The sequence below is a fragment of the Ciconia boyciana genome, chromosome 24, assembly GCF_034638445.1.
Source record: "Ciconia boyciana chromosome 24, ASM3463844v1, whole genome shotgun sequence".
In the NCBI taxonomy this organism is placed as follows: Eukaryota; Metazoa; Chordata; class Aves; order Ciconiiformes; family Ciconiidae; genus Ciconia; species Ciconia boyciana.
Genome location: NC_132957.1, coordinates 2,037,483 through 2,159,378, shown reverse-complemented (window position 1 = coordinate 2,159,378; position 121,896 = coordinate 2,037,483). Strand labels below are relative to the sequence as shown.

At 50.3% G+C, this 121,896-nt stretch overlaps 3 protein-coding genes and 1 long non-coding RNA gene across 12 annotated transcripts in view; 3 read left to right on the top strand and 1 right to left on the bottom strand.

Moving 5' to 3' along the window:
* Positions 1–399: 399 nt before the first annotated feature.
* Positions 400–58,569, bottom strand: ADAMTS10 (ADAM metallopeptidase with thrombospondin type 1 motif 10). Of its 2 annotated transcripts, none has more exons than XM_072845151.1 (25): positions 58,312–58,569; positions 46,829–47,167; positions 41,105–41,469; positions 35,999–36,158; positions 33,671–33,888; positions 32,325–32,408; positions 31,821–31,966; positions 28,794–28,837; positions 27,442–27,547; positions 27,130–27,276; positions 25,203–25,344; positions 21,607–21,714; positions 18,253–18,398; positions 17,751–17,814; positions 16,788–16,890; positions 9,723–9,856; positions 8,726–8,849; positions 8,086–8,166; positions 6,511–6,674; positions 5,951–6,077; positions 4,860–4,989; positions 3,989–4,193; positions 3,592–3,768; positions 2,706–2,888; positions 400–2,292 (listed from the first exon to the last, which is right to left on the bottom strand). In XM_072845151.1, exons 2-25 carry the CDS (start codon positions 46,914–46,916, stop codon positions 2,278–2,280), a joined length of 3,261 nt encoding a protein of 1,086 aa, XP_072701252.1. In that variant the 5' UTR covers positions 46,917–47,167; positions 58,312–58,569; the 3' UTR covers positions 400–2,277. The 2 variants fall into 2 exon arrangements, with proteins under 2 accessions (XP_072701252.1, XP_072701251.1); XM_072845150.1 differs by having other exon boundaries at positions 2,706–2,862; positions 58,312–58,568.
* On the top strand, positions 48,172–49,823 carry LOC140643431 (uncharacterized). Of its 2 annotated transcripts, none has more exons than XR_012039577.1 (3): positions 48,172–48,556; positions 48,802–48,947; positions 49,401–49,823. It is a non-coding gene; the product is annotated as an uncharacterized lncRNA (long non-coding RNA). The 2 variants fall into 2 exon arrangements; XR_012039576.1 differs by having other exon boundaries at positions 48,187–48,294; positions 48,730–48,947.
* Positions 58,570–63,638: 5,069 nt separating the features above from the next.
* ZAP70 (zeta chain of T cell receptor associated protein kinase 70) lies at positions 63,639–92,854 on the top strand. Its single transcript, XM_072845400.1, has 13 exons — positions 63,639–63,751; positions 81,688–82,144; positions 83,492–83,652; positions 84,303–84,441; positions 86,014–86,092; positions 86,827–86,867; positions 88,079–88,127; positions 88,717–88,897; positions 89,602–89,808; positions 90,063–90,255; positions 90,902–91,042; positions 91,573–91,685; positions 92,056–92,854. The coding sequence occupies exons 2-13, from the start codon at positions 81,743–81,745 to the stop codon at positions 92,177–92,179; spliced, it is 1,830 nt and encodes a 609-aa protein (XP_072701501.1). The 5' UTR covers positions 63,639–63,751; positions 81,688–81,742; the 3' UTR covers positions 92,180–92,854.
* Positions 92,855–112,358: 19,504 nt separating this feature from the next.
* NFILZ (NFIL3 like basic leucine zipper) overlaps positions 112,359–121,896 on the top strand; it is a 20,916-nt gene continuing 11,378 nt past the window's right edge. For 2 of the 7 annotated variants that reach the window (XM_072845784.1, XM_072845779.1), the window contains exon 1: positions 119,475–119,759. The gene's annotated coding sequence lies outside the window, so the exon portion shown is untranslated. Of the gene's footprint in view, positions 112,377–112,483; positions 112,626–119,472; positions 119,760–121,896 lie in introns of those variants that run through there. The other 5 variants (XM_072845777.1, XM_072845776.1, XM_072845778.1 and 2 more) reach the window with 4 other exon arrangements.

The following is a 121,896-nucleotide window of genomic DNA, read 5'->3' as shown; positions in this document are numbered from 1 at the left end:
GCCATGAGACATGGCGCAAATCTTTGTGTCAATCCCCATGGGAACCAGCCCAAGGGATTCAGGGAAGCATCAGTGGTGTTTCAGACATGTAGTCCTTCAAAGAACCCCCCATAAAATCCAAAACCAGCATTACCAATACAGGGTCTGTGTGCCCCTGGGGTGCACAGCCAACCCGCGACGGGTCTGCCAAGGGGAAGCCTCCTCCTACGTGCCACGCAGCAGCTCTGGGCGAATCTCCACCTCTCTGACCCGCTCCAGTCACTTGGGCTGCAGGGAAGAGCCTCCCCTGCTGCCCAAACCCCTCCTTCAGGGTGAGCACAAGGAGCATCATGGTGTGGCAAGCCCAGAGCCCAGGCTTGCCGCTTGAGAATCAAGACTGGGACCAGAAGCTGTGCCCGGGATCGTAGCTACTCCTTTATTATAAATCATGCCGTTACGTCGCTCCTCCTCAGAGTTAGTATGTTAAACATTTTTCATTATATATATATCTATATAAAAAGGTGAAAACACCCCCTCCCCTCCCCAAAATATCAGAACGGAGCATTGCACCAGGAAGGAAGACAAATGAAGGCCCGCTCAACAGCCAAATGGGATTTGCTGAGCACCAGAGAAGCTGTGATCGGCTGATGAGCGGGTAAAAATACAGATGGTAGAGTAACACATGAGGGCTGGCAGGGCGGAGAGGTTTGCTCTGGGGAAAGAGGGCTGTCCACCTCCCTGCACCGTACGGATGACCCCCAAGGGGAACAGAACATGGCTTTGGACAAGATTTCCCATCTTTGTGATGCAGAAAGGCCTGAAAATAATAATAATAACAATAACAATAATGATAACAAAAAGAACATGCTTTGTAGATTGGATATTCAGGTCTCCTCCGCAGGGTGTGGTGGCCCATGGAGAAGAGGTGCGTTGGCCCAGATTTGGCCAGGATGTGACCTGGAGGAATTTCAAGCCTGCTCTTTCCCCATCACTGGAGGTCTCCTGGGGGCAGAGGAGCGGGTGGCACTGGGACCAGCACCCCGAGGCCACAGCGGCATGCGGCGAGGCTGCCTTTGAAGGCAAAGCACCTTTTGGAGGCAAAGCACCTTTGGAAGTAAAGCACCTTTGGAGGAAAAGCAGCCAAGGAGGCTGTGGCGTTCGCTGGGGAGGGCCCTGCCAGGACCAGGCAGACTGGTCCCGAGTCACGGCTCGGCAATGGGGACACTGTGACCGAGACCGTTCTCGTCCTGCATCCTCCTTTGCTTTGCTTCCTGCAGCCCGGCACGTCCTGGACACCCATTAAGTGACTGCAACCCCAAGCACACCTTGGCCCTGACCTCAGCTCGTGCTTCGAGGTGTTTCTGGAATAAAAAATGGTCATAATAGTGACAAGGGCTTTAAGGAAAAGTAGAGGGACACCCTAATCAAAGTAGGTTGTTAAGAGAGTTTGAATAACCCCCTCTCCCAGTTAAACTGGTGTCACTGCTCTGCTCACTGAGTGACCTGCTCTCTGTCCCCTGCTGCATGTCCCAAGGTGACAGGATGCAAACCAAGAAAACAAAATTCCTGCTCCAATGCCACTCCCCACAGCAGCTCATCTTCATCCATCGCCCAGAAGCCACAAGCCACACTTGTCACCTGTGGCACCTGAAACCTCCTCCCTGTCTCCCCTGGGATCTCCGAGGGAAGGGCAGCAGCCCCCGGTGCGCTCAGCCTCCCCCGGGATGCCCCACTGCGGACCACGATGCCCTGCGATGCCCTCGGGACACGGGCGTGGAAGAGGACGAGGCAGGAGCGGGGCGAGTGGTGCCGCTTTGGTGGCTGTCTCGGCGCCTGCAGGACCTGGGTCCGCTACTAATAAATAACAAATGTCAGAATTTCAAGTAATGTCCCTGCTGCCGCGCTCTGCCCAGCTTCTCCCTCTCCCACCGCTCATCGACCGGCTCCTGTCGCACTGGGCCGTGGTGGTGTCTGCAGCGGCTGGCAGTGGTTTAACTGGGAACCTGCCATTGTGAAGCTCGGGGGCGAAGGGTGCATGTCTTTGGGGGACGGGTTTGGGTGACGCCGGCTCCCACTGGAAGCACGACCAGTGTCTGTGTTGGACCCAGAGGAGATTCCCGGGGCGGAGAGGAAGGTCACGGTTCGGCGGCCCTCCGGCGCAGCTTTTGCCTTCCAGTTTTCCCACGGGGGTCACGCTGTGTCCCTAGTGCCCCTGGCATGTTTTACAGCACATCTGTCGGAAGTAGGTCCGGCTGCAGAACTTGAACTTCAGGACAAGCGGGCAGTAGGCCACCTTGTTCACATCCTTGCACTCTGGATGGGCGACAGAGGGAAGCAGGGTTACAGCTGCCTTGGGGGTGAGGAGCCCCGGGGGGAAGTTCTAACCAGCCCTCTGCAAGCTCCTTTTGCACCCTGATGCCCAGCTCCTGGAGGCTGTTTGCCAGGAAGCAGCAAGACGCAGCCGTGCTGAAGAACCTACTGAGAACCTCATTACTGAAAGCCTCTCTTTGCCAAGGGGCAGTTTCTTCATTTATCAGGGTCACGGCATGCCAGTTTGGCCTTGGACCAGAGGGGACAGCATCAGGTCTCCCCACAAGAGCCTCACCCTGCAGCAGAACACCTAGAGCCCAAATCAGGCTGTGCTGGCTCTGGTGTCCCTCTACCACATGGCCCCCAAGGCTGGCAGTGCTCCGCATTTCCCTCCCCAGTCCCCCCATCTCCCTCACCTTCAGGGTTGTCCGTAGGTCCCGATTCGCACTTGGTCTCGCACTGCTGCATGCCGGGTGGCTGCAGGGTCTCCATGCAGTCGCTGGATGGCTGCCCGGTGTGAGCCAGGCACTGGACGGATCTTCTTTGCTGGCCAAGGCCACACTGCGCAGAGCACTGCCAGGAAACAGCACAGCACAGAGCTGTGGCGGCCGCCACGGCTTTAATAACGTGGGGGGAGAGGGCACGGCCAGGTCTTAGGAGGTGCAAAGGGTGCTGGATGCAGTCGTCCCTTCCCTCACCAGAAGCTGCAGGGACCTCACCGGCACAGCTGAGCACTGCGGCCCCGCTTCCTGAAAAGCTTGGTCTGAACCTCCAGGGCTCAGCAAGGGTCTCTCCATCTAGCCCTAAATCATCAGCCTTTCCCAGGCCTCCTGCACCCCGATGTCACCCTGCAGCTCAAGGGGTGTTAGAGGGAAGGGAGGACTGTCAGCGTCGCCCCACTGCAGGCGCCAGGCTGGGCTGTGGCAGGTGGACCAGCGGTGGCCCCGCTTGCAGCCGGCCCAGCCAACCGCTGCAGTCCATTGCTCCCACTGCACTGCTCCCCGTTCTCACTGCCTTGCTGCCCCCCAGGTACCCCAAGGGCCCTGCAACGACTTCTGTGGGGCCCTGCTAGGCCTGGGAGACTCCCTGGGTCAGCTGTGCACTTGGGCCGCCATCACAATGGCCTCCTGAGCCAAGGGGGGGCAAAAACCACTGCCACGGAGTCCTGCTGCCCCCCAGATAAGTTGTGGTGGCCACATCAGGTTCTGCTGGCAGGTAAAAGCCTCATGTGCGCTAGGGTTTGAGGGGCTGGGGAGGCAGAGTCTTCTCCTTCAATAACCCCATGGAAAGGATTGTCCCTACCTCTCCCCACTCGCCAGTCACCCAGCGCGGCGGTGGGCAGCGCCGCAGGTTGCACCTCATGCTGGTTGGGGGCTTGGAGCCTTCGTAGCACTGGGAGGTGGGCAGCGTTGCGCTGTGGTCACCGCTCTTGCAGAGGACAATGCGGTGGCGGAAACCTGGCCCGCAGCTTGGGGTGCACTGCAAAGAGAGGACATGCGTGGTCGGGATGTACGGCAAAGAGCAGAGAGAGACAGCACTGACTCTCCCCACCTTGCCTGTCTCCTGAGCTACAAGACCGTTTCCCACATTACGCTCTCCATGGCCACCAGCCACCACCGATGCTCTGGCCTGGTGATTGACACTGTCCTCCTCAGGACCAGTGCCATCAGAGAGGTGAGGGCTGACGTTAAGCACTTACCTCAGACCAGTCCAGGGCGACCCACTCTGGAGGGCACGTCTGGTTATTGCAAGGCTCAAGCATCTTTGGCCGTGGATGGGTGCAAGAAGCATCATCCAAGGTCTTCTCCTCGGTGGCAGAGATCTTACGCTTGCAGAAGACACTGCGTGTGCGGACGCCTTCGTTGCAACTTCGGCTGCATTCAGACCAGTTCCCAATCACCCAGCTGGAGACGGGTAAAACAGCAAAGCTTGCGAGGGGCACAGTGGTCCATGCTTGTCCCCATAGTCCTGTACACAGCCCTATTCCTACTCTGGCCACAGCCTCCCAGGCAGCTCTGGTTGAACCACAGAGTTCCTCCACATCTCCCTTTTCCCTTCAAGAGAGGGGCAAGGGCCAGGCAGGGAGGGGCTGGGACAATTTCTGAGGGACTGCGCCAAGTATCTGCTCTGCACCAAAGGACCAGATGGGGAGGGCTCCTTTCTGCACGTGGCACAGCAGCGCAGGGAGGAGGTCATGCTACAGAGACCCTCCTTGGCCAGCACACCACGTGCTTGGCATGTCTCTCACCAAGCAAGGCACGGTGTAGCCTCCTGCACAGAGCACTGCGGCGGAGACAGGTTTCTACTCCCTGCATTGCCACTGCCCCTTCCCTGCAGTGATGCACTTGGGCTGTGCAGGTCGCGCGCTGTATTGTGCTCGCGATGGGGCACAGAGGAGAAAACTGCCCCCCACCCCCCCAGCAGCACTGCTCCAGCCAGGTAGTGTCACCCCTGGGTACTGTGGCAGGGGACTCTGGCTTGGGAATGGCAGAGAGGGGGGAATTTCACCCTCCTCCACACTGGCTTTTCCACGCACACTCCCTTGATCTTCTCCAAGCCATGGTACTCACGCTGGGGGGCAGGGTTCGGTATTGCACGGCCTCTGGCGCTCTGGCATTTTGGTTTCAGGGCTACAGAAATGGTTGAAGACAGTTGAGCCGTCGGAAAGTTTCTTGCATACCACAGATTGGATCTGGTTGCCTGCCAAGAAAAAGAGGCAAAGGGGAAAGAGAGGAGGACCCTGAGGCTAGCACTGAGCCAGGCTGCAGGTGCAAGCCCCACAGCTCTGCTCCGTGTGGGCAATGTGACAGGGCAGCCACTTGCCACTGCACCTCATCAAGCCTGAACCTACTTCTCTATTCATAACCAAGGTCTCTTTTGCCTCTAACATGTCCAGAAAAGAATGGATGGGGTGAAGGCTCACCAGCCAGGGCAGGACCCAGCAAAGTTTGCAGAGGATGGAGGATCAAAGCGTTCCAAGGATCTTGTCCTCAAATAAACCTATTCTAACCTTGGCCTTGGGAGACTTTCTGGGCAGCACTGGGGGGAATAGCTGGAATAAGAGGGGGCAACACTTTGTCGAGGCCTGGCATGTAAGACCAGGTCAGGGCCCTTAGCTTTAAACAGGGAACATTATTAAGCCTTGCTTTTGAAACTGCCTCTCCCTTCTTCTGAATACCAGCTCAGTCACCCGCAGCCAGGTTCTCCAGAGCCAGGAGACATGGTGCAGACCTCTGTGTCAATCCCCACGGGAACCAGCCCAAGGGATTCAGGGAAGCATCAGCGGTCTTTCGGTTCACAGACGTGTAGTTCTGAAGGCCAGGGCCTGTTGCAATCGGCTAACCTCTCCTGCATTGCACAAGTAAATGAATTTCAAGCATATCATGCCACCTTCCATCACCTCTACCACTTACACCACGGTCCAGCCGAAGAACGGCATCCAGGTTGTTTGCCCTGACACTGCCCACAAGATCATGCTGGCTGACACCAGCTTGCATGTAGCTGAATGCAGGGTGGGAATATGTAGAAATCCGAGAGCTCCTTTAGAGCAAAGCAGTTGCTAACGTCCATGCGCTGTCTCACGTGGCCCAGACACAGGGCGTGGGAGTCACAGGAGTGCAGACACGTATCCCCCCCCAGCCGACATGGGGTCAAACCTCACCCCCTGCACACAGTGCTGAGCATTTGGTCCACGGGGTGTAGTGCCAGGCGTACTGGTTCGAGGCATCCCTGCCGATGGGTGCGTTGAACTTGTACCGGATCCCCTGCAGCTCTGTCCGCACAAGGACCTGCAGAAAAAGGCACCACCGAGGCATCAGTGCCACTGAAGTCCAGCATGGTCACGACTGTCATGGATGGTGTCCCATGACCTCAGCGCGCTCTCTAAAATCCAGGGCAGCTGAAATCTTCCCCCCTTCCCTTTCCAGTCCCTTCCAGCATTGACCTGGCAGCCACCAGTGATGACAGTGGTGCCGCCATGAAGGTGACACAATCAAAAAACAAGCTCCTGTGCACTTACAGATTGAGTTGTTCCATAAACCTGGCAGGTTAGGGGGAGAGACCTGAGAATTGAGTCCCATTTACCTCTGATCTCTGTGCCCCTTTACTCCAGACAGTGAGGACAGATTGCTTAGCTCCAATTCCCATGTAGTCACGGCAAGGTCTCTTTAGCCCAGACCAGGCCCATACCAGGTGGGGGTTTGAAGGAACCATGTTACCAACCATGACAAAGAGGGTGATGTTGGTGGGTCCCAAGGCCTCCAGGGACTCGGGCTCCTCTGGGGATCTCCTGTAGTGGAACGTTGTGCCTGCGATGTCAAAGCGCCGTGGGGGGTCGATGGAGAGCTTCCCATTGATGTAATACTCGCCGCTCTCCCCTCTCAGCGCTGCGAGGACAGGGGAGCAAGGGTTAGCAGAAAGGCTGAACGCACCCGTATCCAGCTTCTGCCGGGTGCTTCTCATCTGCCAGGCTCAGAGCACTGCTACAATGGAGGGTAAATACCATCAGCCTCATTTTACAGGGAGGGAATAGGTGGGGTAAATAAAGTAGGTGCCTGGGTCAGGGTCACACGGAGTCACTAGCAGAGGTGGGACTAATGTACCCATCATCGTCTCGCCTGCCCGCTGCCTCGCTGTGGGAGGATGCTGCTGCGGGGAGCTCAGTCAGCTGCCCGGGGCGGTGATGGGGACACTTGTCAGTGTGACAAGCTGTGGCCATGAAGCCAGGCTCAAATCCAGCTGTGCAAACTGGGTCTTGCCTGCTGGGGCTACTGGAGGAGGCTGGTCCCCAGGAGCCTGGCTGTGGTTGCCCAGGCGAGTCGCTAGAGGGAGATGGGCTCACTCGCTCGCTCCTGCTCGCCTTCCCAGCTCTGCGCCACTCCGGCCCTCGGTGCTGGCAACGACCTCATTGCCATGATGCTCTGGAGCAGGGAGGATGCTTCGTACTGATGAGAATGGAGGATGCTCCCTCCCCTCCCACTGGGGTGCAGGGACAGATCCTGGAGCGGGAGAGGCTGGTGGCAGCAGTCGATAGAGATATGAGCTTGGGTTGTGCCTCCAGTGCACAGAAATCCAGTTTGGATGGACACGAGGAGTCCCCAGTATACCTGGGCTGGGCAGGGAGGGGTCTTGGCATCCCCGAGCCCAGCAAAGGGAGCTGGCCTGGAGGGACGCTGCCAGGAGAGCCCCGCTGCGACCTCCCACCGGTGCCGGCATCTGGGCAGGCTCCTGCTCCTGGAGAGCCACTGAAGAGGCACCAGGCAGCAAGCCAGCAGTGAGCACCCCTGCCCACCTCTCCACGATCACTGTCCATCGCTTAGAGGACAGAAAGAGAAGACAAGGGGAAAGAAAAAAGCCCGTTGTAAAAACCAGCCAGAGTGGCTGGAAAATTAAGCCCAAGGAAAATGTGAACAGGTCTATTTTTAATCCCCAGCCCAACATGCTGGCGGAGGGTGGAATGCCAAGGAGCCGCAGACAGCGCCAGGAACGGCGGGGTGTGGGGTTTGCTCAGGGTTACGCTGCTGAACAGTGAGCGCAGGACGGAGGCAGCGCTGCAGCAAGACAGGGGCTGTGTGTGCCACACTGACACAGCCCACGCTGGCCTGGGACACGCTGCCCTGCCAGCAGGCCCTGCTGCCTTCCTCTGCCCCCAACCCCAAGCGGGTACACCCAACCCCATCCTCTGCTGCAGTGGGAGGTTTTCTGTGCTGGGCCTTTATCGTGTCCTATTAACCGCAGGGAAGTGGCAGACCAAGGGGTGTCTGGCTGGGATGTCAGCGTACCCCAGCCCCATCTCACCTAGGTAGTTGATGGAGAGGTTCAGCTCCCGGATGTCGATGTGGACGGAGCCCTTGGGAATCTGGATCACCTCCTCGTAACCTGTGAGACAACCCGGGGCTGGTGAGCAGCGATGCTCAGCCTCCGAGCCTGGAGCCAACCCTGCCCTGAGCTGGATGGGAGTGTGTGCCACCCTGTTACCCATGGGTTAAACACTAAACGAGGTGCTGGCAGTGCAGAGGTGTTCACTCAGCCACCCACTGCAATTAAACAGAAAAAGCGCTACGGCCTGCCAGGACAGTGGCTTGCTTGCTTTGCAGTGTGGGCTCTTGTGACGGGACTGGCCATGCTGGGGAGGTGCTGTGGAGCTGCAATCTCCATGGGCATCTCCACAGCCTGGCTTGAGGGCAGCGTGAGCCGGGGAGCAGGGAAGGAGCTTGGCGCTCTGTGGCAGGGACTTGGGTGCCAGTGGTGGCTGGGTCACGGCTTGGTCAGTGAACAGGAGAGATTTGCTCCCTGCTTGAGCCTGGTCCTACCCTTTGGGGTGTTTCCCTGGGATATGTCCCTGCCTGTCCTGTGCATCCCCAGGAGCAGGTGAAGCCAAGGAAGGACTCGAGGGTGGGTGACGCTGGCTGTGCTGGCCAGGCCGCTTGCTCCCTACCTCCCTCCGGCAGGGACTGGTTGAAGACACCCTCAACGGTCTCACAGGAGCTGCCATCTCCCCCACACACGCGACACTTGTCCTCCTTCGAGTCAGAGCCCAGGACACGGTCACAGCCCACATGCTGGAGGAAGGAGCAGCAGGGAATTAGCCATCCTGGTGGGGCTTTGCCCTCCCCACACCTGACCTGCAGCATCCTGGGGAGCGGGGACCTCCCCTGGGCTCCACCTCACGCCCCCTCCATTGCACCATACACCAGGCAGAGCTCAGTAACATCACCTCTGCCCAGCCCCACCTTTCTGCCACCCCTTTCCAGGGACAGCCCTGGGGGGTTTCTCTCTCCAAGGCTGGGGCGCACAGGCAGAAATCCTGTGGCTGCGGGACAAGACAGAGGTTAGGGTGCCTGCGCTGAGCTGGTGGAGCTGCAGCAGCCCAAGGAGAGCCGTGTCCCTGTAGCACCAGCGTTATGGTACTGAGCCCATGTGAAGCTTCCCGCTCTGCCCCGCTGCCACAGTACATGGGCTAGCAAGCAGGTCACCAGCACGGCTGTGGCTGCCTATGGTGCAATCCCCCTTTTGTTCCACAGAATATTCAGCCCCATAGAGACAAAGAGATCCCAGAGACACAGGAAGGGAGACAGACAGAGACAGAGAGGGAGCCTGTCTGCCTGCCTGCTGGGGGACATTCACCACTCCCACAGTGCTTTCTTATCATTAAACTTTTATAGCCCTCCAGATCCCATTTCAAGGGAAATATCAAGTGCCTGGGACTACATGGGCTGTAAACACAGAGACCCATTGCTAACACAGGCCAATGTGGCACCCGGCGCAGGGAGAGCAGACAGGCGCAAGCCCAGAGGTGGATGCGCTCCTGCTCCTGCAGGTGAACCCGGTGCCTGGGCAGATGTCCGTGCGGGCATGGGGAGGGCAGCGCTCCCCTGCCCGGGAGGCCTGCCCTTGCCTCGCCATCCCGAGCCTGTCCCAGACCCCGGCAGCACCTTGCACTCCCCGTTGACGCAGATGTCGTTGGAGTCCTGACGGCACGGTGTCCCGTCCACCACGGCTGCGGCTCGTTCTGTGTAGAAGTTGAAACCCTCGGCCAGGCAGTTGAGGGAACAGGCTTTCACACCCCCTGGGAAAGAAGCAGAGGTTCAAATGATGCCACCAAGGAGAGGGAGGAAAGACATGGAGAGCCAGACCTGCATAATGGCTGCCTTACCCTTGGCCTCCCCACACCTCCATCCTGTGCTTGGCCCACTGCACAGCTCCAGGTGCCCTGGAGGATGTCCCTGCCAAGTAGAGGGACCCACGGAGGGACCCAGGCACCCTCCTTATTGATCAGCACTGAGTCAAGACCCTTGAACCCGATGCCAACACATGATGAGACACTGTCCCTTCTGCACAGCCATGGCTGAATGTGTTGGGGAAGTGAAACAAACGGACTTGTTCTTATCTGGTGTCAGTCACTCCTGGGTCTCCTGGCACTTTACAAGTGCTGTTGACACCCTTGTGCCCATTTTACAGACAGGAAAACAGAGGCAGCAGCTCTTAATTGACTTGTCAAGGTTTCTCAGCTACTAGACCAGAGCAACCAAGTTTTTCAGCTCCTAGACCAGTTACTGGGCCAAAGCAACCATTTATTTCTGTTCAAGGCTGGTGGATACTGAGCCTTTCACAGCAAAGATGATGACAGCAGCATGAGGACAAAGGGGAAGGATGCTCAAGTTATAGCTAAAATACCTGCTTCCCAACACCCCTTGCCAAAGCCCCGTCTAAGGAACAGAGGCTGGATATCTGGATATTGGCTTATGGTGCCTCGGAGCAGGACGTGGGACTGGTTATGGAAGGAGACACCTGAGCAGAGCAGTTTCCTGCCTCCTGTCACTGAATTTTATCAAATGCTGGTGCAGATCACAGCATTTGCTGCCTTTACTGAGCATCCCAAGGAGATCCAGCTGCCTGCATGGCCCCGGCAGACAGATGCATGCCTGAGCTGTGGCAGTTCGCTCCTGCAGGCACCAGCAACAGTCATGAGCTGTGTGCCAGAGCTGGGAAGCACGTAGGTTGGAACCAACTGAAATCTGCAAAATTTGCAACTTGATACAGCGCATCAAACAGGCAGATGGAGAGGAGGGGTGGCCCAGCTGTGCCTGGGAGCACCCGAATGCAGCTGGGGGGAAGAAAGAGCAAAGCCGGGAGAGGGAGGAACAGGAGGAGACACGAGAGGGAAATTCAGCAGCTTGGAGGCATGCTGTCGAGGAGGATGCCTGGCCAAGCCCCTAGAGAAGGCGCTCGATCAACCCTTCTTCTGGAGGGCCACCCCCCTCCGCAGCACCTGGCGAGGGAGCTCTGGGGCCACCAAGGGGGACAGCACAGGCATGACCCCAAAAACTCACAGGCATCTAACCATGGCATGCCTGGACCCCAGGTCTGTCCCCCCAGACCTCAAGGTGCAAACCATCACCTGCAAGGTAAAAAAACACGAGTCACAAGGGACCTATGCTGGCTGCGAGATCTCCCAGCTTCGAGAGGCCATGCCACCAAGCCCCACTGGCAACTGCACACCCTGCACATGCAACTGTCCCACCAGCCTGGGAGAAGGGCTTGTGCTGGGCCTTCCTGAGACACATCTGTGATTTAGCCAGTGCTTGCTGGCTTGAGAGTGTCTCTCCTGCCAGCGACCTCGCTGGTACACTCCGTTGGCTGCGTGGGACCCTTCGTCCCTGCCCGCGTGCAGCTTTCTAAGGCCGCGCTCTCTCCTGCCATCACTGGAGTGCAGGGCAGACTATGCAATGAAGCAGAGAGGAGAAACAGCCAGCAACTTGGGCTTTTGTTTCAGGGCTCTCTGATGGGTTTGCTAAGCTATTCACACGCACTCCCTATTCTCTTCCTTGTCTCCAGCTACAAGGAAAAGCGAGACCCACTGCAGACACCTTGCTGCAGTTCCCTGGTGGGCAGCTAACTCCTGCCACAGCCTGTTTCTGCCTCTCTCCCAGCCCTGGCTCCATTTTAGTAGCTCCCAATCGGCTGCATGATCCTCCTTTCTACTGTAAGTCCTCACTGCTGCTGCCCCGTGCCCAGGCTGGTGCCCAGCCTCCTCAAGCAGCCCCGAGCATAATCGTCACAGCCTTGAAAGAGGAGCCTGTGGAGAAAACTGGAATGAAAAATGCAACAAGCCAGAGTTAAGGAAAAAAAAAAGAAAGAAAAGAGGGAAAATAAAAGATCAGGGATTGGTGGCATGAGGCCACATTTCTTCCTTTGCCTTAAGTGCCCTGACTTTGTTACAGGGCTGCAAAAACGGTCTGAGTGCAGGAACTCAGCTCATCACAGAGCCGGGGGTGTTCATGGGGGTTTCCTCATCACCCTCCCCTTGCTGGAGCCCAGGAGGATTCGTGTGTGCGCACACGTGTAATCCCTAAAAATTTAACCCTCTTTTGAGGTGAGATCAGCAGAGAGGGAGGAAAGCGCATGGAAGAGAGCAGGCCCTCCATGCTGGGACAGTTGCCCTGATTCCAGCCCGTCACTGGCAAAGACCCATCGCTGCTGATGCAGGCCCTGTATCCTGGTGGCTCCGAGCATCTCGCATGTGCAGAGGGAGCCTGGGAAGCAGCCTCTGAGCACCCATCACCTTCCTGCCTGCAGGAGCTGACAGTGGGTGCGGACTCGGGGGTCCACGCACAGAGCCGGCACTTGGGGTCCTGTGGTCATGCTGCCACCCAGCTGCTGCTCCACGTGGGACAAATTCCTGCTGGTTCTCCTCAACTAGCCACTTAGGAAAGGCTTGCACATGGGGGATTTCTGCCTTTAAAAGAAAAAGTCTTATGGAAGAGAAATGGGGAGAGAGAGAATGAAGGAGGAAGGGGGAGAGAGAGGGATGACCCTGCACTGGTATCTGCATCCTGACTGCGGCTGCTCCAGTGAGCCAGCTGGGCCACCTAAGCTCAGGACCAGTCCCCAACACACACTCCCTGGTGACAATTTCCAGGCAGGATTTCCCTTGGCAGCCAGGTCACCCTCCCACCGATCAGAGGAAAGGGGGGCTGGTATCACTGCCCACCGTCTGTCAGGAACTGGACTTTCCTCGGCACTCAGCCAGCCAAGAGGTGCTCAGGTGGTCTGGGCATCACCTTGTCCTTGTTAAGGTGGTTCCTTAAAAAGGCACCTTTCTAAAGCCCTAGAGCAGTGACAACTGTGTGTCCCCAGGACAGCAACACCGACCACAGCAACACGGCCAGGGTGAGTTTTGGACCCCAGAAAGATCCTTTGAAATAGCACGACACGCCTTGATATTCCTGGACATGGGAATTAAGGACCGTATTTTCACCAGCAATCAGGATCCAGCCCCTCCTCTCCCAGCATGTGAATGATTTGGTGGGAGCTGCGCTTTTTGGGGTGGGAGCCTTAGGCCTGGCAGAGCAAGGCAGTGCTCTGCATCCTCCCAGGCCGGCTCACTGCTGCCCGGCAATACCCGCATCCGCAGGGCACGAGCAGGATCCTCAGCACAAGCCCCATGGGGCATTTGGCAGCAGAGGGGCAGGAGAGGCTCTGCAGTGCCCATTGTCACCTCTGCAAGGTGGGTCCACCACCACGGGAGAAGAGCCCACTTCCACAGAGTGAGTGGGACCCCCTCAGCCTGCCCACTGCCCGGTGAATGTTACTAATCTACTGGGAAACAAGCAGCAGACAAGACCATATAACCCCGAAGAGCACAGGGTCTGCCATAAACACTGTGCGGGTCCCCAGCCCCCCATCCCCAGAGAGGCGAGCCCCCCAGCCGTGCACCAGCCCGCAGAGAGATGCCTGCCCTTTGCTTTGGGCTGAGTAGCCCAAGGTCTGCAACAGCCAGGTCTGCTGTGCGTACTCCTTTTAATCTTTAATATAGCTATTAAAATAGAATAGAATAGAATAGAATAGAATAGAATAGAATAGAATAGAATAGAATAGAATAGAACAGAACATTTTCAGTTGGCTATGCGGTGCCTCAGAGAATGTTTTGTTCCTCCTGCCTGCCCTGTCCCATAGAGGAATTAAAGTGCATTACAATTTATGATGAGCAATCTCCTGTTTTCTGCAAGCCCCTGCTCCTCCCCATCCCTTTCCCAGCCCCGTGAGCCGCTCCACTCTCCCTTGGCTCTTGCATCCGCCAAGAGCAAAATGAATAACTAAGCGAATAAAGCAAAATAAACAAACAATTAAAGCCGCATTCCACGAGGTATCTGCTGACTGTTGAGCTCCGAAAGGCTGAGCTCAGCATTTCTTACTGGGGCTGTGTCTTGCGATCCCGGGGTCTGGGCTCCAGGACCATTATAAATCACCGCCAGGAAAACACGCCGTACTGGCCTCGTGCAAAACCCAACCTCAACTTGCCAGTGACCTGACGGCTGGCGTCAGGCTTTCAGCGTGTGGCTCCTTCCTTTCCCAAATTCCCTGCAGGACTGGTGCCCTACCCCATCCAAGCCAGTGGGGTACTCCTTGTCTTCAGGGTGGAGGTGCTCCATGCTCAGGACATTTCCCCAAAACCAACGTGGGGCCAGCGTCTGACAGGCAAACGGCACAAGCACCCCTGCACCACCCCACCTTTCGGCAAGGGGGTGGCTCAAGGGTGCAGTGCCGAAGGCAGCGGCTGAGCTGAGCAGGGGAAGAGGCTCAGCAGAGGGCCAGGGTGGTGAATGGCTCCCAAAGCGGGGACACATGCCCAAAAGCAACCTGAAGACCAGATATGCTACCAGCCGGAGGGCAGAATGCCCGGGGACAAGGCTGCCAACAAGGATGGATCCTGGGGGGGTTCTTGTGCCAGTGGGGAGGGAGGGTCTGACACCCACAACCCCAGAGCTCTCTGGGCACTGCTGGAAGAGCCCAGGAGGGAGTGAGGGAGATGATGGCCAGCCCTCATTGCCTCCCCAGTGCTGGGGTAGGGATGTCTGCTAGCACAGGGGCTGCAGGGGGAAAACACGGGTCCTGAGAGCAAAACACTTGCAGCAAGGGGAAGACAAGATCGGGCTGTTCCCCAGGGGTCTGATCTACGACATGGAGAGGGTGGAGGTGCAAGGTGCTCCCCACCTCCCCCACAGATGTACCTCTGACGCCCAAACAACACCAAGTATCACAAAATCCCACAGTCAAGTGACGATGCAAGTACTTGTGCTGCTGAAGTCATAGAATCACAGAGGGGTCTGGGCTGGAAGGGACCTTCAAAGACTGTCTAGTCCAACCCCCCTTGCCATGGGCAGGGACATCTTCCACTAGGTCAGGTTGCTCAAAGCCCCGTCCAACCTGACCTTGAACACTTCCAGGGATGAGGCATCCACAACTTCTCTGGGCAACCTGTTCCAGTGCCTCACTACTCTCATCGTACACCGTTTCTTCCTTATGTCCACTCTAAACCTGCCCTCTTTCCATTTAAGACTGTTGCCCTTTGTCCTGTCACTACAGGCCTTGGTAAAAAGTCTCTCTCCGTCTTTCTTATAAGCACCCTTTATGTATTGAACGGCTGCAATCAGGTCTCGCCAATTCTGACAGAGCACCCAGACTCAGGCAAAGAAGTCTGTAGGTGGAGGGGAACAGTGATGACACCTTACCACCTCCATGGTCCCAACTGATCTGAGGGTCCAGTGTGGACAGCCCATGCCATAAAGAGCCGATCCGGCTAAGCCTGGCTGACAGCTCCCAGGCAGGTGGGTGTCAGCACACATGACTTCTCGAGAGCTGGGAGACGGGCGCTCTCCCAGCCAGGGGCTTGGCTCCTGGAACAGGCTGAGGAGCTGCAGCTTCCAGCACCTCTCTACTCGTGTGAACATGCCTCAGGCCCTACCTGGGCCACCACAGAGGAAGACAATGATACCTGTTGACACTGAATAAACAAAACGTAACTGCTAAACAACACGGCTTCTCGTGACCATTACCCACAGCCAACCTGGAAAGCTGAGACACGGAGCTCCCAGATCCCTTCAAGACACGATCGTGCCAATGCTCACAGCCTCCTAGGAAGGGGACGGGTTTCTTCACCTTATTTTATGGAAGAGGAAGCTGAAGTGGAGAGAGAGGATGGGGCTTTTTTTGAAAGCCAAAGCAAAAATCCGTGTCAGAGCCAGATTACAATTCAAGGGCCGACGTTCAACTGGCCGGCCGTCCTCTGGACTCAAACCACTGGGCCATGCCTGGGGAAGAGAGAGGTCCGAGCGAGGGCAGATCCAGCCTGCGGGGCTGTCTTCCACCTTGGCATCCATTGGGGTCTTCATGTGACTTACTGCTTTGCAATTTTATTACATTTTTATTGATCCATCCCCTGCAGCCTCAGCACATCTGCTCCAGCTGCAGGAGCCCCGCTGGGAGGTGTGCTTATTTACACAGCTGCGAAGGATTTCCCCAGTCAAGTTCATTAACTACATGAAGGAGACGCGCTGTTCTTTCTCATTATTAAGAGATTTTTGCCACAAAGGCCTCCTCCCGCCCCCTCTCCTTGCTAGACACTTCTGCGGGACACAGGAAGACTGACCTTGGGAAGAGGGGAGCTCTGCTCTTTGGAGGATCCACCGGTTCGCCTCCCTTCTGCCCGTGCAGGAACTGGAAGCTTTATCCGCCTGCGCAGAGGGGGCTGCCCTGTTTTCTACCCATCAGGTACCAGACTCTAGCAACTCCCTTCTCTTGTCTGTCTTCCTCTTTGCTCACTCAGCAGTTAAGGAAACAGACTTGAGGAAAGAAGTTAACAGCTCTGATGCTGCTGGAATTGTTTCTAGCAGAGCAACGAAGTTGAAGAGCAGTTGTATGGGGGTAAGTGACCCAGGGCACGTCAGGATGGTCAGAGGCCAGAACCAGGGGCACGTCGATCCACAGAACTGACGCACGTCAATCCACAGTCGTGCGACGGGGAGGCAGCACATCCCAGGGACACAGAGCGGGCAGCCTGCGGGACCTGGGCTAGCGGAGATGGTGACTAACTGCCCACCAGACCACTTGGACCAAGAGACCCGTCCCTGCAGAGAACGGGGGAGAGCAAAGCCCTGTGCGGCCCTCTTCCCGTTCTGCCTGAGCCAAGGGATGCTCAGCCCAGCCCCAGCACTCACCTCCACGGTACGTCTTCCAGGTGTAGTACTTCCCTCGGAAGGGGACATTATCGAATTCGGCACACTGCAGCTCTCGGAAGTCCTGGGAGCCCGGTGGGCAGTCCTGTGGCCACACAGCCAGCGATCAGCACGTTGGTGGGAGCAGCCTGCCTTATCTGCTAGGAGGGCAGGAGCTGCTACAGGGCTCCCAGCTGCAACTAACACGAGCCCTTCTAGGAGACGGACACCAGCCCTGACAACTGGACACGGTTACAGTATGGCAGGAGCATCCTTCCTGCAAAGCTAAACACTATTTGAAGACTAACCGCACGAGCCATTGGGCTCCAGCTGGTCTGTCTGCAGATGCAATGCTTGCTGTTGCGAGCAAGCCTTTCAAAGCTAGGTGCAAAGCCCAGAGGAAGCAATGGGGAGCCATCTGTTTTCCTCACTACCAGCCTGTGGATGTTAAAGCTACAATTTTCCAGGTCCAAAGCTTCATTGAGCTTCCCTGCAGCACAGTTTTTTCTCTTTGCTCCCCTTGAGGTTTAACCCCCAGCCCTGGGAAGCAGAGTGCTACGGAGTGTTTCGTGAGCCGCTCTCACCTGACCAGGCCTGCACTTGCAGCGTGTGAGAGGCAACGGCTGTCATGTCAGTGCTGGAAGCCTCTGATCTCTCCCCCTTTTCCTCATTATCTTTTCGGGCCCCTTCTTGATGCCGGAGCCCTGCAGGTACGTACCTCCCACCCGCCCTCTGAGCCAGCTCGCAGCCGGTGCAGGCATGCATCCTCCTGCTCGGTTTTCCCCATTGCGGGATTGCTGCCGGCACAGCATGGCTCACCCCCACCCAGCACTGCCACCTCCTCCCATGCATCCCACAGCTGCACGTAACACCCCGCAGCCGTGCTGCAACACAGCGCTGCCCGCCCCACCAGCAAAGACCTGCTAGCCCACCACCGCTCCTCTCACCGAGCCCATCGGTACTCACGTCGGTGTTGCAGGACCGGTACCGCTTCCGCTCTCCCAGGCAGTACTTCCCTCCAATCGTAGGCCTGCCAAACCGGGAACGAGACGGGAGAACCAGCTCAGGGCAGTGAGCCACGTTTGTGGCGGGCGGCCACCCCAAGCTTGCAGGAGCACCGTAGCTTTTCCCAACCCTGCACTGCTGCACGGATGGATCCTGCCTGGAGGGGCTATTGCAGAAGTGCGGTCCCACAGCAGACGTCACACGCTCAGCTGCAAGCGCACAGTGGAGTTGTCCAAGTGGCTTTGGGTCTGTGGCTGCAGACCCAACACCACAGGCAAAAGCACTGAGCTGCTGTGAAAGCAGGACATGGGATTTGCGTGCAGGAGCCGAGACCCTCCCGGGAACTGAGCGCAGAGCTGCACAGACACCTGGCTGCTGCCTTCCTCACTAACCCGAACAGCAATGCCGTGCAGCCAGGACAAGGCAGGGCCACACCAACACGGCTGCACGCATGTGCACCTACCGCGGGCTGTCGCAGTGGCGAATGGATGACGATACGCCTCCGCCGCACGTCCTGCTGCACTCTCCCCAGGACGACCAGGCTCCCCAGGCGCCATCCACACCCTCCGGTCGGGTGCCGAAAGGCACACACTCCCTCTTGTAGCACCACTGGGGAAAGACAGAGCTTCAAACACCCTGAGCACAAAGTCTCCTCCTCCCAGGGTGCACCCAACCTCCATCGGACATGGCTGCCAGTTCAGAGCTGGGGTCTGGTTTGATCCTGTGAAATCTGAACTCAGAGTTGCACTGGCCTTGGAGTAAAGTTCTCCATTGCAGAGGGCATTTGCCTCTTCCCGGGCACCCTCTCCTCCAAGTCACAGTGTCACTATTTGTGCACGCTGCGTACTTGGGGTTCACAGGGACTGGTGACCCCACTCCCACGCCTGGTGCACCATCCTGTGGGGCAGGCAGCCACAGGCAAGTGGGTCACATCCCCACATCTCCTCTAAAGGGGTCCCGGGTGCCCGGGCCAATGAGGGTGACACACGTTGTGAACAGGGACATGTCAGAGCACACACCTCGCTGCCTATAAAAGCGCGTGGCAGTGAGTCCCAGGTGGGACTTGGACGGGAGCTGCTGCTGCTGGGCAGCAGGGCCAGGATCCCTGTGGGGCACGGACACCTCCACCGCCAGCTGCTTCCTCCCAGGACGGAGTGAGTTTTGTATGTGTACTGGGAGCTCAAGTTGTGGTTAATGGGTTAAAATGACCCAATCTGCAGAAGGTCCAGGTTAAAATAAAGCTTTGGTTGTAACAACAATGTTGTTGTCTCATTGTTCTGCTGAGGACCCCTAAAGAATCGGCCTGTCTCTGTCCTGCTGCTGACAGATGCTCACGCAAACTTGCCTATGAAAGAGTTCCCTCGGACCTGGAAAGCGTCCTGCACCCCCTGGAGTCAACAGTGACGCAAGGAGCGGGACACTGCCAGACCCGCTGCCGTTCTCCGGGCACGGTGCCGGACACCATGCCTCGGGGGCTGAGATAATCCCAGGAAGGAAGAAACCGCTGTGCGCTCCTTCCAGGGGCTGATAAGCCACCCTGGAGCTGCTGGCACAGCCTCTCCCAGCTCCTGAGCCAGGCTCTCCACGGGCAGCACAACCGGCAGGGAAAAATGAACCATGGCCTCCCAGGACACTCAGCTAGCGACCTCCTTGCACACCAGCGCCTTTCCAAAGGTGCGATCCCATGCAGAGGAGATGCTCTGCAGGCACAGCCTTTCTGGTGTCCCTGGTGTCTGATGCTCCAGACTGGAGGTACCGGGGCTGCTGCTTTTGCAGGAAGGACCCAGGAGCCTGCCCAGCTCCTGCAAACCCCTCCATGTGCTCAGGGCTCCTGAGAGCATCTGTGATGGGCTCTGCCCTTGCGCCCTGGCTGCTGGGAGCAGACCCTGGCTTGCTCTCCTGTGGCAAGCACAGACATGGGCTGGCTGAGAGAGTAGAGTAGCGTTGGGGGCATGTGGGGAGGGAGGATGCGTAATGAAAGGCATCCTCCCAGGGTGTGCTGACCACAACCTGCGTAACAAGTGCTTGATTAATGGAAATTAAAAAAAAAAAGAAAAAGTAAACCCAAAACAGGCAGGGAAGGAGCCAGCAAGACAGTGAACCCGCTGAGTGAGCAGACAGGCTGCTGGGGGCACCCCTAGGGCAGCAGAAACTACCACGAGATCTGGGCCTGAAGTCACCCACTGCGGGTTCCTGGGGTAAGATAGGTGAAGCCATGACAACCACGAGGGATCAGTTAAAAAAAAAATGGAGAATTTGGGAGGAGGAAACAACCATAGGTCTGGGATGTGGGCACAGCCACCATCCAACAGAGCTTGGCTCAGTCTTCCCATCCCACTGCTTCCCCAGTTGGGTGGCAGAGCAGAGAAACTCACCCTATCTCTCCTTTAATCTTGCATACCTTAAATAGCTTCTATGCCCTGATCCTTCCCTCTGCTCTCCCCAGCTAGAAAGGGAGAAGCCAGGGTAGACCTCAGAGAGCGGCTCCAGCCAAGGGTTGAGGTCTGAGGGCTCACCAGGCTGGCGAGCGCAGGGGCCACCAGCTGGTGAAGGTGTGGAAAGTTAATACAAAGGTGCATCTTCTTTCACCCAAGGATATCAAATCACTTCTGAAGCATGAATTAATACAAAAGGATAAACAGAAGCACAGGAAGGTAACTGGGGGTTCAAACTGAGTCAGTATCTTCACTGGGAATAGCTCCCACGAGTCCTGGGGGTTGCGACTGCTTGTCACTTCACTCCTCTTAGGACTTTTGAAGAACCGTTGTTAAAAAACAACTAGTAAGTGGGGGGAAAAAGAGATACTTAAAAGTGGGAAATGCTGGTAAAGAAAGATGACTAGTAGAAAAAAATTGCCATTGTGTATGGTGAATCTCCAGCAGCAGGGATGTTCAGCCCCAGGAGCTGTCTACTCCTTTTCGAGCCTTTTCTAATTTCCAGCAGAACTAAGATGACTGTTTGCAAAGAATAAGGCTTTTGTCAAAGCCATCTTCTTTCCTGCACATCAGCTTCTCCAGCTTCTTAAGGATTTGAAATTATTTTTGAATTTCTTAGGAATTATTTTTCCTCTAGTGGAAAAACACATGTCCATTTAATGGAGAATGTCCCAGCCCTGATTCTTCATTGTCCCAATTATTGTTCAGTTTGCAAAGGCACTTCGTTTTAACAGTGCTACACACTCGCTTTACGTTGGCGCAAATGGGCGTAGGAGGTGCAGGGAATGAAGCAATATGAACAATCAAGTCAAAATTCAGTTCCAAAATATGTGGTCATGAAAAATCCTACCCTCCTCTCTCAGCTGAGTCTGAAAAATGAAGGTTTCATCACATCTAACCTGGTGAGGCAGTTTTTCACAAGGTCCTCTGAAAGCATGTTACAAACCCATTGTCCCTCCTGGGGAAACCGGGGCAAAAATCACTTTTCTCAGGACAGCCAGCAGACCTCAGCAGACCTGAGAACAAGATGTTCATCTAAAGCATATGCTATAGCTTGATGTCACCTTACTGTGCCTCCTAGGTGAGACCCAGAAGCTCGCTAGAGCAGGGACTTCATATTCTGCATTTCCAGCAATATGCAAGATGATCTGTACTTCAGGGTGATTATGGGCTCCTGGGCTCCTAAGCACATCCCAGCCTCCCTCCATGCTGGCGGGTAGGGTGGGGGTGGCTCTAGGCTCTGGGAGGCAGGGGAGGACAGGTTGGTGGGTGCTCTTAAATCAACTCCCTGCTCACCAACACAAACAATAATCCCGGTTATTGCTGGAAGAGGGATTCAACCACTCACTGTCAACTCGCTACGGTGCCCCAGGCTTCCTTACCCCCTTTTCAATGGTGTTGGTTTGGCATATGGTCCCCTCAGCAGCAGGGATGCTGTTGGTTATGCAGCGGTTGCTTTTACTCAGACACCATAACTCACTGCAGACTTCCTGGAAAGAGAGAGATTTTGGGGGAGAGAGGGGGAGGGAGGAAGAAAGAGACAAAGAAACAAAGCTGAGATTAGGATTCGCTTGTGCTAGGGGCTGCGAGGCTGGGGCAGCAGCACGCCAGTGCGCTTGAGAAGCACCAGTTGGGCTGGGACATAGGGACAGGAGTGTTTTCAGCATGGTGGGGGGAAAAAGATAAAACCTTGCAAGATGTTGCCCGCTGCAGTCACCCCAAGGCCACTGACAGCTCACCCCCTTCTCTGGACAAAGCCTAAGCACTTCTCTTGCGGCTGGGGTTCTCTGGATTTGGAGGTTCCACTGCTCTCAGGTGCCAGAGACGGCTCCCCAGCCAGCCCAAGCAGCCAAACCTGGTCTTTGTGCCACAGAGGACACATCTCCTCGGACATCTTGATGGGTCCCGAGCTAATCCTGCTGTGTTCCACCTGACCCCTCTCCCCAGGGCTGAGGGATGTTCTCCTTTTTGGGTCTGTGCAGTGGAGGCCGAGCACAAGGGCCCATTCCTAACACCTGCCATGAGCATCCCTATGCCACATGGGTCCAGATCTGCCTCTGCGGGAAGCTGGGACTCCACAGGAGCACCAACAAGGCACATCTGTCATCTCCTGCTACAGGAATGCACTGCAGGTCACAGTGTGAGTAGCTTGTGTACTGACAATCTCCAGCCAGCCTAACAGTCCTAAAGGGAATACTCTGGAAGATTTAGAGCTGTTTTCAGAATAATCAAAATAATGCCAGACACTGAGCTAGGCCTTAAGCAGCTCCAGAAGTGGGCACTTCTGCTCTCTACCTCTGCTAGGTGCAGTTGGGTCCACTGAGTGATATTGGGCTGAGGACTCCAGACCTCTTTCCAGGAGGTTTCCTGGGCCACAGATCCTGAGCTTCAGCCCATCCTGACCTCTCAGAGCACCAGCAAACAAAAAGCTTCCCTTGGCTGTTCCAGAACCCACCCAAAAATTAGGTCTACGACAGAGCCTCTGCGAAGTTGTCACAGCTGCTAAATCAGAAAGTCCAGGCCCTTTGAACCTGCTCTACCACTAAATCAACCAGGCTGGACTTCAACACCTGCAAACTGCAAAGCAACACCTAAAATCCAGAGCCGAGTTTCCTGCCAGGTCACCATCCTGCTCCTATTCCTACTGAAACAAGCCTATGGAAAACTTGCTGCTTTTCAGAGAGCAGCTTGCCGTGACTCAGGTTATACTTGAAAGTATTAAACAGGTTCACATTTTCATGAAGGAAACTGTCTTGAGATGTGAGAGCAGAGCCCGAACAGCCTCGGCTGTTGCTAACGCGCTCCCGGCACACGTCGGTGCCACTGTCGGTGCACACCAATGCCGCAGCAGGGACTGAAGGGCCCGGCGTGCTCTGCGCTGCATGCTCCGGTGCCGGCACAGCGACCGCCTGGCCTCCTGCCTGCCCCTACAGCAGCGTGACCTACAAGAGAGCTCCCGTGGGCCGCCTGCCTCCAGTCAGGTAGCAGCCTGTTCATCACGCCTCCGGGCTTGGTTCAGCCTTCCAGCAAGGCATTCCTCCACCCCGCCAAGGGCTGTGCTCTAAACAGTAACCGATACTCCCACAGGACGAACTGACTCAACGACTGGGAATCCTCTGTGCTGGTACCAAGAGGATGAAAAGATGAGCCTGGGATTTCTCTGCTTCCCTCCTGTTGCCGGGGTTGTGATAGCAGAGTGACACAGGGCGAGCCGGCAAAGGAAAATACTGCGGAGTCTGCACCAAGGACCGCAGCTCTGAGATGCAAAGGGATTTTGGTTCCCAACTCCTTCGCCAAAGCCCAGCTGCTGCTGGCTTTAACCAGTGAAAGGAGAAAGTCTCTGCCATCTTCAAAAGGCAGCTACCCCTCCATACTGCTCTTGGAGAGCCAGCATTGGGAAGTAGGAGCTCCTGTATAGTCTCTTCCCTCTGTGTCACCAAGGGAGAGGACTTCCCAGCTTCAACCAGTGACAGCTGTTCACTCTGTCCTCATCATACCTATTAATCACTGGCATGGAGGAAGGGACCCTGCCGTGTTTGCGCCATCACCCTGGAGTCTGTTTATATGGGGCACAGGATGGGTGGACTTACACATTTACCCAGATTTATCTGCAAACGCTTGAGCCCTTATGCCCCTTGGGTTTCTCCAAACAACACGCAAGACAGGCTGGGCTAGAAGGGTCATCACAAGGACATCTTATGCTTTTGTGATACTTGTACATATACAGGAAGCGTCCGCCCAAGTTAAAAATTAGCTGGGAAACAGGCATGTAAACATGAAAGTTTCCATTCCGCTGCCTCTGGCTCAGCTGAGGAGGGGCGCAGACTGTTGGTAGCACCTAACATCAGATACCACAACCACAGTATTCGGACCCAGACTTCTGCTGTGGCTCTGGGCATCTCACGAGACTGCATCTGCCCCATGTCCAGCAGGCTCTGGGCCCCTGGGCCATGTCGAAAGACAACACTGGACCAGGGAGAGCCAAGCTTTGCCCTGTGTTCACCAAGATGAGCTGGTGAGACCACCAGGAGGTGGTTTAGTGTTTAACCATACTAAATAGATGAACGCTGAGAATGATAAACTGGTTCACATCAGGTCACTTCAATGGCAGCACTGGGCTTGGATTTACATGGTTGCAAGAGAAACTGAACTCTGATCTGATGTGTTTGCTCCTTCACAGCTTTCCAGGGCTTGGACTGGGGTGGGTACACACACACGTGTGTTCATCAGACAACACAGCTGCCTGTGTATGTCACTGCTGGCTCCTCTGTTTTCTCTAGGGAAAAGTGGATGCGTTAAGGAGTTCTATTAGCCCTTTAGTGCAGATGCTTCCCCCTCGCCACTATGCTCAGATAGTTGGCAATGTCCAGTACGTTAAGAACAGCAAAATGTCAGGCTGAGATTTTTTTCTCCTGAACAACCTTTCCTTTCAGTGGTTTCCTGGATTCAAAGATCAGGGGATGGCAGCATGGTGATGGGAGTGGCTTAGGTGGGCAGCTGTCCCTCAGGCAGACCTACAGCACAGCGACCCACCTCACCTGGAAGTAAGAAGTTTCTCCTCCTAAGTTTGTGCGAGCAGCATAATGACTTCTAGTAAGGATTATGAAAAATATGTCTGAGTACAAAGCCCTGCTGAGAGAAGAGTCGGGATGAGGGGACTGCAACTTGGCTTTCAGCTGCAAACCTTGGGGTCCAGCAGCAGCCAAGGTATCAGACAGAGGCAAGAGCTCTCTTCCCATGGGAATAATGTGACCGAAACTGAGCTAGGGTCAGCCTTTGTGGATGGGAAACAAACTCCTCTGTCCCCTCACAGGGAAGCAAGGCAAAAAGCTCACAGGGAACGTGCCAGTGCCCTTCATTTGAAGCAGGACAGCAAAGCAATATGGGCAGCAGAGGAATGGCCCCATGGCCCCTTTGCCCTTGTAGCCCCTGTCCTCCACCCCCTGGGAACCGATAGTAAAGCAGGAAGGCTCTCTACCCCGTATTTACACTGGCGAGATTTAACTCCGTACTGGAAACGGCACTGCTCGTCTGCATCGTAGGCCTGTCCTGGAGCCACCGTTGGGTAGATAAAGTCTTGCTTGGGAGGAGCGTTGTTCAGGCATAATCCCATCCCAGAGCTGGAAACAAGAGATGAGAATCAGAGCTCAGAAAGGCTTGTAGGAGAGCATCACAGTGGAGGACCAGCAGCAGGCACTCCCAGCTCCACACGGGCTGAGCTCTCACATGCTTGGCTCTTTGGCAGCGATAACTCTACCAGCCTCCTCTGGGCAAAAATGGTGCTGAGAAAATGCTCTGAAGTCTTTCTATCTGTGCCCTGGGGGCTGGGAAGCATGTGCTTATTCCTAGGTAACTCTAGAAGTTTTAATCTGAGGGTTTTGCAGGCTATCGCCAGCCCCTGGTTGTCCCGATGGGTCCCGGGTCCAGCAGACAGCGCATGGCAGTGCGCAGGCAGGCGCGTGCCCAGGACTCCCAGGGTGGTGGGTAGGCGGAGGGGCTGCCCTCCCACTCCACGGCTGCAGAGCCCCAGCTGAGAGCAACTGGAGGTGCCGAGCGCAGAGAGCCCCTGCTCTCCAAGCCCATCCTTCTGCACGCCAGAGTTTTGCAGGAGCGTCCAAATTTTGCAAGAAACACGCCTTTCCCTCCCCCTTCCTTGCTGGTCTCTGAGATCTCCCTAAATCAAGGCCCCTGTCACCACTCCCTGGCCCTGTATCCTGGGGTCCTGCACGCACCACAGCCCCATCTCAGCGAAGGCTCCCAGGGCCGCGCTCAGGTGGGGGCGGCCAGCACAAACCGCGGAGAGGGCTGACATGAACTCGCCTTCCTCCGCCAGCCCCACCAGGACCTCAGCGTTACCTGAGGACAAGGCAGCCTCTGCCACCGTGCCTTCCCGGTGCTGTCCGTGCAACGTGCCTTGCTGCGGTGCACGTCCAGGGGTCAAGAGCGAGGGGGACAGGTTTTGCTGCGGCCAAACATAAGCTGCCAGATGTGGGATTTGGTGATGAGCCGCGTGGTTTGGCCAAGCTTTGCAGAACAGTGGGGCAGGCAGCAGCCCCCCGAGGAGGTTTGCCTTCACTGCCCCTCTTGCAGTGTTACAACAGCAGTGTCTCCAGTAGAGGTCTGGTGTTCAGACTTCCCGGGGACTTCCTGCCACAGTGACCCCACACACTTGCTTCTTCCAGTTGTGATTCAAGTCCTACCCAGTCCTTCTATAGGGTAGTGCCTGTACCCTGCCAAAAACCTCACCAAAATTGATCCTGAGTGCTCATTTTGTGATAGAAACCCTGGGGACTGCCTGAACCCTGGACAAGAAGCTCTTTCAGGCTGCAGAGGCATGACTCAGGCAAGGTGACAATATTGAAACTCTGGGACTTAGGGACCTAAATCCCTTCTCCTTAATCCTAAAGTTGCTTTGGAAAAAACCAAAAACCTTTCTCCTACATTGCTTGTTCACACCTGAAAACTCTCCTCCTCAGTGTCTGGAGAAGCTGCCTACACCATGCAGACCCAGTCATGTCTCCAGATCCTCCTTCCCCACCACACCACCCCTTCTCTGCAATTCCTGGCTGAACTTCAGAAACATCCAAATGCCTCCAGAAGCTATTGATTTATTTGTGAAGTTTCTGGAAGTGGGGAACCTAAATAAAGGTCTCACAGCTGCAAGGTAAATGGGGTTAGTATCTTCAGCAGGCAAGCAAACCATGGAAAAGTCTAAAGGAAGGAAGGAAAGCACATGCCTCTTGGGATAGGATGAGGTGCTGGGAGACAAGACAGAAGGTGCATGGGCTGTGTGCTTTGGGGGCTTTTCTTTGGCTTTACCCACTCCTCACAAGTGACTGTGAGAGGCTGGAGGTGTGTACTGGTTGCGAGGTAGAAGAAAGGGCAAGGTGAGATGGATTCCTTACTCCAGGAAGCTGGTGATGTAATCCCTACTGCACGTGGACCATACAAATGGGTTGGTCTTCATGGTGATGTGAGCAGCCATGAGCTTGGCCGTTTCTTGCCCACGGGAGCCACAGCTGTTGCCGACCCCATCATGGTTCATGCCAAACCTAGAAAGCATCACCAAGGCAAGGAGAGATGATCAGCTGCTGCATTTTTGATGCATCTGGATCATCCATAGGAAGGATTTTTCAGCTCCTGTTGGCAGGAACAAACCAACAGGGGCCCTTCCCTGCGATGGCCACTCCCAGGGACTCTTCTGGCACAATACTCACGTGTGGCCAATCTCGTGGGCAATGGTGAAGGCTGTGGCCAGGCCAATGTCCTCGTTGATGCTGCAGCTTCGTTCTCGTTCGCACATCCCACCGACGGGGGCCAGGCCTAGGGAAGCCAGATAGAGCTGTCACATAGGGTCAGCACAAGGCATCTGTAGGGGACATGTGTGGTATTTGGGGACTAACTGATGTGCTTCACACTCACTAACACTGAGCATAGCCTGCTGTCGATAACAAGTTTCTTCCCACCAGTTGCACTGGGCTTTGGGATGGACCCATGGCTCTTATGGGCTGTGGGCATATGGTCGCTCAGCACTGTCAACTAAATTAACAATGACAGGCTCAGAAATGCTAAGAATGGGTCAAAATCCTCTGAATTTCATATCCAAACCCCAGACTGTGTGCAGAGGGGGAGCAGTCCTTGTCACAACACTGTCACTGCTGGTGGGGGAACCTGAGATCAGCTGCACCAGCACTTGGGCATCCAAGCTCGGCCAGGGCAGCCTGGACAACTGAGTAAGCCAGGATCCAACCTGATCAGCTGCGCTTGGTTCTGTCTGACACTCACCGTGACCAGGAATCCAGCCTGACTCCACCTGGAGGGCTGGATCATACAGAAATGCCCCCTGAATCGTGGCAGCAGATTCCCCCAGCCCTCTGCCCATACGCTGTCCCACCACTACAGGCTGTGCCCGCTGCACCAGGCCAGGGAAGGACCAGCCTCTGTTAAAGGAACGAATTGAGCCGTCACGGCACCTCCAGCCTCAGCCTCCCTCCCAGGCACCTCGTCTGCAGCCACATCAGGTCAGAGATCCACCAACTTTTCATTTTTAACTACAGTGATTCAGAGCAGTAATCCCTCCCTGACTGCTTAGTCTAGACCAGGGCAAGACAAATTAGGAGCTACAGCCAGAGAGGGCTGCAGGGTCTGTCTGCATCTAGCAGTTTAAATAAAGAACTCCCTTTATAGTCATCACAAAAAAGTCTTATTTCTCTCTGCTAAGCCAGGAATACTCCACTAGGCTATGGACCAGCCCTAGATGCGAGCGGTTCTTAATCATCAGGCTGGACCTGACCCAGGGATATAACGGAGAAGCGTTCCAGAGCCCATCCGTCCTCCAGGTTGCTGCTTTTAGTGTTTACAGAAGTAAGGAGGCTACACAGTCGAGCGGGCTGGAAACCACTGGCCTGTTCCTGGCTCCGCTGCCGGTGCTCGCGGTAGCATTGGGCGAGTGCTTCCCCTCAGCCTGCTCACTAGGACAGGGGGATGGCACAGCCTGCCCCCGCCACGCTCCCGAAGATGCGTGTGCTGGTGAGAAGTGCTGCCAAAGGGGCAGAAAAATCCTACCTACCCAGGGTGCCGCAGGGTTTATTCTTGTAGATGCAAATGTCGTATCTGTAAAGAAGAGAAGGCAGCGTTAAGAACGCTTACAATTTTGGTGGCTCCAAAATAGCACATCTCCATTTTACTGATGTGTTCACATCCAAAACACTTCAAAACAGCCCACGGCTCATGCAGCACTTCTGGAATGGAAAGTACCAACTGTAACAGGTAAGACGCCTCTGATCTGTATTGTACAACACTCACTTTCCCCAGGCTGAGACTCACTGTGGATTTTTAACGATAGCTCCTGTCCCTTAACTATAGGGCAGTGCTGAGCAGGGTCAGAGGTTTGGTTTTGATGAAACGTGGTAAATCAGCAGGGACAATGCTATTCCAGCCTTGAAGCTCTTTGGGTTTGGGTGGGTGGTCCAGCTCTGGTCACTAGCACCCAGGGCACTCCTGGGAGCCGGCCACTTCTCTTCTGGGAGGCACCAGGCTCACGGATCTGCCCCAGCAGCGCAGAGTGGAAAAGGACAGGGCCAGCCTCCTGTCTGTAAACTCAGGCCCCTTGCAGCAAATCGTATCAATCAAATATGTAATTCTGAAATTTTTTTAAAAAAATAAGGAAAACATTTCAGTTTGAAAACATGTTCCATTTCAAAACCCACTGTGGTTTCATTAAAATGCTAAAGTGATTTTATATTTTTTTTTCAGTTTAGTTCTTTACTGAGAATTTTCCAAACAAATTCAATATGGGTTGATTCAAGATGACTCTTCCCTCTGTTCCTGGCCTCGACTTCCAGCCATTGCATCAAGGAATCGACTGTTTGCACATCGTTAGCCGCATACAAGGAAAAGCTAAATGAGGACAGCAAAGTAAAATCTCCTCCAAATTGAAATGCAGCACCCTCGCAATGGGACATAGCCACAGCTCCAAAAGAGACCAGTTTGGGCCAGAGAGTGAATATTATAATTTAATTACGGAGACGAACCGCATGCCCTCCCTGCCTCTGTTCAAATACCTTCTCCAGAAGGTGAGACTCCCCAGACATTTGGGTCTTTGCAAAACCCGGGCTGAAAGGGGCGAGGCTAACACTGAAATCCGCAGAGGGCGGGCAGGCGGGGGGACTGGCAGCAGCCAGGCTGGGATGCCCCAGAGCCAGGTTGGGGTGTTGCTCCTTAGCCCTGAGGTGCATTTCAACCTGAGTGCAAGCTGGGCTCAGAGCACCGAGGATGCTGACCGCGGTGCAGGTCTGGGGGCACCTGCGTGGCAAGCAGGACCGTCCGACACAGCTCGCCCCAGTGGGGATGGAGTGGGGAGGAAGCAAGCTGATAGCACATGATGGGTTAAGCGTAACATGTTCCTGGTGATGGCTCCTGTCCCTTTGGCCCCTGGTGTTCTCTGGAAGTGTCCAAACCTCTCACCCCCGGCAGGAAACTGAGTGAGTGAAAAACATTTGTTTCTTTGTTTTGAGTGAATACCGTTAAAGCCTTCGGAGGCTCTGGTTTGACACGTCCCTGCAGGAGAAAAAAGCCCGCAGCTCAGCAAGATGTTATCGGGAGACGGGGAATTTATTAGAGACGGGGCCGGATGTGCTGGTGCTGTCCAAGCCTGGCGCAGCCGGCTGGCGAGTCGCTTCGGGTTAGCTCAAACATCTGGTGGGATGCCGAAGAACTCGGAGCCGGCGTTTGCATCCAACACGTGTGGCAGGAGGGAAGGAAATGCAGATGCTGCAGCCCCTGAAGGGTGAAAAACTGGGGCCGAGGGGCCTTTTGCTCGCTCCTCCCGTGGTGCTTGCAGGCTCTCATCTCACAAGCTCCCCAGGAGGGATGCACCAGGCAGCTCTCATGAGCTCCCCGGGAGGGATGCACCAGGCTGCACACAGCTCCCGCTGAAGCCAGGAACTGGAGCAGGAGAGCCGCGCATGGCGCCAACGAAACTGGCTCCCGCTTGGAGGCTCCCCTCTCCAGCGCTTTCACTTTATGACTTTCTTCCACTCCACAAGAGGGGGAAAAGAAGGCACAAACAAATCTTGGGTTTGCCTTTGGCTTCTCCCCAGGCTGCTGCCCCTCTGCCCAAGCAGGGTTTCTGCGGGCACTGGAGAGCCAGTGTCCCGGGTGCAGCCGGCAGCACCACTGAGAGCTGCCTCCTTCATCCCTTCCGTCCTTCCAGCTCTCCCTTCAGCTTCCTCTGTCCTCCCAGCTGCTGTCTGTTCCTTCCACCGTCCCTGTCATCCTCTCTGCATCTTCTTTCCTTCCAACCATCTCTCTGTCCTTCCAGCCATCCCTCCCGTACTCTCTGCTGGTCCAGGCTCAAGCACCCATCTGTTCTGACAGGGGTTATTTGTCCTGCATGTGAAGGTTCAGACCCCTTCACCCAGCTCTGGAGGTCTAATTCCGCATCCATGTTAAGTTGCAGACCTAGACTGTTGTTACAGCAGCACAGAGACACAGGCAGGGCAGGACTGCTCTTGTCCTTAGGGAGTTGGGACAAAGTCACTACTTCAAGGGTGTCCATCAGCTACCAAAGAGAGAATTCAGAGAGAATTCATGTAGGCACATAAACGGAGGTGAGCCAAATCCCATACTGGCTGGAGGCACTCTGTCACTGTCATGACGCTCAGGTCCCACTCGTATCCTCTTCTCCGTCTTTCAAAGCACGGGCAGATGGGGCTCTCCATTTCAGTATGATGCCTGATGCTCCACGACTCTGGGGTGGGTTCCCAGGTTCCCACACATGCCCAACACTGCTGTACACATTGCACCCCTGACTTTCGGTGCACAAATACCTGTGGCTGCAAACTGAGCTCCTTGAGAGCACAACAAAGACTGAGGGAAGACACTGGAGGACGATAACTATCTGAACTGCAATAATCTGCATCGTTTCAAGGGAACTGGCAAGTGGCCAGCCTGAGGGACAGCCGCTGCCAGGCAGCTTGCAGGGGAGCGCATGGGAAGGAAGCCTTGGATGAACCACTTGGACAGAGATAGAGGACAGCTGCACAGAGGACACCCCCTGCGAGGACAGCGCTGCCAGAACTGGGCTCAGCCTTACCTGGTGATCAGCACTGCAGTGTCGTGGTTGGCTATGCCATTCTCGGGAATAGCATTCCCATTGCCATTCCTGTTCACAATGGATTTCTGCCACTTGCAGAAGCTGTCCAGGGATTTCCCAGCATGGTGGTTAATCTCCAGTGTGGGCTGGAATGGAAGCAATATGACAGTGTGTTCCCAGGAAAGCTCTGATATGAAGGCACTGCCTATTCTCATGGCATCAGAGCACTGACACCAGTCCAGATCCCCCCACCTTTTCATGGAAGCCATGGGAAAGCAAGACTTTAGGAGGACTAAAGGTACTTAAACCTCCCTAAAGCCAAACAGTCCTCACAGTCCCAGAGGTCTCCTCAGCCCACAGCCTGAACCCAGTCCCCAGCTGCCATTGAGAGGATGTGGGGGGACCTGGGGGGACCTCCCAGGGGGTGACATCCAGGGGGAACACACACACCCGCAAAGGAAGTGCAGACACGTGATGGAAGCGGCTCAGGAAAGGCCACCTTACCTGATCCTCGGTGAGGAGAATCAGCCGGGTCACCAGGATATTGACAATATTGCCCAGACTCGAGTCCTGGAAAAGTTTGGCAACCTGACCTCCAAGAAACAAGAAAAGACGAGTCTTAAAAATGAGCTCACTGGCTGGGTGACGGTGTAATTGGTGTGTGAGCTGGCATGTGCTGGGAACCCGGTGGAGGGAAACAGGGCTGCTTCGTCAGTGTGGGCTGCAGGGTCTGAACACAATCTTTTTAGAAAGCAGAAATGGGTATGGGACTCCACGTTACCACTTGGATTGCAGAGCCTCCTAAACCATGTTCAGACCTCAGTGTCTCCTTCTGGGGAGATGTGAGCAGTGAAGCTGACATCCCACAGCACCTGCTCCTGCCTGGAGCTCAGGTGGGGAAGCCCCACAGTCCTAGCATTACGCAGCCACGGGGATGAAGCTTTGCTGACTGCCCATCAGCAGGGAAGGACACAGCATCTCTCAGAAATCCGCCGCTACACGATGGGTGTTTTACAGCAGATGAAACAGTTAGAAATGGTATTGTTTTAAAATCTGGCATCTGCTTTAGAAATGCAAACAGAGCAAGCCATGAAAAGAGATCCTGCAGAGGACAGGACAAAGAACCATCACAGAGGGGCTTTCAGCGGTTTGATGGATAACTTCCAAGCCTATCTCACCTCACAGGAGGATTCAGCATGGCCAATTCAGGCTGTTAATGCATCTAGCCTGGTATCCTGCCGCCAGCAATGACCCAAATCTGATGCTGCAGAGGAAGCTCCTCTGCAGTAACCCAGAGACGCGGGCAGCGCGGTACGGAAGAACGAGGGTATTTCTCCCTACCCCTCATGCTGATCAGCCCCCAAGCGTGAGAGCTCACTGTCCTTATGCTTTCCCATGTGTTTCTCAGCTTGGCTGGCCCTATTTGCAATGCTAATTTGAGATGAGAGATGCTGTTCAAAGAAAGGGCTTTGTTCTCCCAGTCCAGATCTGGCCTGTAGCATGGTCAGATGGGCCAGAGTTTACCTCTCCTACAGTGCCTCCGTTATACAACAGAGAGTCCCTGCAGGCTCCAGAGTATCACTGCTCATGAGCAGCAGCGGTGTGTCAGGATTTTTGACCCAAACGTCTTGCTCTGGGGATGGGGAGAAGCTACTGCTGTCTTGGAACAGGTCTGATTTCCCCACTGCGTTCCCATCCCGCTTGTCTTCTTGCAGGAAAGGCACATGGCACCCTCTGCCAAACCCAGACATTCAGGGTGACGAACAGGATTTACTCCTGCTTGTTCTCTGCTGCTGGGTGTGTGAGCCCCTGGGATCCCCCAAGGTTCATGATGTGGTTATAACACTTACAATATTCATGATAGCCAGGATGTACTGCTCTATGTCCCGCCGCCCGTGGTACCCCACCATCATTTTGTCAGCCACCACCAGGGTCTCCACATAGCGTTCCGTGCTGACAGATCTCTTCAGGGGCAGCTGGCCTCGCTGGCTGTGGTTGCCTGACGGCTTCAGAGGGGAAGGCTTCAGCGTCCGCAGCCACCAGTGTCTCCCTTTCCAGGGCTTCTCATCTGAGGAGGGAAAGAGATTTTTCTGTTGCCCTCCAGCAGCAATTCGGCAGCACACAGAGGTGAGGGGTGCGCAGTATGAGCTTGGTTTTGGGAAAGAAAAGGCCACTGCAAGGCTATTTATGCACCACGTGCGGACCCAGCAAACGTCCCCACTGCCATCGGCCGGATCTGCTCAGCTCTTCCGACTGCAGCCCAGGGCTGTCCCTGTGCTCCTGCCGGCCCTGCTGGCATCCTGCCTGCCCTCCCCTGCCCTCCTCCTGCCCAGGCGCTGCACGCAGAGGTGTGCGCCCGTCCTGCTGCGGCAGCCCCACGCACGTCACTGCCTCCGCACCGCGAGGCCCTGCCCTCGCCTCTGTCGCAGGGAAGAGCAGCGTGGATTTAGAAACAACACAGACATAATCTGAAAATAAAGCCATCGCGGATCATTTCCTCTTTCCTTTTCCTGCCAGGGCCTGAATTTAGGACTTGGCTTTTCCTCCACAGAAATGACTGCAGCCTCCAAAGCAGCAGCAGGTTTGTAGGACTTTGCTCCAGGCTTCAAGCGCTACTGACCCGACCCTAGAGATGTCCCCAGCAGGGCCATCAGCTCCAAACCCACGGCCTGGAGACCACCCCAGGGCAGGAGAGCTGACTGGGAGATTACAACCACTCTCCTGCGCTGCCAGGAGAGCCGGCTGAATCCCCCTCCTCTGCTCTGATGCTGGATCATCAAACATCCAGCAAGACTGGGCAGGTGGGCAGATCACAGGCGGCCCCACAGCCTACCTGCTCCAGCCCCTCCAGCTGATCAGAGGGAGCTCGTGGGGGTGCTCGGGGCCCGGCTGTGCCGGGCACGTCAGGACAGGTCCAGCCTGCAGGGCGAGGGGACGGGGCAGCTTTGCTGGGGCCAGTTACGCTGTGGTTGTTCTGAACTGTATTTGGCCTGTAGCTCCCACTGCATGGTCTTTGCTTTCCAAGAAGCAATTAGGAACAGGCTAACTTTCGTCTGGAAGCTGGGGAATGTGGCAAAGAGTCAGCAGAAGGGGAGTCTGCTGGCGCTTCGTCCAACATGACTTTGGGAGCCTGGACAGGAGGAGCTGGGCCAGGGAAGCACAGGTTGTCTCCAGAGATGCTGGCAGGTCTGGGGACACCCAGAGCCTGCTCAGAGCAGGCTGGCAGTGTCCCGGTGTCTCCAGAGGCTCCATCCCTTCCAGCAGGGACTCCTCATCTGGTCAAGTGTCACCACGGGGGCACAGGATGAACATCCTGAAGTGACACACAAACCTGCCAGGAGCAACTGGGAACAGCTCTGCTTCTGCACCCACAAACTCTACCCCATAAAATGCAAGCTGGCCCCTCTGCAAGGGTGGCATCTCCTCTCATCCTTACGGAGCCAGGGGAAGACTCTGTAAACTGAGGGAGCAGCATCCTGTGTGCATGCAACATTTTGGGTAGATGAAGAAACTTTGCACATTCACAAGGGTCGGGGATTTCAGCCAGGCTCTGGGACACAGTCTGACTGCTAGCAAGGACAAGAAGGGCACAGGCATGTGGGGAGAGGCCAGGGCAGACCTGTGTGAGTCCCTGAGGAAGTCAAAGGCCTGCAGGCGTAGAAATGGGGTAGGTGTGCAATTGCCATTCTCTATAAGTGTCTCCCACAGCCCACTGTGACTAACCAGATTCCACATCCCACCCTACAAGGCATCTTTTCACCTGGTCTGACAGCAGCAGATGTATCTCAAGGTGGACACAATCTTCAGTGACTAAAACCCAAAGACAAGTCTCTGCTGAGCATGCGTAAGCTACGATTTCTCAATACCTTGTAAATTGGCCAAAACTGGGAGGATTTTTCTTAAGAACAATAAAAGGCAGTTTTTTCTCTTCTATTCCATGCTCTATTTACAAATTTAAAAGCCCTGCTGCGAAGAAGAGAGTACAAGAGCTTTCCAAAGACCAGGCCACCAGAAATCCTTAACATGGGTAAAAGTAAATACAGAAAACTTTCTTGAATGCAGGAGATACATTTGGTTCTTTGCCATATAGAGCAGTGCAGACCTTCAAAGCCTGGTCTACTGGGACTTTCCCAGCCTGCACTGGGATGGATTGAAGATGTGTTGGTGGGTACAGATACCTAGCACACCGCAGGCTGCATCCATGTGTGGGTACTGGAGAGACGATCGCTTGTACACGACGTGGGGGCTGCCCTTGCCCTCGCTCCCTGTGCTGACATTGGCTCCCGGGCTCAGCGGTTCAATGAAATATTCCTCCTCATCTGCGACGATCACCCCATGCTGCAGAAGGAAAGAGATGGAAGGCAATAAAAGAGGTAGAGAGAGAACTTGGTGACATACTGGTGGCTTCTCATAATGAGCTTTCTCGTGATGAACCACTGAATTTCTGGGGACTGACAAATACTTTTGGGAATGTGAAGGAATCCTTCATTTATGCACAAACACTGAACTACATGAACCTACAGACCAGAGAAAACTGAGCCAGATGGTGGTGGATGCCTTGGGACATCTGTGTTCACTAAAGTCCCCTGGAAATCACAGTCTTTCCTTGCAAAATTATGAATAAGTTGTTTCCTATTCCACCCACTCAGTCTAATTGAGAGCTGCCTGTGGGATCCTAAATACCATACCTTCAAATAGCAGCACAACTCGGCAATGAGATCTTCCTCCTGTACTTTTCATCCCCACTGACAAACCTTTGAAAGCGGCTCAGGACCATTACCACCAGCTGGGAAACTTGGGCACAGAGCTGCAGAGAAGTGTAGATGCTCAGAGGCTTTTGAGAAACACACTGAATCTTTAAAACCTGAAGTCTGATTAGCAGTGAGGCAACCAGCAGCAGCCACAACCTTTCTCTGCAGCCTGAAACCTGTGTTGTGCCCCATAGGCATCACTGCTCCTTTTACACCTCTGACTGGACACCTCAGTCAGATGACCTTGTTTCTGCTCCCTTATTTGTTTTTTGTTGTTCTCCCATATTTTATTCTTTGACTGAATGAGTCCCAGCTGTGAGCCCAGACTTTGCTCTCTGCGAGTGGACCCACTCGTGAGACAGTGACCACTGGGCAGGAGCAGACCCCAGCAGGATGAGCAGCCAAACCCACCAGGTGCTTGCAAGATCTCTCCTCTGCAGCTGGTCCTGTACTCGCAGCAAGCTTTCCCTCTACCTAAAAGGTCTGAGCAACCTAAAAAGTTTTTGGCTGCCCAACATGATACAAGTAGAAGCTCCATCGCTGTAACAACTCCTGGCACTGAATCTCGCCTAACTCCAAGAAACGTGGGTGTGCTATCAGCTGAACTTTACCAGCAATCAACCGAGGCACAGAAACATGCCTGACATTGCTCAAGCAGGACAAGAAGTAGCCCAAAAGTCTAAGACCCACGTTACCTGGCTGTCCTCCCACTCCCTGTGCGCAAGCATAGCTCTGGGTGCAGAGACACCCCGTTCTGCCATCAGCTCTGCTCTGGTGTTGTCCCTTGGATGTCACAGCACTTTACCAGCTTCCCTCTATGCAAGGGGGACAGCAGCCCTGATCTGCCAGGATGGGGAGTGAGGAAGCAGGTCTCTGTAAAACATCTTGGGGTCCTTGCATGGAAGGCACCACCTGCGTAACAGCATTATTGCTGGGCGTTCGTGGGGGAGAGCCTCTCCAGGGTGGACGCTGCCTCCGTAATAGGTCTCTCCCCCTCTCCCTCCCTGCCATGAAAGCTGAATCGGGGCAGTGTGTGCACAGTGAAGTCCCCATCTCCAGAGTGCCGGGGGATTTCCTCCTGCACCAGGCTCTGTTGCTCTTGGCTCAGCTCCACCTTTTCAAACACAAGCGAGGTACTGTGAGGTTAGCCTGGCGAGGGCTCCGGCAGAAAGCCGAGTGTCGGCCTGCGAAGCCAGCTGGCTGCCGGCTTTGTGGGACGGGGAGAAGGAGGTCACCACCGGCTTGGGGCAGAGCAGCAGGAGGGGAGAGCACGTCCTTCCCAAAAACCATGTACCGCTAGAAAAGGGCCGTTCTTACTTAAACCCGGAGCCTCTGCAGAGCGCAAGAGGCAGGAGGCCCCACTGCCTGCCTGGCATCCTTCGGCAATGAAGATCAGCCGTCACAGGAGTCTGAAAACTGCCCCATCGCTGACCCCAAAGACCAAGCTCTGAGGGCTGGGTGCTGGACGTGACACAAGCCTGTTGAAAGGGGGCGGCGAGAAGCCCTTTGAGAGATCCCTGTGGTTTGTGGGGGAGCTAAACTGGATATCCTGTCTATGATTCACCCAGGTCATCTGCAGAGCAAGGATGGTTTATGCTATTAGCTTATAACCACACTTAAGAAAAGCATAGCCACATACTGCAATTCAGCTCTTCCATCTCCTTGTACATGCACACGAGCAGCTCGACGTTAGCCTCAGCAGTGGGGCCATCTGCTTTGCTCCAAGCATTTAATGTTCATGCTGACTTCAGGAGGGCTTTTCAGGTGAAAGCACAATTTCAGCACAGACACACAGGGTTGAAAACCTGGCCTTTAAAGTGTCCTTTCATGAGCTCTGACACAAGAGGTAAGAGAGTGGCATTTCTCTCCTAAAGTTGTTTCCTCTTTGCTGTGATTCTTTTGATGGTAGGACATGGGTCCTTGGGATCTTGTGCAGCCAGTGGGATGAAACATGGCTTTGCTTAAGACAGGGATTTCAGCTTCTGGCCAGGTTGAGGCAAAGCTGCCCAGGCTGCTCCCTGCAGGCTCCAGCTGCTTTGTGCTTGGCCCTGCTGGCAGCTCATGGCTCTGCATGTTTTGGAAAATGGACCATTTTGCCCTTTGCTTCCAAAAACTTAAGCCTGGGTGGCTTTCCCCCCACTCAGCCCGAAGCGCAGCATGGCGTGCCCTCCATGGGAGATGTGTGGGGTGAGCCATGCTGCTTGCCTGCCCTCAGGCTGGGGTGACCGTGCGTGTGGCTGGGAAGACAAGCCGATGGGAGCGTGCCCAGATATTGGCGGTCCAAAGCTGGGGAGCTGTAAGGTGTGAGTTACATTGTGGGTGTTTGAAAACAAAGCGGTTTACAGCGATACACCTTGCAGACACAGAAATTGCTTAGGGATGTGGGAGTTTGAGGACAGGAGGATGGCTTGGGGCTTGTTAGCCATTTTCACAGCTTTGTGTTGGATGCTTCCGTGGATGCAATCATCCCTTTCCATCCTCCTCGTGCACAGCTTACCCTGTAATCAGCATCTGGTCCCTGCTTGTGCCCATTCAACAACACAACACACAACCCCCTTTGCATCATCAGTGAGTCAGGTCTGCTCAAACGTGGGTCACCACGTGCAGTCCCCCGTTAGCACGTGTCAGCATGAACCTGAACCTTGAGACCTCAGCAACTGGAGACCCTCTTCTGTCCCTACCTGTCCCCTCCAAATCAGACTGATGCCTGCCTGGAGGGGAGCGTGCTGCGGCTGAGGGATGGCACGAGCGGATCAGCTGTTACTGATCAACCAGAGCTCTGCAACAGGTCTTCTCTGGTGGCAAGTACAGCCCCCACTCTGCAGCTAAAAAGATGCCAGACTCCTCTTGTCCAAATTCCTGACCCTGTTGTCCTCACTAACCCAGAAGACCTCCTCCCTCCTCCTTGCTGATGTCTGTAGCTCTCGAGGGCAGAAGGACAGAGTTCAGGAAAAGGAGAGGTTGTTGGATGACCCTCCATCCCTCTTTGTGCCTGGCTACATTTTCCTCCAGACAGCCCCTGGTATCTCTCCAGAGCTAAACACAGCCTGTGGACTGAATTATCCCAGTACAAGTGCTGCTGGGCCATTGCTTGCCCTGGACTTGCTGTCCTCTGAAGGGGGAAGGTAGGCTAATGCCAAATCCCTTCTGAGCCAGCAGCATCCAGCTCACCCTTCAGTGCTTTTGTGAATACCAGTAAATTGTCTAGGACTTCAGCAGAGTTCCTGTACCTAAACAAAGGGCTAACTAGGGAACCAAGAGTTTATGCAGCTCTGATTTTTGGCTGTGAGATAGAAACATTAGACTCTATGATATAATGAGTCAGATTCCCATTTCTGTTAATAACCCACAGCACTGTTCTGGCAGTGTAATTTAGCAATAAATCAAATGTGAATTCATTCCCATTTGGAAGCTCTTCCACACTGCCAGAATACTGCTAAGAGGTGGGGCCGTAGCATAAATATGAATCTGGCCTACAGAGTCTTTTTCTACATGTTACCCCTCCAAGGGAGCCATCATCCTTGGGATTCGCTAACAGGGTATGTTTGCTCCATCCCTCCATCTGGCAGGTCATGAAATGTGCTTTGTGAGCCAGAAATATCAGAAAATCACAGAAAAATAAGGATGGAAGTCCTTAGTTTATTCCCAATGCTGGAAGAGCTAATGAATCATACCTGGAGTATTTTTGAGAGGCATTTGTCTGGCCTATTCTTAAAGATCTCCAACGATGTAGGGGCCACGTTCTCTCCAAGCAATCTAGTCCAGACCTCAGCTATCCTTACCACTATTGTCTACCTTTAAGCTTTCTTGCTGATATTTAAGATCATGATGTCTAGTCCTAGCTGTTAAGATATGCAAAATCAATCACTCCCACCCTCTTTCCAGCAGCCTTGCTGTTTTTGAGGAATGCCATCTTGTCCTCTCTTGATGTTCTCTTTTTCACATTGAAAAACTGATTATTTATATTTTTCCCCCAGAAGTCACATTTTTAGCTCCTGAAATCTGGACAGAAGTGACTGGGAACCCCAGGAATGAATCTGCAATTGTAAGGATCTGAATGCACTTCTGACATTCCCAGTTGTGCTGTGAAATTCCTGCCCTCCTGCACTTCTTCCTCACTAGCACATGCGAAACATATCTTTTGCTGTTGCTGTTGGAAGTGGAGGGGAGAGTTCTGTGAGAGCCAGAATAATGGTCTAGAGCCTGGATTACCCCATTCCAATTAAAATCAATGGAAAAATGCCCACTGACTTTGGTAGAAACTGGACTACAAGTGAAACACGGATCAGGAACCCCTACAGATGTAATGAAGGGATGTGGCCTTCTTCACCTTCAGCTGACTTTTGATGCCAGTGTGCAATATTCTAGCTTGACACCAACCCCGTGCCTTTCCCACCCCCATGGACCCGCCTGCTGGGACCCAAACTGGGTTGCACTTCTACAACAAAGATCAAACCTCTGCAATCAGCTCTGCTTTATGGGCAGCTCTAGTTGTTAGTATTGCTCTCGGCTGGGCAAAATACAGAGACTCACCAGTCCATTGCAGTTGCTGATGGCGACCTTTGAGTTCAGGTACTGATCCTGCAAGTGGCCCGCGTAGTGGCAGTCTTCGTGGAAATCATGTTGCCAGTCCACGCCATCTCGCTTCCAGTATTCAACAGTGAAGTGCTCAGCCAGCAGGTTGGAGTGCAGTGTCAGGTTGAGGAGGAACTGGGTTCGGTGGGCAGAGACTTTGTAGAAAACCTGCTGCTCAGATGGCTCGTAGGGCAAGGAGCCCAGACTGCGCCGAGGACGTTGCTTCAGCTGGCTTCTCACGTCAAAGGTAAGGAAGTCCCCGTTTTGGTCCACTTGGATGGGGAACGCAATTTCATAGTGATCGAGGCTGGAGAGGAACTCCTCTGGGAAGGGAAAGCAAACACAGGAGGAATGACATTCTGCGAAGAGAGTCAAACATCCAGCAACTTCAGCACGGAGCCGGCTGCGCCTAAGCACAACTGAGCCGCAGCCAGCGCGAGGCAGAGGGACAGGGTCCTGACACAGAGGGTCTGCTCTGTCCAGGCTGCAGGGTCCTTGGGGTATTCCCAAAGGCCTTCAGCCTACAGAGCCTTGGGTATCGATAGGCCTTGAGCCTATGGAGCGTAATCTTCTTCTCTGCAAGTGATGGAGAGAAACAGACTGGTCCAAGGGGCCATTCAGGACACCCAAATTCTGGCTCGGGACCTGGACTATCCCCCATCTCTCCACCTCCACTGGGCAGAGGGACTCCAGGCTGTGCAGAGTCACACTCTGTGGTTTGGAGGGTTATTTTAACCTGGATCCTTTCAGTAACAAAGCTTGCAATAAGGTCTCTTCAAAATGAGCCAGAATCAGCCTTGGGGCGACAATGTCTCAGGAGAAGACAGTCTCGCTAAGGAACTGTGGGGTTCTTCAGAACATCTACAGCTGCCATGTGGACCTGCTAACTCTGATAACTCACATAATAACAGCACCATACCAGCCTTCCCAATCACAGCTGCATTAGTGCATTAGGTACCAGGCATCCTCCTAAGAGGCACAAAGACAACATCCTTGCAATGCCAAACTTGCAATCAAAGTAAGAAAGAGGGTAACCAGAATTCCCCAGCTGTGCTGAAAAGGCAGCAGGAAAAGAAGTCAGACATTCCAATTCCCCAGTCAGGTCTCTATCTATGACACCGTCCTGCCTTCCCAGCTCACCAGCTTGGTGCTCTTTATCCTATCAGTGTGGCTTAGCACTTTCTCTTGGGGCACTTGAGTTTTTGAGCCTGTCTCGTACCACTTAGGAAATGTGCTCTGACAAGGTCACTGTCCAAAACGTCTGCCTGCACTCACACAGTAACGCAACACTTTTGGCTGTCAAAGAAATTGGCACTCTGCAACCTCTACAGAAATTTCGCATTTTCCAAGCAAAACATCACAGGGACTGCCAGACTGGATCTGACTGGAGGTCCAGCTGACTCTAACAGCCCTCAGCACCAGAGGCTTCATTGGAAGATGTAAAAAATCACGCACTGGACAGGATAGCTCCCCCCATCACAGTGTGTTCTTCTGAACCCCTCATGGCTGGAGGTTTGCTCATGGAGTGGGAGAGGATTTGCCCTCTTTTCACTCTGGAATATTCTTACTGTGCTTTCTGCATCCTATTTGTAGTTGTTTCCTAAGCAAATGGGAGATGCCAGGCTGCTCCAGGGTGGCTGCATTTTGCCTGGCTCCACAGCACCCATCTTCAAAGTCTTCCCAGCCATCATAAATTTGGACTCCAAATTACACTTTTACCACATGGCAGCACTGGAAAGTTTCCTTTTTCTCTAGTGTGTTTTCCAGTGTGGGAGCCTGACAGAGTGGTTTCCTTGGCCACTGGTAATGGGACAGTCCTTCCCACCAGCTGGGTTTAGGGGTTAGCTCCCATCCTTCCAAACCATAAGCACTTCTGGCACCTCTCCCTTGCCTCGACAAGCCAGAAATAATTATTAGTTTTTTAACTTCCTGTGCTTCAGCTTCTCCTGCATCACACTGCCTCGCGTGCGATGCAGCCAGGCAAACAAGAGTGACTATTTGCACTTAAGCAATGACCTCAGGCTTGGAAAAGTTTGCTATCGGAAGTGTCTTGTTTTTCTTTTTCCCTTTCTGCAGTCCACATGGTCTTGCAAAGTAGTGACTCGGAAGGAGGTTTGCGCACACAGTGGCTAGAAAGGGCCTGGGACCCTGGGCTGTGGTCTCTGATCCTGACCTGCAAGGTACATCCAGGAGGAAAAAAACATGTCCAGAGCATGGGGGTGAGGTTGTGTGTGAGAACCTGCTTTTGCTGTAGTGCCGGTCACCAAGCATCCTCTCAGGCATGTCACTCTGGAAACTGAGGAACAGGAAGAAAGATCTAAGAGCAGTGCCCTGCATCACATGAATGTTTTAGGAAGTGACGCTTTAGAGTGGGGATGCCACGAACGGGAAAAAATAACAGAGACTTTCAACACAAGGAAGAAGCCAGTGTCCTCGTCCAGTGTTACAGCTGGGTCCTTGCTCTCCTCTAAAAATGTAAAAGATTAGATTAGGCTCTAAGAGATTAGGACCTCTTTTACTCCCTAACCCTGTGCATTCCACCCAACATCACAGATGTTCCCTTATTCCCTCATTTGCTCATCTCTGCCTTGGTCATGCTCCCCATATCACAGACCATACTAGGAGCTCCCAACAGCAAGAGCGGCTCTGTTTGGCCCTTCCTTCCTTCCTTCCTTCCTTCCAGAAAAGCCATCATGTTCCTTCTGCCCTCTCAGCCACTTCACGCTGTATTAATAGATCTTGGCCTGAAACGTGCAGTACTGCACCCACTGTATCAGAAGGGTTTGCACTGGTGATAAGCAGCCTGCTGTTTCCAGAGAGCTGTCAAAATTCTTCAGAAGAGATGCTATAAAAAGCCTTTGTCCAGGAAAACCTGCCCATTGCTGTGTGGGACACTGGGCACTCTTGGAGGAACACAGACTTCCCGGGACAGGGCAAGGGAGAAAGCTGGGAAGCAGGAAGGATGGGGTATGGGGAGAGGTACCTCGCTGCCCCGTTTTTGGTGGAAAGGGAGCACACATCTGCAGGGGCAGGGATGGCAGAGGAAGGGAAAGGGCACAGGGGAGGTAGAGGGCTAAGCTGAACAAAAAGAAGAAGAATGGGAAGGTGAAAGTGGAGGAGGAAGGATTTTGTTCCCTCCTTGTATGCTTACCATTGCCTCATGACAGAGCTGCTTAAAGGATGAAAAGGAAGCAGATGTTTGCTCTGGTCTTGTCACCAAAGCAAAGAGGAGCCCCAGCTGCAGCCCAGACACGATTCCTAAGGGATGGCTGTGGAAAATGCTAGGGGATCCCACGGCTTCAGGCTGCCCTGGCATTGTGTCCATCGGTTTACATGTGAGTTGGGAGCAGTGAGATTAGCCTCACCTAACGTTCAATAAAACAGAGAGCATCTAATCTATCACTATGGTTAAACTAAGGCACTAGCGGAAAATTCCTTTTGATTAAAATCCATTCAGCAACGGTGGGCATGTGCTGAATCCTTGGTCAATTGTTTGAGCTGCTGTTCCCTGCACTGTTAAAAACTGCAGCCTGAGTGTACACATTACATCTGAATCTTGTTACATCTCTGCTGGCTTGAAGAGGCCTTCAACGCTGGGCTGCTATTTCCCACAAAGATAATTACAGCTTATGACTATGATACCTTAATCTTTTTCCTGCATAAAATAAATACACTGATCTGGAGTCGTGCACACGGGGCACGTGAATCCTGCTCCACTGCTAACTGGAGCAAGTCACTTGGTCAAAATCAGTGGCTTGTTGAAAACACTGGCCTTTATTCTCCATGCCTCCAACTGCTAAGAGGAGATAACAGCGTTTCACCCTCTTGAAAGGGTGTTATGAGGATTATGTACTTACTATCTCAGCAGCGTGGTGAAGAGAAGTGTTGAGTAACTTCAATAGCCTGACGCCAACCATTCCGGATGCAGGGAGCCTAAAAAAGCGCTCTGACAGCAAGAGGGGCCCATGGGGCAGCCTGACCCTCGGGACTGGGCAGGGACAGGGGAGGGGACAGGCTGCGATCCCTGGTGTGGTGCTCCCATGGCACGGTGCTCCCAGCAACATCATGGGCTGAGACTCATCCCCCAGACTTGCTCAGGGGAAGCCAGTATTTGGGGGAGCACAAATGCATTAACTGTAATTTTGGTGAGCCCTCGGGTTTAGACTGAGGTGTATTAGCAAACGGTGATGGGAATCGTGAGCGAGGGAGGATCTGAGCTGCTGTGAGTCAGGATGGAGGTGATCTGGCAGCAAAGTCCTCGTCAGAGCGTCGCTGTACTGCGAACGTGGTGCTGCAGATGGAGAGAGGTGTGAACTGACGGACGCGGGAAGCCCAGAACAGTCACCCCAGGCATTGCCAGAGGCTTTCACGAAAAGGACCAGAAACCGTGCTTGTTTCAGATTCAAGAAAATCTGCCTGTGTAACCTTGCACGTTGCACAGCGCCTGCACAGCACGCAGCTCTGTGTCTGACTGCCTCTCCTTTCACCCAGCACAAGCTGCGGTATGGCAGTGCCCCCGTTTAGCAACGAGACAGTGTTCAGACCCAGGATGGCGCGTGGCTTTCGGTTGCCTTTGTTCCTCTTTCCAGTTCTGCTTTGCAAGGCAACCCACAGCCATCGTAACTACAGCCCGATGGCATTGCACTACTCAACAGCCCGGGTACATCGCTGACTTTGGTCCTACTGCAATTAATGTGGGCACACGTGGTATTTCAGGATCATGGCTGCGTAAGTATGCTGCCGAGGTTTTAACACCTTGCACAGGTAAGTGTCTAACTTCAGAGCCCTTTCTTCTTACCTCTGGAGCCTGATGGGAGTGTTCACATTGCCTCTTAAGAAATTGCACAAATACAGCAAGATAACACAGGGTAGTTAAATTGCTTAATACCAGTGCTGTATTTGTACCCTAGGCTGGGTACAAGGCAGTCCACCTCACTTTCCAGTCCCTTCCTAACCTGGAATAAAATCATCTACAAAGGCACAAATCTATGTACAAGAGACCCACATTCTGCTTTCCTTGCAATCACTTGCATGTGTGGCTCTGTATTTAAACATAAGACCATTAGAAACACACAGACATACAAGACAGGTACAAAGTGCTCATACCTGAGCAGGTTTGAGCATTTACTGACGGTAGCACTTACAGAAACGTGTGCACAAACTAAAAGTGCTCCTCCAGCAGCACACATCTGTCCAGACTCAGCTGTATCTGTATGCTCCAGCAGAGACCTCCATCCCTGCACGCGCAGGGGACTGCTCACAAGCACACCAGCTGGCTGCACACACACAACCCTCCTCGGAACAAAGCCTCTATTCATCCAAGGATGTGCCGCTCCACCCGAGTGGAAGGGGAGCTTCCTCTATTGCTACCGCATCCCCTTCGCTTTCTACGCCTGTACGTGGGTCTCATCTTACACAGACCCCACTGCTCTGAATCCTGTCAAAAGTCAAGGAGCGTAACATCCGAGAGCAGAACACATCCTTTCCTCGGAGGTCAACGGAAAACACCTGCACATTCAGTAGGAGAAGCTCTGCTGCAGTACAGCAAGCAGAGCAGCGTTCGGGGTGTCTCCACCTACTCCCCAGCACAGCATTACCCTAATACCTCCCCCGGGGCCAGCATTAGGGTCTCTGCCAGCGGAGGTGGGTGGATCCAGCTCCCCTCCCCACAGCGATCCCTACCTTGTGACTGGAACGTGTAACCGGGAAAGTTGCACACAGCAGCAGTGAAGATGACAGTCCACATGAGAAGCCTCCAAGCTATTGCCATGGTTAGCGATGCTTGTCTCAGTGCAGGGAGTATTGTGCCAGCTGAAAGGGCGCTGTCCCAACATGTCTCTCCCTCGGCCACCGCTTATGTAGAGACAGGAGTCCTCGGTCCCTCCGCAGGCATCCTTGGCCGCTCCGTGCTCTCCCCAAAGCAGCGAGGCCAACGGTGTCTTTGCAGCGTGCTGTGCCCGGGCCAGTGCAGTGGGGTCAGCATGGGCTAATTCAAACGGCAGGCTCTCGGTGGCATTGCCCCTGCGGAGGAGAGGGTGGGGATGAGTGAACAGCAGAGACGGGCAGAGGGGAAACAAAGGATGGAGGAGCCAGACACGAGGGAGAAAATGGTGTGCAGGGTGAATGAGGAAAGCCCGATCTTAGAGAAGGGAAGAGTGAGACAGAAAGAAAGAAGGAAAGAAAAAGGAAGGGGGGAAAAGGATGGGAAGCGAACGCAAATGCAAGTAACCATGTCAGTTCACAGCATCGGAAAGCCACGTTATCCTGCTACAGGGACACTGCACACCCGGGTGCTCTCCCGGGGGTGAACTCTGCTCCCAGCACAGCCCCTGCACCGCTCTGACAGCGGCACTGAAGGTCTGGTATATACCTATACTGGCGAAAAGGAGCTCAGAATAAATGGGAACCCTTTGTCCTGCGGCAACGCCCACGAGGAAGCACAGACAGAACAGTGACCTGGTATCAGTTACCTGATCTCTTAAAGGAGAGCATGCAAAAAAAGCATTAGCAGGGTGGCAGTGAGCAGCAACCTAGAAATCCTCTCTACTCCAGTTCCCCTGGCTTTAAAATACACTTTAATGACCACCACTGCACTGAGAGAAGCGCACTTGCTCCCCAAGTGTATTGGCTAAACCTGAAAAAGTGATTGAAAACAAAGGACCCATTCAGTGAACTCACCCTTACCCTCAGCTCTATCCACAAATGGATCATGAGATTCCAATTGTATTTGTTATTTAAAATGATTTGCTAATTGCTTCAGTGAAAGATTTTTGGCTTCCAGATAATTTCCACTCAGTCTGAGGCAATTATACAAAACTCACAGTGCTGGAGAGTTGCATAAAGCCTGTGGTTTTTGTTTCTATCCAGCGATTAGATGATGTATGCAACAAATATGGCACATACCTAACTACTGCCTGGAGAATCCCAAATATCTGAACAGTGATGCTCTGCTCGAGAGCAGCCCTGCAGCAAAATGCAAACGTTCCTGCAAAGGCGACAGATAAATACATACTGAAGCCTGACTTCAGACCGGTGATGCAGCAATGACTTGCGCAGCAGCCGATGGTGGCACGCAGGGAGCTGGAGACGGGAGGATGGTGATCTTTGCAAAGGTGTCAATAGCCGTGGTGTGTGTGGTCCTCATCCCAGTAAGGAAACACTTGGAATAACATAATTAACCCTTGCCTTGCTCTGCTCTTGTGTGTTTTAAATAGCAAAGACTAACTACTGGCTAGAGCGCAGGGCAGGAGAGCCTGGGTCCTCCTCGGGTCTGCCACGCTCCCCTTCACCGCGTGTCCCCAGGGGAGTCTGCAATTTGTTTCTACTTCTGTTTTCCCATCTTTACTATGCAGTTAATGTTATTTGTGCTGCGGGGGCTTGGAATAACACCCATCTCCAGAGACTACATAGGTGAGGTACAAGAAGAAATCAGAGAGGTGATTCCTGCCCCAATAATTAATCTAAAAGAGTTAATGATTTTTCTCTACCAGACAGAAATGCTGGGAGGATTAACCACGCATCTTTAAATCACAATTTGGAGTTTCATATTTTAAATGTTAAGATATTTCAGTGTTTATTTACAGTTAAAAATGGCCAAAGACCATCAGTGAGGCCTTGGGATGGTCTCCCCAGTCCCATCTCGTGCCACTTGCCAGGTTGGTTTCTGCAAAGCCCAGACACAACACCCACGACAGCGACCTCGAAGACTGCACACGCGACCAGCAACCGTGAGAATAAACTGCCTGACTGGGGAAAAACTGTCTAAATCTCATCTCGGGCTGCTCCGCTCAACCAGCAACAGGTAAAGGGAAGCAGGCAGTGGAGGCAAGAGGGTTGGCAGGACTTCTTCTGCCCTCTTCCACCACGACACGAGGATGCTGAGATCAGCACTGTGGGTCCATGAGGCCGTGTCCACCTGGCGACAGCATCCTTTGTAGCCTCACCCCCCGGGCTGCGGCTCAGAGGGGGCAAACTCGGGCAGCAGCAATGCACGGCCAAGCACTGCGGCTGCTGCAAGCTGCTCTGCGCCTGCTCCCCGCGGGGCTGCGGGAAGTGAACTGGAAAAGGGAGAAGGCGAAACGAAAGCCGGGCATGCTGCGGCCCTCCCCTAAGTCAGCATTTTTCAGCATCTATTAAAGCTCGAGATTCCAGCTTTTAAATCCTGTCACGGCTCCAAGGTCTGCGGACAGAAAGCTGCTCAGCTGAAGTATATTTTCTCCTGGGCTTCACACTACTAATTTTTCTCATTTTCCAGCTGTTGAACCCGCTTCTTCAAAGCTGTCATTATTTCCCGTCCTTCCTCCGCCTCTCCGCGACCCTGAGCTGTGGCAGTTGTGACCGGTGCCCTCATCTCCCCTCCGCCCTTCCCCTTCAGTCCCGGCTCCTCGGCAGCCCCCGCAGCAGGGGTTGGGAGGGAGCTGCAGGCACCGAGGCCCCGCAGCCCCGACCTTGGGGGAAGGAGGCATGTTTGGAGCAGCACATGTCAGGAATTACAGCTGCAAAATTCCTGTAAACCGGGCTGGGGGAAGGGCCCGGCTTTGATTCCTCCTCACACGGCAAGGAAAACATGGCCCCTTCCCAGCGGCGCTTCACTTCTGAGACCCCGACGAGCCCGTCTCCTGCAAGAGAAGGACCCGTAACAAGGAGAGAGCTGGAGAAGTGTGGGCTCCACGGCTGCTTCAATACATATAAAGTTTTCCATAACCTCAGTTTTCAGATTTTGCTTTGTGAGCAGCAGCGACCGGCAGGCGTGGACAAGCCCGAGGAGTCCGGGCCCGTGCCGGGGGTGGCGGGACGCTGGGGTCTCGCGGGCTGGGATGGAGGGGCCGCGGGGAGGCCTGGGGCACAGGGTGACCTCTCCGGTCTCGTGCCTCCCTCGCTTGGGCCGGTTCTGATTTGCTCCTTCCCGAGGAATTCGTTGTCCTTGGCAGACGCCCCGCAAGCGGCTGACGCTCCCCGCTCCCCGCGCCAAGGTGGCTTTCACCGCGTGAACCCGTGGGCCGGGCCGCCTGTGCAAGGAGGCGGCGGCGGTGGGGATGAGGGGAGCGGGGGCCGATGCCGCCGGGGCCGGTGGCGGCTTCGAGGTTGCCTCTTCCCACACCAAAAACATGTGAGAAGCAGGGGGAGTGCTAGGGAGGGGGTTTAAAATTCAAGCTGGAATAAAGCAAAGAGAAGAGGAAAAAAAGAAAAACAGATGACAACTGTTACTAATTTCAACATCGGGGCTGCAGACAGAATTCCCTGAAAGCCTGGCTTTTTGGCCGGGGAGGCAGCTTTATGGGAAGGTAATAGGAAGCAGATGGGCTTTGCTCGGGGCCAAGAGGAAGGTTCAAGGTGCCTCCTAGTGCAGAGAAGAGGAATTTAACTGCTTTTAAAGATGCAGGGCCCAGCGGCTTCCAGGTTTCTCATCCAACTTTTGCAAATTATGAGCTCAGGTGTCCTTTTCCCTTTTTTGAGAGAGAAATAAATACAAACACAGATTTCTGCTTCCAGCTTTCCCCGGTGTGAGGAAATACTTGCAGCGCACCCCCCAGCCCCCGGCCCTTCCACTGACATCTTCCCGACATGCAGCGCCTGCGAGCAGCGAGAACAGCAAGAGCAGTGCCCTGCAGCCACACCGCTTCACCCCCAACGGTGTTTCTGGGCTGTGCTATCAGCAACGGCGTTAACGAATTAATGAAGGTCCCCGGCCCTCATGGTTACTTCTTCTTTCTTCTGTAAAACGGGGTACTGGCACTTGCCAACCACACCGGGGTTATCGCAACGCCACGGCCCACAGCTTGGCCAGCTTCGGGATGGAAGCTCCTTCTCACCACCTCGATGCCGCGCACCCCAGGGTATGGCAATAGGCAGGTCCCTCCCTCCGGGCGCTGGGTTGCCGATGCAGCCGTGCGCTTGCTGCTAGCCGGGGGCTGCTGGCCCGCTGCGCTCCCTGGGGCTGCGGGAGTTTCATGCGTGCGCAGTCACCACCCCAGCTCCCGGCAGGTTCCTGCACGTTCCTGAGGACAGAGTAAACAGCACTGCTCCCCCCGCCGCACTGGACCTCCTGCGGCAGGGAGCGAGAGGCCGGGCGGGCGGTGAGCATGCAGGTGGATGCAAAGCTTCCCGAGACCTCCCCGGCTTTCAGCAAGAGACCGTCCCGATATTCCCGACAAAATATTTGGCTGGACTGCTAAGTTGAAAACGTGCTGAGTTGCAGATGGCAGAAGCCTTTTTGCAGTCATCCTGCCGGCACGACAGGACTTCCGCTGGGAAGTCATTGCTCAGCTCTAGAGTAGCATTGTGGGTTAAAACCAGAAAATTCAGCATTAACTAATCAGCAGCTCACTGCTAGGTGCATTGGCTGCAGAATGCGAAAAATGGGTTAAAGTCACAGGTCTGCAGAACTGAAAACAAGAGCTTGAACCTTAATCTGCTTTTCTGCTCCAAGCCTGGCCTCTCAGGGGGCATGGCAAGCAAAGAATTAGAAACACGTAGTTATCACTGTTCACCAGAAAACAGCAGCCTCCAGCCCTGGGATTGTTACTGCCTACACTGCCCTACAGCAACCCTTTCGGATCCCCTCGCCATCCCTCCGGTTGCTCCTGTTGTCAAGCCCACACTGGAGTAAGGACAAGGGCTTTTGCCTTTCCCTTTCTTGCTGGCATCCACCAGGCTGAGAGGGGACCTACGACACCCGCTGCAGCCCACCTCGCTTGTGAGGGCTGTTTCATCTCAGCCTAAGAGCGGTTCTTCGCAGACACCCATCCCAGCGACTGCGGGGTCAAATTTAGAGTTTGCCCGGAGGAAAGATGCTGCTTTCGCAGTCAAAATAAGATCCAACCCCGTCCAAAGGCGCTCACCAACAACGTGGGAAATCCAGACTGATGCTGCCAGTCTGAACCCGAGAGGTGAGGGGTCTGAGCCCAGGTCTCTGTCCCCCTGCCAGCACCCTGGTACCAGCCTGGGTGAGCAGAGGAACACCCTCGCTGCCTTCAGACCACTAGCTCCCTCTTACAGGCTCGCTGCTGCGCTCCGCACCGGGCCCTGCTGTGCTCTAGCCGGGCACACCCTCTATCCCTTTGTACAAGCAAGCTTCACAGGGGTTTGGGCTCACTCCAGTACTGTGTAGGAGTACTTTTTTTAAAAAACACAAGAATTGTTTTACATTCAAGTCTATTCAGTGCAATCTTAGTGAGGAAAGGACTGAATTACCCCCTTGCTCCTCTCCAAAATCCAGTGGGATCTTTAATTTCACCAGCAAAGGGGCAAAAGAAACCCATGACAAAGCGAGGGCATAAGAGTGGAGAGCTGGGAGCACCGACCTCTCTCTGACACCGACTGCTTTGCTTTCTGGAAATCCTATCTCTCTGTTACATAAGGATCTGGCCCTATCTGGAAAGCTGGGGTCATTGCCTTTCTCCAAGTGTGGTAAAATGCTCGGAGATCCTCAACAGGAAAGCATGAGAGAAGTGCCAGCTCATATCATCATCAGGGAGGGGTGTTTGGTATGGGGCAGTGTGAGCCCCGGGGCTGAGCCCAAATCTAGCTGCTAGACCAGTCAACTTCAGCCAGATGTAAGGTGGCTACCGAGCAACCCAATGCTCCCAGCCTTGGACTTCTTTTGCTTTAAGGGGATGACTCCACCAAGCAGGTCCACTTTCAGACGGGACTTATGCAATAGTTTGGAGCAGCTCCATGTGACCCAGACTTGCTGGCCCCCTGCCACCACTCTCCTTGCTGGCTTCAGCCATGCACAAAACAGCAGAATTAGAAAGGCAACCAAGCAGTCATTAAAAGAAAGTGCATCTCGCCTACCGTACAGTGCCCCTGCCAACTACACACATGCACCATGCATGTAAGCACGCACGTCATCCGCATGCATGCAGACCACGACTGCAGCTGTTTGTGTGCGGCTGTGCATGAGGATACACATTATCTGTACGAGGATACACTACCTGCAGGCACGTCTGTGTTCGGTACCCACGCGCCCCTCTGCATGCCATCACGCACCGCCAATACCTCTAGATACGCCATGCACGAGTGCTGTTTTTATATCTGGCATCTCCATGTCTGCATGACTGCCTTCTGCCTTCATAAAACTACCCCTTCTCTCTGCGGGGTTCAGCGCAGCCAGGAGACAATCCAGATCTCCTGGGCCTCTGCACAAGCAGCTCCCTCCCTGTGCTCCTACTGCTTCCCCTGTGCCAGCATGGAGCAAGCGACATGGCTCTGCTGTGCTCGGGATGCCAGGAGACTGCCCCAGGCTCTCAGAAGGGCCAGGAGCACTCGCACCTCTGAGCAGGCAGGGAAGCAGACACAGCCACTGCAACAGCCCGGTGCAGCCATCTGCAGCCCGGCAGAGCTGGCTCCCGCCACAGCCCTTCAGCAGTCTTCGTGCTTACACAACACAGCAACACAAGGCACCGAGCCCTGGGGTTGCATAAAGACAAACACCCTCCTGTGCCAACACTGAGCTCCACTCACCTGCATAACCACCACCGGCTCTCTCCAGGAGGGATCTGTCTGAGAAAGGGACATGCTGTTTGTCCCAGTTCAGGCAGTAGCACGTTTTATACAGTCACCTTACTCACCTTACAAAGACCTGTCGCAGCTCACACACCAAGTGTGGCACCCTAAATTTGACTCCTTTGTCAACCTGGCCTTAGGGCAGGGCCATACCCCACACATCTGTAGCGCTGTACCTGTGCTGGGACCCTCCGACAAAAACGTGTCTGGTCATCAGACTGGAAGTGCTATGCTAGAGGGCAGAGCCACGCTACAGCCCCGCTCATCGCCTGCACACCACGTGCATCCATGTGCAGCACAGTCTCATATGCTGAAGCTGGAGAGACAAGAGAGCTCCACTGAGCTTCCCAAGAAGAGCATCTGAGGGGACTCTGGTTACCCAGAAGGGCTGTGGGAAGCACCACGGGACCTGCAGCAAGCAGAGAGATCAGCAGCTCCTTCTACCACCACACAGCACAGCATCCCCGTGGCACAGCAGTGTCCAGCCCTGCACCCAGCAATAGCACAGTCCTGGACAGGGGAAGGGATCCACGGCATTGCCTGTCTCCAGCATCTGTTGCTGATTTGGTCCTGCCAGACTGAATCAAAGAATAACTGAGGTTGGAAGGGACTCAGGGGCATCTCTGGTCCCACCTCACTCTCAGAACAGGGTTAACTTTGACATTAGATCAGGTTTGGATCACGAAACCCAGGCTGTCTCAGGTGGTCACATACAGAAATGGCTTGGAGGAAATGCAGTGAGCTGTGGAGCGAGACCATAAAGCAGCGAAGTCAGTTTGGACCACGCTGTCCTTCCAGGAAATCAGAACCATGTCCTTTCAGAGAAGCAGCTGCATCCTGGTGATACAGGGAAAGAGAGAGGAGCCCTGGCTGGCCAGAGAGGTGGCTCGTCCTGATCTGCTCTACCTGCCTCACTGCCTGCTTGGCTGTGTGCTTCCAGCACCTCGGGACCGAGACTCCCCCTCTGCAGACATGCAGGCAGCACCCAGCCTCCCAGGGCACCAAGAGCACGATAATGCAAACACACAGACTAGCTTCTGCCACCGTCCCCGTAGCTCCCCACCTTTCGAAATCTCCCTGCAAGCAGGTGAATGCTCCTGGCTTCGTTTCACAGCAGGGCGAACCAAGGCAAGCAGAGAAGTGATTTGGCGACAGCCAAGCAGGCAGTCTGTGCAAGAGCATGGGGGGCCCCCCATGCAATCACCCTGGGGCCCCTTTGTGCACGGCAGCGTGACCATGACAGTGAGCACCCACAGACCCCAAGACACGTTACCATGGAGGAACGTGCCAGGGGAGCTCTGCAGAGGGATGAAGTCTTGCAGACCGCATCGGGCTATGGACTCCCTCCAGCCCTTACAGATCTGCAGATCATTTCCAGGCTCCGACTCCTTAAGCGAGCTCCGTGAGATCTGCTGTGCACAGAGTTTATGGGCCCTTTTTCCCTCCCTGCAGGTTCTCTGTTCAGGGAAACATATGGCCCAGATGGTTTGGATTTGATGGGGTATGGCAGGGTGCGACATAAAATATGCCGACTCACAAGCATGTGTGGCTTCCCAACGAGGAAGCTGCAGCCTAAAAGCCACTGAGTACATTTCTCTGTGCCTGGCCACGGAGGAGCTGCCTTCATTCCTGGCCAGGCAATGAAGAGCCGCTAACCCCAACAGGACTGAACTCATCGTTTGCACTGTGGTTTTGACCGTAGCCACTTCAGGGTGAAGTCTTGGTCCTGTTGAGGTCAGTGGCTCAACTCCCACAGCAGGAGGCCAGGATTTCACCCATGAGTTCAGCTCAGCTGGAACCCACATTTATGAATGTTTGAGTTCAGAAGGATTTGCAGAACTGCACAGGAATAGATTCATTTTAACTCATTTTCCCTTTAAAAATTAAGCTACGATGGAAGAGTAGGAAACACAATAGCAATAACAGTGGGCTGGGATGATAAACAGAAGTGTAAAGATGCCGAATAGTCAGACATGGCATACCCCAAGCATTCTTTTCCCAGCCCGTGAGAATGTAGAAGGTAAGAGAGCAGCAGCAATGGAGAAGCTGGACGGAGACCCTGCACTCAACACGTGCCGCTGACATTGCTCCACTGAAGTCAGATGGAGCTAAAATATTTTGGCAGAGTTTCTCAGTGGAGAATCTCCCAATTCTTGAATTGGTTGCAGACTTAATAGAAGGCACTCACAGTAACCAAGATGGGAATATTTGCTTTGATGGTGTCCCTTTAAGACCTCCTTCAGTGTTGAAAAATGAGTCTGTATCCAGGCTGGTGGTTTTCCATGTTTCTCACTCCCCAATCGCTGCATGAGATCCGACCTGCTTACAGATTCCCAGGAAATGTTTGTAACTACTCGCCCTGCAAACATTTCCTATGGTGGTGGGGTCAAGTGACGATCTTTTTGACTTGACTTGCACTTTTTGACTTTATCTTCAGCACATCTGAGCTGACATCATCCAAATCACTAGTGAATTGTTTCTGAAAACTTGACAAATTTGGTCCAAATTCTGTTTGTTTTAAGTTCATTTGTGTTAACTTGAGATCTAGGCAGGACAGGACGTGACAAACACATCCTGCGGTGTTTCTGGCTTGGAATGAACTAATTGCTGGAAACTTGGCAAGAAAAGTGGTTTTTGGAGTTGGGGGTTTCAGATAAGCTTTAGATAAGTGCTTGAACAGAATCATCCCCTGGGTGGGCCTGATGCAACCTGCGCTGAAAAGCCCTCAACGGAGCTGCTCCTCTGGGTAGCTGAGCCCACGCCGTCTCTGGACCAGGGCTTCACGTGATAAGCGCACTTACTCCTCCCCGTAACAGTCTCTGGGTGGCCTTGAGCCATCAGCGATAACAGAGCCTCTCATGTTACAGGTTTGCATGTTGGTACTTAAAAGGCCTCTCGCATGACTAGCAGACACTGTTTATGTTGAGCAGGCAATACCTTCCCTTAGGGCTACACTTCACCCCATCGACTGCTCACTCAGTCACAGCTTATCGGGGTCTTCCTCTGCCAAATGAAACAGTTCAGCCCCCAAGTCTTATCTGGGAAAAGCATGATTTACAGGAGATGACAGGACCTTTCCCATTCCACCCAACAAGCAGCTGCTTGGGGAATGCAACTGGAGACGCACCGACGAGCACTGGAGGTTTGAGAGATCTAAGGAGGAGAATGAAAGGAGAGGGTGCTGCCATGGGGCGAAGCAGGAACAAGGGGAAGCTGAGGACAGAGAACCGGAGCGCTCGCACGTTCCATATATGGAGAAACTTCATGACAATGGAACAACCTCCTAAGAACTGGAGGAAGCCTCACTGATGGAGGCATTTGAGACTAGTCCGGGCAGGGCTATGGCGAGCAGAGCAGAGGGAACACCCCTGCGCTGGCTGGGGAATTACCTGGGCGCCTGACAAAGCATTTCCCCTTCTAGCATCCGCAGCGCAGGGGAGACCAGAAATGAACAAAGACTTCAAAAATCTTCCTGCTATCACCCGTCATGCACTAGATCGCACGCCGTCACCACGCGAGCTCAGCTAACAAGAATATTAATGACCCGAATAAGAAACAGATCTCTGGTGTGGCTGAGCTATCTCCAGCCAATATGGGTATTGGCATGGACTGAAACAAGAAAACAAACACCCCCTGAGGTTTACATCCCTGCATACGCTTGACCAGAAAAGTCCCCCAAAACGAACCTCTGTTTGAAGTTTTAAATTTTGCCGCACAGCCGTGGCTGGCGCCGAAGCAGGCTACCTGCCCTGGAGCGTGGCTCTGACCAGCGCGGCTCCGCGCTTCCCGCTTGGTTTGATTCTTCCCCTCTGGAAGATATTTGCCAAGGTTATTTTATAAACTCCTTTCTATTTATAGCACAGCTCCTTCAGCTCTAATGAAATAATCTCCTGGCATTTCACCATCACTAATATTTACTTTGATGTTTAAAATAACATGTTCTGAGGGATTGATCTTTTTAAAAAAAAAAAGAAGAAAACCTTTAAAACATAATCAAAGCAAAGAAATATATGACTAGTGCAACGGGGTCAAATGCCTGGTGATGCACATGAAGTTAATGACATTGCAACTTTTTCAGGGCAGACAGTTTATAATCCTCTGACCACATCATACAGGAGGGAAAGAGGCATTGGCAGCTCCTGAAGATGGAGAGAGACAGCGAAAGAGGGAGAGGGAGCGCAGTATGTGTTTATTCTCAGGAATGAAGACAGGAAGGAATGTATAATTCTGCAATAGGGATTATAGCTGTTGCTTTCTGTAATTGAGAGTTTCGCCCATGGCAGCTCTGCATAAAAGAATTATATTTTAGAGCAGTAAACATGCGATCAGATGGCTTAATGCAATAAAAAAGTGGAGTGGTGCAGGGATGGGGGAGGCGAGGGAGACAGCGCGCGAGTGCAGATGCCTGACTCCTGCTGTCTGCAGACACTTTGAAACACAACCCTGCGTTTTTATGGAAACTCTGAATGTTGGAGAAGGGTGAACATGGTTTTCATTCTCATAAATGTTTTTCCAGCGTCCAATGCTCTTCGGGCTCATTCCTTCTCCAGGGAGACGGTTCTGATTTCAAAGAACATTCACGTTCCCTCCACCCCAGACCACCCCACTCTAACCTCAAAGAGTCTTCTCTGGAAAAATTATTTTAAAGAGTGTTTTACCTTTTCTAGTGTTTTCCCTTCTTTCTTCTTTTTCCCCTTTTAATTCCTTGAGCTTCTTTTTTTTTTTTTTTCCTTTTTCCCAGCAGCAGCCAAAAGCTTCTCTCTCCCCCTCACTCCTGCGCGTGTCAGAAAGTTTCCAGGCTGAGGGTTTATGTCGCCTTCCTCAATAACCTTCTTCTGTCAGACCCAGGCAGCGCTGGAGCTAGAGGCTTTGCTAAAAAGTCTCCTTCAGGAAGTGAGCAGTAATAAGAGAGCGGCTCGGAGGCAGCATGTATAGGGGCTGCTCAAAAAAAAAAAAAAGAAAAAAAGAAAAAAAACTTTGCTCAGGAATTTTGCCAGGATTATCCAAAAAAAAAAAAAAAAAATCCCCAAACCCACAAGACTGTAAAAGTCCCGCCCTGACTGCTGACATCAGTGCAGAAGGCAGGTCTTGCCTGCAACAGTATAAAACTAATCAGCTAAGCCTTTCTGCAAAGGAGCAGGCAGCGATCTTCCCCAGGCAGCCCCGGCTGCAAGCAGAGCCCCAGAGGCGATGCAGGCGGCTCCCTGGCCGATAAAACATCCCAATAAAAGCCATAAAGCAAAGAGGTCATGCTGACGGTGGCAGACGGCGGACAAAACAGATAAAGCAAGCCAGGATTTTTGTTTTTTTCCCTCAACAACGAACAACACTCCCATCCTTCATTTTAACTGTAGCTTTCAAAATGCTTTTAAAAAGCCAGCGCACGTCTGATTAAATGGCCTTAACAAAGGCAGCTGTGCTCTACAGTAATGTTAGGTATTGGCTTTAAATTTAAAAAAGCCCTCAGGAATTTGCTAATGTTTTAAGAAGTCCCTTCCCTCCCCGAGTTACATCATTTTCGCCCTGCTGGCTCTTGTGATGCCATAATTTCTCTTGTTCTACCGCCACCGTGGAGTGTCCCGCAGAGAACAATACATTACTAAAGTAAAGAATAAACATTGCAAATAATAAAATACTGCTTGTTTAAAAACAAAGCCCTCTCAGGACACATAAAACATTAGGCAACAATAAAGGGTAGGAGCTCATTTCCTTCTTCCTTCTGAAGTCGTCTTTGAGATTAGAAAGCTGAATATGTGAGCCTTGGTAAAGAGAGAATTACCTGGCAATTCCGCAAATATTATAAAAACGGGCCCTTCCGAATTGCCATGCGCTGCCCTGCTTTCCTCTGGATACAGAGAGGGGCCCTGGGGAAGGACACAGGGAAAGGACGGCAGCACCAGGCAGCAGCAGAAGGACCCCAAAATTGCCCCCAAGGAGCATTTTAGTGTAAGAGGATTTGAATGAAGAGTAAAGGGGTGAAAAGCTGCCGGGGGAAGATGTAACCCAAGTCTTAGACCAAGCGCCCTGAACACAAGACCCCTCTGCCCAGTTGGGGATTGCAAGGGGGGGCTCTGGGAGCGGGCTAGGGGCTTTGCAGCCCTGTGAAGCGTGGCATGGATGCCAAGCCTGCAGGACAGCCAGTCCCTCCAGACTGCATGTCCTGCCGTAGCCCTTCTAGGTACACACATTGCCAAAACCACAGGATCCAGCCCTGAGGCCGGCCTGAGCAGCCAGGGCTCTTGGCGATGGTCTTGGGTGCCACCCAGGCTGCCCCAGCACTAGTCTGTAACCATCTGACCATTAGACGGGAATGGAGAAAGGAAAAGGTACAGAGGCCTGGCCAGCCCTACGTCCTAACCAGATGCTGAGCATGGGATGCCTAAGAAAAGGGATTAAGAAAAAAGCAAGAAGCTGTGGTACTTTTTGCGATATATCTTCCTACATCCTCTGCTATCAGTAAACTAAGTGCAGGGCTGAACCTAGGCCAGAAGCTGTATCTTTGCATTTAACAGCCATAATTCGTTTTCTTCCATGAATTTATGTAAACCCTTATTGAAGCCCTCTGAACTCCACTCTTTGGATGGTGAAGCAGCGTGACCTGAGCAGGAGATGCCCAGCTGGGACCTTCTGAGCCTCCACCGGTCTCGAAGTATTCAGTATTGCCTGGTAGGCATGCTCGTCCTAACAGCCCTGAGAAAACATGGAAAAACATCCTTTGCTCCCAGAAGGAGATGCCGTCAGATGCCGTCAGTGGGAGTTCACAGCCCCCAGCTCCACTCCCAGCGCTGCCCCAGCCCCCGGGCCATCCCAAGGCAAGCACAAGGGCCACTCTCCTTACAGGCGTTCAGACTGGAAAGGCCTGGCTCTCCGTTTGAAAACCGAGTTCAAAGGGACTGCAATTGCTGGGCTGGATTTTTGGCTGGTTCCCTGGCTGGGTGGAAAGAGCGGTTTCCTTCCTCCCCAGGCCATGCTAGCCATTGTCTGAGCCCCCAAAGCACACAGATAAAAGAGCAACTAAACAAAGTATTTGGGGTTTAATTGAATGGTGCCGCTTCTGGCCAGGGAAAAACTAATTGCTCAAACCATGGCCTGGTGCCATACCAGGGGCTTTCTGTCTGCTGAAGCTTGTCTCCAAACACACTCGGTACATAATGGAGAGGGATGGAGGCTGCAGGCACCCATCTTCCCTGCTCAGCAGTGAGCGGCTCGGTGCTGCCTGTCCTTCTCCCTTCCCAGGGAAGCTTGCTTCTCCCTGATGTGCAGGGCCTCCAGTCCCTCCTGGGTGGTAAATATAGCGTTAGAGACTCCTGACATACAAGGACACACAATCTGTGTGCTTGGGGCCCACCCCCACCCCAGCCCTGCGCCCAAAAGCAGTACCGCTCTGAGGACTCTCTCATATTCGTACCAGGCCATGCAAACTCCCCAGCTCAAAAACTAGGTCTTACTCCAGTCTGGACCTATCTCTGAAGGGGTGATGGAGCCACACTGGAGCTGCACACACCTTCCCAAACCAAGGCCTCCATCACTTACACAAAAGCCCAGAAAATGGAGAAAAGTACAGGGACCAGATACTCACAGAAAAGAGGCAGAGGGTATTGGACTCTGCCTGAAAAAAAGGGTTTCACAGGCAACAGACGGCCACTACAATTCATCTCCAACATCAGACAGTGCCAGCTGGTTGCTTCCTCTCTTTCTAGGATGAGGAGATGATGATGAATTTCCAGGAGGCACTTGAAATCCTCTCCCTCCAGCTCCCCTGCATCCTCACCCGCTCCTGGGATGGAGGGGAGCCCTGTGCTCAGCACAGCACCAGGACCCAGTCCCCAAAGCTCGGCAGCCTGGTGACACTGCACCCTCCTGTGGCTACACGTGGCAGAGGCTGCGCGCTCAGGTCCTGCGAGGTCCAGGCTCAGCACCAGGCTGGTAGAAACCCTGCAGGGACGAGGCACTGAACCCTGGGGAAACACAAAGAGCAACGCTTCCAGGCAGAGCCGTCGCTTCTCGGTGGTGCTGGCCGATGCCCAAATGCATCCCGCGTGCCCAGCTGCAGCACCAGTTTGCACGACACTGAGGCCAGTGCTCCTTTTAAGGCTTGTAAGGCTGCAAACTCTGTCCTGGTTGCCATTAAAACACATAGGGAATGATGCTGAGGCCTGATGCGGTAATTTTGTATAACCCTTTTGTACATAAAATAAAAATAAAAGAAACTCTCTTGCTATGTCTAAACTGCAGGGCCTGGGCAAAGTTCCCAGCGCTGGCTCTACATCACAGCCTGGCCCCAAGTCCATGTTGGGACTAGCTACTTAGCCACTGACTAACCCTTTTTATGGGTTTATTGTACAGTACTTAACACAACAACGCTCCATTCAGTCTTCTAGCTACTGCTGTAATAAACAAACTACTTTGCTTTGTTTGTAGCCCAAATATTGCAGGTTGAGAACCTGCAAGTGAAACCAGCTGTAAACAAATGTTTTTGTTTTTCCACTAGTGTAGAGACATGCAAACTAATTGCCCAACAGTAAAACTCAGTTTAATTAATCTCAGGTGTTAGATGAAATTGGGTTGGTGTCTCCCTAACTTGTAACTCCAGCTTGAGCAAGCCACCACTAGCTTGGAAAGCACAGCTGTCAGAAAGCAATTATCAAGATCATTGTACATTGCCTAAATTTTGTGGGGATTTTGGGCAAAGGACAAATGTGCAGGTGAGCCTTGCTGAGGGCTCAGGATTGAGAGCTCTCTGCTCACACTGCAGGGTTGGGTGTGTTGGAATGCTGCATTTTCACTGTTGTAAACTGTCAGTGACTCATGCCTTCTATCTCAGGATCTCACCTTGTCCTTGGAAAAACCTTTAATATGGATTTCTGAGTAAACATAATGTACAGCTCCATGTCAAAATGTAAACAAAGGGCTCCTCAAGGGGGATCTGGCAATGAAATGCCATACCGTTGAGAAATGCTCAAGGATAGCTTGCATTTTGCATATCTAACCCTATTACTGCGTGTTTTTATTCCAACCAGTCTTGAACACCAGCAAGACCAACCTGCCACAATCAGGGCCCTAGTCCCAGCTTCTACAGTCCAGAGTCTTCTGCCTGCAACAACGAGACACTTAGGGATTCCCCATCCATCTTGTTGGGGCACCTCTTTGCATTCAGCAGAAAGAAGTTACAGCACTGTAGCCTTTCTCCCCAGTCACCAAAAGCTGACACTGAACACTAACATTTTACCCATCTCTTCCAGGTTAATGAGCTGTCAAGTGGCAGTGAGCTGTTTACCACACCTGGTGATGAAACACGGAAACTTTTCCCTTCTGGAAAGGGAGACGTCCCCGAGGAGCCGGTGAAAATCCTGCCAAAAGTAAGCACCATTTGGTGGGACTGGTGTTGGATGGTTCCCAGCCCAGCTGTTAGTGTTATGGCCATTTTGGCACTACAAAGAGCTAATCAGAAAGCAGAGCAGGAGAAACAGTCTAGGAGAGGCTTCTTGGGTTACTGAGCCTAGGTCTTGACCATCACAAACCATCACTCCAAAGCAGCCCTACACAGAGGGCCTTTCTCAGTAGCCTCTGGCCTGGATGTGGCAGATCCAAAGAAACTAAGCTCTCCTTACCCCCTCGTGACTTCCAAGGGACACACCATGGCACAGCAGAGATACTTGTGCAAAAAAGCTCACTTCCCCGTGGACATCTGTTCAACGGGCAAGAAGAGAGCTTTGCTCTCCAGGCAATGTCTTCCCCCAACACATTTGTTTAAATAACGACAGCTCTTCACCACCTTCCTCTGATTTGTTTTCTTCCATAGAATACCCAAGCCCTGGCACCGAGAAGGTCTCAGAGCTCTTTCACTCTTCAGAACTACACAGGTTTTTTCTCTTCTTTCCTTTCCTGTGCAACAAGGAAATAGGTCACATTTCAAAGAAACCAGCAAACAGAGGTTAGCGAATGCTCTCACTGGATGGTACGGCCCATTCCCTTCTCGTCTTCTAAAATCGACACATTTCTCACTCACCGAAGAACACTTTCCCTCTTCTTTCCTTTCTTTCTTCAAAGTTGCTGTAACGAAGCCCCGACAAGACATCCCGCCCATCTGCAAACCAGGTAAGAGGCACTTTTTTTGCTGTCGGTATCTTCGGTAGCTGTTACGCGAAATGGCTGCTTTGTTCTTTATCTTGTACCTTTCTGCATATCCTGGTAGCATTGAGGATTTAGTGGCGGGAGGACAGATCCTGTGAAACGTTGGTGTTAATAGGCCCAGAATAATTCATCGTGTGACCGTTCTAGCTTTTCTACCAACTACTCCATTGGTTCAGGAAAAAACCTGGTGTAAGTTAGGGGGCATCATATTCTTTTCGAAGTTGGGGGGGATTTAGATAGGTCAGAAGATGATGAAATGATGGTTTGTAGTCCAATAATCAGGGCCAGCCATTCTCTTCCCTTTACCTCTGGACATGACATCAAAACTTGTCTCCTCTGGAAGTTTCTCTTCAAACTGCCTGCGAGCCTCAGTGGCAATGTGGGAAGACTCAGGATACTTGGCACCTGCTGAGTAATGCTCCAAATACTTGAGAAGGACTTCAGAGATTTCCTACTGACAAATACAACAGCGAGTATACTCAAAAACAGAGGCCTCTGGCAAACTCACATTTACTTCCTTTAATTTCTTTGTCATCTCGTCTGTTATTGCTCTGCACTTTTCTGTGAAAACAGGCACAGTTCCAAGTCCCATCAATTCAAGCACAGTCTATGGTGTTACGGAATAAACTAGAACAAAGGAAAGTTGAGATTAAACCTCAGAAAACATTTCCTAATGGGCAGATCTATTAGACTGTGGAATAAACGCCGCAGGGACGCAAGGGAAACCCATCACATGGACAGAACTGGAGCGGGGACTGGAGAAAGGATCAGGCAGAAGGCTCCTTTGCTGGCAGGGGGATGAACAAACTGATCTACAAGGTTATGCTTTCTGATATATTTACATTTTTTGCATTTTCAACCTTTCATCATCCTTTTTCCTCTTGAGAAGAGAAGGGGCCCACATCTCTGAAAAGCTTGCTGGTGCTCCTGGGAATAGGATTTCCTAAAGAAACATGGATGATGCCACAGCAGTATTTAGAATCCATACATATATGCATGTGGATGTTTAATGACTTTAAAAGTTAATTCCGATTAAGACCTTAACCAGAAAGAGGGTTCCTGAGAACTCTCAGATAGCAATGATTATGCCACAGTCTCTGTACTGCCCTGTAAGGCAACGGGCTTCACAAAGAGCAGAAAACCTTTGAAGCACCAGGCTCTGTACATGATGTGAGCCCACTCATCCAGCTATGTAAAACTTGGCTTGAGCAGCAAAAGTCTGAGAGGGCCAATGGGGTCAGAAGGGACAACAGATGTGTCAGTTAAGCCAAGCTTTGACTCGCACAAACCCCGAGCAGGTGGGACCAGCAGCACAAAAGCAGAAATGCCAATGGCAAAGGATGCCACTGAGATGATTTTTTTCACCTCTAACAATTGTGTGGGTCTGATTCGAGTAACACAACTGGGAGCAGAAAGATGCATGAAGCAGCTCTTAGTAGGGGAGGAACTATCAAGGGGCAATGCAGAAAATTAATCTGGAGGGTTGGAAATACACAAAAGTACAGATAGCTGTTACCAAGTAATTTAGTAATTCCAAGAGAGGAATCTCTGCTAACTCATATGGTAGCATTAGATGAGCTATATCAAACAGACTAGGTTAGGAATTAAAGTATAATACTTGTTTAGTCCTTTCCTCACCGGTGCAGGAATATGTATTTTTAAACACAGTTTTGATCACCAAATGTGCTTACTTAGTCTTGTAATATGTGCAGAGGTGCCAGGAAAGGCCCTGCTGGGTATGGAATCGAATGGACACAGCAGAGACTGGGGCCAGGCTAGAGAGAGCCCAGAACAGATACGTCAGATTACCAGGGACCATGGAGAACACGGGCAGCTTTCTACAAACTCCACGCAGAGCCAGCAAATAAAGTTATAGCCACTGTAAGGAAGGTAGTGAGGATAAAGCATGAACTAAGGCCTTAGATAACTCTACTTCCCTAAATCCTATCCAAATAATTGGAACAATAAGCTTTTGCCATTATTATTTAAAAGAAACAAAAAGCCCTGTGCAGGTCTAGCCCATTATTTCTCTATGCCTCAGTTTTATACTTGGAAACTAGAGATAGCAAGCTGCCTGTTAGCGGAGCCTTTCAACACTCAGAACAGACCTTTTCACATAGGAAATGACTGATTGTGAATGCAAACTTCCACTACCATTTGCAAGTCACACGCTTTGCCCAAACGCATGCTGATCACATGCAAACGCATACTTACCCTTCAGAGCTAATAAGCTTTTGCAAGAGCAGCAAAGCTGGTGAAGTCCAAGTCTTTAGCTTCCCCTGCCTCCAGTTGTATTAATTTTCCTCTTCAGAATTTCCTCTTCAGGAATTTCCTACAACCACCCTGTAATCCTGCACAGTCTGAAATTGATGTCTAATCCTCATAACATACAGCAGTAAGGGAATAGTCTCACTCTGCTTTGAAATAGCGTTCAAAGAAATCCTGAACAGCAGCCATGAGGCAAAGCTTGTGCTCCCACTCTGATGAAGACCTATCAAGACTGTCGGTAACCATCAGGACAACATTTTACACCTGCAGTTTTGGAAGCTCAGCTGGATCTTGCAGAATTCCCCTGCTTGTTGCAGATTAGATTTCAAGCTCAGATTCATCTTCTGTCTTCTAAAACTCCAAAGAGAACAACTGATGCTCAATAAACTTTGCGGTCGGGTTGCATATGACCATTAGGCTCTGAGCTGTCTTTCTACTTTATTTGCCTAGTTTATAACCTTAAAGCCAGGAGCTGCCAGTGCAGTGCCCTAGGGCATGTTAAACAAGTGCCAAGGGCCAAGGGCATGTTAAACAAGAACCATCTCTCACTTCCTGTGGCTACTTTAGTGAGTAGCAAGTGCCAAAGAGCAAGTGTGGGGACCTTAAATTCACCACCTACAGAGCATTTTCAGAAGACCCTGGTGAAGCATGACCTCAGACTGCTTCTGACTGTTGAAATGAACAGGGTTGCTAATTGCCATCGTCTCCCAGTTCATACCAGGGCAGCTTAGCCAAAGACCTAGTTTCGTAAGTCACGGAGGACTGAAGCCTCTTAAGCCACCCTGTGTAACAGCCTTTGGCTTCCAACAAGATCAGCGTGCCTGATTTTCTGCAATTCTGCTGATCAATGCCTGTCTCTGCACTATGTTCACTGCGCAGAGGTATCTGAGTTGGCTTAGGGACTGGAAACATCTGGCTGCCGTCACCCAGTGCAATACTAATCCAGTGTCTTTGCTGGCAATAGGTGTTAAAGGCAGCCACAGCTACTAAACACTTCTCCATGCCATTAGCCGGACCCCACATGAGCTGAGCAGCTGATTCACCCAGGACCTTCTGCAGGTGCATCAGAACGCAGGGATCCTTTGCAGAAACCCAGTACTTGGACACTACTCCTGAGCGTGCAAAAAACCACCCTCATAGGACTGAAGCTATTAGCAACTGCATAGCTAATCTGGACCTGAAGGGATGGCAGGAGGGTTTATAAACTTCTCTCAGCTGATGACAGAACTACTTTAGTAGGGACAGATGCACATAAGCCACACAGTATGAATGCTATAGAAGTTGAAACTTTAGGCAAGACCTGTCACTTCTACCTTGGGACATATACATAGCTCTCTATTCTGAATGATCTTCAAGTACATCAGAAAGCAATCACTGCATCTCCTGGGTGCTCCTGAGGGGATGAGACAACACACAATTATTGCAGCAAGTTAATAACTCAAACAGATTTAGGAGTCTGGCACAATAAATGGGGTAATAGGCTTCAGATAATGCTGTATTTTTCTGAAAATTCCATGGGATTTTAAAACAACACAAGAAACTTCAGTTCTGAGCCTCATTGGCCATAATAAAGCATGCATAAAGACGACAAACTGACTATATTTCCGAGGCCCATCCTAGATCATCTAGAGATGCAATGTGCTTACCATGATAGGCAGCATAATGCAAAAGCAAGCATGTCACCTGGGAGAACTCCAGCCCATGGCATTACTGTGGAATGAGCTCTTCCGCCTCCCTCAACTTCCTCATCTGCAGGAGAGGGATCAGTGTCATCCCTCAGCTGCCTAGAAATATAGAAAAATTGAAAGGTGGCACATGGGTGCAGAGCACATTCACCATCAGCACATTTTCAAGGACCAAAGTTCTCCTCACTCTGGACAAAACCTGGGGTAAAGCCTCTGAAGGGACAGGGGACAGTCCAGCTCTTAGGAGAATTGCTCGCTACCTGCCAGGTTTTCCAGTGGAGCGTACTGAAGCACAGCAAGGTTACAAAGCAGACAAGAGCAATTTCAAAGCCTTCCTGGACACATAGTGAGAAAATCCTCAGTCGCAAGAGTTAAAAGCCCAAAGCAGAACACTGAGCCTTCCAGTTCATCTGCCGGGAGATTTGGCAGGGCTGCTCAGATCTCCACGAGCGCTGCAGCGGAATGGAGTTGATGGGACGCGCTGTATTCTGCCTGGGGCTGCTGGAAGGGTCCTGGGTCAGGCAGTGCTGGGATGAGCTGCAAAACTGCAAAGCAGAAATGACTGAGCAGCAAAACAACCAAGCTGCTGTTTCTGGGGTTACGTTATCCACTAACTATGAGTACTCAAGCACCTGGATAATATTAGTGAACATAGTATCAAACCTTATTTTATGAGGATTTGACCAAAAGAAGCCACTCTCCACAAGCACTTAGGGTTGTTGCTGCCTGTCAACAATTAACTGGACAGAAAAGCAGATGACAGAGACAAAGCTGGAAGAGATACCAGACCCATCATCTGTCAGTCATTGACTCAAATCCTGAGCTCAAGTCTTGGAGAAAGTCCTTCTGCATCTGAGATGCCTAACACAACTGCATTTTGCCCAGGTTCTCTCTCATTTAAGCCAAAAAGAAGAGGAGATTGAAGCCAGCTGACTATTTTTAACGCTTAGTCTTTTAAAAAAAGAACTTACTTGTGCTTCTGAAAAGCTTCTAAATAATCCTTCAGCAGAAGCCTATTAAGTCAAAGTTATGATAGGTTGGGCCAGTGAAGAACAGATTATTCATTTTTTTCCTTGCCCATCTGCTATCCTGCTCCAACCTGCCTCTTCTCCATCTCATTAGAAAACTCCCAGTGTCCAGCTCTGGAGCAGATCTGGAATCTAAAAAGTTGTTGACATCTGCAGGGTAGCTGCAACGTTAGCAAGATTTTTTTTTTTTTTTTTTTTTTTTTTGAGTGAAAGTCATGGCCCTTTCACCGTCAGATGTTTATACAGATCCTGAAGATTACTTGTGAAGACATACATGTATGTTTTGCCCCTCATTTCTTATTTGAGGAGATTATAATCTCTCATGTGCAGAGATAAGAAGGCAGAGGTAGAAGTACCTAGGATAAATATTATATGACAACTAGAGCCTTACTTTATTAAGTTAATACAGCCCTAGGGAGGAGTGTAAGACTATGCACATTTCTGCAAACCATTGGAAGAAGCGTCCTCCCCAAATTCTACATCAGATGTTCAAGGTCCGGTAGCCATTCTTGTGTCAAGCGATAAAGGACAGAGAGGTATCAGCAAGGGTCCTGCCAGAGTCAAACTGTGCCGACGGGTACTCGGCACAGACTCCAGTGCTGTGGCTGAGCTGGGAAAGGAGCCAGCAAATACTGCCCCGAGGAACATAATTTTGATGCAGGAACCGACAGTAGTCTAGAGAAAAGCCCCACAGCCACAGCAAAATGTGGCAATTTGCCAGAGGCACAGGCAAAATTTTCAGGGGCGTTCAGTGCTGCCTGCATGTCTCCAAAACCATGTTACAAGGGCAGGGTTAAACAGCACCAGGCACTTCTGGGAACTCAGCGGGGCCCACACAGGGCAGGACATGCCCTGCACAGCTGCCAGTGCCCTGGCTTCCCTGGGACCTGGAAGGATTTCCACTCAGTCTCTACTGAGAGTGCTGAAGAAAAGCCTATTTGCAACTAATTGTTGCTGCCGAGACACACCCACTACGAAGCAGGCTGCGAGAGCAACAATTCTGCTAGCAGTGCCCCAACAACTGCCAGGCAGGAACATCCAGCCTCTCCCACCATGGCTGGATGCAATCCAGCAGCCTAGAGGGCTCTGCAGCACAAAGCCCCGTTCCTTGGACCACAATGTTCTCCTTGGAGAATGTATTTTGATGGGTTATTGGCATCCCACACGCCCAGTTGACAAGGGGTGGCTGCAGGAGGGTGAAGCAGAAGCTAAGTGACCAGAAGGTTTTCTGTAAGACAGCGTTAACCCTCTGCTGCTCATTTTAGTGTCTTGCATCCAAGAGAGAGAAGAAGATGGGTGCTTCCAACAGGGTGTTCAGCTGCAAGGGTAGTTCAAAGTTAGTTTTGCTTGGTGGAAAAGTTAACAGAGATGCTGCATTTTTGCCATGGTAAGAAGAACAGACTGAGCATGGGTAGACATTGATTAATGCAACCTCCTGTTGACAGCATAGAAAGGACAAAAGCTAAGAACTTACTAGAGCATGGAGAATGAGCTATTTTTTCACCTTAGTCATCACGTAGCTCATCACTGAGCCACATTATAAAAGTGTGCAGGAGACTATTTACCGCTGTGCATGTAACCCTAGTCTGCAAGCAAGTAGAGGACTTCATTCTAATTTCAGACACTGATGTTCAACAAAAGACCACCAAAAATGTCAACAGCGGAAGCAAAATGCTTCTGCATTCAGTGTTCTTCAGTTTTCCACAGAACATTGGCTGAACTGGAAATTTCGTTGGCCAGAGAAAGAAATTGAAAGTATTATTTTCCCTAATGGAACTCAGAATTGCAGAAATTAGATATTGGAAAGTCCTATTAGCTCATCCCAGTTTCTTCCTGCCTGTAGAGGACTGTTCCCTCCAGTACATTTTCTGATCCACTGTTAAATGACTAGCAATGGGACTTCCACTATTTCCCCTGTTCCACATCCTGATGGATCTTCTTGTTAGGAAATGTTTATTGATAACCAGACTTACTCTCCACTGATTAATGTCTTCTTCATCCCCATATCATCTTATTGGCGCATCCAAAACAGCTTTTCCTCCCTGAAAGATGATCATGCTCTTGTACCTTGCTCTCAAATTTTCCCATCACGCTTGGTCAACAGCTAATGTGCGTACTCCATCCCTAAGAGCTGTACTCATTAATCAGTCCAGTCAGGCCCTTCATTGCTTTCATTGCTCTCTCCTGAACTTGCAATGTTTCCAACACTTCTAGTATCAAATCACCTACTGAAATAAGTAACCTCAGTAGCACCAAGGTGCTGGGATCATGTTTGCCACCAGTACTGAACCACATGGGTGGTATTTTTTAAAAAATGTTTTTATTTTTAAACCGCAGGAACTATGTTTTGGTCTGTTCCATGTAAACAAAACTCATCTTTTTATGTCTGAGAAGGAATGAGTGCACCCAGTGCTCTGCCAGCCTCTTCCCCACCTGGAAGCAGCTTTTGTCCACTCTACTTACAGTAATATTCTGTTCATAAAAGCAAGCGCTGCAGCTGTGGCACCGGTGGTGAACACCAGGTGCCCAACACATTAATTTTGTCATGTTTGGATCTGCTGCTAGCCCCCTTCGCCTGGGCTTTCAAAGCAAGATTGAGAAACCCTGTGACTCATGACCATTAGAGCCCATGGCAGTTACCGCAAGCACAGAGAAGTTGCTTTGCTGTCTCAGCCAGCTTTTGAGTTGGATATTTATACTCTGCCTGCCTACATCCCCTCTAGTAGTGCTAGAGAAGGTTGTCTCCCTGTTTCAGGCACTCCTGTGCCAGCACTGCAGAGCACAAAAGCTGTCGTGTCCCATATTGGGGGTAGCTGCATTGGAAGATGAGGATGAACCATCTCCAACATCTGCTTCAGAGATGTTTGGAGAGCCACTGCAGCAATGCCAGCTCCATACGTGTGAGCTGTAACGTACACCCAACATGCCCCCAAGCAGAACCCCCTATCCAGTGGCTGCGTACAGTTATCACAGAATCACAGAATCGTATAGGTTGGAAAAGACCTTTAAGATCATCGAGTCCAACCATAAACCTAACCCTACCAAGACCACCACTGCACCATGTCCATAAGCACCTCATCCAAACGGCTTTTAAATCCCTCCAGGGATGGGAACTCAACCACTTCCCTGGGCAGCCTGTTCCAATGCTTGATAACCCTTTCAGTGAAGTAAAATTTCCTAATATCCAGTCTAAACCTCCCCTGGCGCAACTTGAGGCCATTTCCTCTCGTCCTATCACTGTACCTGGGAGAAGAGACGACCCCCACCTCTCTACAACCTCCTTCCAGGCAGTTGTAGAGAGCAATAAGGTCTCCCCTCAGCCTCCTTTTCTCCAGGCTGAACAACCCCAGTTCCCTCAGCCGCTCCCCATCAGCCTTGTGCTCCAGACCCTTCCCCAGCTCCGTTGCCCTTCTCTGGACACGTAGTTATGGGACAGCTCAGGGCACGTGGAAGCCTCTGTCCGGTAACTGACCGGTCACCGGTCGGTCACCAACACATGGCTCTGACACAGCTCAGGTGACCGACAAAGCTCAGGTGACCGACACATGGCACTGACACAGCACCAGTATGACCTAGCTCAGTACTAGCTTGAATGGCAACTGCCTGCTTCCCTGTCCCCATCCTCCTCCTCTCTGAGGGGGACTTGCAGAGCTCTGGGGATGGCTTCAGAGGAGGATTATAAACCAGAATAAGCTTATGAAGTGCCACATCTACATAGAGATATTGTCTAGAGTGAGAGTACCTTAAAAATACATCTGGTATAGTAGACAGAGAAGCCAGGTAGCTTTGGACAGACCAATCAATGTCTGACAGTATCTACCATATGAAAGAGCCCAATGGCCAAAGCAGAGGAGACCCTACGCTCAGTAGGGAGATGTTACTGACAGAGACATAGTAACTGTTTCCTCTCAAGGCTAAATTAAGGCAGAATGATTAAAGGACTGAAACCCGACCAGCAGCAAAGCACTAGCCTACAAGTCAGGTGCAATGTATTTTCACAGAATCAGGTTTTAACTCATGTGAAGCATTTAAGAGGAACTCTTAACTGAAGCTTGGCCAGCAAGTGGGTGCACCCCGCCATGTTGCCTACAGACAGCTTGTCTCCCCGGTAGACCTGATAACCCAGCACCCTACCAAGTACAGTACAAAAAGTCAGCACCTCATCAAGAAGGTATCATAGCCAAGTGGCTGCAGAGCTCTGTACACCCGGAGCCAAGGAACAAGACTTTGGAGCTCTGTACCTGACCTGATCACAACTGTGCACAGAACAGTCCTCCTCTCAGTCTGCCTCTATCTCCTCCTCCCCCTGCCTTTTCTTCTTCCTGGGCTTTTCAGGACAAAGACTGCGCACTCCTATGTGGTGCAGACAGTGGCTGTGATCTTTCAGGGAGTCTCTAGGCATTGCAAAAAATAAATGCTGCTAAACTTTAAGCTCAGCTATTACATTTATTTTTGAATGGCAAAGGCAAAGCATAAATGCAGATGTTTATGCAACAAAAACACCGTCATTTTGTGGTTGGAAATAGAGTTGTCAGCCACTTCATACCCAGAGCAGTGAGGGGGGCAGAGGTGAGAAGGCATGCCGCTCTGAACAACATTGAACCTGCTCAGCAGGTTTTCAGTCCTTCCAGAGAAAGTACCCGCTCAGCACCATCAGGACCCAAGCCAGTGCAGGACATGATAAACTTACTGGAAATAAGATTCATCACAGCCAGTGCTCTCACACCGATATGGCTCAAAGTCCTCTGTGTCACTTTTACTGCACCCTGCTGAGGGCTGCACTAATTATAGTAGTGCCTAGGAATGGACTCGAGCCACAGGGTCACCATCAGTCCCTCACGTAAATACCTCATTTAATCTTTCTGCAGCTTGCCACTCCCCAAATGCTCTGTACTGGCAGGATTCAGTCTCTAGGCCCATGATGTTGTGTGCTAAGTTGCTATTCAGCAAAAGCCATTTACAAGGTAATGCAGGGAGGCCAGGTAGAAGCAAGCAAAAAACCCAGAGCCATTCTCCTCCAACTTATGCATAAGTTACTACAGTTTTCTGTCATTGGCTCCATGAAACCATCTGCTAGACCCGAAACCCAGAGGATCCTGCTGGAGTATAACACTTCTCTCTGGTTAGTTGTTAACACCAGCTCCACCTCGGCGGCAGGGACAAGCTCTGTGCTCACTCATCCCCAGGACAAACATCTTGACATCATTTGCTTAGACAGATGACCCATAGGTGAGTTATCAGACCACAAGAGCACTCGGGGATACCAGGCAGGAAACTGCATGTACTGTGTTTAACTACGTATGTTAGACCCTAATTAAAAGCTCTTCAGGATCAATGGGTCTGGAGCCAGGAGTGTTTTCAGTGGCTCTACAAAAGATCAGCAGGGTGTTTTCACAGCCTTCCAAACTAAATCCATGTGCAACAGATGAGCACAAGCTGCCTTAGGACAGCACAGTGACTCTGCTTTACCCCATCACACACCAGCATCACCCTGCTCGTGGACCCCAGCACCCCACCTATTCCAGAGCTGCCCCCAGAGGGAAGCTGCTCACCAGGGACATTTGGCTTGTGAGAAGATACTACTACAAACCAGTAGGAGGGGCAGCTCCAAGGACAGCTGCGTGTGGCACCAAAACTCAGGTTTCTGTTCCTGCGCTAACACAGCCACTGAAGCCTATGGCAAAGCTCTCCTTTTCTCTGTGCAGGACGCAGGGCTCAGGGTACTTGTGCCTGTCTACATCACCGGATGTTCCTGAAATATTAATGTCAGCTTAAGTTTAAGCAAGGAACCACATTGAGTTAAATTTTCTGTGCCCCTCATTGCAGCATTTTAGGAAAAATATGGTTCTTTACATTCTGATTTATCAGGGTTTGCCAGGCTCCTACCTAGCATAAACACTTGCTCAGGGATCTTTTCATGGAAGAGAAGCACTAGATAAAGAACCAATACCCCTTTCCTTAGGGAAAGAGCCAGGTATCTAGCCCAAACTCCTACAGTTCATGGCAGCACTAGAGTCACCTCTGTGGCCAGTGATGACCCAGTGCCAAGCAGACTAAGAGCAGCCACTTGCATTGCTCTGTGCTGCACTCCTTGGGTGCCATACTGAGGAGCATACCGAGATCTGCATGGTTGGTTGTGTCTTCCCATCCACACTCCCCAAGCAGTGTACAGCCAGACAACAAGGTTTTAGTAAGAAACAGGTGCACTCTGCTAGAAAGAGCATGTGATACACCACGGGCATGACCACATGTAAATAGGAAACAAGTCCATGCACACAACAATTCACCAGTGTTAATCCAGAAGTAGTAACGCACCATCTGCATTTTTCAGAGGCCCATTGGTACTTCCTACTGCAACATTCTCACTGTACTTTGGCTTAGGAGACTGCACTCTGCCAGCTTGACTCCCCTGCTATGGCACTGCAGAAATATCTGCCCAGTCTCCTGCGGGGAGGCTCCGAGCCCTGCCGCACGCTACCCCTGAGGCAGCTGCATCGCAGGCTCACAAGCATCGGTGAAAAACTCAGAGGAAGCAGGGTTACACCAGAAAACTGCTTTCTGGGAACAAGGCAATCCCAGCCGTTAAAACAACAGCTTGAACAAAAGAGGCAGATAGTTATACCCACCAGGCCCCATGCAGGTGGCCTTCTCCCTCCCCAGCCCCCTCCCCGTCTCCTGCTCTCAAAGCTAGAGGGGCAAATTGCTTCCGCTCATTAGCATTTGACAAATAACCACAGAAGGAAAACAAGTCCCCAGCAGGATATGAATGAGCTCAGGCCTTTATTGCCATCTGACTGCACCAAACAAGCATGTCATCAATTTTCCATGCTCTATTGCACTGTTTCTCCCTTTTGGAGAAGGATGAGCACCCTCGCCTGCTCAGGCAGGTTCAGAGTGGCCAAGTGGAAACAGAGCAGCAAGAAGGAATGATCCGAGAGCTGCAAGATGGGAGCAGAGGTGACACATGGCAACTTTGGAGCCTCTGGGCACAGATACAAGCGTCAGGCTGGCTCTGCAGGAAGGGCTGTGAGCAGCATGCTCATGCGTTGACCCCTCAAACACTAGCCGCAAGCAAGAGCACTGGCTTGTGGGAATAAAAGGTTTTAACAGAGCTGAGGGGACCCAAGGCAGCCTGCCTAGCTCAGATCCTGGGTGGAAGGAGGCACAGAAAACCAGTCGCCCATTAGCCCTGCCACTGGGTCAGCACTGGCTGCTTCTGCCATACATGTACCATAAGACCAAGACCACAAGCATTTGAGCAGAACCACCCCCTCTATTTGTTTTTGATCTCCAATAATACTGTGATGGGGTGGCACTAGGTCTCCGGCCAAGGATTTAGAAGGGGGAAGAGGGGCAGTGACCTCCACAGTACCAGCTTTTCTCAAAGCCTGTGTCTGGTACAGTCCTGTCACTGGTAGAAGCCTTCACACCAAGTGCATCACAGGAGCACCAGGTCTCTCCATGGGCCTTGCAAGTGCTGCTGTGGAATTTAACATTCTTCCTTCCAAGAAGGACTGTGGACTGTCCCCGGGGCCAAATGGCTCCCATGTTCCACCTCAAAGGGGAGGGAGGTATATGAAGCATTTCAGCACCTGGCCTGGGATCCACGGGCAGTGGAGGGGCAGTCTGGACTTACCTGCTTGCTTCAAGGACAGCAAGAGCAGACAAGGTCCTTAGTGGAAATCAGGCAGGTTTTTCTGTGGAGTTTCTGTAGGAAACCATTTCAGGCAGGACTGAGTCAGTAATATTCACTGAGAAGTAGAAAAGATGATTATCTTCACATGCAAGCAGAAGGCACACTGTTTATGAGTACAAACATAAATGTGCTCACACTTTCATAAACTCCCACTCACACATAATTCAAGTGTTAATAAATGGTTGGGTAGCTGAGGTTTTAATGAGTAGTCAGCAGGGAGGTTAGGAAAGCAGTTATAGCCAGGAATGTAAGTGCTCATGAGGAAATCTTTGGAAGAGCTGCCATGGAGTGCATAAATAAGAATTAAACATTAATCAAGAACAATTAGAAGAGCGTAGTCAGGCCAATCCAAAGGTAAGTTTTTCAGGTTTTTCTTTAAACTAAGAAGCATTTCAAGTTGAAGTCAAGTAATTTCAAGTCTTTTGTTATTTAAGATTTAAAAAACGTGCCTGAGCTCCAGGAATCAGCTCTTCAGTTCATCCTCTTGCACAGTGCCAGCTGCTCCTGGGAAGAATGACTTGGAAAGGGAACTTGTATGCTGTAGACATTTTTCAGCCCTTCACATCTTCAACCAGGCTCTCCGCTGTAAATCTAGTTCTCAGATCAAATCAGGAACAACAGAAGGGAATCCACGGGAAGGGACAGGGGATAGCTGCTCTGGGGAAGCCAGAAGGCCCCTGTGCATGCCCATTACCTCTGCAGGTACAGGGGGAAGCAGCCGCTGCTTGAGACTCGCTCTGCTTTCTGCCATCCCTCTCTGCACCTCACCCTGCTCCCACCTCTAAATCCTGCCTCCACCTCTGCTCTGCCACAGCCCCTGCTCCTCAGGCTCAGCCCCGCTCCTCCAGCCAGCTGCCCCTCCGCGGGGACCAGCAGAGCTCCTGCAGCCACTCCTAGAGAGCTCAGGAAACAACGGCTGGGTTGAAATAATCTAGGGTACAAACCCTTACTCAGTGCTTTCCTAAAGCACTGAAAAGAAGGGGCTGTAAACAGCACCATAAGAAAGCGCATTTATTCTTGCATTAACTGCAGGTGGGTCTAGGCAAGGCACCAGGAGAAGCGTATTTCCTTCCCCTGAGGTGGTCGAAGAGGCCAGCTCACATCGGGAGGAGACAAGAAGGCAGCACAGGCCAGTTAGGAGCTCAGGGCAGAACTGATGCCCCACACCCACCCAGCTGCCTTCACCCACCCAGCGCTCCTGCCTGGGGCAGGCAAGCCCCTGAGGCTGGGCTGCTCGCTGCCCATCAGCCACGCACCCGGCTGCCTGGGCCACAGCTCCCCCCCGCCACCCCCAGCCCTGGGGGACGGCAGAAGTGACCCCCAGAGGAGCTCAGAGACCCCAGCTCCCATCAGACAGGCTGAGTTGACCTTTCAGCAATGCCACAGGCACATTTACCACAGCAGATCTTATTTTCCGATACCTCTTTTCCCCACTGCCAATTAAACACCTTTTAGAGAATTGTTAAAAACACCCCTTCCCACATTGCCAACACAAACCTCAGCAGCACCTCCTACCACGACCTCCAAAGCACACGCACCCCCCGACCCCCTTCTATACCCCTCCGGGCCGGTTCCCCATCACACGGCTCCCATCCTCCAGCCCTCCCCGCTGGCTCCCCCATCTCCCCTGGGCAGATCCCTCCTCTGGCCCAGCCACCTTAAAGGGACGGCCCAGCCAGCCAGGGCTGTGTTATAAGGGATTATTGCTGCCAGGACAATGACACAGAAAAGATGGTCCTAACAGGATGCTAAAGTTTGCCAGTCCCTCCTCCGGTTTCATCAGTGCACGCTGCTGCTCTCAGGGACTGACTCCGGATTCACACAAAGTCTTTCTGCTGTTCTGAGAAATTATAAAATCAAACTAGTTCCTGAGGGTTCTTGTCTGATCTAAGTAAAAGCAAGTGGCCGGCTATATATAGATCTGATTGACTGACATCTCAATAGCTTCCTGCCTGACTTTCCTGTGTGTCATGGTGCACAGATCCGACTACTTTTTACATGGGTGTTGCTTTTTTCAGTGCATCTTCATGGCATAACACCAACTTGCAAACATGGGCATTATCACGGGAGCCCTGGTTTTACGGCCGTTCTCCCTGAGTGCTGTTTCTAACCCGGGGGGAGCGCCCGAAGCCAACAGGAACACCCGGCATCTGGGTTGCTGCAGCCCTAGGGACAGAGATTAAGCAGGTGCTGGAAAAATCAGGTCCTGTTACTTGAAATTAATAGTGGTGGAGGGTCTCTTGCACAGCTTCTTCCAGGCACTAGTTTGTTATGTTCATAAAAGCAATCCAGGAAATCGGTTCTCATTTTCATCTGCATTTTACAACACAGGAAAATAAAGCTGTATGAGGTTTGTGCAGGTCTGTTGAGGTTGTATCACGGTTGCTCAGGTCCACCCAGAGGTATTGCTAAGGATCAGAGCTGTAGTTTGGAAGAGGAGCTTAGCTATGCCCAGAAGACCCTGGGCTGGTGTATGGGCAATAGAAAGAGCCAGGATGGTAAGACAAACTTTTGAAAAGCAAGAGCTTTAGAGGGGCTATAAATCATCCTGTTCAAATCTGCTCTCAGACTTCAGGGGGTGACTTTCCCTCATAGCTGGGGACTTAGAAGTTTTTTCTAATATGGGTAATTTTCTAATAGGGTTCATTTGTATGAAATGGGTGGCATAGCCTGAACCAACCTCTGATCCCTGGGTTCACTCTCATACCTCCGTGAGGCTTTCTTCACTCACAGCCCTGTGCTTGGAGAGGAAAACCAGTCTGTTTGTAACAGAACTGCCTGTGTAGGCAGCTGGAAACTTTGTCGGAGCTCGGTGGTGATCAATGGCTTCTGCCGTCTCATTTTCACCTGTCTGAACAATTGTCAAACATGTTCCATTTGCTGTGATGTTCTGGTCCTGGACTTTCCAGAAAAGGGAATCAGCATGTTTGGGTGCAGCATCCTTGTACCTAATCACTGTTTATCCCAGGTAGCTAGTGGAAATTAGTAGCACATGAAGAAGGCCATCGACCTTCCACTGCCCACTCAGCGCTTCCTCTTCCTTGACTCGTGAGCCGTGACTCATGAGCCTGACCCTGCAGTTAAAACCAAGAGCTGCAATCCTCGCTCCTCACATCCTTCAACCCACCTTCCTGGGACCTGCCCTCCCCTGGGACCAGGCTGAGGTCGGCAGGACCTGGCAGTCATCTCGTCTCAGGAGCTGAACCTGGGGGATATGCCTGTCCAGTGTCTGGGCTGCTTTGATGCCTGGAGGCATCAAGGGATTAGGACGTTTGCTTTGGTTCCAAGCGCTGACTCCAGTTAGGGTTTGAGCTACAGAGTGTTTCCATTTGCCTTCTGTGTCCCAGACCCGCAGGTCTGCCAAGACCCCACTTTGCTTCATTTGATGAATTTGATGAAAGGGGCTTCACAACTCAGGCTTATTGGTGCTGCGCCTGATACGGTTTACACTAGTCCCGCACCCAAGCTGCAAACGCCACTGACGGCTTCCTGTTGTGGTTTCCTGCCTTGGCGAAAACGCCTCCTCAGCGGAGCCTGCTCTCCCTTCCTGTTCTCATCACGGCCATTTCTGGGCTTAATGAAGACAACAAACAAATAGGTAGACAGGAGTCTGGTTGCCATAAATCCAGCTCCCCATGGGTTGTTCCTGTTGTAGGCTGAGCAGAGCAGGGTGCATGCAGCAGAACGGTTTCTCCTGAGCAGTTTCCTCCTGCCCCCTATCCCATTCCTGCCCATACAAAGCACGTATCCAGCCAGCCCCTTCCCAGCTCCAGCAGTCCCAGAGTCTGGCAGGGCAGCCCTGTCGCTATGCTGCCGAGCGGGCTGCGGCAGGCTGGGGGAGACGGAGCAGGGTTGACCACCAGCCCTGGCACAGCTCTAGCCACTGCCTGAGAGCAGGGGCCACTTCTAGAATAGCGCAGTGGGCCCAACCCATCGGGCAGCGAGTTCTCCCATCATGTTCAGAAATGAGAGTTACATTGGCAAGAATCAGGGCAAATACCCAGCGCGCTGGCCAAAGAGCCAGTGTTTTCTTTACTCTGAATGCGAGTGACGCATTTGCGGGAAATGGGGATGGAGACAAACACTCTGATCTTTTTGGGGTCAGCATCTGCTCAATGACAAAATCAAAGATCAGACTCCAGGGAACAAATGAGACCCTTTGAATATGACAATGTTTCCATTAATCACCGGAAATTAGCTTCTGTTTGTGGGTGGGATTCTAGATGATTTGATACAAGACCTATAGCTCTTCAGCAGAAGGGGTTCTGCAGCGACTCAGTCATCAAAGTGCCATTTCTTGCTGGATTCCCACCACAAGCTGGTGCTGCAGCAGCACGACGGTAGGTTCATTTCTGGTTTTAGGCTGTTCTGAACAGAGTGCTCCAGTAACGCTTGCACATTGCAGCTCGACAGAGACAGCGGGATTAAACTCACTTTGTGGTGATGGCTGGTCACATCTGAGCTCTGGCCTTCTCTGGAGCATGTGCACGATGTAGAAAAAGGAACTGCCAAACAGGATCAGAGTATCTTCCAAATTCAGAAACCAGCCAGAGTCAGGTATCGTGGGAAAAAATCCATTAATTTTTCAAGAGATGATCAGAGGAAGGTTTCTTCTTGTTCCATCAACTGATGGTTAATGTCTGCCCAGAAGCACTTGGGTTTATCTTTATCTCCTTTTGCTGTGTTTTGTGCAATTGTGTATCTAAATGTTTTTTGGACATTTAATATCCATCTCATGTTTTAATCTTATTCCATTTAAGATTTTGGCCTTATAGACCCTCATGGCAAGACTAATTTATTCAGAGAGGCAAAAGAATTTCCTTTTATTGTGAACAGGGCTGGAGAGAAAATGGTAGGAAGTCAAAGCTAAAAACTTCGGGATGGATGTAAGAAGCACATTTTTAATAGTGAAAGTAATTAACCATTGGAACAATTCACTGTAGGATTCGGTGCATTCTCTATTGCTTGAAATCTTTAAAGCAAGATCAGATGGATTTTTACTTACACTTTCTAGCTGCGTTCAGGGCGGGATAGAAGAATCACCATGGGATTCTCTGGCTGGGGATATGAATGCGCCCACTGCTACTCTCCATGTGCTGTTTGAAGTGATGCTACAGATCGTCAGCTGAGGGCTGAAGAACCTCTAGGCAGACAAGTCTGAATTGCAGTTAAACCTTTTTGCAAAATTATGTGTCAGTGAAGAACTTTGCTTCTTTCTTCCAGATTGAGCACCAGCAGCGTGTGAGCCAACCCAAGCAGTCCTGGTAAGCGTGCAGAGATGCCAGATGCTGCTGCTCACCTGCCCTTTTACTACGGCAGCATTGCCAGGTCAGAAGCAGAGGAGTACCTCAAGCTGGCGGGCATGTCGGATGGCCTGTTCCTGCTGCGGCAATGCCTGCGCAGTCTGGGGGGGTATGTCCTCTCCATGGTCTGCAACCTGCAGTTTTACCATTACGCCATTGAGCGCCAGATGAACGGTACCTACGCTATTGCGGGGGGCAAAGCGCACTGTGGGCCAGAGGAGCTCTGTGAATTTTACTCCAAGGATGCCGACGGGCTCTGCTGCACCCTCCGCAAGCCCTGCAACCGCCCCAGTGGTGTGGAGCCTCAGCCCGGTGTCTTCGACAGCATGAGGGACAATATGGTGCGCGAATATGTCCGGCAGACGTGGAAACTAGAGGTACTGGCCATTGCCAAAGGTGGTGTGGGACTGTGCAAGGCGTGCTCCCCGGGGCTTCCTGCTGCTTGCCGCCCTGACCTCCTCTGTTGCTGTCATCCCCCTCTTACAGCATGGTAAAGCAAGGTCCTTCTCCTCGGAGACTGCTGGCACTAATAGCAGTCTTAAATCTCTCTCTTTTCCAGTTTCTTCTTCAGAAACAGGAAAATCTTCCCAAGCCTTCAGATTCTTCCCCTGAACAGCTCGTGTTGCGTCTGCTCTGCAGGGCGTTGGAGCTCTCTGCCCATTTTGTAAGCATTTCCCCATGTGCCATTTGCTCCTCTGCAGCACATGGAACGCTCGCTGCAGTTAGACCATCGCTCTCCATGTGAGCTGCCTGTGCCTCCATAACATTGTGCTGAAGATGTAATGAAACCAGACTTAAATTCTTGCTCAGGTTTTCCTCGCTCTTTGAAGTCAGTGGGGGTTTTGCCTATGAGACTGAGGTACTGGGTACTGGATCAGGTCTGTCTGTTATTTAAATTTAAAAATAGCTACAGACAGGTACATTTTATTGCAGACTGGAATATATATAATATATGTATGAGGCAAAACTCTGTAAATGGTCACGTTGGCAGCCACGTAATTAATTTCCTTCTACCTGCTGGCACCTCGAGAGTGGCTACTCAGACACGTCCAAGTCCTCGCAGAAAGATGGCTCAGGCCATCTCTTTATGGAACCTTTCTATGAAAGATCTCTAAATTTGGCCTATTTTAGACCAAAGGTGCTTGACAGAATGAGGTATCTATAGGGTTTCTCCTTGAAGCTGATCTGTGGACACTTGTAGATAACACAAAGGACATTGCCACCTACTGGCAAACGAAAAACTACAGCTGTTTATAAAATGTGTGGGGCCACTAAAATTAATTTAGGGTCTCCCACATGATTTCCAGACTGCACTGCTCTTGACAAGTTGTAGTGTCTGGGGACAGTGAGCAGCCAGGAAGGTAGAGGCACCAGAAAGAGGTCCGGCTCTCCCAGGAATGCGAGGCTGAAAGACACCCTGCAAGCCTGACGTCAAGATCCCCCATATGAATATGATGACTTCTCTTCTCTCAGCAGCAAGTCGATGGACTTCAGCTGGATTCGAGGGATGGGACCAGTTTAGATAAGCAAGGAATTCTGCTCTGCAGCAGAACAGAATTCAACCCACTATTGCTATAGGCATGGTTAAGGCCACAGGCACTTCAGTTACGAGACCTTCCAAGTTTCCTGTGTCATCTGCCCAAAAGGGTGCAAAATAAACTGTGCTGAAGCCATGCAACAATGCAGCAGAGTGGCAGGAGGTCTCATTTCTCACTCTTTTCCAGGGTGACGCACTCGAACAGGCCATCATAAGCCAGGCTCCACAGGTGGAGAAGCTCATTGCCACCACAGCCCATGAGAGGATGCCCTGGTACCATAGCAGCATCGCCCGGGATGAAGCTGAACGGAGGCTCTACTCTGGGGCACAACCTGATGGGAAATTCCTGTGAGTATGCAGAACCCTGGCAGATGCTGTGATCCCTGTACTTTTTACCATTTCCCCACCTCCACTACCCTGTAGTTATTTGTTTAACGTGACAGTTCCTGGAGGAGGTTTAGCTGAGTATGGTCAGACTGTGGTTACAGATCTTTCAAAGACAAGGTCTGACAACCCCAAGCCTATTATTGTCCAGACTCTGACCTCCATGAAGAGCCAATCTTGAGATTTATTTGTTTCTCATGTTTAGATATCTCTATGAAGTATGCTTGTTAATGCACCAGATGATATGAAATATAGGGTTCAGTGGGTGAAGACATTTAACACTGACACGTAGACAATGTATGGCCAATAAAATACAGGAGAAAGAATTTGCTCTGCATCTCTACTGAGGTGAGACAGCCCTTCATTTAATTATCTTCTGAATGAGTTAGGGAAAGAAAGAATTAGCTGGAGAGGGTGGAGGAGAGGGGCAAGAGACTGGAGGTGAAGGGTCCCTCCTCAGCCTCCGCAGAGGGGTGTCAGGAAGGTAGCAATGCCAACAGTGGGGTGCAGGGACACCTTACCAAGTGCCCACCCAGCAACCCACCACTGCTGCAGCCATGATAATTCGCAGGACAAAACCTAGAGTTGCTTTTAATAGTCCTCCTTCCTACCAGGCTGAGAGAAAGGAAGGAAAACGGTGCCTACGCCCTCTCCCTCGTCTATGGCAAAACAGTGTATCACTATCGGATAGACCAGGACAAGTCGGGCAAGTACTCCATCCCTGAGGGGACCAAGTTCGACACGCTCTGGCAGGTACCGTACTGTGGGATGCTGACCGCTGGTGTCCTAATAAAGCGAAGGCACTTTTCCCTTGCTATAGTTGCCCATAACCTGAGGGACAGGAAAGGCCATGTGGAGCTTTAAAGGCTTTAAGACTGTACATGGGTGGTGGTAGCCCCTTCCAGAAAACCCTTACATTCCCTGGGTCTGGCTGTCTATCAGCTCACCTCATTGCATTCAGTTCTGTGCACTCCTAGCTAAGTAGATCTAAGTCTGGGATATCACAGCAGCATTGAAATAGTGCTGACTTTACCACTGCCTTCATGCCTTACACCAGTGCGGTGCCTCTCCAAGGAAACAAGAGGATTAGTGCTTTTAATTTCTAGCTTTAAGCCAGGATACTTGGGATGGTTATATTAATTACGCTTGCACCCCATCAGCAAAGATCACACATTCAGCCACAGCGTGCACCTCGGACCTCTGCCCGCAGCAAGCCCCGATGAGATTGCTCATCCCAGGCTGTTCCTCCTGCGCATCCCCCATGCTGCTCCGGGACCGGCAAAACTGTTGTGTGCAGATGGCCACTTTATTTTCCAAGCGACTGACTTCTGTGCAAAGAGTAGGGGAGGCCAGAAGTCTTGAGCCAGCTGCCCAAATCTTTACATGACAGAAGATCCAAGTGCCAGAAGGCACATCCTATCACCCCCGAGAGTCAGGGGCTTTGGGAAGTGGAGATGGCTGCAATGCCCCAGCAGTTCTCATGAGGGTGGGGCAGGGTTTTTAGGGGATGTGACACATGGCCCAGCAGCTCTTGGCACTGCTGGGGAGTCACATGCCCCTCTGGAGCCCGGCTCTGCCCCGTGGCACACAACTCGGACCCGCTCCAGGGGACGGATACCAGCGCTTCCTCCTGGGCAGGGCTGTCTGGGGGACAGTAACTCTGTTTTGCTGAATTTTTTAAATTCCCAGGACTGTTTTCACTCTGAATGTGATTGAAAACAAAGACTTTGGGGCATTTTTATGGAAACAGAACTGTGCCAGGCTCCAAATTGCAGATGAAATCTGAGCCAGACAGGAGGGGAAGAGAAAGCTTCATCTCCCCTGCGGTCTGGTGGCCAGGGGCTGGTCTGGTTGTCTCCAGCCGGAGTCAAATCCCCACTGTGCTTGAACCAGTGGTTGCTGCAGTGAAAAACTGCCTGGGATCCACAGAGCTAACCCTGGGGTTCCTCTGGGAAAGCAAGAGGTTTCTCTCAGGCTTTATCAAACAAAACACAACCTAAAAACCTTTCTGGCTGGGACAACAATAACATTACACTGAAAATGCCCTACCCAGCTCTCCTACTGGAGATTTTCCTTTTGTCTTTCTTTGGTCCTTATCTAACTTCCCAAGTTCTTCCCAGCTCTGGCAGATATCCAGGTATGCAAGCGCTTGCTCTAGGAGATCCCTGAGCGCAGGGATAGGAGAGGAGAGAAAGAAATAGTTGAGTCCCTGTCTGCCATAAATCTGAGAGAAATCATTACCATAAGCCACACAAGTTGCCTGCAAAAAAAAAGAGATGATGTTCTCCTTGCAATAATATCTTTTTCCTCCGATTCCTTTCCCAGTTGGTGGAGTACCTAAAACTCAAACCGGACGGGCTGATTTTCTACCTGAGGGAAGCCTGCCCCAACCCCAACATGCCAGGTGAGCCAACATCTCAGTGCCATCCCTGGCCTCGGTTTACCACCGAGTGGGGCCAGTTTGGGCAATGCCAACCCAAGTTTCCTTTACTGTGTCCAACCTTGCTCAGACCCTGGCGGTGAGGGAACAGTGAGGTCTCCGCTCCTCTGGCAAACTAGGCAAGTCTCACATCATGTTGTCTGCTGAAAGCAGCCACTCTCCAGGCCTGGCCTAGGGTGGCCCAAAGACAGATGCAGATGGGGGAATCAGTGCTCCAACTGGATTAGGGACTTCTGGTGCCAAAGAGACGGCTTCTGAAAAATGGCTTGCTTTTTAGGCAGGAGGAAACAACATGTCCTGCAAGTCTGGCTCCTGGTGGGTCTCTTGAGCTGAACACTTAAAAACCATGGATCACTTTGTCCTGGCCCAAGTATCACAAACGTCACTTCAGAGCCTGCCCGTGGGACCCCTGCTCTCCTGGGCAGGGGGCTCTGGGGTACAGCTCAGCCAGTCCCTGGGACCGATGGAGACTGTAGGGCCTTCCAGTGGGCCTGCACCTCCCCTGAGGGCTGCTCTGGGAATAACACCCACATTCAGGAACGTTTCCACACCTTTTTTGGCTAAAGCTGTGGAAACTGGTCTTTGTAGGGGAGGGGATCAGACTCAGGCGTCCACACAGTCCTTCAAGGACTGATGCTCTGATCCTGCTTGGGGCATAGGCAGACCCTTAATAACAACTTCTCTCTCCTGATTCACAGTGTCTGCAGCACCGGTTCCACCAACCCACCCCTCCGTGAGTGTAAGTTTTGGGGAGGATCTGTTTATTGGTACCTCAGCAGTTTAATGTTATTGCATTTCAAACTTGCTAATCAAACTCTGCTCTTCTCTAAAAGGCAATAACTCAAATGGAATATATTAAGCCCAGCTGCAATGTTGTCCCCTTTCCAGCTTGGATGAGGATGAGGAATAGCTGGGCACAGCTACCATTAGAGCTGAAAATGGTTTCCATTCATACTGCGCTCCTTGCAACATGTGGGCCTGTCCTCGGGGAGCCCTCTCCCCCCTGCCCTCCTTGCCAGGCAGGAGCGAGGAAGACGTGGTTGGATTCTGGGAACACTCAGCCTTGCTGCTGGCTGCTGGCCACTGGCCAGGTCTTTGTGCTCCCTCTGCGTCCCTGGCCTCGGGGTACGTCTGCGCTCAGTCACTGCCCCGAGTGCCAAGCAGTGTTGAAACCAGCTGGTTTGGGCTATATGAGCCACCCATCCCAGAGCCCAGTGGAGGCTAAATAAAGGCCTGAGCATTCACCCATCTTCTCAGAGAGCTTTCACAATCTGCGGTGGGCTCTCATCTTGCAGCAACTCTGCTGCAAGCAGCACTGGTGTTCAAAGCTGTGCTGGACAAATGTGAACCATACCGCCTTGCCGCTGTCTGCTTTTGGGACAGTGGCTGTTTACAGTGGCCCTGTGTGCTCATGGGGGCCACTCTTCAGGCAGGCAGGTGTGCTGGCTGCAAGCTGAGCTGCCTCCGGGCTTCCCTTCACTCCCGGTCTCAAAACAAGCTGCAGAGACTTGGCTGGGATGACCCCCGCTGCTGCAGGAGACTTGTCACTTTGGGATGGGGAAAGCAGAGAGGGCAGAGAGCAAAATGCAGCCCTGTGTGCATGACCCTCACTGCTCGGGTAAACACAGCCCTCAGCACCTCACCCTGCACAAGCCCACAGGCTGGGTTACTGGAGGGCAATGCTGCATTCAGGCTCCATGGCAGTGAATCCCCCCAGGGTCTGATCCCTGCTGTGCAGCTGCAGTGCGGGTACCTACCAGCCGGGACTGGAAGGGAAAAGTCAGCTTGATACCACTCCAATCTCTTGTGCCCACCTCAGGCCCTTTTAGAGGAAGTCACCACCTGGGGCTCTGTGGGCTGCAGAGGCTCCCCGTCCCTCTCCTCTCCCATTTCAGACTGAAGCACTTTCCCCTGGCTGCATTATCCACTTGATCCCCATTTCTTTTCCAGAGAAACCTTGGGCCTCTCAATGCAGATGGATACACGCCAGAGCCTGTAGGTGAGCATCTTTGAAAGCTCTCTCCTCCTAACAGGACGAGAGAGGACCTGGGGATGCCACAGAAACCATGGGGGTTACCTGACACATCTATATCATCTTCTGGTCAAACAGCTGTGCTACAAAGCCCCTTTCTTACAAAAGCACCCAGGAGCATCCCACCTCCCACCTATTTCAGGGCAAAACTGTTTGCCCACACAGCACCCAGTAAATCAAGCCCTGTCCAATTCCCCATCATACCCAGTAAATCAAGCCCTGGCTCGTTGTCTTCCATCCTGCCTACTAAATACTCAGTGCATTCAGTTACATTTCAGTGGGGTGAAGTCATGCACGTGCCCATGTCCTGCAGGGTCTGATGTGTGGAGTGGGAATGCTCAAACACCTCTCCCCATCCTGGCACCTTCAGCAGCTGTAACTAGGAGAGGCCATGGGTTGTGAAAGGAAGGGAGATGCCCAGGAGGGAGGCTTGAATGCTGGAGCTTGAAGGAGAATTGGCCGAGAGACTAGAGAAAACATTCCCAGCCAGTAAGGGAGAGCGGGACGGGGAAGGATAGGTTGTTTACAGCTATAAAAAATTGTCTCTCTCGGGAAGGTGCAGGAAAGTCACACGTGCTACCCATGGACACCAGTGTCTACGAGAGTCCATACAGTGACCCTGAAGAACTGAAGGATAAGAAGCTTTTCCTGAAGAGGGACCACCTGATGATTGATGAAGTGGAACTGGGGGCAGGAAACTTTGGCTGCGTCAAGAAAGGAGTCTACAAAATGAGAAAGTGAGTGCCGCCCTGAAGGGTGCCAAGGAAGCGGGAGGAGGGTGCTCCAGGCTGAGCTCAGCCATGTCCCCAGCTATCCTGCTTCTAGCTAGATGGGCTAGCTAGCTAGTGATAATGGGGTGGAGGTATAAGAGATACTCTGGAAGGTCAGTGATGACTTTCCACAGACTTTCAGTGACAGCCTCGTTGCCCTGAGAGTGTAATCTGCACTGCACGCTCCCAGGCATAAGACTGCCACTTCCGAAGGCATTTGCTGGGCTCAGAGGAGCAAGTCCATGCTTCTGAGGTCATCTTGGTCCATGTCAGGGCAAAGGAGTGAAACTGAGGAGATGTGCGATCCTTGGCTCTGTCACTGGTTGTCTGCGAGTCCACAAAGATGGCTTTTGCCCACTTTGTGCCTGAGTTTCCCCCTTGAAAAATGGCAATGATGATGCAGATCTCAGTGTGCGAGGTGATGTGCCTTCAGATCTACAGTTGGCAAATACTGGCGTTCACTTATAAGGCTGAGGTGATCCTTTTCTCTTTGGCCTTCTAGCAGGCCTGGGATACCAGTATTGTGCAGGGCTCCACCGAAACAGGCTACTGAGATTGCTGTCGAGAGATCAAACAGTATCATGCGAGAAGTGGTTTGCATTCCTGGCTGTGATACGAGTCCAGCTGCTGTTTAATTCATCCCATGTGTGTTCCTCTTGCGCCTTGTGCAGGAAGCAGATCGACGTGGCCATAAAGGTGCTGAAGAGCAACAACGAGAAAACAGTGAAGGATGAAATGATGAAGGAAGCCCAGATCATGCATCAGCTGGACAACCCCTACATTGTCCGCATGATTGGGGTCTGCGAGGCAGAGTCCCTGATGCTTGTGATGGAGATGGCTTCTGGAGGGCCACTCAACAAGTTCTTGGCTTCCAAGAAGTGAGTACTGAATAAAATGTAGCTGGCTGATTTTCTGCACTTCTCATCAAACTCTCTTCTGCCAGGGGAGCCTGGCTTTGTAGGTAGAGGGAAGCTGGTAACAGCAAATTACCTCTTTTCATGTGAGGTAATAGGGACTGATGCTTCTGGAGCAGAGTTCATTCTCCTTTGCAGCTAGAAAGCTTGGAGGGGACTGTGGTGCACAGAGAAATGGCAGGTCCTTTATTACTACATGGTCCTTTCATCTTCCCCAGAGACGAGATTACGGTCAGCAATATTGTGGAGCTAATGCACCAAGTATCCATGGGGATGAAGTACTTGGAGGAAAAAAACTTTGTCCACAGGGACCTGGCAGCCAGAAACGTCCTGCTGGTCAACCAGCATTATGCCAAGATCAGTGACTTTGGGCTCTCCAAGGCTCTTGGTGCTGATGACAGCTACTACAAGGTAAGTGTAAGCACAGCGAAGGATCCAGATAGCTAGCAGGAGCCCTCCTAACTGCGGGGCTGAGACCCTCAGAGGCAGGGGGTCTGGTCTCTTCCCAGGATCCCTGCTGCACGACCACATCACACTCTGGCTGGCCTCACTGCTACGACATTAAAAGGGGCTTTGCAAAGCTCCGTGTGGCAAGGAGGAAATTCAGATGGATGCAGAGGCAGCGAGGGGGATGCAGTGCAGTGGGATGACAGGAGAGAGGAGACAGGAGAGGAGCCAGAGCAGAGAGCAGGGAAGAGAAGGTCATGAAGAATGAGCCAGGGCTGATCTTCCCAGCAGTGTACACCAGTGCACGCCAGTGCACAACTGCACTGAGCCCTGGGGCTGGCACGCGGGAGGAGGGTGGCACCGAGGGACAGCATCCTGCACCCAGGGATTGCTGAGCAGGGCCAGCGACAGAGCAGGGCCTGGGCTGGGGTTTGGGGTTTGGGGCTCAGGGCTTAGGGCTCAGGGCCTTGAGCTCCCAGCCCAGGGCATGGGGATTTTTTCAGCAGCGTGGGATTGCATTTGACACAAACATTTAGCAAAGCAGAATTCCAGTTCAGCTCAGAGCAGTCTGTCTCTCAGGGTGGAAATGTTCCTCTTTACTTTGCTACAGGCCAGGACAGCAGGAAAGTGGCCGTTGAAATGGTATGCCCCAGAGTGCATCCTCTATCACAAGTTCTCCAGCAAGAGTGATGTATGGAGCTACGGTGTGACCATGTGGGAGGCCTTCAGCTATGGGCAGAAACCGTACAAGGTGAGGCAGAGCTGGGTCCATCACGGATGGATGCCACAGTGTAGTCTCCTGCTCTATTAACAGGCTGACACACACTGAAACTACAATTTCTATTTCCTTGAGTGGACGCTCTTCCCACTGTTGAACAGAAGGGAAAGCAGACAGGCTCACTTCCACTTTATGAAAGGCCCAAATTAGATTGTTTGGATCCTGCAGCTTTGTGTTCATTTAAGGGAGAAGAAACAGCAAACAAAACAAATTTGGGTTTGAATCAAACCAGATCTTCTCTTTGATCCTTCTGTTCACTTGCAGAGCTGAAAAACCAGTTGCTCAGCCAGTGCTCTGCTCAGGCGTGGGATGGGGTCTGCAGGCTGGGCTGGCCACAACACGAGACACCACTGCTGAGTGCCAGGGTTGAAAACAGTGACTGTACTGGGTGTGTGGTGCATGGATCCAAAGCATTACCCCAAGCCCAGCTCTAATCTCTCTCTTCTAATCCTGTTGCCAGCTCCAAAAACATTAAAGCATTTTCCCACTTGATCCTATCCTAGAAAATGAAAGGCCCAGAGGTTATTAGCTTCATTGAGCAAGGGAAGCGCATGGACTGCCCCACAAACTGCCCGGCAGAGATGTACGCCCTCATGCAGCAATGCTGGACCTACAGGTAAGGCTTTCACTAGCTCAGCTCTTTGCTGGGCAGCAGGTCCATCAGAACACCGCACACTGTCTGGATGGTGGCAACACAAAGCAAATGGTGTCTCCTGCCTTGGTCTCATTCCACAGTCTATGATGAATGATGCACCTATTTCTTTATTATCATGCCCCTCCATTTGCCTGTACCAACCCTGGAAGATGTCAGACCCTCTGTGCCTTTGCCGCTCTCCATCCCAGAAAAGTCTGACCTGCCCTCCTAAGCCCTGGTACAACTGGGCTGCTGTTCTTCCCCAAGTTTTTCTGTGCTGGGTGTCTTCTCATTGCATTAGTTCACTTTTGTCCTTTCTGTTGACTCTATTTGTTCCTTTCTGTCCTTGTAGATGGGAAGAGCGTCCAGGATTTATTTCTGTGGAAAACATAATCCGCTCCTACTACTACAGTATTGCTACCAAGACAGAAAACGGGCCAGAGACAGAGGACAAGTCAAAAGCAACTCTTCCTTGAGTTTCCCTCTCTGCTCCTCAACACACACCCTTCCTTCATGGGACCTGGAAAGACTCTTTGTGAATTTTTGCTTTAGTCTCCCAAATGCCGTTTTTGTTTCTCAAGTAGTTCCAGAACGAAGAACCTGGGAGAGTATGCTGTCACAGCAGACAAGGGCGCTCAGCTGTGCTTCGTGTCTCCAAACAGCCGGCCATGATTTACATCTCCAGTCTGACCCAGCACAGAACATTACAGACAGTGTTATAGTTCCTTCTTACCTACTTCCAAAACTATCCAGGACCTCAGAGCTTAATGTCTACCAAGCTCACTAAGGATGAACTGTGTTGGCTCCAGCAGACCCGGAGTTTTCCAGTTCCCTTAAAAACCAATTCTTTCACAGGAAAGCACCAAGTACACATTTCTGATGAGGTTTGCATGGGGCGGGACACAGGACAGGGAGCCATGAAGTCCCCTTCCCCTTAGCTTAGGGCAAGACGCAGCTGGTGTGCTGCTCACTCCCAGCAGAGACTGGGAGGAGCAGTGGGGCAGAGCTGCGCGGTGCCACTGCTTTGTCGTCCTCGTGCTCTGCCAAGCGCAGCTCTTACACCCCGGGGCACTGCCATGTGCCTGTTCAGCACAGAGCACGGCGTACATGCCCCCTGCACTGCTACAGCCCTCCAAGCTGGTTATGGCTCCTGAAACAACTAAACCCCCAGGACCCATTGCCCACCTCCTGGATCCCGTCTGGCCCCTCTGTGCTACTGAAATGAGCATCTTGCTTTTCAAGCCTGAAAACTGGTCACCCTGTAAATAAACTATTCTATATTTTTTAACATACCTATTACTCAGACTGTTGAACTATCATAAATGTTTGCAACTGCTTCAAGCTGACAAGAAACTAATTGTAATTTCCCTCCACTACGCCAGGGTTTCCCTGCTTGATGCTCTCCATAACCCTGCAGAGTCACCAACCTGGTCACCCTTGGGCTGGCCTCACTGCAGAGCTGGAGCTTTCTTGCAGCTTTCTTGCAGCTAATGGCATATGCAGCTGCTCAGCTGAGTCCACTGTGGAAAGCCACCTATTAAGGTTTGTACTGGTCTAACCCACCCCCGATGCAGTGGATTACCCATGTTGGGGGGACTGTGGTCTGCACTGTTGCAGAGAGCAGAGTGGTTATGAAGGCTGGGGAAGTGGGGGAAGCAGATCAGAGCCCTGAGATACAGTGAATAGAAAAGCTTATCTCTCACCATCAGCTGGTATCCGAAAGCCACACAGTAGCTCACACAGAGTACCTTGTCCCGGAGGTAAAATAAACAGCTACAGCCCAGGCTGGGGCACACTTATCTAAAACCTTACTGGGAGGTGGATTTGATCTGAAAATGCTCCTGGGGAGCATTCAGGTATGAGGCCTAAATTACCCTCTGGTACAGCCTGTTTAAGCACAGAGAACCTAGGTCTGATGAAAAACAAGTGTTCCCCTCTCCTTGCTTAGACTACAGCCTCCAGTGATAGCAACTGTTTACACGCCAAAGCATTTTCTCTCTCAATCCCATTAGCTTGTCCTGTGTGCTTGAGAATTACAGACATATTATCCCTACCAGTAGAGGGGAAAACAGAGGTATCGGAGGAGAAAGTGGCTTGTTCCTGTTTGTTCAGTGAGTTAGTGGCAGAGACAAAAAAAGTTATCTCCTGTGTCATGTTTTCCTCCCAGAAAAAGCAGATACTTTGCTGCTTTGCTGGAAAAGAGAAGGTTTGATGCACTTTCTGCTTGAAAACCACTGCCAAAACATTTTGTTTAGACTTTTCTTTCAAAACAAATCCATTTTCCGGTTTGAAATGGTTTCTCATATTAAATTTTCAGCTAACTGGTTGCTGGTATTTTTTCAAATGGGGAAGGAAAGTACCAGAGAAGTCATATCCCCAGAGGAGCTTCTGGATTAGTTGGAGACAATTTCAAGCAAGTGTGTCTGCACACACAGACAGAATGTAAATCCCTCAAGATCATGCCACAGGAGTAAGTGGCAGGGGCTTCTCCAGAAAACCATCTAGGCTGTGGATGTTGCTCTGGCTGTTCCAAGAGCATTGCAAAATATCAGGAGTTGCTGTGGGGGGAAAAGGGAGCGAGACGACCAGGACCTGAAGTCACAGGGCTCTGTGACTCTTTGTGACTCCTGCTTTTGGCATGTGCGAGGTCTGACAGGCACCCCCGAGGGGAATCTCCTTTGACTTCAGGCACTGCCTCCCTCCTGGGCATCCCCAGTCTGTAATCACAGGAGGGGCTCAGCCCCCTCATTAAGACACATCTCCGGGCCTCACAGTGCAATGGCCCTGCAGACCAGAACGGCCTCTCTTCTTCCCCATCCACAGCATGGATATATTCAGCTCTGTCCTCTCTCCTCGCCCACTGCTGGCAGGTCCAAATATTGAAACACTTTGCTGGACCTTTCAGTCCTTTTGCTGACTGATCCCAGAGGCACTGGGTGTTCGAGCAAGAGCTTATCAGAGGATAAGATAAAGGCATAGGCTGTAGTTAGCACAGACTCAGAGCTCAGGGCTGCTCCTTCTCTCCCATAAACTTCCTCAAGTCCTCTCTTTTCTTGCTGACTTCTCCTTACCTCCTTCTCTCCACTCACCCCATTTCCCTCTGTTTTACCTGAATCTTTAAAGCTCTTCTGATTCTTGCACTCTCCATCTTGCAAGGGAAAAGATGAACTTCATCTTCTAACTAAGCATCCGCAGTGAGACATGATAAAGTATCGGTAATCGTGTCTGATCAACACTATGTAACACTCCACCATATCACCAATGCAGATCTATAATTCCAATCTATCTTATCACCAATAAGCCTATCTTATCACCAGTACGTGCCTATTTATCAATTGCCCTGCGATATCACAAGCACACGCTGACCTTTCTATCTCTTTCAGCTATCTAGGCACTTTCATTTTGTTCAGCAGCACAGCAACTACGTGACTAACACAGCTCTGTGCTCACTGACCTTTGTATCATACCCCTAAGTAATTTACTGAACCAATGCAAAAGTGTATTTTCAGAGCTAGCACTGGATATTTTCCCCCCTCTCCCCAAGAAGTGCCACCTGTGAGGTTCCTCAGGGCACGGCTCAGCACTGCCAGGGGGACTCGGGCTTTGCTGCTGGGCTGTCCTCTCTCCCATGAGCCTGGTCAGCAGTTAAGCTGCTTGGTTTGGGCTGCTTTCTGGGCCTTAGGTATTTCTGTATAGCAAAGAAGGCAGAAATAGAAGCACTAGGCAGAGAGAGGGGACCAGCCCGAGGGAAGAGCAGTGGCAGGCTCCACGGCGGCTGTCTCCGTGCAGCCCTTGCTGAGACGAGCTACTGCAGCACTCAGACCTGCTCCGTGCTTGGGGAAAGGGCACGTTTGCATTTTCAAGATCTCTGTCCTGCTGGATGGCTCCAGCTGTTGGCAACTTGGAGACACTGCAAGGGAAGGGCACAGACCTACTCACCATCGTCACCCTTCTTGTTACGAAATGTCTGGCAACCGTGAAGTCACAGAATGCTTTGGTCTTGCCCTGAAAAAATAACACCTCAAAATCACAGGTGTCTTCATAAAAGTCAGATGAATCACTGATCCTACACTGTCCACTTCTCTCCCTCCATGATAGGAGATCAGCTTGTTTTTAATTACAGCAGAGGGAAGTGAGACAAAGGAAGGATATGACTTGTCTGTGGTTGCACAGGGGCCTGGAGGAAAAACTCCCATCCACCTTTATCTGTTTTCATACTTTCATCTCCAGACGATGTCTTCTTTTTATGTTCAAAGGCCTTCATGGTTCAGAGAAGCTGAACAAGCCAAATAATGCCCCAGCACAAAGAGTGCCATCACAGTCATTGACATACTCACTCAGCAGTAGCCCAGAATTAGCCAGGTCTTATTGTAGAGGCTTTTACCATCAACCTGTTGCACATGAATTAAAAAGGATGTGCAAGGCACTGGAAGATGCAAACCTAAGTGCAAAATTAGATGGTCTTCACTGACAAGAGGAGTGCAAGTGATGGGGCTGGTTAATACCACTAGGTATTAACAAGTTTCCAAGTCCTGAGGGAAAAGAAACTCTCTTTTCACAGCAGAAGGAAATTACTTATTTTGCCACCAAGAAATCTGGTAGAGCAGGTGAGACTGGGACTGAGCCAAAAGGCCTTTTCTTTTGTCTCTAGTTTTTTTAATGTTACCTTGATTTTGCCTGTCAGATAGAAAGCTCTGTGCTGGCAGAGGAAACTGTAAACGTGTCTTCACAAGTGGTCTTTTTGATGACAACAGAAATCTTGGAAAATAAGAGAGGTGCTGGTACTGGCTGAGAGGCTGTTGGGGAGTGGTAGGAAATTCAGTGCTGCTCATCTCTTCCGACTTCACATGATCCCATCTGAGGACAGGAGCACGCTTGCGGCGTGAGGACAGGCACCGGGACCCTGCCTGCCTGACCAGCCGGAGCCACGGCACCGAGTCAGGCTCTGCAGTGCGCAAGGAGGTGCAGAGAGGCATCAGACACACACCATGTCATGAAGAGAGGCTATTTTTGTCCCTAACTGCCAGCAAACAGTGCAAGTAGTGACAGGTGGTTTCAGCAGCTAATTCTCTGGGTTTATTTTTGTGGCCTTAAGCGATCAGCTTTGGTCGATGTAAGATGTCGCTCTGTTCGATTTGCAAAGGCAAATCAGGGCATGGTGGCTGGTGTTCCCCCTGCCTCTTCAAGGCTTCTGCTCTGGAAAGATGGCAGTTTCAGAGCCTTGTTCGTAAAGCCTGGAGGACTTGCAGATACCCAGCAATTTGGCTCTTGATCTGAGGTCCCCTTACGTCCCATCCTCCCCATCTCCTCAACTCATGGGTCCTCCCTGCCTGTGACCTCCAACCCGTGCTTCCACTTGTAGCTCTGGGACAGGGTGAAGCAGCCTCTCACAGAGCAAAGAAATCACGGTCCAGAGTAACTGGGTGTTGAAAGGTTAAATAACCAACTCCTTCGGTAAATGTATTTTACTATTAAATTAATCTATTAAGTAACCAACCAGTTTGTTGTCACTGTTGCTGTAAAGGGACTGATTTTTTTCTTTGGTAGCCTGGCTGGGGTATTAGGCTACATTGTCTGGGCAGCAAAAGAAAAAACAGCTCCAGAAAGAAACTTTAAAAGCTAAAATGGCATTTGATCCATTTCTGTCCCTTTTAAAATCAGATTTTGTCAGAAATGTTGAAAGAGGGTAAAATATAGGGTTGTCTGGACACTCTTTGTTGATACGTTCAGCACATCCCAGCTGTGCAGAGGCCAGTGATGGCAGCAGTCTCTGGGAAGGGCGACGAAGCTGGCAAATAAATGAGAGCAGTTTCCTTCCACTGGCAAAGCATAGCTGCAGAGAGCCCTGTGCGGCTGAGGGAACTTGTGTTCTGGCCTTCATGGGCTGGAGGGCTCTTTACATGTGCTTCCACTTGCAGATCAAAGCCTGAGCACATCCCCTGCAAGGTCCTACCCTCCAGCAGAGTCCTTCTGCACCTCGCTCCCCCAGGGACCTCAGCTCGTGTGGGGCTGTGCAGCGACTGCTTCTCCAGAACGAAACCACCCGCTGCAGGCCCAGCAGCTGCACTACTGCTATTACTCACAGCATTCTTCCAATAAACTAATCAATGTGGTCGTTTTGTGTCCTTCCAAACACTCCCGTTGTTCAGAGCTTGGCTGTGCTCCTCCTAAAGCTTGTACATGCATGTGCTTGTCTGCAGAGTGATTTGAAGTCCAACCGTCCTTGAGAGAAGGCAGCCGGTGGTCTTGCAGTCTGTCTGAAGGCTGTGGATTTTTGCTGTTGGGAGCCCACCTGCATCTTGCATCAAAACCGGAATATATCCTTTGCAGATTCAGAAACAGTGGTGGGCTTGGCATGGTGCAGGAAGGAAAGGCAAGGCTACGAAAATGCAGCACATTTGGCCTGAGGCTGAGCTTGGCTTGTGGTCCTTGCCCTCAATGTTGAAGCCCGAAGCTCGGCTGCAGAGCCTGTTTTGTTCAGGGGAGAGCTAGCTGGCATGCTGCACCCGTTGTGGTCCCCCTGACTTGCAGATGGATGGAGCGGCAAGTGACAACGTTACTCCAACCCATCTCTCAAGTGCTGGGCGGCAGTTCCCAGTTTAGATTGGAGTGCAGGCCCACAAAGGCTCCCTGTCTGTAAAGCAGCTGCCAGCACCTCCCTGAGCTAAGGCTGGGGCTGAGAGTCCTGCGGGAGCTGAGAGGAGCTCGGCTGAGAGGCTGCCGACCGTCCCCTCCCAGCTGAGGCAGAGCCCGGTATGGCTGCTCTTCTCCACTGCTGTGTTCGGGACCTGCATCCCACCATCAGAAGGTGGGAGATGGACCATGGCAAGGAGGAGTGAGTGAGGCAGGCTGGCACTCACTGATATGAACAGAGAGACAGTAACCACTGCTGATGGCCAGCAATTGCTGCTTCTCCATGAGTCTGGTGCCTCTCACAGCCAAGACCTATGGGCTGCCTTCTCCCCTGGACAGGCCCGCAGCAGGTCAGAGTCTCATCAGGCTTGAACACAGGTCAAACACAGTGTAGGCAGCTGCCTCCACTCTTAGTTAGAAGTTGCAGGAATCAGCACCTTGCCCTCCTCACTGATTATGTACGGGCCACAGAACAACAAATTCTTCGTTATTCTTTCTGGGGTTGGAATTTGACTACTCCACAGAAACTCAGCCCCTCTCCTGGGAAGACTTCTCAGCATTGTGGTGAGGTTCAAATATTTCTCCCTCTGAGGATGAGAAGCACCAACCTCCCTGTGCAGGTCTGAACTTCCACCGGCAATAGAGCAGAAGGACAGAGCAGGGTTATGCAGGAAGGACAGAAGGGACCAAAGCCTTAGGGGACATACTGTAGGTGGCAGTTGTGAGCAGGCAGGGTACAATGGGGAAAAAAACCACCTCCCCCTGCTTTATTTTCAGAGCTTGCTTCTGAAGCTGGAAATCACATTACCAACACAGACGAATGGACACCACCTTCTGCTGCATAAAACGTGCACTACTGACAACTATAAGAACAATAACCCTGAACTGAATGGCAAAATAAAACATGGACAATTTCAGTGGGATGAAAAATCATGACAAAGGAATCAAAAGAGATTTTAAAAATAAAACATCCAACTCTGGGAGTCAGAGAGTGTCTGGTCACAGAGCTGCTCCCATGCAGGGAGAGAGCTGTGAAAGCTGGTACCTAACTGGTGTCTTGGCCTCCATGAGCCAGTCAGCCGGGAAAGCTTGTAGCCACAGAGCCAGAAAGTCCAGGGACAAGTAGGCAGATGGGTGAGCTGGCAGGAGTGGAGGCAGGCTTGCCCATCAGACAGCCTGGCAAAGGCTTGCTTTGTTTCCACTGAAAGCTTTGACGGAATCAAAACCTTTCCACAGAACATTTCAATTCAGTCTAATCAGCATTTTCGGATGGAAAACTCTTCTGTAGGAAAATTTCCATCCAACTCAAGTCATTTACTCCCGGGGCAAATGAGTATAATGTGGGTGTAAAGCACGGTCATGTCAGAGATGTAGCAGTTGCCACATCCTTTGGCATGATGTAAATAGGGATGTGGTGTAACAGGCTCCCTCCCCAGACCTGCAGCATCAGTGTACCGTGTCATCCTGGACAAACTTAAGAAATTGATTTTGGCCACGCGTCAGTGAATTTTGGGAAGTAGGTTGGAACGACAAACAGTCAAGAGCCCTGGACCTAAAGTGAATAGGAAATCCTGTCTAGGCATGGAGAAGTATGAGGACATCCATCTCTGCCTCTCAGCTATCTCTCTGCCTTTTTTGTTCCCCAGAGCAGTGCTTTCCAGAAATATACAGTTAACCTCATCCTTTGTGAATTTGCTCCACTGTTACATGGCAATGCCCTGCTCAGTTTTAACACAATACGTTCTACTTAGCAAATCTTACAGAAAGCGATGGTTTTATCTGCAAGTAAGAAGCACAGCAAGTACCTATGTGGGAAATGCTAGCAAGGGCAGGCTCTAATTTCCAGACTGGGAAGCAGCATTGTGGCTTTCTCCTGTAATAGGAAAGATTAATAAGCAAACTGGCTTAACTAAAGGTTTAAAGCAAGGATCAAAAAATTGGTCCTTTATCAACTCTGACACCAGGTTTAAGTGTAATATTTGCACCAGTGCAACTGTTTGATTATGTCACACTTTTCACCAGCATGCTTCCAAATATGTATACGACTACATTGTTTAAAGGCTTCATAAACCAGGACATTTTAGTCCCACATCTGTGCAGGTGCTTATATTACACAGATGCTATGGTAAAAGCAATAAAGTGATCTTTTTTGTGCCTATGCAAGGCATACCTTCAAAAAAGAACTCAAGATCTTTGTGGCAATAAATAAGAGAATCACAAAATATCCTGTCTTGCTCCAGCCATTTTAACAGAAAATTTAACTAGTAGATTTTCAAACACTTTAACGAAGCAAAATAAAAGTACTGATATGGAAAAAAATTGCGATGATTAATAAAAGATAAAATATTGTACAATCAGTGGAAAAGGGGAAAGTGGTATGTTTTTGTGTGCTTGTGCTTCAACGGATATGAAGAGAAACAAGGATGGAAAAAGTGTTTTATGGACCATAAATGGGTTAAAAAACAGACACAGGAAGACAGATATTGAATCATGCTAGTAGTTCACTTAGTACAGCATCCATTTTCCCAAATGTAAAGCAGCAAAGAATCAGAAAAGAGAAAGAAATTGCACAGAAGCCTAAGAATTGATATTTAGGGCAGCCTTTTTTAACACTTCCAGTGCCGTTTTGGCATATTTGGAAAAACCACAAATAAACTTACACTGCAAAGGTATAGAAAAGGTGGAGAAGGGTCAGAGAAGTTACTGAGTAGGCGCAGAAATAATTACGTGGGCTGAGGCACAGAAAGTGGAAGGTAAGGAAGTCTTTTTGTGATATAATATAAAAAACTCAGAACAATGTACTCTCAGAGAGGGCTAGGAATTTAGCAAAGGGCAGTTAAGACTGGCACAGTGAAAATTTCAGACTATATTCTGAGGCAAGTATAAACTATAGGAACCACATTTTAAAGGGGATATTACATTCCACTTGGCCATCTTTAATCCTCCATTTCATGTAAAATCATCTGTTCCGTCTCCGTTAATGTGACTTTAAAAATGAACAAAAAATCTCCCCTCTAGGTTTTCTTAACTAGGTTTTCTAAATCAATTACTCTACTTGATTGTAGCTTCCCCTAATCAAGAACTCCTGTTCTTTTCACTGTGATTTAGGGATTTTTGACCTTGCTTCTCTGTATACTGGCAGTAGAGCAAGCAAAGGCCATGCTCCTGAAAGGGGCCCCATTTGCTTCCCATACCCCAGCTGTTTTGCCCTCCTCTATGCAGGGGTGAGAGCGCAGAAGAGGATGGAGAAAGCCAGCTTGACAAGATGGAAACGGGAGCTCACACTGATGGAGAAGGACACAGCATCCATAGTTCTCCCCCTGTCATTGCAATCAGGATGCCTTAGCACAGTCACGGACTCTAGAAGACCAATGTAAAGGAAAATAGATTTCATAGGTAGAGTTCAAATGAAGAGGGAATTAAGTGATGGGAATTTGTGGAGGTCATTCTTCCCAGCGAGTCAATGGAAGGAAGATGTAAATGTTCCTTTTGAACAGTTTCCAAAGGACAATATGACTTACAGTCAGAAAAAAATCTAATCTTCATTTTCCCTTTCTGCACTTTGTTTTTGACCCTTCTAACTGCAGAATAACATCTCTGTGGCACTTTGTGTGTGCGCAGAAATGGTCGGGCATGTTTATGCCCTGGCACGTGTAGGTAACGTCTTGTGTGTGTGCCTATATACACATAAACACAAAGACACTCACGTGCAGGTCTGTGTTTTTATGCACACAATAACAAAGGCTGTACTTTTGTTTGCACTGTTCGTACACTAGTTATTATCTACCCAAAGGGGAAACCTCCTAGTCCTTTCAACCTCATAACTACAGTGGATGTGAACTCCTGGGCTCTCCCTGGTGTCTGTGCTTTAATTTTTATGAGAAAACCTATTTGTTTCCCCACATACTCCCATCCCCTTCCCGACCTATTCAGTTTTTAAAACCCTTCTTACTTTATCGAGCTGATGAACTGATTAATAAACTTCCATGATGCAAGTAATAAAAAGTCTGTATTTCCTGTTTATTATATTGATAGGCTGCACAGAATGAGGCAGCATATTTCAAATACAACTATTGGTGATGTAGCAGTAAAATATACAAGTGGGTAAACTCAGCTGCTTAGCATTTAAAAGAAGTGCTAAATGATATAAATACCAGTTCCGAAGTGGACAAATGCTGGCACTTCCTTGTCAGCATACAGAGGGGGTATTCATGCAGTCACCCACTACGCTACAGCCCTGTCTGAGAGAGCAGTCAGAGCTCCAGGTTCAGGTCCCCACTTTCCAGCTAGCTCAAAATCTCGAGCAAGTCTTAATTCTTTATTGCTGCAAGTGGAAACAGAATTTGGCCTCTGTGTTGTAGCACTAACATCACAGCAATGCAGAAAAATAATGAAGAATTTCAATAGGCTGTTTGAATGAGAAGTACAGGAAAGATCTAAGTGAACCATGGGGAGATATCACTGATTGGAAATAGGTTTTATACTATTCTCATTTAAAAATCCACAAAGTAACCTTAACAAATCCTCTTATCCACCTAGATTCTTCTTTTATAGACTCCACTACTATACAGTACATGCCCAAACATTGGGCTATGGGAGTTGTATTTCTCAAGGAACAGAACAAGTATACTTACTGTCTATAAGCTTATTGTTTTTATTTTTATTGCAGTTTTATGAATCTAAATATGCAAGACAACAGGTAGAGATTCTGGGAAATCGGGTAGATCAAACAATAGTAAGACGGGAACTAAGTCAAACAGAGACTAACTTACTTGATTTAGATCACATAATGCATCGAAATTACTACATGCCAGGTTTATACCTTAACCACAGCAGCATCCTTTCTCCCATATAGCTGTCTTATTGGAAATGCTCAGGGCCAGCTTTTTGTACATTACCTCCTACACAGATGGGGCCAGTTTTCAGAACAGCAACACTTTCAGCCACAAACATAGGGAAAAGGTTTGCAGAACAGCTCTGCACCCACACTCACAAGTGTTGTTTGCCATGAACAAAAAGTTTATGAATGTCATTTTGACAGTTGGCTTCCTTTGAAAATCTAGCCTTTGCTATTAGAGAGGAAAGGAAGTCAAAGACTGGTTTACTCCAGAGTTGTTTCAGTCCTGGTACGTGACCTTGAATAACTGCTTCCTCTGTCTGAGCTTTTTTCGCTGCCCCATTCTGTTCAGTCTCATTTCTGCAGTTTTGAAGGGCTGTTATCCCACGTATATACAGCTACCGCAATGGATGCCTGCTTTAGTTTGCCCTTAGTAAGAAGCGTCACAAATACTGATGTTTGGATGTTTATTATCAAACTCCTTTGCCTAGGATCTTTGACCATTCTCCATGCAACCGGTCTGATGGTTCTCATTTTCTCTGGCCATAAAGCATGCAATGAAATTCCTACTCCATGTCAGCATGGGCACACACATGTACAAACTTTGGTAATGGCACATAAAAGTTAATTTACTTAGATGGGATGCTCTAATTTCATGCTTTGACTTCAAGGGGAGAATTGCAGAACCATAAATGAAACTTCAGGCCTCAGCTCCCACATCAAGAGGATCTTAAAGTATCTGTTCCTTTAAACGTCTACCCTTAAGTAGGCTTTTGAGAATGTGACTCTCTCTCAGTAGACATCTGTGCACAAAAGGAGTAGATTCTCAGTTCAGCCTAGGGTCATTACTGGAGTACAGAGTAACGAGTGCATTTCTGCCAAGCAGAAAGTGTCGTCTCTGTCTCTGAAAGCCAAGAAGGTGGGGACAGGTACAGGGAGGATGGAAGAAGAGTTTCCTAAGAGAATAAGAAGAGGAAGAGAGCAATCTTTCTGATTATGCTTGGGTTTGACACACGGCCCCCATGTGAAGCAGCTTCAGTCCTTCTCCCTGTAGTTCGCAAGCTTCCTGCAGCACCTTCGTTCTTGTCTCACCAAGCCCACTAAACCCTCCCTGCTGGAAAATGGCAAAGGGCACTCTTTGGGTGTCCTGCGGGTATGAATAATCCAGTGAAATATCCTCCCTCTGCTCTGCCTCGCTCCAAGAGCTGCCTGCTGCAGTCAGAAAACCACATGCCTCTTGTGCTGCCCCATTTCATCTTGAGTTGTTTGAATAGCATCATCCTTTAGCCTAGCAACGAAATGGTAAAATGCTGGCACATCCTCGTCCCAGAGTGACAGTGCTGACACTACAGATGTCAGTGTGTTTTAATACCAGAAGCTGCTGCCAACTCTTAAACAATGGCTCAGGCATGACAGAAAGGACCAAGGAGCTTTCCAGCCCCTCAGGCCAACTACTTCCCGGGGATGAGTTCTGCCAAAATCTTTAACTGAATGCACAGGACTGCAGTGACAGAAGCAAAATCCATCCCAATTCCAAAAACCTCCAAGACCAAAGTAGCAAGAACCCAGCTAAGTGTTATCATCCTTGCAGTCCAAATCCAAATCACCATCCATGCTTCTCCAGTTCTGGCTGAGTTTTCTTATCTCATGTGGCAGCGAGTTCCAGAGCTTACTCTTACATGAAGGTTTTTACTTCTTTTAGGCTAAAATGTGTAATGTCTCGTTATTAAGTCCCTGCAGTAATTGGCAGAACGGTATGAGGTGCTGTAGACAGGGTCTATTCTTCTTGGTAGCTGGGGTGAATGACCACTGAAGATAGCTATGCCCTAAAAATCCTGTGGTGGTACTTTCTTCTCCCTCTCTGCTGCCCGCATGCAAGTAATTACTCTTGAAGTCAGTAAAATGTCCATACAGGTAAAGCCCATCTCGGCTGGAATAAAGGTGGTGGCAGAGCAGTGATTTGTTTGCTGGAGTTCAGGGGAAGAATGCAAAGAAGCCAAAAGGGAGGTAAGCCCACGGTCTTGAGTGCAAAGGAGGAACGCTCTGTGGTTGCCCATGTGGGTACATGGGTGACGTGAGGTTTTGAAGATGAGGTTCAGATACAGCATCTCACCAGGAAAGGTGAGACTTAACATGACATATGCAGGTTTCTTGCTATTCTGGTAACCACACGAAATGTGCTCGGCTCTACCTTGAGTTAGTAAGAGAAACAGAGAGGAACTGCACGTCTGGGAGCCACCAAAGAGCTTGCAGGGAAACTGGGCAGATGTTGTCCTTGCAGTGAAAAGTCTAGCAGTCCCACGACTATGTATTTAGAGCTGTTTATAAATTTTCTGTTCCTGGCAATGATTTTGATAACAGAAAACAGAAAAAGGTTTTGGCTTTTTTGAGAAGTTTTTCTTCGCAACCTTTGGAGGCATTCTTAAAACTATGTGTCTGCAAAGTAAAAACTATTTAGGGATCTTTTGGTTGCAATGTTTTGATTGTCCAAGCTGAAAGCCACTGGGGAGAGGGAGAAGAAATAAGAGAGGTTTCCAAACTTCTATTATGAAAATTCAGTTTTAATTGAAAATTGATATTTGCTGTGGAAAACTTGTGTTTGATGAAAACACACATTTCTGTGGAAAACATGGTTTGAACAAAACATTTCACACAGCTCTTTTCATGCTCACAGTGCACAACAGCCTGCGACAGGGGAGCCATGGGATGAAGTTACATGATCTCTGAAAATCTGAAATGTAGGCAATCAGCTAGAGAAACGCTGCCTGCTTTTACAACCTGATGTGATGTGCTAATCCCTGTTCACTATGCATATCCTTAAAAATACTTTTTATTCCTATCTCTTTTCATAACTAAAACTCCACTTTAAACATGTAGCATTTTGACTCTAACTTCTAGAGATAGTAAGGATCTTTATGTCAGAATCTCATTTCTTCACAGATAAAAAACTAGTTCTCGCAAAATCAGCATTTTCAGAGGGAAAATTTCTATCTTGCCAGACCAAAAAAACCCCCACAGCATTATTTCCCAGTGGAAAAAATGAAGCAAAATATTTTATTCTCAGCATGGTTAAAATTAATATAGTTTGGTCTGTCAAGCCTGACTGAAGTATTAATTTTCAGTGCCACTCTGCTTTGAACTGCATCCATATGCAGTGGCCATTGCTCATTAATAAGTCCTGGTGCAGATGCCTCTCGCCCTCGTTCCGCTTTTGGCACAGCTCCCTGGCAGGCTGGCAGTCCTGTCTCTGTGGTGTTTTCTGGCTGAACCACCACACCACATCACATTGCACAATGAAGAACGAAGCCTGCTGAGGAACCCAGCCCACAGAGAACAGGGATGTGAGGGCACCAGATTCCCATGACAGGCTATTTCAGGAAAACCCACTTGTAAATGGGATGTTGCCTTGGGAACTGCACAGTAAAATTTATCTGCAATAGTTATGTTCAAAAGAATTTACATGATCTATGTTACGTATCTAGCAGTGCATGAGGGAGCATGTTTAATATCTTTATCAATGATCTGGATGAAGGGATCAAGTGCACCCTCAGTAAATTTGCAGATGACACCAAGTTGTGCAGGAGTGTTGATCTGCTTGAGGGGAGGAAGGCTCTGCAGAGGGACCTGGACAGGCTGGATCGATGGGCTGGGCCAAGTGTATGAGGTTCAACAAGGCCAAGTGCAAGGTCCTGCACTTGGGCCACAACAACCCCATGCAACGCTACAGGCTTGGGGAAGAGTGGCTGGAAAGCTGCCCAGCAGGGAAGGACCTGGGGGTGCTGGTTGACAGCCGGCTGACTATGAGCCAGCAGTGTGCCCAGGTGGCCAGGAAAGCCAATGGCATCCTGGCTTGTATCAGCACTGGTGTGGCCAGCAGGAGTAGGGCAGTGATCGTGCCCCTGTACTCGGCACTGGTGAGGCCGCAGCTCGAATGCTGTGTTCAGTGTTGGGCCCCTCACTCCAAGAGAGACATTGAGGGGCTGGAGCGCGTCCAGAGAAGGGCAACGGAGCTGGGGAAGGGTCTGGAGCACCAGGCTGATGGGGAGCGGCTGAGGGACCTGGGGTTGTTCAGCCTGGAGAAAAGGAGGCTGAGGGGAGACCTTATCGCTCTCTACAACTGCCTGGAAGGAGGGTGTGGAGAGGTGGGGTCGGTCTCTTCTCCCAAGTAACAAGTGATAGGACAAGAGGAAATGGCCTCAAGTTGCGCCAGGGGAGGTTTAGACTGGATATTAGGAAATTTTACTTCACTGAAAGGGTTGTCCAGCATTGGAACAGGCTGCCCAGGGAAGGGGTTGAGTCCCCATCCCTGGAGGGATTTAAAAGACATTTGGATGAGGTGCTTAGGGACATGGTGTAGTGGTGGGCTTGGTAGGGTTAGGTTAACGGTTGGACTTGATGATCTTAAAGGTCTTTTCCAACCTATACGATTCTGTGATTCTGTGATACGATTCTGAGCATTCAGCACCTACGCTGGTTCACACTTGGGTTGAATGTGTGCGGCTGATATATACTGCTAATGATTTGAGGCAATGTTGGTGTGTTGTTGCAATCAAAAAAGAAAAAAAAAGAATTGGAGGTGATCACTGATCTTCTGTGATCAGATTCATGGTTTTCTCACGAGAATACATGCTCCTGAAGCGTGCTATGTTAGTGTTGAAAAAAATCTGTGAAGGTTGATCATGATTTAGAGGGTCTGGGCAAAAAAGTTTTGTGAGTGATAACAGAATAGCAATGGATACAGTCTACACCTTCAGACCCTACAGATTACTTCCTTGCAAATGCTAAGAGTCCTGGGTTTATTTTCCTGTTCTGGGGCAATCTGTGGGGCTTCGCATCCACAACAGCCTGCTCACAAAAGGTATTATGCTGTTTCTGACTGGCTGTTTCTGACTAGCTCCAGTCTTACAGCAGGAAGAGACACCAGTCTGGCAGCACTGTAGCTCTCACCCTGACTACTCGCCTTGCACTACCTTTGTGCCCAATGCAGAGAAAGATGCTAAGATGTTTTTTTTGTCTTCTCAAGATAATAATCTAAAATAGGTCAGATCACTCACACCCTACAAAAGTCTGTTTCTCTCCATTCACTATAAGAGGAACCTTAGAGAATAGGTCCATATGTAGAAACCCTGCTTTTGCAGATATCTAAAGCTAAATGAGATCAATAGAATCCCGATTCCCACTTTTGGGAGCAATGAGGGAGAAGGGTGACCTCTACAGCTCAGCCTCTTCCCAGGCCTGCTGTCCTGGGAGGAAGGACTCGCTCGCTCCCTTGCTCACACTAATCCTGTCAGAACCAGGAAAAAAAAAAAAAAAGATTTAAGCTATATTTATGGAGACAGGCCTTTAATAGCCACTTCAGATATACAAGTGTCTATGTCCCTCAGGCTGAAATGTTACTGCTGAAGGCTAAAGGAAAGTCAGTTTGAAAATAAAATAAAGCTAAACATCTAGAGAGACTTTAAAATATGTTACCCAGAAGACTAAGACCTAGGTTCCTTGGTTCCTTCAATGCTTTTGCAAATTTTAATTCATATTGGTTAAAAAGGCAAACAAGCTATACTCTGGCAATTTTAAGTTCATTTGACTGAAAAGCAAGATTCTCTGAAAGCTAACACCCACTGCTATGAATGAAACTGTGTCGTGGATGGAGTGAGAGTGCACTTCACTTGTAAGAGAGAAGCAAAAATATACTTTATTGATATAGAACAGGGAGTTAACAAAGTTCAATGCGACAGTGATTTAACAAGATTCGATGGCAAGGTACACTTGATTATTTACTGCATGGAGGACAAGCTTTTTGCCTCCCAGACAAAACTGTCAGGGAGACCCTCCTGTTGAGTCATGAGGTTCAGAAAGGATGCCCTCAGTTTCTAAACTCCTTCTCAGAGAGGAGTCTAGGTGCAGCTAGATCATATCGTGGTCCCAGACTTGGTCAACGGTTTATGTCTAAAGGATTATATATGTGCAATCAATTCTTTATATCACTTAGATAAGGTTTCAAAGTTTAGCATGCTATTAGTCACTTACCGAGGATCTGTTGTGGCAAGGAATCTCTCAGCCTCGAGAAGTAACCTTGAGAGGTGTCCCTGCTCAAGGGGAGATCCTGGCGTGCAGCCCGCTGCCATGCAGGAGAGCTCAAAGGGCTCTTGGGCTGCTCACTACTTATGGGGGTAAGATGATTGACTCATAGTCATATTTGCACACCGACCACAGATTTTAGTTTCTTAGGTGGGCATGTTGCACAATAGCCCTAGGCCATTGTGTTGTTATCTGTCTCCCGAATCCACTTTGAGCCGGATGCAGTCATCATGACCAGATGCATCCATTACAACCAACACTGGTAGTTATCACCCGAGCAGGGTTACAGGAGATAAAGGGCGGGGGCGGGGGAAGCACGCCGTCACAAACTGGCATGAATAAAAATTTTCCCTGCCACTGGGATGGTTCAAACCCTATCATACAATACAGGACTTCTGGTAAGACTCCTGTCCCTTCCTGTACTTGGAGGACTTTGGTAGCTAAGGCACTGCACACTGCAACCGTGTGCCAGTGAGCAGCACAGACTTGTGCATACAGCCAGGCACGCTGGCCTGGGAAAAGGCATGTTAATTTTTACTACAAAACAGTTCACCCTGATGGCATACGGGGCCACCTTCTCCACACTAAACATCCTACTTTTAAAAGTTCATACCAGCATGTCTCCAATCCCATTCGTACCCCTCCAGCTGGGAAGTTCAGCCCTCACTGCTCTTACACTCTGTCTCAAAGGATCAGAGCAGGCTGGTTTGGACACCTGGGACCCAGGGCAGTATTTGTGCTTTCAGCAAACATTTATTTCACTCCGGTGCTGCTCAGTGTTTCCTCTTTGGTGTCCACCAGGTGGCACAGGCTCCTGGCAGGTCTACAACCAAGTAGTGGGGCAGCAGACCACAAAGGTGATTTCTGCTTTTCTGGACTGCACTGACTTCCTCAGCAGAGCCAGTTCCTTTTTCTTCTGTCCTCGGGGTATGCACGCCAAGTTGCATGCCTGTATCAAAAGAGTTTCATCGCTGTATTACAACAGAACACAAAGGCACAAATAAGATCCTAGCGCTGCCAAGGCAGATGCAACATGCACCATATGTGCACCATAAAATCTGCCATCTAAACAATTATTATCCTCACTTTATTGATCTGGAATTTCAGTCTATAGAGAGATACCACTGACTTGCCTGAAGTCTCAGACCTGTGCCCATCATCTACACCTTCTTTGTGACAGAGATTGCAGGGTGAGTCCTGATCCAAAGCAAACTATTGCCTGCTTTGTATCTGGATTTCCTCACCAAGGGAAGAAGCGGGTTCATTCTAAACTACCACCCGTGAGCAAACCTCCCGCGAGCTGTGGAGCACTGGATACAGCACCTGCTTAAAACAGTAGGAGAAATATTAGCGAAGGATGCTGTAATGTGCTGTGTTAAAGAATTCAGACGGAGAATTTAATTGATTAGAATCAGTTAATTAACTGTGGCTGTCTTTAGCACAGTATTTTGCTGTGTGCTAATACTTCACTCATCAATAATGAAACATATCCAAAAGCAATGGTGTGAAGGAGAGCCATGGAGGAAGATAAGGAATCAATGCCACATCCCGTGTGAAAAAGAAAGTCTCCAGCATCGTCCGCAGTCGCAGGTCTGTCACACCAACTGCTGCCCCCAGATAACTGTTTTTCCTTGTATTCTCCACAAGGATTTTAGAGTTCCTGCATGAAACTTAGTAAGCTGTCCCAATGTTTGGACAGGTAACAATTTCTAGGTCCTATAGATCAGCTTTTGGGGGATTTTATATGGCACATAAGTATGTAACATCTCCCACATCACAGATGAGTCATAAGAGGCATCAGTAAGTGTCGCAATAATGGCTCCACCTTCCCCTCATGATGGAAGCCTGTCCCCTGAAGCTGTCCCCTGCTGAGCCATGCTGCCACCCCTGTGCCTGCCCAGGCAGGGAGCAGGGGCACCTCGGCCGGCTGCCAGCCCCCAGGACTGGGCGGGGAGCAGGGCCGCCTTGGCCTCCCACCAGGCCCCATGACCCTGGTGCCTCCTCAGCTGCCACCTTTGTGTTGTGCAAACTTGTTCTTATGTGAGGGAAGGGTGCCATAAATACTCCAACATGCTCTAAAAATGGTATATTAAAACTTTTCATATACCGTGAAGGCACAGCCGCCTCAGCGAGGGAGCCCCTCTTCCCCTGGGCCAGCTGACAGGGCAGGCAGCAGGTGGGTGGAGCCCACAGGGCGAGCAGCAGGAGGCCCCGGTGCAGCTGATTTTATTAGGCTCTGGGGATTTAAAGGCAAATCCCAGCCCTGGCTCTTGACAGCAAATGACAAGATGGGCTCAGGCAGCTGGGTCATCATGTTCAGCAGCGATCATCCCCCTGGTTCCCAAGGAGCCGGCCAGTGCTGTGAGCAGGGCTGCATCAGGATGTCAAACATGTCTCCCCTGAGGGAAGGCGCCTCGCTGAGGCCTCCATGGAGCAGAGGCCTCCACAAAGCTGCAACAGCCCACAAGCCCCAGAGGCCAAAGGCAGCAGGGTGAGCAGCACCCGTGTCCCTGCGGGCAGGCAGGGGCTGAGGCAGGGAGAGCCCCTTCTCCGGAGCTCCTTGTTGCCACAGGCTGGGTGGGCAAACCTCGGAGGTGGGACAGGGTGGAGGAAGGGGTGCGGCAGTGGGAGAGGGCAGGTCCTGGGTGCGAGGGCCTGGCGGGGAGGAGGGCTCTGCAAGGGGGTGCCTTGAGGCAGAGGGGATGCAGCCCCGATTCTCCCTATTTATTTGTGCCGTACTGACTTGCCCTGCCTCTTACTTAAAGCGAGATTTATCTGGCTGCGTCCATCGACCCTTCCTCCTCCTGTCCCTGTCACACCAGTGGGGCTTCCCCATGCCACCCTCTCTGCCTCAGGCCACTGCTGCCGCCTCCCTCAGCTCAGCTGGGCACGACGCTAGTTGCCTGGCTTTCTGAGTGACTCAACACCTACAACAGCTTTTGAAACTTCAAGCTCGGCAGGGAGGCCACCCCCCCACTGCCACTGCTGGGGCTGACGCACTTTTTCGGTGTAAATGCTAACGGGAAGCTTGAAAGCAGCTGTGCTGCTGGCGGGAGCCACCTGACCGCCCCCCCCCGCCCCCCGTGATGCCACCTGCTCTGCCACTGCATGTCACCGTCTCTTACGTAATCACTACATGACTCCAGCTTTCCTTGGACCTGGTTATGCAAAAAAGCTAAAAAAAAAAGATTTTTAAAAAAAGTCCTCACTGACCCACTGACATGTTTCTCAGTGCAGGGCTGTCACAAGTGGGTGTGTGGTGAGGCAGTGTTCAGCAGAAGAGGAGTTCATCGTCCCCTTCTCACTTTGCCTGGGTGGCTCTTGGCTGAGGACCCAATGCTGGATGACTCCATGTCTCACGTCGGATCCACAAGGTAAGTCCTGGCCAGGTTGGTGAGAGGGAGTTCATGGCGTTGGGGCTTTTGCAGGTGTTGTGGGGCAAAGAAGGCAGCAATACCCTACCAGAAAACCATTTCTGTGCTTCTCCCTAGACCCCTGCTAGCCTTCCTGAAAAGTGAATTACTTTCAGCGTGAAAATTGCTGACTTTTTTCTTTTTTCATCTTTTTTTAATCTTCTTTCTTTTTTCCATCTTCTTTCTTTTTTCTTTTTCAATGTCTTTCTTTTTTCTTCTCCTTTTTTTCCTCTTTTCTCTTTCCCTTTTTCCTTTTTTCTTTTTTCTCCTTCCTTTCTCTCTCTCTCCCCCCTATTTGTTATCTCTAGGCACTCTATGCTTCCTCCCATCTGTCCCTGAATTTTTCTCTTTCTCTAAACTTCTGACATCCATCGCTCCTCCCTGCCACACCTGCCAACACACCGACACCTGTATGTGCACACACATGGGTGCACACACACTTAGTGTATTGCAGTGCCTGATATCTTCCTCCCTAATTTCTCTTCCCATCCTCAGGGGGAGTGATGGAGGTGGTTCTATTTGTAGATTTTGTTGTAGGCTTCTACTATGTTTGCCTAGTTGTTGAAGTTGGACATTTTTGTTGCCTGTTCCTTCCTGTGTGCTTATTTTGGTTCAATCTCCACATCATAAACACCAATGTTCATGCACTTGCACATGCCTGGCTGTGAGACTAAGGAAGAATTTACTTCCTGAATTGGACATATTTTTGTTGTTTCTAGAGCATCACCTGGTGTCTCTATGGCAGCCAGCACAGCAGTAGAGCTTGATAATAACATAGTGAATGTAAGGTGCTGGATTTGCAGTCCTGAAGAGAGGGGTTGGCACCATCTCCATGGAAGAGCCACAGTAGAACGGTGGCTTCCTTGGAGAAGACCTTCTGCAGGTGGCTCCCACCCTGGCAGAAAGACCCACCTCTCAGCAGATGGAGCACCTTGCACATCCCTGCACAAAGCTTTCTGCTTGCGGAGATGATGAGGCCAGGAAAGGCGGTTGGCCTTTCTGATACCAATGGTTAGTATGGAGTGAATGATTGCCGAGGGCAAGAACAACAACTGTCATGGAGGTCCCTGTACGGTATCGGCATTTGCTCAACTTTATGTTTTAACTGTGGCAAACTCTGCAGTGAATTTCCTAAGCTAGTGAGCTTGCACTGAAAGCACAACTTGGTTTGCTCCAGCTGGTCTGTGTGCGCTTCAAACCTTTTGCTTCCATCTCCCTGTCTCCTCACCCTCTCCTTCCCTGGTCTAAATTTCTCCTATGACACTTTTGGCCAGTTTTTCACAGTGTTAGAGTCTCTAAATGCAAACAGTTTCTGAAAACCTCATCCTTTATGTCAAAGTCTGTGTAAAAACATAACATTCAAAAGTTGGCTTTCCCTTTGCTTGCTCTGTATGGCAAAGATATTAATGTTATATGCTCTTCACTATGTCCCTTACAATATCAGAAACACAGAACCAGGATAGAAAATACAAATGATCCAGGCATTGAAAACCATTAAAAAATTATTAACACCATGTAGGACTGTTTCTTTCTTTCTATCATTGCTCAGCTTGTAACGTGCTTTATTCAGTTCACAAAGCTTCTGGGGACAAGCCTTTTCCTCTCTTGCTTTGAAAAACTTTCTGCATCTAATTTCAAAGACGGGGAGGGGTTGTTTGCATTTTCCCCTCTCCCTCTCAAACTTCCCCTTCTGTAGCAAGTTTGAAAGAGAAAGACAGAGAGAAAACTATTCCGAAGGCATGCAGGATTTATATAAAGGCAGGTGATACATATTTATTATACCTGGAGGAAGGCGTAAAATTATTGTGTGTTATTTCTGAAGCTTGTGGTGAAATAGTTCTCATTTTGAATTTTAAAGCTGACAGCTGTCATGAAATTTTTATATGAGGAAAAGGTGTATTTAATCCCCCTTTTTCTGCCCAACATTCACTGTCCTTGTTTTGCTTCAGCAAAACGAATTTTACAGTGAAGAAAATAACACATTAAATATTTTAATTATATTAATTGTGGAGAGTGATAAACGTCACAGTCATGAACTTAGAGGATTCACTAACCTCCACGTCAGAGGCAGTCTTTGGTGTCAGAAGCACTTCAAAGTGGCATGGAAATCTGCAGCCAAGGCTGAACACTACTGCATGGTCTGTAAGCACAAAACCAAAGGCTGTGCCTTGAAGCCACTTTTCCTACTGGCTTTCAGTGAACTCCAAAACACAGCATTTCCTCCCCTGTGGGCAAAAGTATCCCCTGAGTTTCTCTTTAATGTTGTTACCATTAATTAAAATGCAGGAGAATTGGGAATGTGCTGTCAATAGGCCTTGAGAATTAGTCCTGAAAAGAGGTTCTTCTGCTTTGGAGTAATCAACTCCCCCAGGCACACTGTGCATCCCTTACCACGCAAAAATCGTGGTACATTCAAACTCTTTCAGGTCACTGTGGTAGCAATGGCCCTTTCTTCGTTCTTTGTCTAATGTTAAACCCAAGACTCTTTGTGTACTTTATAGTCATCGCAAGTAATACACAGTAGAGAAAACTCTAGAGAGAAAAGCTGATATGCAAAAGAAAATGAAACTGCCATCCTGAATTCTGTGGAATTAACCAAATTTCCCCTTCTATGTTAAGTATCAAGATTGTAGATCTAAAATGCAAGTTAATGAAACAGTGTACATTTGTTGAAAAAGCTAGTGAGTCTCATATGACAGAGATGCGTATCTATCTGGATGTTGCAAATCTGCCAAACCTCAATCCGCTGTTCATAATCACTTGGTTATTTATATAAGCGACATAAAATGCCGTTTCAGCTACAGTATCTTGTTATTGCTAGCAGACATATATTAACAGTAAACTAATATTAAACGCATGCTAAAAAACTCTTTCTGAAGATATTAATGAAATTCTCTGAAAAGTTATGTCGTTAGATAAATAAATTAAGACTGTGGGAGGAACTCTCACATTCACTGACTTTCAGTGCCAGTGGCATGTGCTTACTTAGCTGAGAAATGAAAAGATGCATTTTTTTCCCTTAAAACTCAACTTTGCAAGATCTCCTTGGATTTAAGCATTTATCAGGGCACTTTGAGGTTTACAGAAGGATTTAAAAGCACCAGCCCTAACTTTTTCTAATTTCCTTTAATAGTTCATGCTATTGCCTCCAAACCTTTTGATGTCTATTCCTCTTCCCAGCCACCCAACCCTTGTACCTGATACTCCAGCTCACCTTCGTTCCCATTTGGCTCTGGGATTTCTTGCGTCATAAGACAATTCACATTTTCAGCTCACCAGATTTAGAGGGCTCATTAATTTTCAGTGCAGTTTAGATATGCACATCTCTAAATAGTTTTAGAAAATAGGTTGTTGATACTTGAAATAGTTACCGCTACAATGCCACATCCCATTTATGTAGATCTGTAGATTTTGCTCCTGAATTTCACAGGTTATTTTTGAGAATGGGAGTAAGATTTTTTCAGTTGCTTTTGCAAGTTGTAGTTTTTGTCATTACAGATTTTAGGCAGCAGATTGGTTGAGCAGAAGCAACCAATTCATAAGGTGTACTCTTTATTTAAGCAAATTTAACTTAACATAACATATATGATAATGCGCATCTGTATTGTTTGACAGTGTATTAAGAACTACAAAGACAGGAAAGGAAATCAGCCTCTCGGTATTTTTAGACCTCACAGATTACAACTGAGTGAATTTTTTGCAAGAGACTACATTCAAAAACCAACAACATATTAGTGACCCTAGAACTGTTTTTCTAAGAGTTCCACTGGCAAATGATTTTGACTAAAAAAAGGGAAGCTGTTTTTAGGAAGACTCAAAATGCTTCTAAACATCTTCTACTTCAAATTTACCAAGGAAAATGCCATTTCAAAAAGGCATTTTCATGTTGAAATTGATCAATTCCTTACAAGAGAAAATAGTTAACTATCCTGAAACATTTAATTTGAGATAAAACCAAAATGCATTCTCTTGATCCCATAGAAACAGTTTTGCAACTGTTCAATTCAGCCATGGAAAGAACTCTTGTAGGGCATTCCAACATGAGCTGCACTCTGCACCTGAAGAGGGAATTCAGGTATATAAATAAATAGAGGGACAACAGTCATGCAGACAGTATAATGAGATCAAAACTGCAGCTTCAGAGAGTGCAACACAATTTTGTATATTTTTTACATTCCCAGCAAAACCATTTCTTCTGCTCTGTATAGCTAATACCTATATAGCAGACTTTGGACGTGGGCAGTAGATTTGCTTCTCCTATTGAAAGACAGTGATGATGCCTGAGAGCAGGTCTTGCACCCCACATGCAAAATCTAGTATATTGTGAGTATAGAGGTGTGAGCAGTACAAAATGTGAAATTCCAGTTTGCTGCATTCTTTCTAGTGGGGTGGGAGAGAATGAAGCTTTGAACGAAGGACACTAGACTTGTCATGTCCATGTAGCTGAAACATTCAAGTAGCCAATCCCCAAAACTACTTTATGTATGAGGTGTGGACATTTTAAACAAGATGATTGTTTTTAAATCCCTTCCATGTATAATATTGAAAATAACTAATAGCCAGCATTGCTGTTGATTTAAAGAGAGTGTGACAGTAAATAACTATTCTGTTGATTAAAAAAATCTGTGAGGAGAACATTTCTTGGGTCCTCCCAGACCAAGAAGCGAGCACTAAGAGCCCACTCAAAGGTTGGAACCTCCTGTTTCTACATGCGACAAATGCCCTTGCTATATCATACAGAATACAAGACTTAAAATTTTTGAAATACCTAGGTATGGTAAATTTTTTACAGCTCTAAATTTGAACTTTGCTGTGCTGTGGCTTATGACAGGCTGCATTTCTTGGGGACATTCAAAGATTTGTTGGGAGAAGGAAAATGCATTTCATAAGTGTACTACATGCCAATTATTCCACACCTAGCATCTCTGCCTATCAGAAATAATTATTGCAATAATTAACTGTAGGTTGACTTCCATGCCAGCATGAGTGGAATAATCTGCAGACATCAGGCAGTATTTCAGAAAAGACTAATGACTCCAGACTCTGACATTTCTGATTGCCATATGTAGCAGGCTTCATTTAAAAAGACCACTTTTTAAATTCAGGCGTCCTTTAAGATGTCTCAGGACTGCAGTTCTCTAATAAAGAGACTTGAAATCATGAACTATTTTAAGAAAAAATTCCAGTTCTAACTTTAAAAGATGTCTGTCTTCTTTGCAGCATGTTTTTAAAACCTAAATTCAAGTGATGTTGAGTGGTAAAATCAAAATGTGAAGAACTTTTGGTTTTGTTTTGGTTTGTTTGTGGAGTTGTTTTTTTGTTGTTGTTGTGGAGTTGTTTTGTTGTTGTTGTTGTAGAAGGGAAGCTTTCTATTTGTCTTGTTTTTGAGACTCCTCAATGTTACATTTTTAATCCTCTGCATCCACAAGAGCTAAACACATTTTTCTCTAATCGAAAGCTGAGACTCCTACCTAATGAGGTAACTTCAGCTAGCAGAGGCTTTCAGGAAAACAGCAGATATTAGGAACGTCTTATTCAGCTTCAGGATTTTTTGCCTGAGTGACTCTGAAACATCTGTCCACCTGCAAGCAACAACCCAAGGAGCCAGCCTCATCCTTGTGATTCCTGTCCTGACTTTGTCACTGAAACACAAGCCTCTAGAGCACAATCCAGTTTTTGCTGTTTAGCCTTTCTTGCTCCTTGTAATTTGTCTCACAGTTTCCCCTGGCTGCAGTGTTGTTCTCTGCTTCCTGGCTAGGTTATTGTGTAGTATTGGTTTGACGTGTGCTCTTACTGTGCTACCATGTCAATGTGGGGGAGTGAAGCGTCCCCTGAGTTTCGGTCTTTGGGGAGTCAAGGACTGGTCCCGTGCTCCTGGGGATGTTTCAGACCTAAGAGCTCTGGCAGCTGAAAACTCTTTGGTGAGTAATCTGACGTGTGTCTAGCCGAAATCTGTGCCAAGGTCACAGCTCCCTCCTTTTTCAAACCTGTGCAGTAAGTCGGATAAGATGCAATTAAGAGCAGAAAGTCAGATAAGATGCAGTTAACAGCAGAATTTGGCTTTGTGTTTTGAGAAGGAAGAGTATCTTTATTTTCTTGTGGAGTCAAGCAGTTTAGGCAGAAATTCACACTGCTTCCATCTAGTGAAAGTGTACTGTGAATATTAATATTGCAAGGAATAACCCCAGGGATGGAAGAGATAGTTCCTTGGCTTTTGCTGGTTTCTGTAAAGACTATTATAGTCTGGCTGCTGATTTCTGCTGCTTTGGCAGAAATCTGGAATGAGTTGTACAGCATTAGTGGAGGCACTCCAGATTTGACTCAGATTTGACTCTAGTGTAGTTTCAGACAAAACCCAACTCCTAATTTAGAGCCTTATCTTCTTTTCTGATGATTTAAAAAGGAAACTGCAGCAATCAGTTTGAATCTGGAAAAATTATTTCTAGGACTGGACCATGTGAATTTACATAAGCGTTTCACTTTAGTTACCCAGAAGTAAGTATTTTGAATCTGATAAAGCACTGATAAGCACCCTGTTGCTTTGGGCACGGAGAAACTCAATGAGTTGGGACTGAAATTAGGAGTTTCATCTTTAGTACAAGTGGGTTCTCACCAGTTCTGTGTATTGTAGAAACTCAGGCAGAAGTGGCCGATGCATGACTCTGCCTTGCAAAATCTTCAAAAGTTTCATTTATTTCCTGTGATAGTGGAGTGAAAGGGAAACCTCTGACAGAAATTCTTGATATTAACAACTAATGAATGAGAGATGTGGTCATGCTCTGCAATGAGTGCCCTTTGCATGTGCGTATGAGTGGAGGAGGCCTGGCAGCCTTCAAGATAAGCCAGTAGTGATGGCTTACTTCCTTTAAAAAGAAAAAGGAAAGCTTTCAGAGAGCATCGGATCCTTTGACAGGACTTCTGCAAAAGAACACAAGGATGGGAGTCTTCCTGCCAGAAAACGATGAGAAAGGTGCCATGCGCAGGAATTTGTAGTCCTTGATATGCTCCAGTCCTGATCTGCTAAATGTTTCTATACATCTTAGTGTGAATGGTTTCTTTTTTGTGATCATCAGTTTCTCCTTCTGAAACAGGAGGGTAAGCAATGAGATGACTTTTATTTACGTTCTGCAAAAACTTTTGTAAACAGGACACTATGATCAGTCATACATTCTGGAAGTGCTTGTGCTGGAGCTTGGAGCAGGAAAAGACTGGGAGAAAGAGTGGGAGAGCTTGGCTTCAGTTTGTCTATTTAAAGCAAAATAATTTCTTAGGGCTGGAATTTGGATGACAGCACTGCTGGGTTAGCAAAACCCCATGGGGCTCTGCTGCGTATGTGTGTCTCTATGGCTCAGCAATAAGCTGAGGGCCTAATTCCATTTTCTAAATACGGAATAATTTGCAACCGCTGATGTAAGTGACCGCACAATTGGGGAATGAAGCAGGTTCTGGAAGTTTTACTGGTTGAACAAAATATTTTGGGTTGGGTGTTTTGAAACAGATATGTGAAAAGGTGAAGAAAGGAATCAGGAATATCAAATATAGGAGAAGGCTGTCTTTCCTGATGACTAGTGTTTGCTGGGGAATGGATTTTGAAAATGGCAGGAGAGGTCCTTGTTTTTATCAGGATGTGTTCTTGCTTTTCCTCTTAAAGTATTGTTACAAGCTTTGTGACAGTGGTATCTTTGCAGCTTCTACAGAGCGGGGGATTTTGTCATTTGCAAACGATTCCGCTCTGTGTGCCCTCAAGACCTCCTAACCACAGATGATTGCATCTAGGAAAGATTAGAAATGTGTTCAATTCTTTCCTGATGATTCTTGACTTCTAATTTCTAGGACAGAAAGCCACTGAGTTGCTAACGTCAATGGCAGCCCTGCTTAAGCCAGCATTTCTGGCCTTGTCTCAGAAAAAGCTCTTAGCCTCTGCTTAATTTTAAACACATGCCTAGGTCTCATTGATTTCACAGCCTGAAATGACATTCTTGTGCTACAGAGAGGAAGGACCTTACCTTCCTCTAGACCACCTCTCACTTCTTCCTCATGATGAGGCATCACCATAACATCTGAGGTAACCTTCAGATAATGACGGCCTTTATCTTTGTGAATCGAACTTCACTTTTAAAAAACCTATTGCAACAGCAGTTTTTGTCGGATGGAATTTTCCATCCCTCTGGGTAGGCAAGAGAGGTGGAGAGTGGATGCAGGGCTGCACGTACTGCCAGCGGCATGCTGCACACAAGCATCCATCTGCTTGTTCAACTGGAGCCAGACGTTTGAGTTCCTGGGCTAGTTCTCTTCTCCCATCAGTCGTGTGAGTGAAGATCTAGTGACTGGAAAAGACTTACTGCTGAGTTACACCAAGGTACATGCAGCCACACGTTGCCGATTCCTGTTAGCACAGCAGACCAAAAGCTGCCACTTTAAATATCCACAAGAATTAACAGGTTCATACTTGCCATCTACACTGCTGCGTAGCATAATGGTTTTATGTGTTATTTACCGCTTTTCTATAAACTATGTGACACAGATCTGATACAGTATGATCTGGTCCTCCAAATCTGTGCACTATGATTGTACTTAAGCGTGCTCTCAGTAAGCCCACTTCAGTAGTAAATGTAGTCTGGTCACAACAGCATTGCCAAATTAAGCTTGTTGGCATTAGTTAGCTTGGGGGAATTCCAGTCTGTCTCAGCATCATTGCATCCGAATGAAATGGTTCAGATATCTCTGTGCTACCTTGCATTGCGCAGTGAAGAAATGGCAAGGGGAAAAAGAACGATTCAGTTATCTGTGCTTTATCTGTTCCTGGAGCAGGGTCCACCAAGTAGGTGCTGAAACTGAAGGAACAAGACAACTAAAAATGTTTGTAAAATACTCACTAGTATCCAGACCACTTTTCAAACAGCTTTCCAAGGAAAGTTTTAGTTGTTTAAAAAAAAATCAGCAAAAATTATCTGAAAATACTAAGATCTTAATTGTTTTGCATTTTTAGTTGAAACACTTGACTTTCTAATTCCAGTGTTTCCGAATTCAACTAAATTATATGTGCCAAGCATAATCTGCTGAAAAATCAGTACTTTTGACCCAAACTATGAAATAAAGCAGAGGAAGAAAAAGGATTTATTTAAAGTCCTTTCCCAGAAAAAAAAACCAACCAAACATTTATGACGTATCTTGCATTGAGCCATGGTGTGACGGGGTCAGCTTTCTTGGGCACAGAGGCAAGCTGAATGGA

Coding starts and splice junctions, on each gene's coding strand:
- ADAMTS10 (XM_072845150.1), bottom strand. CDS start 46,916: ATGGCAATAGCTTGGAGGCTTCTCATGTGGACTGTCATCTTCACTGCT. Junction 27,277..27,441: donor GCCCACGAGATTGGCCACAC/GTGAGTATTGTG, acceptor GATGCTTTCTAG/GTTTGGCATGAACCATGATG. Junction 16,891..17,750: donor ACCGGTCCTGCAACACCGAC/GTGAGTACCGAT, acceptor GTGTGGCCACAG/GACTGCCCACCGGGCTCCCA.
- ZAP70 (XM_072845400.1), top strand. CDS start 81,743: ATGCCAGATGCTGCTGCTCACCTGCCCTTTTACTACGGCAGCATTGCC. Junction 88,898..89,601: donor GGAGTCTACAAAATGAGAAA/GTGAGTGCCGCC, acceptor CGCCTTGTGCAG/GAAGCAGATCGACGTGGCCA. Junction 91,686..92,055: donor CAGCAATGCTGGACCTACAG/GTAAGGCTTTCA, acceptor CTGTCCTTGTAG/ATGGGAAGAGCGTCCAGGAT.